The following is a 120,081-nucleotide window of genomic DNA, read 5'->3' as shown; positions in this document are numbered from 1 at the left end:
CAGAGGGAGGTCCACCACAAAATCCATGGAAATATGAGACCATGGCCTAAGAGGAACATTCAAGGGCATAAGTTGACCGATAGGCAAGGAACGGGGAACCTTATGCTGTGCACAGACCTGACAAGAAAAAACAAACTCCTTAATGTCTTTAGAAAGACCAGGCCACCATACCGAGCGGGAAACTAATTCAAAAGTTTTGGCGATCCCCGGATGCCCGGCAACTTTGCTATCATGAAACTCCGTCAAAACAGTTGCTCTCAAAAACTCGGGGACATAAAGACGACCAGCAGGAGTATTTCCAGGAGCTTGATGTTGAAGCTGCTTTAACTGGGTAAATAAATCTTGTGTGAGGCCTGCCCGAATGACTGAAGACGGAAGTATGGGAGTAACAGGACTGTTGTCTTGAACTGGAAGAAAACTGCGTGACAGGGCATCTGCCTTGGTATTCTTGGAACCTGGCCTGAAGGTGATAATGAACTTGAAACGAGTAAAAAATAAAGCCCAACGAGCTTGCCGGGCATTCAGCCGTTTAGCTGATTCAATGTATTGAAGATTTTTGTGATCAGTCAAAACTGAAATGGTATGAGTGGCTCCTTCAAGCCAATGCCTCCACTCCTCGAAAGCCCATTTAATAGCCAGTAATTCCCGGTTACCAACATCGTAGTTGGATTCAGCAGATGAGAATTTCCTGGACATAAAGGCACAAGGATGTAATTCTAGAGAATCCGGATCCTTCTGAGATAGGATAGCCCCTACTCCAACCTCCGAGGCATCAACCTCAACAATGAAAGGCAATTCTGGGTTGGGATGTCTGAGGACTGGGGCTGAGACAAAGGCTTGTTTCAAGGACTGAAAAGATAAGTCCGCTTCACGTGACCAGTTGGTAGGATCTGCTCCCTTCTTAGTCAGTGCCACAATGGGAGCAACTAGGTCGGAGAAAGAGTGAATAAATCTTCTATAGTAATTCGCAAACCCTAAAAAGCGCTGAATTGCTTTTAAGTTGGTGGGTTGCGCCCAACTAAGGATGGCTTGGAGCTTCTTTGGTTCCATACAGAATCCCCGAGGGGAAATGATGTACCCTAAAAAGGATACCTCCGTGACATGAAATTCACACTTCTCCAGCTTGGCATATAGGTGATTTTCACGTAATTTTTTTAGAACCTGATGCACCTGGGTAACATGTTGTTCTATAGAGTCAGAATATATCAAAATATCGTCTAAGTAGACTACAACGAATCTTCCAAGAAATTCACGGAGCACATCGTTAATGAGATCCTGGAAAACTGCCGGAGCGTTAGACAGGCCGAATGGCATAACCAGATACTCATAGTGACCCGACTGAGTACTGAATGCCGTTTTCCACTCATCCCCTGACTTGATCCGGATGAGGTTATATGCTCCTCTCAGGTCAATCTTAGAAAAAATCACAGCCGAACGTAGCTGATCAAAGAGGACAGAAATCAGCGGCAAAGGGTAAGTATTTTTTACTGAGATCTTATTCAAGGCTCTAAAGTCAATGCAAGGTCTGAGTGATCCATCCTTCTTCTCCACGAAGAAGAAGCCTGCACTTAAAGGGGATTTAGATGGCCTGATAAATCCTTTCCCTAGGCTTTCTTTAACATACTCATTCATGGCCACAGTTTCAGGTCCGGACAATGCATATAACCTTCCCTTAGGCAAAGTGGCACCAGGAATTAGCTCAATAGCACAATCATAAGGCCTATGGGGAGGCAGAATGTCCGCATTGCCCTTGGAAAATACATCAACAAAATCCTGGTATTCCACAGGAATGGGTGTGGGAATGACAGCAGCTATTCTGATGGGAAACGTAATACATTCCTTATTACAGATGGTACCCCATTGTGAGATCTCCCCCGACTGCCAATCAATGATGGGATTATGAAAGGCCAGCCAAGGGTGACCCAGAACCACTGGAACTGCTGGGCAATGGGTAAGGAAAAACTCAATTTTTTCAGAATGCAGAGCTCCTACCGAAAGTAGAACAGGAGGTGTACAGAGAGAAATAACCCCATTGGACAAGGGACTCCCATCTAAACCATGCATGGTGATACACCTACCCAAGGCTAACTGAGGAATACCTAAGGCCTTGGCCCATGTTAAATCCATAAAGTTCCCTGCAGCTCCACTGTCCACAAAAGCCGAGACCGAGGAACAGAGGCTGCCAAAGGAAACTTTAGCTGGGACTAACAGTGAATTATTTGAGGAGATAAGCTGCAGACCAAAGTGAACCCCCTCACAAATCACTTGGTCGAGGCGTTTCCCGACTTGTTCGGACAACTACGGGCAAAATGTCCCTTACCTCCACAGTATAAACAAAGACCAGAATTTTGCCTTCTGGTTCTTTCTTCAGGAGACAGTTTGGAGAGGCCTATCTGCATCGGCTCCTCTATGTCCACAGGAATGGAAAAAACACAAGGAGTAGACCCGACAGATGCTCCTTTTTCAGCCCTCCGCTCTCTGAGACGACGATCAATCTTAATAGAGAGCTCCATGAGTTTATCGAGAGTCTCAGGAGCGGGATACTGAAGGAGACTGTCTTTTATAGACTCGGATAAGCCGAGGCGAAACTGACTGCGCAGGGCTGGGTCATTCCATCCACAGTCGTTTGACCAACGGCGAAACTCCGTACAATAAATCTCTGCGGGATTCCTACCCTGTCTGAGAGCACGCAACTGACTCTCGGCGGATGCCTCTCTATCAGGGTCGTCATACAATAGCCCTAAAGACCCCAGAAAGGCGTCTACAGACAATAAAGCCGGATCGTCTGTTCTTAAACCAAAAGCCCAGGTCTGAGGATCCCCCTGAAGTAAGGAAATAATAATTCCAACCCGCTGAGATTCCGTACCTGAAGAGACTGGTCTTAAACGAAAATAAAGTTTACAAGACTCTTTAAAATTAAAAAACTGCTTTCTATCCCCAGAAAAACGGTCAGGCAAATGCATTTTTGGTTCAGGAATGACCCTCGGGGAAGTCCGTAACAGATCTTCCTGAGACCTCACCCGAAGGGACAGATCCTGAACCATCTAAGTAAGTTCTTGAATCTGGCTAACTAGAAGCTGGCCAGGATTTGGCCCAACACCGGTGGGATTCATGAGGCCGACAAATCTTCCAACTGAATAAGGGAAAAAATTAAATCCTGTTTAATTTTAAATTTTAGTCTGGCCGGTGATAATGTTATGATTCCCGTACTCCAGACCAGAGGAGATCTTATGGCAGAGGTCTGAGTACTGGAAAGATATGCTGGTTACGGGAGCAGGAAAGCCTAGTAACCCCTGGCGCCCTAACTCCGTTGTCTCGCCCGTGTTATCAGAAATCCCCTGCGAGACTATGGTTGCTTGAGCCCATGGCAGCCGCGTTTGAAGGGCGGATTATGTCTGCCCAACTTCGATGCCCCCTCAGGTCTTAATGGGAGACAAAGGGAAATCCGAGACAGGGTGATAACAAGGGGCCCTCTGACTAAGCAACCAGGCCAGGGGCTACAAGCTAACTAACTTAAACCAAAAGTATGTGCGGACAAACCGCCAGGGAAAAGGACAACCAAAGATCCACTGATCCGTTACTCCTATCCAGCACCGCTGGATACCAGAGTGGATTTGTGGGAGCGGAATCCTCCGCAAAAGCTCCGGAACACAATGAAACTAAATAATAAACAGTAAGCGGTCAAGCCGCAACACACGGCTACGCCACGACTCACGAACACCACAGGATGTTAAAGGTGCTCGGTCGGACTCCAGGAATAGATGACAACTTCCGAGTACAGGACCACTGAGGACAGGAACAACCGGATTGAGCAGGACTGGAAACTCTCTGTAACTGACACAGCAAACAGGAAGCTATCACCGGCGTCTGTGAGAAGTCCTGAGAGTGCTTAAATTTGGGAGCCCTCCAATCAAGATCCAGACAGGGTAATCACATAATCATGCCGTGCAGCTGCATGCTGTACGGCCAGGATACACTTGAACTGATTAATTAAGACCCAGCAACGGGGAACGCGGTCCGAGCGTGGCGTCCCCGTTGCTAGGGTCTGAGCGGCTCCGTGCGCCCGGCGTCTAGCGTTGCTAGGGAGCCGGCGGCTGTCTGCCTGCGGCGTCCCTAGTTGCTAGGCGCCGGGCCGCACTGACGGGCGGACCCTCGGCGCCTAACAAGATCGATCTTAATCGATGTTGGGCTTCCAGGTTGAAAAAAACACACACATTTACTAACATTTTAAAATTTATATAAAAAATTATCTGTTCGTAAATGCAGTGCACATGGTTTTGCCCAACTGCTAACAAAAATCCTGCTGCGATCAACTCAGAATTACCCCCCATGTGCACTGCAGGGAAGGCAGATTTAACATGTGCAGAGAGAGGCCCTCATTCCGAGTTGATCGCTCACAAGCTGCTTTTAGCATCATTGCACACGCTAAGCCGCCGCCTACTGGGAGTGAATCTTAGCATCTTAAAATTGCGAACGAAAGATTCGCAATATTGCGAAAAGACATCTCTGTGCAGTTTCTGAGTAGCTCGAGACTTACTCTGCCAGTGCGATCAGTTCAGTGCTTGTCGTTCCTGGTTTGACGTCACAAACACACCCAGCGTTCGCCCAGACACTCCTCCGTTGCTCCAGCCACTCCCGCGTTTTTCCCAGAAACGGTAGCGTTTTTTCCCACACGCCCATAAAATGACCAGTTTCCGCCCAGAAACACCCACTTCCTGTCAATCACACTCCGATCACCAGAACGAAGAAAAAACCTTGTAATGCCGTGAGTAAAATTCCTAACTGTATAGCAAATTTACTTGGCGCAGTCGCAGTGCGAACATTGCGCATGCGCAATAATCGGAAAATCGCTGCGATGCGAAGAAAATTACCGAGCGAACAACTCGGAATGACCACCAGAGTTAGATTTGGGTGTGGTGTGTTCAATCTGCAATCTGATTTGCAGTGTAAAAATAAAGCAGTCAGTATTTACCCTGCACAGAAACAAATTAACTCACCCAAATCTAACTCTTTCTGCACATGTTATATCTGCCTCCCCTGCAGTACACATGGTTTTGCCCAACTGCTAACAAAATTCCTGCTGCGATCAACTTGGAATTACCCCCATCGATTGGTGTTTTCACACTGCTCGTTCCAACCGCAAAAACTATGAAGAGGATGGGGGCATATACGCAGGGTCCATCCTGTGCATGTGCCTACATTTTCTCCGGGTGCCCCACAGAAAATGCGAATGCCTCTGCCTGTCAATCAGTAGAGGGCGTACCTTCGCAGGTATATCGCGATCATGAGCCATGTCTCCCATTTTTGTCATTATAGGTGCTCTGTGAGCTGCTGACCATGCCCCAGCCCCTCTGTCTCCCGTGAATAGACATTGGGGCTTATTCAGACCAGATCGCTTCAATTTATTTTCACCCAGCGGGCAATCAGGTCTTCACTGCACATGCGTATGCGCCACAATGCGTAGGTGCGACGGTCCGGAGATCACAAGAAGATTGACAAGAAGAGGGTGTTTGTGTGGGTGAATGTTTCTAGGGAGTGTCCGGAAAAACACTGGAGGGACCCGGCGTTTTGTGGGAGGATTTGTGACGTCACCTCAATGGCTGAGTAAGTGCTGAGCTGTGCAGCTCTTGTGCACATGTGATCACACACCTGCACAGCAAATTTTCCCTTCCGCTGTAGGCGGCAACTACCTGATCACAGGGATGCAAAACACACACCCTAGCAATCAGGTCTGAATTACACACAATGTGCATATTTGCAGAGCAACAAGCTACAGGGAGCCTTCCACCACCCCCCCCCCCCTTCCTCATGACTATGGGACACTGGGGGGGGGGTTGTTTGGGTTAGCTGGACATTCCCAAAAAAAGTGACTGTCCTGCAAAAATTGGGTTAGTTGGGAGGTATGTGCAAATACATTTATTGTTTTGCATGCAGGGTAAATACTGGCTTCTTTGACATTTAGCCACAAATGCTGCACAGTTGAATTACAGTATTACACTGCAATTAACAGTTATGCTAGGACATTCCTTCTCCCAAAATCTACCTCTCTCTGCATGTTACATCTGTCCCACAGTGGCGTGCGGTGAGGTCAGTGGCTAGTGAGGCACTACAGCCATAATGTCCGCCGAATCCTGCCGATGACCCTTAGCCAATGCCCGCTACTGCCTCTGAGCCGATACCCACTGCCACCGCCAATGGCTTACAAACTCTCCCACAATCAACTGACCCAGCCCTCCACCACTAATTTCTATCTCAGTCCGATGCCGCCAATGCCCGCCTGCTCATTGTTCTTGTGATATATTATAAATTTTTAAAGAAAAAAAAATGAGTGTTTGGGACTGGGAAGGGTGAGGGAGGAGGACATGAATGCAATTTTGTTGTCCAGGGCTTCCATTAACTTAAAGGAGAAGGGTCTGAATGGGTTAAAAAAAAATGTGTGAGGTCCCCCCTCCTTAGTATAACCAGCCTCTTTGAGCCGGTCCTGGTTATTTAAATACTGGGGGAAAAATTGGACAGAGGTTCCCCGTATTTAGACAACCAGCACCGGGCTCTTAGACGGGTCCTGGTTCCAAAAATACGTGGGACAAAAGATGTAGGGGTCCCCCATATTTTTAAAACCAGCACCGGGCTCCACTAGCCAGAGAGATAATGCCACAGCCGGGGGACACTTTTATGTAGGTCCCTGCGGCCCTGGCATTACCCCTCCAACTAGTCACCCCTGGCTGGGGTTCCCTGGAGGAGTGGGGACCCCTTAAATCAAGAGGTTCCTCCCCTCGAGGCACCCAAGGGGCAGGGGTGAAGCCCGAAGCTGTCCCCAGCACCCCTGGGTGGTGGGTGCCGGGCTGATAGCCATATGTGTAAAAAAAGAATATTGTTTTTTTGTTGTGGAACTACAAGGCCCAGCAAGCCTCCCGCACTTGCTGGTACTTGGAGAACCTCAAGTACCAGCAGGCGGGGAAATAACGGGCTCGCTGGTACCTGTAGTTCTACAGCAACAAAAAATACCCAAATTAAAACACAAACACACACACCGTGACAGTAAAATTATTGAGACAGGCTGTAGCATGTGAATGCATGTAACCCTATAAAAGTGATGGATTGGGTGACTATTACAATACCCACTGTTGCTGTCTGAAAAATGATGGATTTATAGATTGCTCTGCCGAGATATGTTTTTTTCTAAAATGCACCACAGGTATGGATGGATAGTATACTTGACGACACAGAGGTAGGTAGAGCAGTGGCCTACTGTACCGTACTGCTATATATTATATTATTTATTATTATTATTATTATCCTTTATTTATATGGCGCCACAAGGGTTCCGCAGCACCCAATTACAGAGTACATAAACAAATAATCAAACAGGAAAACAGCAACTTACAGTTGATGACAATATAGGACAAGTACAGGGTAAATAAACATAGCTACATCAGCAGATGACACTGGAATAAGTATCAGGTGGCAGAAGACTGCTGGATTTGGTGCAGCTGAAGATTATTAAAGTAAGAAAAGAGTAAGCACATGAGGGAAGAGGACCCTGCTCGTGAGAGCTTACATTCTAAAGGGGAGGGGTAGACAGACAGGGGTGAGACAGATGGTGTACATAGAGAGCGTGGAACAGAGGTTTAGGATGAGATTTGGCTGGGTTTGGTGAAGAAGTGGGTCTTGAGAGCCCATTTGAAGTTTTGTAGAGAGGTGGAGAGTCTGAGGGGGAGAGGTAGGGAATTCTAGAGAAGTGGTGCAGCACGTGAAAAATCTTGGAGGTAGGAGTGGGAGGAAGTAATCTGTAGGCAGGAGAGTCGGCGTGCATTAGCAGAGCGAAGAGGACGGGTGGGAGTGTAAAGCGAGATAAGATCAGAGATGTAGATGGGAGAGGAGTGGGTGAGGGCTTTGTAAGCAAGTGTGAGAAGCTTGAAATGGATTCTGAAAGGGAAGGGGAGCCAGTGAAGGACCAGTAAGAGAGGAGAGGTGGACATAGTGCATTTGGTGAGGAAAATGAGCCAGGCAGCAGCATTGAGGATAGATTGGAGTGGAGAGAGGTATTTGTCAGGAATGCCAGTCAGGAGGAGATTACAGTAGTCCAGTCTGGAGATGACCAGTGAGTGGATAAGAGTCTTAGTAGCATCCTGGGTCAGAAAGGGTCTGATCCTGGAAATATTTTTTAGATGAAAACGGCAGGTTTGTGAGAGGTGCTGAATGTGTGGTTTGAAGGAGAGGGAGGAGTCAAGGATTACTCCAAGACAGCGCACTTGTGGGGTAGAGGAGATAGTAGTGCCATCAATAGATAATGAGATTGTAGGAGGTGAGGTTATGCGGGAGGGAGGGAAGATGATCAGCTCGGTCTTAGACATGTTAAGTTTAAGAAAGCGCTGGGACATCCAGGAAGTGATAGCAGAGAGACAGTTGGAGATACGAGTGAGGAGAGTAGGGGAGAGGTCTGGAGAGGAAAGATAGATTTGAGTGTCATCAGCATAGAGATGATATTGGAAACCAAAAGAACTAATGAGCTTACCTAGTGAGGACGTATAGAGAGAGAAGAGGACCAAGGACAGAACCTTGGGGTACCCCTACAGTTAGTGGAAGTGAGGGGGAGGTGGAGTCATGAGAGGAGACAGAGAATGAACGGTCAGAAAGGTAGGACGACAACCAAGAGAGGGCAGTGTTACGCAGACCAATGGAGTGAAGGATTTGCAGTAGGAGAGGATGGTCCACAGTGTCAAAAGCAGCAGAGAGATCAAGTAGAATAAGTAGAGAGTAGTGTCCCTTAGATTTAGCAGCATGGAGGTCATTGCATACTTTTGTAAGGGCAGTTTCAGTGGAGTGGAGAGGACGGAAGCCAGACTGGAATGGGTCAAGCAGTGAGTGTGAGGAAAGAAAAGAAGTAAGGCGGTTGTAGACAATACGCTCAAGGAGTTTGGAGGCAAAAGGGAGAAGAGAGATGGGTCGGTAGTTGGAGAGAGTGTTTGGATGAAGGGTAGGTTTTTTAAGAATAGGAGAGATGAGAGCGTGCTTGAAGGCAGAGGGGACAGTGCCTGATGAGAGGGAGAGATTGAGAAGGTGGGAAAGATGGGAACAAGCAGAAGAAGAGATGTGGCAGAGGAGGCGGGAGGGGATAGGGTCAAGTGGGGAGGTGGTGAGGGGACAGGAACGAATGAGGGCCATGACTTCCTCTCCAGATGCATGGGAGAAAGATGACTGAGTTGGTGCGAGGGATGGGGAGGGTTGGTAAGGGATGGGAGAAGGCTGGTTACTGATAGTCTGGTGTGATGTGATGTCCTGACGTATGGAGTTAATTTTGGATGTGAAGTAAGTGGCAAAGTCAAGAGCAGAGAGTGAGGAAGGGAGACGAGGTGGAGGTGGGCAGAGGAGTGAGTTGAGAGTGGCAAAGAGGCGCCGGGGGTTGGAAGACTGGGAGGAGATGAGGTTCTTGAAGTATGACTGTTTAGCAAGAGAAAGGGCAGCACTGAAGGGTGAGAGCAAAAGTTTGAAATGGAGGAAGTCTGCCTTAGAGCGTGATTTCCTCCAGTGTCGCTCAGCAGTACGTGAGCATTTTTGCAGATATCTGGTGCATTTGGTGTGCCAGGGTTGAGGTGTTAATTTGCGAGGGTGAATAGTGGTTGGTGGAGCAACAGAGTCAAGAGCAGAAGTAAGGGAAGCATTGTATGTGGAAGTGGCTTGTTCAGGGCATGAGAGAGAGAGAATAGGAGAGAGAAGTGAGTCAAACAGGGAGGAAAGGAATGTGGTGTCAATAGCTTCAATGTTACGCTTAGTGATGGTAGCCTTAGGAGGTAGAGATGGGGAAGTCGAGAGAGATAGGTTGAAGGAGAGCAGGTGGTGGTCAGAGAGGGGAAATGGGGAGTTGGAAAAATCAGAAATATCACAGCGGTGAGTGAAGACCAGATCCAGTGAGCTCCCATTCACATGGGAGGGTGAGGAGGTCCACTGGGAGAGACCAAGTGAAGAGGTGAGGTTAAGGAGTTTAGAGGCAGGGGATTGTGTGGGGATGTCAATAGGGATGTTGAAATCACCTAGGATAATGGTGGGAATGTCAGAAGAGAGGAAGTGAGGAAGCCAGGAAGCAAAGTTGTCGATGAATTTGGAAGCAGTGCCAGGGGGGCGGTAAATGACAGCTACTCTAAGATGGACTGGTTGGAAGAGGCATATGGAGTGGACCTCATATGTAGAGAATATAAGGGATGGTTCTGGTGGTATGAGTTGGTAGGAGTAACTAGAAGGTAAAAGGACCCCAACACCACCCCCATGGCGACCCCCAGGTCGGGGGGTGTGTGTGAATGTAAGGCCCCCAGCAGAGAGAGCAGCAGCAGAAGTAGTGTCAGAGGGCGTAATCCAAGTTTCAGTAATGGCTAGTAGGTGTAGGGAGTTGGAAATGAAAAAGTCATGAGTGGGGACCAGTTTGTTACAAACAGATCTGGCATTCCAGAGGGCACAGGATAGGGGGTATGAGTTTGTGGGAGAGATGTGAATTAGATTTTCAGGGTTGCTGTAGCGATGAGGTGGGATTAACTTTGAGGGCAGGGATGAGACAGTAGTGATGGTACAAGTGCCTGAGCTAGGAGGGGAAACAGCAGGAGGTGGGCAGGGAGGGAGGTCAGTGTGATGTGGATGGGGGTGTGGGGAGGTGACAGGGAAGGGAAAGAGGGAGCAGGGCTGAGTTGTGGGGTAGCAGGACCATGGGGCAGAGGTGAATGAAAGTGGGGTAACAGGAAAGGTGGGGGAAGGAAACAGAGGGATGGAGGGGAGACAGAGGAGGAGGTGGAGGAGACTAGGGGGGAAGGATAAAGATACATTATTAGGTAGACACTGAGTGATGTGGGGAGTATAAGAAAGCATTGACATAGTGTTAAGTAGGTAAATAGGTTGAGGGAAAGTGGAAGTAGGAGAGGAGACTGTAAGGGAATCCGAGCAGAAGAATTGTAGAAATGCAGGTGAGAAAAGCAGTGTAGGCTCAAGGGGTGTAGATTTAGTATGAAATGAGTCAAAAGTGTAGATAAAGTGGGTGCAGAAATGTATTTGGAGTGTAAGAAATGAAAGGATTGTGAGAGGTTTAAGAAGCAATGGTAATTATGTTAGATGTTTTAAGTGTTTGCAGGTAAAATTGCATTGGTGCAGCTGTGCTTAAAAAACAAAATTACAATAATACAGATACAGGCATTTGTAGGTGAAATGGATGGTTTATGAAATGTCCAAGTAAGGTAGTTCTGTGCTATGTAATCAGATGCAACAATCAGGAGGTGAGTGATCTGAGGAGTAAGTGACTCACATTTGTTATTAGTTCTTCAGTTTTCTTTGTTTTGTTAGATTGGTGTGCTTCTGTTTTCCTTCTTTTTCACTTCGATTGAACGCTAATTGAACACTGCTGTTATGTGTCAATTTTATCACGCTTTTATAAAAATGCACGCTTAGATCAATAAATGCACAGCCAAATGGCTTTGCACAGCCTACACCATTGGACTTAAGTAGAAGACTATTACAAGTGAAACCAATAATTGAAATCTGTAACCACACCCCACCCCCTCAAATGCCAGGCAATAAATTACCTTAAAAGCTACAACCAGGCATTCCACAAAAATTAAACTGGGTCTATATCATTCAAAACTTTAAAAAAAGTACTTTAAAATCACATACTATGCAATAATGTTTCAATTTGCATTACCCAGCAGAATTAGCTTTGCATATATAGATATAGTGCAGCAGAATATATTGGTGGTTGTAATCAATTGTAATTACCCAGCAGAATTAGCTTTGCATATATAGATATAGTGCAGCAGAATATATTGGTGGTTGTAGTCAATTGTAATTACCCAGCAGAATACGCTTTGCATATATAGATATAGTGCAGCAGAATAGATTGGTGGTTGTAGTCAATTGTAATTACCTGTAGGTGACAAGAAGAGAAGAAACGTCAATTCACAATCGATATCAGCTGAAGATAAATGAACGCTGATTGAACGCTGCTGTTATGTGTCAATTTTATCACGCTTTGATAAAAATGCATGCTTAGATCAATAAATGCACAGCCAAACGGCTTTGCACATCCTACACCATTGGACTTAAGTAGAAGTCTGGTGGTCAGCAAAATTCTGCACTGTCCTCCTACTATATATAGTGCGCACAACTACTAAAATACACCACAGGTATGGATGGATAGTATACTTGACGAAACAGAGGTAGGTAGAGCAGTGGCCTACTGTACCGTACTGCTATATATTATATACTGGTGGTCAGCAAAATTCTGCCCTGTCCTCCTACTATATATACTGCGCACAACTAAAATGCACCACAGGTATGGATGGATAGTATACTTGACGACACAGAGGTAGGTAGAGCAGTGTACTGCTATATAATACTGGTGGTCACTGGTCGACAAAATTCTGCACTGTCCTCCTACTATATACTAGAATGCAGCACAGATATGGAGCATTTTTCAGGCAGAGAACGTAGATATTTTCAGCACACTGAGCACAGATATTTGCAAGCACACTGAGCACAGATATTTGCAGCACACTGAACACAGAAACTGAGAAAACGCTGCACGTCCTCTCCCTATCATCTCCAATGCACAGGGAGGGATTGGCTAGGCAATTATGCAGATTACAATGGAAACAGCGGATTGGTGGAAATGTACAGGTGACAGAATCCAACATGGCTGCGCCCATGCAGACACTTGGAGGGAAGATTGGTTTGATAATCCATGTGGGAACTTTAACAGCAATGGCGGCGCCGGCCACAGTAAACAGGAGACACCAGACTGATGAGTGCACATTTGAACTACGTGGGCAACAGCAGAGGCCGCGGCTGACATAAGCGCCACTCTGACATCCTGCATGCAGAAACTCAGGGACGGCGGCGGAGGCCGCGGGAGATGCCATTCAAGATGTAACATGGCGCCGCTGTGACAGCGTCTCAGAGTGACAGGAGAGGAGGCAGGAATGTGGACATCAGAATAACAGATGGGATCCGGTCCTGGAGCGCTGAGCCAGCCTTAGGAGGAATCTGAAAGGTAAGTAATGGCGTCCAGATACCCGGATCGTGACAGTATACACTAGAGGACTTTCCGAACCCCCTAATCCTAACATTGTAATTTGCTTTAGGGAGCACCTCCAATTAGTCTAGTGTTTCTTGCTGCCTTTCCAATGAAGCAAGTTTAATTTAGTAATAGGTGAAAAACCATCCCTACAAAGGTGTTAATCAGAGACTTGGCTTTGTGGACATTTTCAGAGAACAAATTTGTTAGCATAAAAATAAAGCCAGAAAATGAAGAGCTGTTTAATCACTCAATTGGATTTTTTTGCCAGCATATTTCTTTTTCTCTGCAACCCACTGCTAAATTGTGCTTCCTAGCTGTTTTTATAAAATCACTGAATCAAATCTAACTCTGATTACATCAGAGAAGGCCAGGTACCCTACACCATAACAGGGGGTTTGAAATTTTGACTTGTCTACTTAAAGATCACCAAAACCTGATAACAAGGTCAATTACGTCCCTGGGTGGGATTGAACCACCAACATTTTGGTTAATAGCCGTACACACTAACTGAGTGCGCCACAGAGACACTTTGCAAAAGTACATACTGACAAAGGCTAATAAGCATTCATCTAAAACATTTCCTAGAAAAACTTTAAAAAGTCAATAATCTGGAGAGTTTTTGTAAGATGTTTCTTCCATCAACCAACGAAGAAACACATTGGTACTTTCCCATGATGAGTGAGTGCTTCAGGATTTCTTGCACTTACATGTGCAGCAGAGTACTGCAATGGAAGCATGCTGGGCCCATAACCCAGAGGTAGGCAGATTGAAACTATCCTTTGCTATATGCATTTTTTTTTTGTTAATTAAAGTAATCCAAAACTGGGATTGATATTTTTGCTCTTTTATTTTTACTTAAAGTACAATAACTTTTACCATTTTAATTTGTTTTAATAGTATATTGACAGTATTGTTTTCTTTAAAAAATCCACTTAATTTTCTTTACCCTATTATTAAAATGGTAATTGACAAAAACAAACTACATTGTCACCAGAAGAGCAATACAAAATGTACAAGTGATATATTAAAATCATCTTTCCAGCTTGAATTTCAATGATGCATTGGGGCAACGATTTTGTGAGAAACATCTTCACCCTTAAATAAAGATTTTCTTAATTCCTTACCTGTGTGCTAATTAGATATCACCTTGTTTTCACATTAAACAGACTTCCACATGAGAAAGCAGCAAGGATGCAGTGGCGTTAATGTTTCCTGGTGTCAACCTGTATTATTTCAGTAGACATTGAAATGAGGATGCATCTTGCTGCCTTTACAATGAAGCAAGTTTAATTTAGTTATAGGTGAAAAACCATCCCTACAAAGGTGTTAATCAGAGACTTGGCTTTGTGGACACTTTTCAGAGAACAAATTTGTTAGCATAAAAATAAAGGCAGAAAATGAAGAGCTGTTCATTCACTCAATTGGATTTTTCTGCCAGCATATTTTTTTTCTCTGCAACCCATTGCTAAATTGTGCTTCCTAGCTGTTTTTTTATAAAATCACTGAATCAAATCTAACTCTGATTACATCAGAGAAGGCCAGGTACCCTACACCATAAGAGGGGGTAACGTGTAGATGAAGCACTAACAGGAGGCTTTAAAATTTTCATTCTAGTGTCCTTCGTTTGGGAGAAAAATGCAAAGGTTCAATACAGCTTTTCCTTGCCAATATCTCTCTTTTGCAAAGAGCTAGGCACTGGAAAATTCAGGGCTATGCCGTGTAGATGAAGCACTAACAGGAGGCTTTAAAATTTTCATTCTAGTGTCCTTCGTTTGGGAGAAAAATGCAAAGGTTCAATATAGCTTTTCCTTGCCAATATCTCTCTTTTGCAAAGAGCTAGGCATTGGAAAATTCAGGGCTATACCTTGTAGATGAAGCACTAACAGGAGGCTTTAAAATTTTCATTCTAGTGTCCTTCGTGTGGGAGAAAAATGCAAAGGTACAATACAGCTTTTCCTTGCCGATATCTCTCTTTTGCAAAGAGATAGGCATTGGAAAATTCAGGGCTATAACGTGTAGATGAAGCACTAACAGGAGGCTTTAAAATTTTCATTCTAGTGTCCTTCGTTTGGGAGAAAAATGCAAAGGTACAATACAGCTTTTCCTTGCCGATATCTCTCTTTTGCAAAGAGATAGGCATTGGAAAATTCAGGGCTGTAACGTGTAGATGAAGCACTAACAGGAGGCTTTAAAATTTTTATTCTAGTGTCCTTCGTTTGGGAGAAAAATGCAAAGGTACAATGCAGCTTTTCCTTGCCGATATCTCTCTTTTGCAAAGAGATAGGCATTGGAAAATTCAGGGCTGTAACGTGTAGATGAAGCACTAACAGGAGGCTTTAAAATTTTCATTCTAGTGTCCTTCGTTTGGGAGAAAAATGTAAAGGTACAATGCAGCTTTTCCTTGCCGATATCTCTCTTTTGCAAAGAGATAGGCATTGGAAAATTCAGGGCTATAACGTGTAGATGAAGCACTAACAGGAGGCTTTAACATTTTCATTCTAGTGTCCTTCGTTTGGAAGAAAAATGCAAAGGTACAATGCAGCTTTTCCTTGCAGATATCTCTCTTTTGCAAAGAGATAGGCATTGGAAAACTCAGGGCTATAACGTGTAGATGAAGCACTAACAGGAGGCTTTTAAATTTTTATTCTAGTGTCCTTCGTTTTGGAGAAAAATGCAAAGGTTCAATATAGCTTTTCCTTGCCGATATCTCTCTTTTGCAAAGAGCTAGGCATTGGAAAATTCGGGGCTATACCGTGTAGATGAAGCACTAACAGGAGGCTTTAAAATTTTCATTCTAGTGTCCTTCGTTTGGGAGAAAAATGCAAAGGTACAATGCAGCTTTTCCTTGCCGATATCTCTCTTTTGCAAAGAGATAGGCATTGGAAAATTCAGGGCTAAAACGTGTAGATGAAGCACTAACAGGAGGCTTTAAAATTTTCATTCTAGTGTCCTTCGTTTGGGAGAAAAATGCCAAGGTACAATATAGCTTTTCCTTGCCGATATCTCTCTTTTGCAAAGAGATAGGCATTGGAAAATTCAGGGCTATAACGTGTAGATGAAGCACTAACAGGAGGCTTTAAAATTTTAATTCTAGTGTCCTTCGTTTGGGAGAAAAATGTAAAGGTACAATATAGCTTTTCCTTGCCGATATCTCTCTTTTGCAAAGAGATAGGCATTAGAAAATTCAGGGCTATAACGTGTAGATGAAGCACTAACAGGAGGCTTTAAAATTTTCATTCTAGTGTCCTTCGTTTGGGAGAAAAATGCAAAGGTACAATGCAGCTTTTCCTTGCCGATATCTCTCTTTTGCAAAGAGATAGGCTTTGGAAAATTCAGGGCTATAACGTGTAGATGAAGCACTAATAGGAGGCTTTAAAATTCTCATTCTAGTGTCCTTCGTTTGGGAGAAAAATGCAAAGGTACAATACAGCTTTTCCTTGCCGATATCTCTCTTTTGCAAAGAGATAGGCATTGGAAAATTCAGGGCTATAACGTGTAGATGAAGCACTAACAGGAGGCTTTAAAATTTTCATTCTAGTGTCTTTCGTTTGGGAGAAAAATGCAAAGGTACAATACAGCTTTTCCTTGCCGATATATCTCTTTTGCAAAGAGATAGGCATTGGAAAATTCAGGGCTGTAACGTGTAGATGAAGCACTAACAGGAGGCTTTAAAATTTTTATTCTAGTGTCCTTCGTTTGGGAGAAAAATGCAAAGGTACAATGCAGCTTTTCCTTGCCGATATCTCTCTTTTGCAAAGAGATAGGCATTGGAAAATTCAGGGCTGTAACGTGTAGATGAAGCACTAACAGGAGGCTTTAACATTTTCATTCTAGTGTCCTTCGTTTGGAAGAAAAATGCAAAGGTACAATGCAGCTTTTCCTTGCAGATATCTCTCTTTTGCAAAGAGATAGGCATTGGAAAACTCAGGGCTATAACGTGTAGATGAAGCACTAACAGGAGGCTTTTAAATTTTTATTCTAGTGTCCTTCGTTTTGGAGAAAAATGCAAAGGTTCAATATAGCTTTTCCTTGCCGATATCTCTCTTTTGCAAAGAGCTAGGCATTGGAAAATTCGGGGCTATACCGTGTAGATGAAGCACTAACAGGAGGCTTTAAAATTTTCATTCTAGTGTCCTTCGTTTGGGAGAAAAATGCAAAGGTACTATGCAGCTTTTCCTTGCCGATATCTCTCTTTTGCAAAGAGATAGGCATTGGAAAATTCAGGGCTAAAACGTGTAGATGAAGCACTAACAGGAGGCTTTAAAATTTTCATTCTAGTGTCCTTCGTTTGGGAGAAAAATGCCAAGGTACAATATAGCTTTTCCTTGCCGATATCTCTCTTTTGCAAAGAGATAGGCATTGGAAAATTCAGGGCTATAACGTGTAGATGAAGCACTAACAGGAGGCTTTAAAATTTTAATTCTAGTGTCCTTCGTTTGGGAGAAAAATGTAAAGGTACAATATAGCTTTTCCTTGCCGATATCTCTCTTTTGCAAAGAGATAGGCATTAGAAAATTCAGGGCTATAACGTGTAGATGAAGCACTAACAGGAGGCTTTAAAATTTTCATTCTAGTGTCCTTCGTTTGGGAGAAAAATGCAAAGGTACAATGCAGCTTTTCCTTGCCGATATCTCTCTTTTGCAAAGAGATAGGCATTGGAAAATTCAGGGCTATAACGTGTAGATGAAGCACTAACAGGAGGCTTTAAAATTTTCATTCTAGTGTCTTTCGTTTGGGAGAAAAATGCAAAGGTACAATGCAGCTTTTCCTTGCCGATATCTCTCTTTTGCAAAGAGATAGGCATTGGAAAATTCAGGGCTATAACGTGTAGATGAAGCACTAACAGGAGGCTTTAAAATTTTCATTCTAGTGTCCTTCGTTTGGGAGAAAAATGCAAAGGTACAATACAGCTTTTCCTTGCCGATATCTCTCTTTTGCAAAGAGATAGGCATTGGAAAATTCAGGGCTATAACGTGTAGACGAAGCACTTTAAAATTTTCATTCTAGTGTCCTTCGTTTGGGAGAAAAATGCAAAGGTACAATGCAGCTTTTCCTTGCCGATATCTCTCTTTTGCAAAGAGATAGGCATTGGAAAATTCAGGGCTATAACGTGTAGATGAAGCACTAACAGGAGGCTTTAAAATTTTCATTCTAGTGTCCTTCGTTTGGGAGAAAAATGCAAAGGTACAATGCAGCTTTTCCTTGCCGATATCTCTCTTTTGCAAAGAGATAGGCATTGGAAAATTCAGGGCTATAACGTGTAGATGAAGCACTACCAGGAGGCTTTAAAATTTTCATTCTAGTGTCCTTCGTTTGGGAGAAAAATGCAAAGGTTCAATACAGCTTTTCCTTGCCAATATCTCTCTTTTGCAAAGAGATAGGCATTGGAAAATTCAGGGCTATACCGTGTAGATGAAGCACTAACAGGAGGCTTTAAAATTTTCATTCTAGTGTCCTTCGTTTGGGAGAAAAATGCAAAGGTACAATACAGCTTTTCCTTGCCGATATCTCTCTTTTGCAAAGAGATAGGCATTGGAAAATTCAGGGCTATAACGTGTAGATGAAGCACTAACAGGAGGCTGTAAAATTTTCATTCTAGTGTCCTTCGTTTGGGAGAAAAATGCAAAGGTACAATGCAGCTTTTCCTTGCCGATATCTCTCTTTTGCAAAGAGATAGGCATTGGAAAATTCAGGGCTATAACGTGTAGATGAAGCACTAACAGGAGGCTGTAAAATTTTCATTCTAGTGTCCTTCGTTTGGGAGAAAAATGCAAAGGTACAATACAGCTTTTCCTTGCCGATATCTCTCTTTTGCAAAGAGATAGGCATTGGAAAATTCAGGGCTATAACGTGTAGACAAAGCACTTTAAAATTTTCATTCTAGTGTCCTTCGTTTGGGAGAAAAATGCAAAGGTACAATGCAGCTTTTCCTTGCCGATATCTCTCTTTTGCAAAGAGATAGGCATTGGAAAATTCAGGGCTATAACGTGTAGATGAAGCACTAACAGGAGGCTTTAAAATTTTCATTCTAGTGTCCTTCGTTTGGGAAAAAAATGCAAAGGTACAATGCAGCTTTTCCTTGCCGATATCTCTCTTTTGCAAAGAGATAGGCATTGGAAAATTCAGGGCTATAACGTGTAGATGAAGCACTAACAGGAGGCTTTAAAATTTTCATTCTAGTGTCCTTCGTTTGGGAGAAAAATGCAAAGGTACAATGCAGCTTTTCCTTGCCGATATCTCTCTTTTGCAAAGAGATAGGCATTGGAAAATTCAGGGCTATAACGTGTAGATGAAGCACTAACAGGAGGCTTTAAAATTTTCATTCTAGTGTCCTTCGTTTGGGAGAAAAATGCCAAGGTACAATATAGCTTTTCCTTGCCGATATCTCTCTTTTGCAAAGAGATAGGCATTGGAAAATTCAGGGCTATAACGTGTAGATGAAGCACTAACAGGAGGCTTTAAAATTTTCATTCTAGTGTCCTTCGTTTGGGAGAAAAATGCCAAGGTACAATATAGCTTTTCCTTGCCGATATCTCTCTTTTGCAAAGAGATAGGCATTGGAAAATTCAGGGCTATAACGTGTAGATGAAGCACTAACAGGAGGCTTTAAAATTTTAATTCTAGTGTCCTTCGTTTGGGAGAAAAATGCAAAGGTACAATATAGCTTTTCCTTGCCGATATCTCTCTTTTGCAAAGAGATAGGCATTAGAAAATTCAGGGCTATAACGGGTAGATGAAGCACTAACAGGAGGCTTTAAAATTTTCATTCTAGTGTCCTTCGTTTGGGAGAAAAATGCAAAGGTACAATGCAGCTTTTCCTTGCCGATATCTCTCTTTTGCAAAGAGATAGGCATTGGAAAATTCAGGGCTATAACGTGTAGATGAAGCACTAACAGGAGGCTTTAAAATTTTCATTCTAGTGTCTTTCGTTTGGGAGAAAAATGCAAAGGTACAATGCAGCTTTTCCTTGCCGATATCTCTCTTTTGCAAAGAGATAGGCATTGGAAAATTCAGGGCTATAACGTGTAGATGAAGCACTAACAGGAGGCTTTAAAATTTTCATTCTAGTGTCTTTCGTTTGGGAGAAAAATGCAAAGGTACAATACAGCTTTTCCTTGCCGATATCTCTCTTTTGCAAAGAGATAGGCATTGGAAAATTCAGGGCTATAACGTGTAGATGAAGCACTAACAGGAGGCTTTAAAATTTTTATTCTAGTGTCCTTCGTTTGGAGAAAAATGCAAAGGTACAAGACAGCTTTTCCTTGCCAATATCTCTCTTTTGCAAAGAGCTGCGCATTGGAAAATTCAGGGCTATGCCGTGTAGATGATGGCCTAACAGGAGGCTTTAAAATTTTCTTTCTAGTGTCCTTCGTTTGGGAGAAAAATGCAAAGGTACAAGACAGCTTTTCCTTGCCAATATCTCTCTTTTGCAAAGAGCTGCGCATTGGAAAATTCAGGGCTATGCCGTGTAGATGATGGCCTAACAGGAGGCTTTAAAATTTTCTTTCTAGTGTCCTTCGTTTGGGAGAAAAATGCAAAGGTACAAGACAGCTTTTCCTTGCCAATATCTCTCTTTTGCAAAGAGCTGTGCATTGGAAAATTCAGGGCTATGCCGTGTAGATGATGGCTTAACAGGAGGCTTTAAAATTTTCATTCTAGTGTCCTTCGTTTGGGAGAAAAATCCAATGGTACAAGACAGCTTTTCCTTGCCAATATCTCTCTTTTGCACAAAGCTGCGCATTGGAAAATTCAGGGCTATGCCGTGTAGATGATGGCCTAACAGGAGGCTTTAAAATTTTCTTTCTAGTGTCCTTCGTTTGGTAGAAAAATGCAAAGGTACAAGACAGCTTTTCCTTGCCAATATCTCTCTTTTGCAAAGAGCTGCGCATTGGAAAATTCAGGGCTATGCCGTGTAGATGATGGCCTAACAGGAGGCTTTAAAATTTTCTTTCTAGTGTCCTTCGTTTGGGAGAAAAATGCAAAGGTACAAGACAGCTTTTCCTTGCCAATATCTCTCTTTTGCACAAAGTTGCGCATTGGAAAATTCAGGGCTATGCCGTGTAGATGATGGCCTAACAGGAGGCTTTAAAATTTTCTTTCTAGTGTCCTTCGTTTGGGAGAAAAATGCAAAGGTACAAGACAGCTTTTCCTTGCTAATATCTCTCTTTTGCAAAGAGCTGCGCATTGGAAAATTCAGGGCTATGCCGTGTAGATGATGGCCTAACAGGAGGCTTTAAAATTTTCTTTCTAGTGTCCTTCGTTTGGGAGAAAAATGCAAAGGTACAAGACAGCTTTTCCTTGCCAATATCTCTCTTTTGCAAAGAGCTGCGCATTTGAAAATTCAGGGCTATGCCGTGTAGATGATGGCCTAACAGGAGGCTTTAAAATTTTCTTTCTAGTGTCCTTCGTTTGGGAGAAAAATGCAAAGGTACAAGACAGCTTTTCCTTGCCAATATCTCTCTTTTGCAAAGAGCTGCGCATTGGAAAATTCAGGGCTATGCCGTGTAGATGATGGCCTAACAGGAGGCTTTAAAATTTTCTTTCTAGTGTCCTTCGTTTGGGAGAAAAATGCAAAGGTACAAGACAGCTTTTCCTTGCCAATATCTCTCTTTTGCAAAGAGCTGCGCATTGGAAAATTCAGGGCTATGCCGTGTAGATGATGGCCTAACAGGAGGCTTTAAAATTTTCTTTCTAGTGTCCTTCGTTTGGGAGAAAAATGCAAAGGTACAAGACAGCTTTTCCTTGCCAATATCTCTCTTTTGCAAAGAGCTGCGCATTGGAAAATTCAGGGCTATGCCGTGTAGATGATGGCCTAACAGGAGGCTTTAAAATTTTCTTTCTAGTGTCCTTCGTTTGGGAGAAAAATGCAAAGGTACAAGACAGCTTTTCCTTGCCAATATCTCTCTTTTGCAAAGAGCTGTGCATTGGAAAATTCAGGGCTATGCCGTGTAGATGATGGCCTAACAGGAGGCTTTAAAATTTTCTTTCTAGTGTCCTTCGTTTGGGAGAAAAATGCAAAGGTACAAGACAGCTTTTCCTTGCCAATATCTCTCTTTTGCAAAGAGCTGCGCATTGGAAAATTCAGGGCTATGCCGTGTAGATGATGGCCTAACAGGAGGCTTTAAAATTTTCATTCTAGTGTCCTTCGTTTGGGAGAAAAATCCAATGGTACAAGACAGCTTTTCCTTGCCAATATCTCTCTTTTGCACAAAGCTGCGCATTGGAAAATTCAGGGCTATGCCGTGTAGATGATGGCCTAACAGGAGGCTTTAAAATTTTCTTTCTAGTGTCCTTCGTTTGGGAGAAAAATGCAAAGGTACAAGACAGCTTTTCCTTGCCAATATCTCTCTTTTGCAAAGAGCTGCGCATTGGAAAATTCAGGGCTATGCCGTGTAGATGATGGCCTAACAGGAGGCTTTAAAATTTTCTTTCTAGTGTCCTTCGTTTGGGAGAAAAATGCAAAGGTACAAGACAGCTTTTCCTTGCCAATATCTCTCTTTTGCAAAGAGCTGTGCATTGGAAAATTCAGGGCTATGCCGTGTAGATGATGGCCTAACAGGAGGCTTTAAAATTTTCTTTCTAGTGTCCTTCGTTTGGGAGAAAAATGCAAAGGTACAAGACAGCTTTTCCTTGCCAATATCTCTCTTTTGCAAAGAGCTGCGCATTGGAAAATTCAGGGCTATGCCGTGTAGATGATGGCCTAACAGGAGGCTTTAAAATTTTCTTTCTAGTGTCCTTCGTTTGGGAGAAAAATGCACAGGTACAAGACAGCTTTTCCTTGCCAATATCTCTCTTTTGCAAAGAGCTGCGCATTGGAAAATTCAGGGCTATGCCGTGTAGATGATGGCCTAACAGGAGGCTTTAAAATTTTCTTTCTAGTGTCCTTCGTTTGGGAGAAAAATGCAAAGGTACAAGACAGCTTTTCCTTGCCAATATCTCTCTTTTGCAAAGAGCTGCGCATTGGAAAATTCAGGGCTATGCCGTGTAGATGATGGCCTACCAGGAGGCTTTAAAATTTTCTTTCTAGTGTCCTTCGTTTGGGAGAAAAATGCAAAGGTACAAGACAGCTTTTCCTTGCCAATGTCTCTCTTTTGCAAAGAGCTGCGCATTGGAAAATTCAGGGCTATGCCGTGTAGATGATGGCCTAACAGGAGGCTTTAAAATTTTCTTTCTAGTGTCCTTCGTTTGGGAGAAAAATGCAAAGGTACAAGACAGCTTTTCCTTGCCAATATCTCTCTTTTGCAAAGAGCTGCGCATTGGAAAATTCAGGGCTATGCCGTGTAGATGATGGCCTAACAGGAGGCTTTAAAATTTTCTTTCTAGTGTCCTTCGTTTGGGAGAAAAATGCACAGGTACAAGACAGCTTTTCCTTGCCAATATCTCTCTTTTGCAAAGAGCTGCGCATTGGAAAATTCAGGGCTATGCCGTGTAGATGATGGCCTAACAGGAGGCTTTAAAATTTTCTTTCTAGTGTCCTTCGTTTGGGAGAAAAATGCAAAGGTACAAGACAGCTTTTCCTTGCCAATATCTCTCTTTTGCAAAGAGCTGCGCATTGGAAAATTCAGGGCTATGCCGTGTAGATGATGGCCTAACAGGAGGCTTTAAAATTTTCTTTCTAGTGTCCTTCTTTTGGGAGAAAAATGCAAAAGTACAAGACAGATTTTCCTTGCCAATATCTCTCTTTTGCAAAGAGCTGCGCATTGGAAAATGCAGGGCTATACCGTGTAGATGAAGCCCTAACAGGAGGCTTTAAAATTTTCTTTCTAGTGTCCTTCGTTTGGGAGAAAAATGCAAAGGTACAAGACAGCTTTTCCTTGCCAATATCTCTCTTTTGCAAAGAGCTGCGTATTGGAAAATTCAGGGCTATGCCGGGTAGATGATGGCCTAACAGGAGGCTTTAAAATTTTCTTTCTAGTGTCCTTCGTTTGGGAGAAAAATGCAAAGGTGCAAGACAGCTTTTCCTTGCCAATATCTCTCTTTTGCAAAGAGCTGCGCATTGGAAAATTCAGGGCTATACCGTGTAGATGAAGCCCTAACAGGAGGCTTTAAAATTTTCATTCTAGTGTCCTTCGTTTGGGAGAAAAATGCAAAGGTACAAGACAGCTTTTCCTTGCCAATATCTCTCTTTTGCAAAGAGCTGCGTATTGGAAAATTCATGGCTATGCCGTGTAGATGATGGCCTAACAGGAGGCTTTAACATTTTCTTTCTAGTGTCCTTCGTTTGGGAGAAAAATGCAAAGGTACAAGACAGCTTTTCCTTGCCAATATCTCTCTTTTGCAAAGAGCTGCGCATTGGAAAATTCAGGGCTATACCGTGTAGATGAAGCACTAACAGGAGGCTTTAAAATTTTCATTCTAGTGTCCTTCGTTTGGGAGAAAAATGCAAAGGTACAAGACAGCTTTTCCTTGCCAATATCTCTCTTTTGCAAAGAGCTACGCATTGGAAAATTCAGGGCTATACCGTGTAGATGAAGCACTAACAGGAGGCTTTAAAATTTTCATTCTAGTGTCCTTCGTTTGGGAGAAAAATCCAATGGTACAAGACAGCTTTTCCTTGCCAATATCTCTCTTTTGCAAAGAGCTGCGCATTGGAAAATTCAGGGCTATGCCGTGTAGATGATGGCCTAACAGGAGGCTTTAAAATTTTCTTTCTAGTGTCCTTCGTTTGGGAGAAAAATGCAAAGGTACAAGACAGCTTTTCCTTGCCAATATCTCTCTTTTGCAAAGAGCTGCGCATTGGAAAATTCAGGGCTATGCCGTGTAGATGATGGCCTAACAGGAGGCTTTAAAATTTTATTTCTAGTGTCCTTCGTTTGGGAGAAAAATGGAAAGGTACAAGACAGCTTTTCCTTGCCAATATCTCTCTTTTGCAAAGAGCTACGCATTGGAAAATTCAGGGCTATACCGTGTAGATGAAGCACTAACAGGAGGCTTTAAAATTTTCATTCTAGTGTCCTTCGTTTGGGAGAAAAATGCAAAGGTACAAGACAGCTTTTCCTTGCCAATATCTCTCTTTTGCAAAGAGCTACGCATTGGAAAATTCAGGGCTATACCGTGTAGATGAAGCACTAACAGGAGGCTTTAAAATTTTCATTCTAGTGTCCTTCGTTTGGGAGAAAAATCCAATGGTACAAGACAGCTTTTCCTTGCCAATATCTCTCTTTTGCAAAGAGCTGCGCATTGGAAAATTCAGGGCTATGCCGTGTAGATGATGGCCTAACAGGAGGCTTTAAAATTTTCTTTCTAGTGTCCTTCGTTTGGGAGAAAAATGCAAAGGTACAAGACAGCTTTTCCTTGCCAATATCTCTCTTTTGCAAAGAGCTGCGCATTGGAAAATTCAGGGCTATGCCATGTAGATGATGGCCTAACAGGAGGCTTTAAAATTTTCTTTCTAGTGTCCTTCGTTTGGGAGAAAAATGCAAAGGTACAAGACAGCTTTTCCTTGCCAATATCTCTCTTTTGCAAAGAGCTGCGCATTGGAAAATTCAGGGCTATACCGTGTAGATGAAGCCCTAACAGGAGGCTTTAAAATTTTCTTTCTAGTGTCCTTCGTTTGGGAGAAAAATGCAAAGGTACAAGACAGCTTTTCCTTGCCAATATCTCTCTTTTGCAAAGAGCTGCGTATTGGAAAATTCAGGGCTATGTCGGGTAGATGATGGCCTAACAGGAGGCTTTAAAATTTTCTTTCTAGTGTCCTTCGTTTGGGAGAAAAATGCAAAGGTGCAAGACAGCTTTTCCTTGCCAATATCTCTCTTTTGCAAAGAGCTCCGCATTGGAAAATTCAGGGCTATACCGTGTAGATGATGGCCTAACAGGAGGCTTTAAAATTTTCTTTCTAGTGTCCTTCGTTTGGGAGAAAAATGAAAAAGTACAAGACAGATTTTCCTTGCCAATATCTCTCTTTTGCAAAGAGCTGCGCATTGGAAAATTCAGGGCTATACCGTGTAGATGAAGCCCTAACAGGAGGCTTTAAAATTTTCTTTCTAGTGTCCTTCGTTTGGGAGAAAAATGCAAAGGTACAAGACAGCTTTTCCTTGCCAATATCTCTCTTTTGCAAAGAGCTGCGCATTGGAAAATTCAGGGCTATGCCGTGTAGATGATGGCCTAACAGGAGGCTTTAAAATTTTATTTCTAGTGTCCTTCGTTTGGGAGAAAAATGCAAAGGTACAAGACAGCTTTTCTTTGCCAATATCTCTCTTTTGCAAAGAGCTGCGCATTGGAAAATTCAGGGCTATGCCGTGTAGATGATGGCCTAACAGGAGGCTTTAAAATTTTCTTTCTAGTGTCCTTCGTTTGGGAGAAAAATGCAAAGGTACAAGACAGCTTTTCCTTGCCAATATCTCTCTTTTGCAAAGAGCTACGCATTGGAAAATTCAGGGCTATACCGTGTAGATGAAGCACTAACAGGAGGCTTTAAAATTTTCATTCTAGTGTCCTTCGTTTGGGAGAAAAATCCAATGGTACAAGACAGCTTTTCCTTGCCAATATCTCTCTTTTGCAAAGAGCTGCGCATTGGAAAATTCAGGGCTATGCCGTGTAGATGATGGCCTAACAGGAGGCTTTAAAATTTTCTTTCTAGTGTCCTTCGTTTGGGAGAAAAATGCAAAGGTACAAGACAGCTTTTCCTTGCCAATATCTCTCTTTTGCAAAGAGCTGCGCATTGGAAAATTCAGGGCTATGCCGTGTAGATGATGGCCTAACAGGAGGCTTTAAAAATTTCTTTCTAGTGTCCTTCGTTTGGGAGAAAAATGCAAAGGTACAAGACAGCTTTTCCTTGCCAATATCTCTCTTTTGCAAAGAGCTGCGCATTGGAAAATTCAGGGCTATGCCGTGTAGATGATGGCCTAACAGGAGGCTTTAAAATTTTATTTCTAGTGTCCTTCGTTTGTGAGAAAAATGCAAAGGTACAAGACAGCTTTTCCTTGCCAATATCTCTCTTTTGCAAAGAGCTACGCATTGGAAAATTCAGGGCTATACCGTGTAGATGAAGCACTAACAGGAGGCTTTAAAATTTTCATTCTAGTGTCCTTCGTTTGGGAGAAAAATCCAATGGTACAAGACAGCTTTTCCTTGCCAATATCTCTCTTTTGCAAAGAGCTGCGCATTGGAAAATTCAGGGCTATGCCGTGTAGATGATGGCCTAACAGGAGGCTTTAAAATTTTCATTCTAGTGTCCTTCGTTTGGGAGAAAAATGCAAAGGTACAAGACAGCTTTTCCTTGCCAATATCTCTCTTTTGCAAAGAGCTGCGCATTGGAAAATTCAGGGCTATGCCATGTAGATGATGGCCTAACAGGAGGCTTTAAAATTTTCTTTCTAGTGTCCTTCGTTTGGGAGAAAAATGCAAAGGTACAAGACAGCTTTTCCTTGCCAATATCTCTCTTTTGCAAAGAGCTGCGTATTGGAAAATTCAGGGCTATGCCGGGTAGATGATGGCCTAACAGGAGGCTTTAAAATTTTCTTTCTAGTGTCCTTCGTTTGGGATAAAAATGCAAAGGTGCAAGACAGCTTTTCCTTGCCAATATCTCTCTTTTGCAAAGAGCTGCGCATTGGAAAATTCAGGGCTATACCGTGTAGATGAAGCCCTAACAGGAGGCTTTAAAATTTTCTTTCTAGTGTCCTTCGTTTGGGAGAAAAATGCAAAGGTACAAGACAGCTTTTCCTTGCCAATATCTCTCTTTTGCAAAGAGCTGCGCATTGGAAAATTCAGGGCTATGCCATGTAGATGAAGCCCTAACAGGAGGCTTTAAAATTTTCATTCTAGTGTCCTTCGTTTGGGAGAAAAATGCAAAGGTACAAGACAGCTTTCCCTTGCCAATATCTCTCTTTTGCAAAGAGCTGCGCATTGGAAAATTCAGGGCTATGCCGTGTAGATGATGGCCTAACAGGAGGCTTTAAAATTTTCTTTCTAGTGTCCTTCGTTTGGGAGAAAAATGCAAAGGTACAAGACAGCTTTTCCTTGCCAATATCTCTCTTTTGCAAAGAGCTGCGCATTGGAAAATTCAGGGCTATACCGTGTAGATGAAGCACTAACAGGAGGCTTTAAAATTTTCATTCTAGTGTCCTTCGTTTGGGAGAAAAATCCAATGGTATAAGACAGCTTTTCCTTGCCAATATCTCTCTTTTGCAAAGAGCTGCGCATTGGAAAATTCAGGGCTATACCGTGTAGATGAAGCACTAACAGGAGGCTTTAAAATTTTCATTCTAGTGTCCTTCGTTTGGGAGAAAAATGCAAAGGTACAAGACAGCTTTTCCTTGCCAATATCTCTCTTTTGCAAAGAGCTGCGTATTGGAAAATTCAGGGCTATGCCGTGTAGATGATGGCCTAACAGGAGGCTTTAAAATTTTCTTTCTAGTGTCCTTCGTTTGGGAGAAAAATGCAAAGGTACAAGACAGCTTTTCCTTGCCAATATCTCTCTTTTGCAAAGAGCTGCGCATTGGAAAATTCAGGGCTATACCGTGTAGATGAAGCACTAACAGGAGGCTTTAAAATTTTCATTCTAGTGTCCTTCGTTTGGGAGAAAAATGCAAAGGTACAAGACAGCTTTTCCTTGCCAATATCTCTCTTTTGCAAAGAGCTGCGCATTGGAAAATTCAGGGCTATGCCGTGTAGATGATGGCCTAACAGGAGGCTTTAAAATTTTCTTTCTAGTGTCCTTCGTTTGGGAGAAAAATGCAAAAGTACAAGACAGCTTTTCCTTGCCAATATCTCTCTTTTGCAAAGAGCTGCGCATTGGAAAATTCAGGGCTATACCGTGTAGATGAAGCCCTAACAGGAGGCTTTAAAATTTTCTTTCTAGTGTCCTTCGTTTGGGAGAAAAATGCAAAGGTACAAGACAGCTTTTCCTTGCCAATATCTCTCTTTTGCAAAGAGCTGCGCATTGGAAAATTCAGGGCTATGCCGTGTAGATGATGGCCTAACAGGAGGCTTTAAAATTTTCTTTCTAGTGTCCTTCGTTTGGGAGAAAAATGCAAAGGTACAAGACAGCTTTTCCTTGCCAATATCTCTCTTTTGCAAAGAGCTGCGCATTGGAAAATTCAGGGCTATGCCGTGTAGATGATGGCCTAACAGGAGGCTTTAAAATTTTCTTTCTAGTGTCCTTCGTTTGGGAGAAAAATGCAAAGGTACAAGACAGCTTTTCCTTGCCAATATCTCTCTTTTGCAAAGAGCTGCGCATTGGAAAATTCAGGGCTATGCCGTGTAGATGATGGCCTAACAGGAGGCTTTAAAATTTTATTTCTAGTGTCCTTCGTTTGGGAGAAAAATGCAAAGGTACAAGACAGCTTTTCCTTGCCAATATCTCTCTTTTGCAAAGAGCTACGCATTGGAAAATTCAGGGCTATACCGTGTAGATAAATCACTAACAAGAGGCTTTAAAATTTTCATTCTAGTGTCCTTCGTTTGGGAGAAAAATCCAATGGTACAAGACAGCTTTTCCTTGCCAATATCTCTCTTTTGCAAAGAGCTGCGCATTGGAAAATTCAGGGCTATGCCGTGTAGATGATGGCCTAACAGGAGGCTTTAAAATTTTCTTTCTAGTGTCCTTCGTTTGGGAGAAAAATGCAAAGGTACAAGACAGCTTTTCCTTGCCAATATCTCTCTTTTGCAAAGAGCTGCGCATTGGAAAATTCAGGGCTATGCCATGTAGATGATGGCCTAACAGGAGGCTTTAAAATTTTCTTTCTAGTGTCCTTCGTTTGGGAGAAAAATGCAAAGGTGCAAGACAGCTTTTCCTTGCCAATATCTCTCTTTTGCAAAGAGCTGCGCATTGGAAAATTCAGGGCTATACCGTGTAGATGAAGCCCTAACAGGAGGCTTTAAAATTTTCTTTCTAGTGTCCTTCGTTTGGGAGAAAAATGCAAAGGTACAAGACAGCTTTTCCTTGCCAATATCTCTCTTTTGCAAAGAGCTGCGCATTGGAAAATTCAGGGCTATGCCGTGTAGATGATGGCCTAACAGGAGGCTTTAAAAATTTATTTCTAGTGTCCTTCGTTTGGGAGAAAAATGCAAAGGTACAAGACAGCTTTTCCTTGCCAATATCTCTCTTTTGCAAAGAGCTGCGCATTGGAAAATTCAGGGCTATGCCGTGTAGATGATGGCCTAACAGGAGGCTTTAAATTTTATTTCTAGTGTCCTTCGTTTGTGAGAAAAATGCAAAGGTACAAGACAGCTTTTCCTTGCCAATATCTCTCTTTTGCAAAGAGCTACGCATTGGAAAATTCAGGGCTATACCGTGTAGATGAAGCACTAACAGTAGGCTTTAAAATTTTCATTCTAGTGTCCTTCGTTTGGGAGAAAAATCCAATGGTACAAGACAGCTTTTCCTTGCCAATATCTCTCTTTTGCAAAGAGCTGCGCATTGGAAAATTCAGGGCTATGCCGTGTAGATGATGGCCTAACAGGAGGCTTTAAAATTTTCTTTCTAGTGTCCTTCGTTTGGGAGAAAAATGCAAAGGTACAAGACAGCTTTTCCTTGCCAATATCTCTCTTTTGCAAAGAGCTGCGCTTTGGAAAATTCAGGGCTATGCCATGTAGATGATGGCCTAACAGGAGGCTTTAAAATTTTCTTTCTAGTGTCCTTCGTTTGGGAGAAAAATGCAAAGGTACAAGACAGCTTTTCCTTGCCAATATCTCTCTTTTGCAAAGAGCTGCGTATTGGAAAATTCAGGGCTATGCCGGGTAGATGATGGCCTAACAGGAGGCTTTAAAATTTTCTTTCTAGTGTCCTTCGTTTGGGATAAAAATGCAAAGGTGCAAGACAGCTTTTCCTTGCCAATATCTCTCTTTTGCAAAGAGCTGCACATTGGAAAATTCAGGGCTATACCGTGTAGATGAAGCCCTAACAGGAGGCTTTAAAATTTTCTTTCTAGTGTCCTTCGTTTGGGAGAAAAATGCAAAGGTACAAGACAGCTTTTCCTTGCCAATATCTCTCTTTTGCAAAGAGCTGCGCATTGGAAAATTCAGGGCTATGCCATGTAGATGAAGCCCTAACAGGAGGCTTTAAAATTTTCATTCTAGTGTCCTTCGTTTGGGAGAAAAATGCAAAGGTACAAGACAGCTTTCCCTTGCCAATATCTCTCTTTTGCAAAGAGCTGCGCATTGGAAAATTCAGGGCTATGCCGTGTAGATGATGGCCTAACAGGAGGCTTTAAAATTTTCTTTCTAGTGTCCTTCGTTTGGGAGAAAAATGCAAAGGTACAAGACAGCTTTTCCTTGCCAATATCTCTCTTTTGCAAAGAGCTGCGCATTGGAAAATTCAGGGCTATACCGTGTAGATGAAGCACTAACAGGAGGCTTTAAAATTTTCATTCTAGTGTCCTTCGTTTGGGAGAAAAATCCAATGGTATAAGACAGCTTTTCCTTGCCAATATCTCTCTTTTGCAAAGAGCTGCGCATTGGAAAATTCAGGGCTATACCGTGTAGATGAAGCACTGACAGGAGGCTTTAAAATTTTCATTCTAGTGTCCTTCGTTTGGGAGAAAAATGCAAAGGTACAAGACAGCTTTTCCTTGCCAATATCTCTCTTTTGCAAAGAGCTGCGTATTGGAAAATTCAGGGCTATGCCGTGTAGATGATGGCCTAACAGGAGGCTTTAAAATTTTCTTTCTAGTGTCCTTCGTTTGGGAGAAAAATGCAAAGGTACAAGACAGCTTTTCCTTGCCAATATCTCTCTTTTGCAAAGAGCTGCGCATTGGAAAATTCAGGGCTATACCGTGTAGATGAAGCACTAACAGGAGGCTTTAAAATTTTCATTCTAGTGTCCTTCGTTTGGGAGAAAAATGCAAAGGTACAAGACAGCTTTTCCTTGCCAATATCTCTCTTTTGCAAAGAGCTGCGCATTGGAAAATTCAGGGCTATGCCGTGTAGATGATGGCCTAACAGGAGGCTTTAAAATTTTCTTTCTAGTGTCCTTCGTTTGGGAGAAAAATGCAAAAGTACAAGACAGCTTTTCCTTGCCAATATCTCTCTTTTGCAAAGAGCTGCGCATTGGAAAATTCAGGGCTATACTGTGTAGATGAAGCCCTAACAGGAGGCTTTAAAATTTTCTTTCTAGTGTCCTTCGTTTGGGAGAAAAATGCAAAGGTACAAGACAGCTTTTCCTTGCCAATATCTCTCTTTTGCAAAGAGCTGCGCATTGGAAAATTCAGGGCTATGCCGTGTAGATGATGGCCTAACAGGAGGCTTTAAAATTTTCTTTCTAGTGTCCTTCGTTTGGGAGAAAAATGCAAAGGTACAAGACAGCTTTTCCTTGCCAATATCTCTCTTTTGCAAAGAGCTGCGCATTGGAAAATTCAGGGCTATGCCGTGTAGATGATGGCCTAACAGGAGGCTTTAAAATTTTCTTTCTAGTGTCCTTCGTTTGGGAGAAAAATGCAAAGGTACAAGACAGCTTTTCCTTGCCAATATCTTTCTTTTGCAAAGAGCTACGCATTGGAAAATTCAGGGCTATACCGTGTAGATGAAGCACTAACAGGAGGCTTTAAAATTTTCATTCTAGTGTCCTTCGTTTGGGAGATAAATCCAATGGTACAAGACAGCTTTTCCTTGCCAATATCTCTCTTTTGCAAAGAGCAGCGCATTGGAAAATTCAGGGCTATGCCGTGTAGATGATGGCCTAACAGGAGGCTTTGAAATTTTCTTTCTAGTGTCCTTCGTTTGGGAGAAAAATGCAAAAGTACAAGACAGCTTTTCCTTGCCAATATCTCTCTTTTGCAAAGAGCTGCGCATTGGAAAATTCAGGGCTATGCCGTGTAGATGATGGCCTAACAGGAGGCTTTAAAATTTTCTTTCTAGTGTCCTTCGTTTGGGAGAAAAATGCAAAGGTACAAGACAGCTTTTCCTTGCCAATATCTCTCTTTTGCAAAGAGCTGCGCATTGGAAAATTCAGGGCTATGCCGTGTAGATGATTGCCTAACAGGAGGCTTTAAAATTTTCTTTCTAGTGTCCTTCGTTTGGGAGAAAAATGCAAAGGTACAAGACAGCTTTTCCTTGCCAATATCTCTCTTTTGCAAAGAGCTGCGCATTGGAAAATTCAAGGCTATGCCATGTAGATGAAGCCCTAACAGGAGGCTTTACAATTTTCATTCTAGTGTCCTTCGTTTGGGAGAAAAATGCAAAGGTACAAGACAGCTTTCCCTTGCCAATATCTCTCTTTTGCAAAGAGCTGCGCATTGGAAAATTCAGGGCTATACCGTGTAGATGAAGCACTAACAGGAGGCTTTAAAATTTTCATTCTAGTGTCCTTCGTTTGGGAGAAAAATGCAAAGGTACAAGACAGCTTTTCCTTGCCAATATCTCTATTTTGCAAAGAGCTACGCATTGGAAAATTCAGGGCTATACCGTGTAGATAAAGCACTAACAGGAGGCTTTAAAATTTTCATTCTAGTGTCCTTCGTTTGGGAGAAAAATCCAATGGTACAAGACAGCTTTTCCTTGCCAATATCTCTCTTTTGCAAAGAGCTGCGCATTGGAAAATTCAGGGCTATGCCGTGTAGATGATGGCCTAACAGGAGGCTTTAAAATTTTCTTTCTAGTGTCCTTCGTTTGGGAGAAAAATGCAAAGGTACAAGACAGCTTTTCCTTGCCAATATCTCTCTTTTGCAAAGAGCTGCGCATTGGAAAATTCAGGGCTATGCCGTGTAGATGATGGCCTAACAGGAGGCTTTAAAATTTTCTTTCTAGTGTCCTTCGTTTGGGAGAAAAATGCAAAGGTACAAGACAGCTTTTCCTTGCCAATATCTCTCTTTTGCAAAGAGCTGCGCATTGGAAAATTCAGGGCTATGCCGTGTAGATGATGGCCTAACAGGAGGCTTTAAAATTTTCTTTCTAGTGTCCTTCGTTTGGGAGAAAAATGCAAAGGTACAAGACAGCTTTTCCTTGCCAATATCTCTCTTTTGCAAAGAGCTGCGCATTGGAAAATTCAGGGCTATGCCGTGTAGATGATGGCCTAACAGGAGGCTTTAAAATTTTATTTCTAGTGTCCTTCGTTTGTGAGAAAAATGCAAAGGTACAAGACAGCTTTTCCTTGCCAATATCTCTCTTTTGCAAAGAGCTACGCATTGGAAAATTCAGGGCTATACCGTGTAGATGAAGCACTAACAGGAGGCTTTAAAATTTTCATTCTAGTGTCCTTCGTTTGGGAGAAAAATCCAATGGTACAAGACAGCTTTTCCTTGCCAATATCTCTCTTTTGCAAAGAGCTGCGCATTGGAAAATTCAGGGCTATGCCGTGTAGATGATGGCCTAACAGGAGGCTTTAAAATTTTCTTTCTAGTGTCCTTCGTTTGGGAGAAAAATGCAAAGGTACAAGACAGCTTTTCCTTGCCAATATCTCTCTTTTGCAAAGAGCTGCGCATTGGAAAATTCAGGGCTATGCCATGTAGATGATGGCCTAACAGGAGGCTTTAAAATTTTCTTTCTAGTGTCCTTCGTTTGGGAGAAAAATGCAAAGGTACAAGACAGCTTTTCCTTGCCAATATCTCTCTTTTGCAAAGAGCTGCGCATTGGAAAATTCAGGGCTATGCCGTGTAGATGATGGCCTAACAGGAGGCTTTAAAATTTTCTTTCTAGTGTCCTTCGTTTGGGAGAAAAATGCAAAGGTACAAGACAGCTTTTCCTTGCCAATATCTCTCTTTTGCAAAGAGCTGCGCATTGGAAAATTCAGGGCTATGCCATGTAGATGATGGCCTAACAGGAGGCTTTAAAATTTTCTTTCTAGTGTCCTTCGTTTGGGAGAAAAATGCAAAGGTACAAGACAGCTTTTCCTTGCCAATATCTCTCTTTTGCAAAGAGCTGCGTATTGGAAAATTCAGGGCTATGCCGGGTAGATGATGGCCTAACAGGAGGCTTTAAAATTTTCTTTCTAGTGTCCTTCGTTTGGGAGAAAAATGCAAAGGTGCAAGACAGCTTTTCCTTGCCAATATCTCTCTTTTGCAAAGAGCTGCGCATTGGAAAATTCAGGGCTATACCGTGTAGATGAAGCCCTAACAGGAGGCTTTAAAATTTTCTTTCTAGTGTCCTTCGTTTGGGAGAAAAATGCAAAGGTACAAGACAGCTTTTCCTTGCCAATATCTCTCTTTTGCAAAGAGCTGCGCATTGGAAAATTCAGGGCTATGCCGTGTAGATGATGGCCTAACAGGAGGCTTTAAAATTTTCTTTCTAGTGTCCTTCGTTTGGGAGAAAAATGCAAAGGTACAAGACAGCTTTTCCTTGCCAATATCTCTCTTTTGCAAAGAGCTGCGCATTGGAAAATTCAGGGCTATACCGTGTAGATGAAGCACTAACAGGAGGCTTTAAAATTTTCATTCTAGTGTCCTTCGTTTGGGAGAAAAATCCAATGGTACACTACAGCTTTTCCTTGCCAATATCTCTCTTTTGCAAAGAGCTGCGCATTGGAAAATTCAGGGCTATACCGTGTAGATGAAGCACTAACAGGAGGCTTTAAAATTTTCATTCTAGTGTCCTTCGTTTGGGAGAAAAATGCAAAGGTACAAGACAGCTTTTCCTTGCCAATATCTCTCTTTTGCAAAGAGCTGCGTATTGGAAAATTCAGGGCTATGCCGTGTAGATGATGGCCTAACAGGAGGCTTTAAAATTTTCTTTCTAGTGTCCTTCGTTTGGGAGAAAAATGCAAAGGTACAAGACAGCTTTTCCTTGCCAATATCTCTCTTTTGCAAAGAGCTGCGCATTGGAAAATTCAGGGCTATACCGTGTAGATGAAGCACTAACAGGAGGCTTTAAAATTTTCATTCTAGTGTTCTTCGTTTGGGAGAAAAATGCAAAGGTACAAGACAGCTTTTCCTTGCCAATATCTCTCTTTTGCAAAGAGCTGCGCATTGGAAAATTCAGGGCTATGCCGTGTAGATGATGGCCTAACAGGAGGCTTTAAAATTTTCTTTCTAGTGTCCTTCGTTTGGGAGAAAAATGCAAAGGTACAAGACAGCTTTTCCTTGCCAATATCTCTCTTTTGCAAAGAGCTGCGCATTGGAAAATTCAGGGCTATACCGTGTAGATGAAGCACTAACAGGAGGCTTTAAAATTTTCATTCTAGTGTCCTTCGTTTGGGAGAAAAATCCAATGGTACAAGACAGCTTTTCCTTGCCAATATCTCTCTTTTGCAAAGAGCTGCGCATTGGAAAATTCAGGGCTATGCCGTGTAGATGATGGCCTAACAGGAGGCTTTAAAATTTTCTTTCTAGTGTCCTTCGTTTGGGAGAAAAATGCAAAGGTACAAGACAGCTTTTCCTTGCCAATATCTCTCTTTTGCAAAGAGCTGCGCATTGGAAAATTCAGGGCTATGCCGTGTAGATGATGGCCTAACAGGAGGCTTTAAAATTTTCTTTCTAGTGTCCTTCGTTTGTGAGAAAAATGCAAAGGTACAAGACAGCTTTTCCTTGCCAATATCTCTCTTTTGCAAAGAGCTACGCATTGGAAAATTCAGGGCAATACCGTGTAGATGAAGCACTAACAGGAGGCTTTAAAATTTTCATTCTAGTGTCCTTCGTTTGGGAGAAAAATCCAATGGTACAAGACAGCTTTTCCTTGCCAATATCTCTCTTTTGCAGAGAGCTGTGCATTGGAAAATTCAGGGCTATGCCGTGTAGATGATGGCCTAACAGGAGGCTTTAAAATTTTCTTTCTAGTGTCCTTCGTTTGGGAGAAAAATGCAAAGGTACAAGACAGCTTTTCCTTGCCAATATCTCTCTTTTGCAAAGAGCTACGCATTGGAAAATTCAGGGCTATGTCGTGTAGATGATGGCCTAACAGGAGGCTTTAAAATTTTCTTTCTAGTGTCCTTCGTTTGGGAGAAAAATGCAAAGGTACAAGACAGCTTTTCCTTGCCAATATCTCTCTTTTGCAAAGAGCTGCGCATTGAAATATTCAGGGCTATACCGTGTAGATGAAGCACTAACAGGAGGCTTTAAAATTTTCATTCTAGTGTTCTTCGTTTCGAGAGTTTCCTTGTGCTGCCTCAGTTGGATCTCCTTCACTTGACAGGGGGGTGCCCGAGCAGCGACCCTCCCCAGCTCTAGCCCAACTCCTACTTACCTGCCAGGTGAGATACTATGATCATGAAGGTGCTTCTCCCAGGGCAAGGCTCACCCATTGCACTCTGGGTGTGCTGCTCCTGCGATTTCCCCAAATGTGGGAAACTTGACTGCATAATTTGTGTTTCCCCTGGTCGGCTCTCGTATAATTCAGATCTCTTTGTCTCAGGTCTCTCTCCAGCCTAGTTTGCTGTCTGTTTCCACTTCTCTTTTCTTGAGCCGCTCCCTTCTATGCCCTTGCGCACTATCCTGACTTCTCCCGTCTGCTTAATTTGTGCCTTCCAACGCACAATGCGAACTACAGGTAGTGCTGCAGGGCCCACACCCTTTTACTTGCCTTACAGATCAGCTCTGGAGCTGTTACAGTGCCCAGCTGCTGCAAGAAATCAGCTTGAATGCTTCAGGGGCTGGGGCATAGCCAACATGAGCCCCACACCGAAGGAGGGTGGAGGTGTTTAATGCGAACTAGGGGTCATCCAAGCGCCGCAAAAGGCTGCCATGCCCTGCACGCCCCTTTTCTCTTTTCATATGCAGATGTAGGTCCCTGCGGCCCTGGCATTACCGCTCCAACTAGTCACCCCTGGCCGGGGTTCCCTGGAGGAGTGGGGACCCCTTAAATCAAGAGGTTCCTCCCCTCGAGGCACCCAAGGGCCAGAGGTGAAGCCCGAGGCTGTCCCCAGCACCCCTGGGTGGTGGGTGCCGGGCTGATACCCATGTGTGTAAAAAAAGAATATTTTTTTTTTGTAGAACTACAAGGCCCAGCAAGCCTCCCCCGCTTGCTGGTACTTGGAGAACCTCAAGTACCAGCAGGCAGGGAAATAACGGGCTTGCTGGTACCTGTAGTTCTACAACTACAAAAAATACCCAAATAAAAACACAAACACACACAGCGTGACAGTAAAATTATTGAGACAGGCTGGAGCATGTGGGTGCATGTAACCCTATAAAAGTGATGGATTGGGTGACTATTACAATACCCACTGTTGCTGTCTGAAAAATTATGGATTTATAGATTGCTCTGCCGAGACATGTTTTTTTCTAAAATGCACCACAGGTATGGATGGATAGTATACTTGACGACACAGAGGTAGGTAGAGCAGTGGCCTACTGTACCGTACTGCTATATATTATATTATTTATTATTATTATTATTATCCTTTATTTATATGGCGCCACAAGGGTTCCGCAGTGCCCAATTACAGAGTACATAAACAAATAATCAAACAGGAAAACAGCAACTTACAGTTGACGACAATATAGGACAAGTACAGGGTAAATAAACATAGCTACATCAGCAGATGACACTGGAATAAGTATCAGGTGGCAGAAGACTGCTGGATTTGGTGCAGCTGAAGATTATTAAAGTAAGAAAAGAGTAAGCACATGAGGGAAGAGGGCTCTGCTCGTGAGAGCTTACATTCTAAAAGGGAGGGGTAGACAGACAGGGGTGAGACAGATGGGGTACATAGAGAGCGTGGAACAGAGGTTTAGGATGAGATTTGGCTGGGTTTGGTGAAGAAGTGGGTCTTGAGAGCCCGTTTGAAGTTTTGTAGAGAGGTGGAGAGTCTGAGGGGGAGAGGTAGGGAATTCCAGAGAAGTGGTGCAGCACGTGAAAAATCTTGGAGGTAGGAGTGGGAGGAAGTAATCCGTAGGCAGGAGTCGGTGTGCATTAGCAGAGCGAAGAGGACGGGTGGGAGTGTAAAGCGAGATAAGATCAGAGATGTAGATGGGAGAGGAGTGGGTGAGGGCTTTGTAAGCAAGTGTGAGAAGCTTGAAATGGATTCTGAAAGGGAAGGGGAGCCAGTGAAGGACTAGTAAGAGAGGAGAGGTGGACGTAGTGCGTTTGGTGAGGAAAATGAGCCGGGAAGCAGCATTGAGGATAGATTGGAGTGGAGAGAGGTATTTGTCAGGAATGCCAGTCAGGAAGAGATTACAGCAGTCCAGTCTGGAGATGACCAGTGAGTGGATAAGAGTCTTAGTAGCATCCTGGGTCAGAAAGGGTCTGATCCTGGAAATATTTTTTAGATGAAAACGGCAGGTTTGTGAGAGGTGCTGAATGTGTGGTTTGAAGGAGAGGGAGGAGTCAAGGATTACTCCAAGACAGCGCACTTGGGGGGTAGAGGAGATAGTAGTGCCATCAATAGATAATGAGATTGTAGGAGGTGAGGTTATGCGGGAGGGAGGGAAGATGATCAGCTCGGTCTTAGACATGTTAAGTTTAAGAAAGAGCTGGGACATCCAGGAAGAGATAGCAGAGAGACAGTTGGAGATACGAGTGAGGAGAGTAGGGGAGAGGTCTGGAGAGGAAAGATAGATTTGAGTGTCATCAGCATAGAGATGATATTGGAAACCAAAAGAACTAATGAGCTTACCTAGTGAGGACGTATAGAGAGAGAAGAGAAGAGGACCAAGGACAGAACCTTGGGGTACCCCTACAGTTAGTGGAAGTGAGGGGGAGGTGGAGTCATGAGAGGAGACAGAGAATGAACGGTCAGAAAGGTAGGACAACAACCAAGAGAGGGCTGTGTTACGCAGACCAATGGAGTGAAGGATTTGCAGTAGGAGAGGATGGTCCACAGTGTCAAAAGCAGCAGAGAGATCAAGTAGAATAAGTAGAGAGCAGTGTCCCTTAGATTTAGCAGCATGGAGGTCATTGCATACTTTTGTAAGGGCAGTTTCAGTGGAGTGGAGAGGACGGAAGCCAGACTGGAATGGGTCAAGCAGTGAGTGTGAGGAAAGAAAGGAAGTAAGGCGGTTGTAGACAATACGCTCAAGGAGTTTGGAGGCAAAAGGGAGGAGAGAGATGGGTCGGTAGTTGGAGAGAGTGTTTGGATCAAGGGTAGGTTTTTTAAGAATAGGAGAGATGAGAGCGTGCTTGAAGGCAGAGGGGACAGTGCCTGATGAGAGGGAGAGATTGAGAAGGTGGGAAAGATGGGAAAAAGCAGAAGAAGAGAGGTGGCAAAGGAGGCGGGAGGGGATTGGGTCAAGTGGGGAGGTGGTGAGGGGACAGGAACGAATGAGGGCCATGACTTCCTCTCCAGATGCATGGGAGAAAGATGACAGAGTTGGTGCGAGGGATGGGGAGGGTTGGTAAGGGTTGGGAGAAGGCTGGTTACTGATAGTCTGGTGTGATGTGATGTCCTGACGTATGGAGTCAATTTTGGATGTGAAGTAAGTGGCAAAGTCAAGAGCAGAGAGTGAGGAAGGGAGACGAGGTGGAGGTGGGCAGAGGAGTGAGTTGAGAGTGGCAAAGAGGCGCCGGGGGTTGGAAGACTGGGAGGAGATGAGGTTCTTGAAGTATGACTGTTTAGCAAGAGAAAGGGCAGCACTGAAGGATGAGAGCATAAGTTTGAAATGGAGGAAGTCTGCCTTAGAGCGTGATTTCCTCCAGTGTCGCTCAGCCGTACGTGAGCATTTTTGCAGATATCTGGTGCATTTGGTGTGCCAGGGTTGAGGTGTTAATTTGTGAGGGTGAATAGTGGTTGGTGGAGCAACAGAGTCAAGAGCAGAAGTAAGGGAAGCATTGTATGTGGAAGTGGCTTGTTCAGGGCATGAGAGAGAGAGAATAGGAGAGAGAAGTGAGTCAAACAGGGAGGAAAGGAATGTGGTGTCAATAGCTTCAATGTTACGCTTAGTGATGGTAGCTTTAGGAGGTAGAGATGGGGAAGTCGAGAGAGATAGGTTGAAGGAGAGCAGGTGGTGGTCAGAGAGGGGAAATGGGGAGTTGGAAAAATCAGAAATATCACAGCGGTGAGTGAAGACCAGATCCAGTGAGCTCCCATTCACATGGGAGGGTGAGGAGGTCCACTGGGAGAGACCAAGTGAAGAGGTGAGGTTAAGGAGTTTAGAGGCAGGGGATTGTGTGGGGATGTCAATAGGGATGTTGAAATCGCCTAGGATAATGGTGGGAATGTCAGAAGAGAGGAAGTGAGGAAGCCAGGAAGCAAAGTTGTCGATTAATTTGGAAGCAGTGCCAGGGGGGCGGTAAATGACAGCTACTCTAAGATGGACTGGTTGGAAGAGGCATATGGCGTGGACCTCAAATGTAGAGAATATAAGTGATGGTTCTGGTGGTATGAGTTGGTAGGAGTTACTAGAAGGTAAAAGGACCCCAACACCACCCCCATGGCGACCCCCAGGTCAGGGTGTGTGTGTGAATGTAAGGCCCCCAGCAGAGAGAGCAGCAGCAGAAGTAGTGTCAGAGGGCGTAATCCAAGTTTCAGTAATGGCTAGTAGGTGTAGGGAGTTGGAAATGAAAAGGTCATGAGTGGGGACCAGTTTGTTATAAACAGATCTGGCATTCCAGAGGGCACAGGATAGGGGGTATGAGTTTGTGGGAGAGATGTGAATTAGATTTTCAGGGTTGCTGTAGCGATGAGGTGGGATTAACTTTGAGGGCAGGGATGATGAGAGAGTAGTGATGGTACGGGTGCCTGAGCTAGGAGGGGAAACTGCAGGAGGTGGGCAGGGAGGGAGGTCAGTGTGATGTGGATGGGGGTGTGGGGAGGTGACAGGGAAGGGAGAGAGGGAGCAGGGCTGAGTTGTGGGGTAGCAGGACCATGGGGCAGAGGTGAATGAAAGTGGGGTAAAAGGAAAGGTGGGGGAAGGAAACAGAGGGATGGAGGGGAGACAGAGGAGGGGAGAGAGGAGGAATTGGAGGAGACTAGGGGGGAAGGCTAAAGATACATTATTAGGTAGACACTGAGTGATGTGGGGAGTATAAGAAAACCTTGACATAGTGTTAAGTAGGTAAATAGGTTGAGGGAAAGTGGAAGTAGGAGAGGAGACTGTAGGGCAATCCGAGCAGAAGAATTGCAGAAATGCAGGTGAGAAAAGCAGTGTAGGCTCAAGGGGTGTAGATTTAGTATGAAATGAGTCAAAAGCGTAGATAAAGTGGGTGCAGAAAAGTATTTGGAGTGTAAGAAATGAAAGGATTGTGAGAGGTTTAAGAAGCAATGGTAATTATGTTAGATGTTTTAAGTGTTTGCAGGTAAAATTGCATTGGTGCAGCTGTGCTTAAAAAACAAAATTACAATAATACAGATACAGGCATTTGTAGGTGAAATGGGTGGTTTATGAAATGTCCAAGTAAGGTAGTTCTGTGCTATGTAATCAGATGCAACAATCAGGAGGTGAGTGATCTGAGGAGTAAGTGACTCACATTTGTTATTAGTTCTTCAGTTTTCTTTGTTTTGTTAGATTGGTGTGCTTCTGTTTTCCTTCTTTTTCACTTCGATTGAACGCTGATTGAACACTGCTGTTATGTGTCAATTTTATCACGCTTTGATAAAAATGCACGCTTAGATCAATAAATGCACAGCCAAATGGCTTTGCACAGCCTACACCATTGGACTTAAGTAGAAGACTATTACAAGTGAAACCAATAATTGAAATCTGTAACCACACCCCACCCCCTCAAATGCCAGGCAATAAATTACCTTAAAAACAACAACCAGGCATTCCACAAAGATTAAACTGGGTCTATATCATTCAAAACTTTAAAAAAGTACTTCAAAATCACATACTATGCAATAATGTTTCAATTTGCATTACCCAGCAGAATTAGCTTTGCATATATAGATATAGTGCAGCAGAATATATTGGTGGTTGTAGTCAATTGTAATTACCTGTAGGTGACAAGAAGAGAAGAAACGTCAATTCACAATCAATATCAGCTGAAGATAAATTAACGCTGATTGAACGCTGCTGTTATGTGTCAATTTTATCACGCTTTGATAAAAATGCACGCTTAGATCAATAAATGCACAGCCAAACGGCTTTGCACAGCCTACACCATTGGACTTAAGTAGAAGACTATTACAAGTGAAACCAATAATTGAAATCTGTAACCACACCCCACCCCCTCAAATGCCAGGCAATAAATTACCTTAAAAACAACAACCAGGCATTCCACAAAGATTAAACTGGGTCTATATCATTCAAAACTTTAAAAAAGTACTTCAAAATCACATACTATGCAATAATGTTTCAATTTGCATAACCCAGCAGAATTAGCTTTGCATATATAGATATAGTGCAGCAGAATATATTGGTGGTTGTAGTCAATTGTAATTACCTGTAGGTGACAAGAAGAGAAGAAACGTCAATTCACAATCAATATCAGCTGAAGATAAATTAACGCTGATTGAACGCTGCTGTTATGTGTCAATTTTATCACGCTTTGATAAAAATGCACGCTTAGATCAATAAATGCACAGCCAAACGGCTTTGCACAGCCTACACCATTGGACTTAAGTAGAAGACTATTACAAGTGAAACCAATAATTGAAATCTGTAACCACACCCCACCCCCTCAAATGCCAGGCAATAAATTACCTTAAAAACAACAACCAGGCATACCACAAAGATTAAACTGGGTCTATATCATTCAAAACTTTAAAAAAGTACTTCAAAATCACATACTATGCAATAATGTTTCAATTTGCATTACCCAGCAGAATTAGCTTTGCATATATAGATATAGTGCAGCAGAATATATTGGTGGTTGTAGTCAATTGTAATTACTCAGCAGAATTAGCTTTGCATATATAGATATAGTGCAGCAGAATATATTGGTGGTTGTAGTCAATTGTAATTACCCAGCAGAATTAGCTTTGCAAATATAGATTTAGTGCAGCAGAATATATTGGTGGTTGTAGTCAGTTGTAATTACCCAGCAGAATTAGCTTTGCATATATATAGTGCAGCAGAATATATTGGTGGTTGTAGTCAATTGTAATTACCCAGCAGCAGCTCTACTGCACTCAACATCACCAGTGCTCACAATATATATAATGCTATATACTATGCCATAGTGGTGCTTACTATATAACACCTCCTACTGCGTTCCCCCTGGCAATGAGCATGACACCCAGAGAGTGAAACCACTGGCAATGAGCATGACACCCAGCACGTGAAACTCTTGGCATTGAGCAGTTTTTGTAAAAGTAATTAGAAGCTTTACAGTAGGGCATAGTGTATAACAGATATTGTGGTGAGTGACATAATATGTTCCAAAGGGCATTAATGTGTGGGGCTTAACATGGTGAAAATTACTGTACTTTTTTCCCTGTGGTGGCCGAGGTCTGTTGGTGCAGGGTCAAGAACTGGGGTGTAAGGTAGTCTTTGCCTGCAAGGCTACGCCCATTTTATGGAGACCATACCCATTTTTGCGAGGTCACGCCCCCCCATCCCGTCCGGAGCGCTCACGCAAATATAGTTTTTTTTATATATATATATATATGGGAGAGGGGCACAATTTTTAATGCCAATGGTGGCGGGGGGCACGCATTTGAAGCCAAATTGTTTAGAAACACCCCTGCAAGAAAATATCTGCAAATCCAATGTTACCATAAGTGTGGCATATACCTGCGCTTGCTCGCGGGGTGAGAACATCTCCCTAATTGAATTCAGCGATATGAATAGAGGATGTGCAGCAGCCACAGAAAGGGTTAATCTCTGCAGCTTGTCACTAAATTACATTGTTGCAATTTTAGCTGGGAGCTGCAATAATTACTCTGATACATAACACAGCCAACACTTCTATATTCACACAATATACTGCATGGTGAATATAGAAGTGGTGCTTACTAAACAGCACCTCCTACTGCATTCCACATCACCGCTGGTCACACTCATATCAGGCCCATAATGCTGTATACTATGCCATAGTGGTGCTTACTATATAACACCAGGTGCTGTGCAGTGGTCAAAACACACTAACTGGTCCCATGCTGTTGTTGAACTAAAGGCCTATACACACGATGAGATTCGGTCTATGCTAATAGGTTTAAAAAGGTTACATAAAAGAACTTTATGTATTTATTCATTAAAGTTTTTAAGTTGTATTTTACAACCATACAATGATATGATATATAATGTATCGTATAATCATTACATAATGTTGATGGCATTGAATTGTCTCTGCCTTGACTAGTGGCAGCAGCTTCAGCACTAGGTGGAAGTGGATCTTGATCTTTCCCTATTTTACCCTCCACCTTTTTGTTCTCCATTTTTTAATGTGTGGAATTATATGCCAGTAATATATCTGGAATTAGACGGTGGTAATGTCTGGAATTAGATACCACTAGATAGATACCAGATATCACTGTGACTGGAATGATGACATATGCACAGTGACAGGACACTACCACAGCACCCTACAGCAGCTATATGCGGCACAAGACACTGGAGTATTAGTAATGTACTGTAGTATACTGAGCACCACAAGACAATGAGCAGTGATACGGAGCACTGATGAGATTACTAGAACTGACACTGAGCAGCCAGATGCAGCACTGGACTATTAGTAATGTACTCTAGTATACTGAGCACCACAATGCAGCACAAGACAATGAGCAGTGATACTGAGCACTGATGAGGATACTACTGAGAACTGACACTGAGCAGGAGAGACACACTACAATTTCATCTTGCGCCTCTTTTTTTATTTATCTTTGCATCATGTGCTGTTTGGGGCTATTTTTTTAAGTGCCATCCTGTCTGACACTGCAGTGCCACTCCTAGATGGGCCAGGTGTTTGTGCTGCCCACTTGGGTCGCTTAGCTTAGTCATCCAGGGACCTTGGTGCAAATTTTAGGACTAAAAATAATATTGGGAGGTGTGAGGTGTTCAGAATAGACTGGAAAGGAGTAGAAATTATGGTTATTGAGCTTAATACTATAGGATCAAAATTACCCCCAAATTCTATGATTTTAGCTGTTTGAGGTTTTAAAAAAAAATCACCCGAATCCAAAACCCGAAAGGGTGGTTTTGCCAAAACGCGTCCGTATCCAAAACACAACTGCGGATCCGAAACCAAAACCAAAACATGAAACACGAAAAATGCCCGCTGCACATCTCTAGTTAGGGGAGAAGCATGTAGCCTTGTAGACTATGCACAGCTATATCTAGAAAAATATACGATCTAATCTTTAACCAACCAATGCAAGAAAGTATTTAATGTGAAAATACGAAACACTAGACTAATTGGAGGTGCGCCCTAAAGCAAATTACAATGTTAGGATTAGGGGGTTCGGAAAGACCTCTAGTGTATACACTACTATATACATTTTAAAGTAGGAAGGTACAAATTACATATTCACATTGCATCTATGGGCTGGATTCAAATGTCCCTTTCCTCCCTCAATCGTGCCCGTCAGCAGCTATTCTAATGTTGCTGCCAACGGGTGCGACATGTTTATTTCAGCTCGCTACCCCCAGGGGAAACAAGCTGAAATGTGTGCAAAGAGACCCATTTGGGCAACCAAACGGTGTCTTTTCACGATCGCGCCCATTACTTTATTCAGGTTTAGGTGCTTTGTGCACCTAAACCAGAGTGTAATGGGTGCAATAATTTAGGGCATTTGAATTTCCCTTATATGTGTGTGTGTGATATACACACAGACACACATACTGTATTTCTTTATATAATGGACACCTCAGTTTCTATTCATTCATGTCCTGCCCCCTACTCTGTCAGACCCCTTCCCCTCTACTTTTCTGACCCCAAACGCCACTCATTCTTGTTGAGTGCTGGTGGGCCCATTCAGAATTTTGCTATGGGGCCCACAAAGGTCTAGTTACGCCACTGGGCAGGGTTATAGAGGAGGCGGTGCAAGGCATCCTGGGAACAGTCAAAGCTTTAGCCTGTTGGTGCCTTGGATCAACATCCAACTCTACACCCCGATGTTAGTGTAGTGCCTTTTGGGGTTAAGGTTTTACAGAAAGTTACAGGTTTTTTTAATTTAGTAAAATATGCCCCATTTTAAAGATAGGGCATTTAAATTTGTTGCACCTGTGCAGTACATAGCAGCCTGCAGGGCATGTACAGTGGCTTCATTTGGGTGCACATACATTGCCGGCTCCTGGTCGCAAACTGAAATTATTGTGTGTAAGTGGAATTAGCGGTGTTTATGTCATACAGGGGGGTGGGGGAGGTTTGTGGTTGGCGGGGGGCACGCTGTGCGATTATTATCCTGCATCTATACATACATGCGCTAAAACCTGGACATACACTGATGTACCCACACCTAATATCCATACATACACGCCCTGACACCTGGACATACACCAACATTCCCACACCTGCATCTATACATACACATGCTGACACCTGGACATACACCAACATTCAAGCACCTGCATCTATATATACATGCGCTGACAAATGGACATACACCGACGTACCCACACTTGCATCTATACATACATGCACTGACATCTGGACATACAAGCACCTGCATCTATACATACACGCGCTGACACCTGAACCTACACTGACGTTCCCACACCTGCATCTATACATACACATTCTGACACCTGGACATACACAGACGTACCCACATCTGCATCTATACATACACGCGTTGACACCTGGACGTACACTGACGTACACACACCTACATCTATATATGCATGGATGCAAATGTGGGTACGTCTGTATACGTCCAGTTGTTAGCATGTGTATGTATAGATGTTAGGTGTGGGTACATCAGTGTATGTCCAGGTGTCAGCACATGTATGTATAGATTCACATGTGGGTACGTTGGTGTACGTTTAGGGGTCAGCGTGTTTATGTATAGATGTTGGTGTGTGTATGTCAGTGTACGTACAGATATAGGTGTGTGTATGTATGTATGTATGTATGTATGTATGTATATGTATAGAGGAAGGTGTGATACATACATATAACACATACATGATAGATACATACATATATCACACACACGATAGATAGATAGATAGATAGATAGATAGATAGATATATAGATAGATAGAACACATACATACAAGATAGATACATACATACATACATGATAGATACATATATACACACACATACGATAGATAGATAGATAGATAGATAGATAGATACATATATATATATATATATATATATATCACAAACATATATGATTCATACATATATCACACACACATACATGATACATACATGAGAAAGACCTGGGAAGGTGATGAGGCCCGGGCCCCCTGCTGATGTTGCGTTGAGGAAGGCAGTGTTCCAGGGCGGATGCCAGTCGGGGAGAGCGCCGCGCAGCCCGGGAAAAATACTGCTGAGGAGCTACATCTGGAAGAGCCCCAGGGAGGGAGAGTGTCACATGCCCCATCCTGCGCGGCACACTCTGCAGGCCTGCACATGGGAAGGGAGGTCTCTGGCCACACATACTCACCCTGCTGCTGAAGCCCCGCTGCTGTCCCCATCAGCGCTCTCCAGCGGGGAGCGGGGCCAGGATGAACCTCAACCTGTGAGAACTATCTTCATGATCAAGAGATCTCATATGCAAGATAAGTATGTGTTGGGAAAGGGCTGGGGAGGGCGGCTGCTCGGGCACACCCTCGTCAAGTTAAGGAGATTTAACTGAGGAAGCACAAGGGAACTCTCGTCTGGGGACAACAACTGCAGGGAGACCACATCTTTTCAGATGAACATGGGAGGGCGGAAGGCTGCCTAATACTGAAGCACCCTCAGACATTAAACCATATGCAACAACTATTGCAAGCATTCCTGGGGGAAGGTCTGCAGCAGACGGATTTGCATTCAGTGATGTCATCCAAGCAGTGGGCCAAAGTTGGCTGGAACCCTCATCTGTATATGAAAAGAGAAAAGGGGCATGCGAGGCATGGCGGTCTTTTGCGGCGCTTGGATAACCCCAAGTTTGCATTAAACACCCCCACCCTCCTTCGGTGTGGGGCTCATGTTGGCCATGCCCAAGCCCCTGAAGCATTCAAGCTGATTTCTTGCAGCAGCTGGGCTCTACAAGACAAGTAAAAGGGTGTGGGCCCTGCAGCACCACCGGTAGTTTGCATACACACATATATAGGACAGCATCTCTTATATGCCCCATGGTCAATAAAATAGTATCCTTGTCTAGGCTATCCATCCCCTCAGATAAGGCATTTGTCCATGCCGCTACAGCACTACACACCCAGGTCGACGCAATTGCCGGTCTGAGTAAGGTACCTGAATGTGTATAAATGGACTTCAGGGTAATCTCCTGTTTGCGGTCAGCACACTCTTTGAGGGTAGCCGTATCCTGGGACGGGAGGGCTACCTTCTTGGATAAGCGTGTTAATGCTTTGTCCACCCTAGGGGAGGATTCCCATCGTAACCTATCCGTTGATGGGAAAGGATACGCCATAAGAATCCTTTTGGAAATCTGCAGTCTTTTATCTGGAGATTTCCAAGCTTTTTTACATAACTCGTTCAGCTCGTGTGAGGGGGGAAAGGTTACCTCAGGCTTCTTTCCCTTGTACATATGTACCCTCTTGTCAGCGACAGGGGGTTACTCTGTGATGTGCAAAACATCTTTTATTGCCATAATCATAAATCGAATGGATTTTGCCAATTTTGGCTGTAACTTTGCATCATCGTAATCGACACTGGAGTCAGAATCCGTGTCGGTATCTGTGTCAACAAACTGGGATAGTGGGCGCTTATGAGACCCTGACAGTCCCTGCAACATAGGATCAGGCATGGGTTGAGACCCTGACTGTCCCAAAGCTTCTGCCTTGTCTAATCTTTTGTGCAATGAGTTTACACTAGCATTTAAAACATTCCACATATCCATCCAATCAGCTGTCGGCAGAGAAACCACATTCATTTGCTCCCGCTCCTCTCTAATATAGCCTTCTTCCTCAGACATGTCGACACACGTGTACCGACACACCACACACACAGGGAATGCTTTTTCTGAAGACAGTTTCCCCACAAGGCCCTTTGGAGAGACAGAGAGGGAGTATGCCAGCACACACCCCAGCGCTATATAACCCAGGAATAAAACAGTAACTTAATGTTTGCCCAGTAGTGCTGCTGTATGTAATTTGCGAATTATGTGCCCCCCCCCCTCTTTTCAACCCTCTTGTCTAACGTGGTATAAGCAGGGTAGAGTCCGGGGAGCTTCCTCTCAGCGGTGCTGTGGAGAAAAAAAGGCGCTGGTGAGTGCTAAGGGAGAAGCCCCGCCCCCTCGGAGGCGGGCTTCTGTCCCGCTTAAACTGTAAAATTGGTGGGGGCTCATACATTTATACAGTGCCCAGCTGTATATATGTTATATTTTTGCGAAAGAGGTTTATATTGCTGCCCAGGGCGCCCCCCCTGCGCCCTGCACCCTTACAGTGACCGGAGTATGTGAGGTGTATGGGAGCAAAGGCACACAGTGCTGTGCGTTACCTCAGTGAAGATCATGAAGTCTTCTGCAGCCTCTGAAGTCTTCTTTTCTTCTCATACTCACCCGGCTTCTATCTTCCGGCTCTGCGAGGGGGACGGCGGCGCGGCTCTGGGACGGACGGCGAGGGTGAGATCCTGCGTACCAATCCCTCTGGAGCTAATGGTGTCCAGTAGCCTAAGAAGCAGGACCTTGCAACTCAGAGAGTAGGGCTGCTTCTCTCCCCTCAGTCCCTCGATGAGGGAGTCTGTTGCCAGCAGTGCTCCCTGAAAATTAAAAACCTAACAAAATACTTTCTGTCAGAAAGCTCAGGAGAGCTCCTGAAAAGCACCCAGTCTCCACTGGGCACAGTATCAAACTGAGGTCTGGAGGAGGGGCATAGAGGGAGGAGCCAGTGCACACCCAGAACTAAAGTCTTTCTTAAAGTGCCCATGTCTCCTGCGGAGCCCGTCTATCCCCATGGTCCTTACGGAGTCCCCAGCATCCTCTAGGACGTTAGAGAAAATAGGATTTTAATACCTACTGGTAAATCCTTTTCTCTTATTCCGTAGAGGATGCTGGGCACCCGTCCCAGTGCGTACTGTGTCTGCAGTTATTAAATGGCCCTTAACTCCAGAACATTTATGTGGAGACAACTTTCCTGACTTGACCATCTTCCTTGGATGTTTTCCCCCTGTGTGACTGCTCCCCAGCCTCGGAGGGTTGCATCCGTGGTCCCTAGGATCCCGTCCTGGATCCCAAACCATCGCCCCTCTAGGTGGTGAGAACTGTGCAGCCACCAATGGAGTGAGATTCTGGTCTTGGAAGACAGGATTATCCTCCGGTGCATGTGTAGGTGGGATCCGGACCACTTGTCCAACAGGTCCCACTGGAACACTCTGGCATGGAGCCTGCCAAACTGAATGGCCTCGTAGGCCGCAACCATCTTCCCCAGCAACCGAATGCATTGATGGATTAACACTCTTGCTGGTTTCAGAATTTGTTTGACCAGACTCTGGATCTCCAGAGCCATTCCACTAGAAGAAAACCTCTTCTGTGTCCAGTATCACTCCCAAAAACAACAACCGCGTCATTAGGACCAACTGCGATTTTGGCAAGTTTAGGAGCCAACCATGTTGTTAAAGAACTGTCAGGGAGAGTAGATGTTTTGCACCAACTGGTACCGGGATCGCGTCCTTTATCAGGAGATCATCCAAGTACGGGATAATTGTGACTCCTTGCTTGCGAAGGAGAACCATCATTTCCGCCATCACCCTGGTGAAAATCCTCGGAGCCGTGGACAGACCAAACGGCAACGTCTGAAATTGGTAATGACAATCCTGAATTGCAAACCTCAGGTAGCTTGATGCAGTGGCTAAATGGGAACATGTAAGTAGGCATCCTTTATGTCTACCAAAACCATGAAATCTCCTTTATCCCGCGGACTGGAGATCACTACCCTGAGAGATTCCATCTTGAAATTGAATTTCTTTAGGTAGAAATTAAGGGATTTCAGATTTAAGATTGGTCTGACTGAGCTGTCCGGCTTCGGGACCACGAAGAGGCTTGAATAAAAACCTTCTCCCTGCTGACTAAGGCTGATTTGAACAATTGGTGAGGGGGAACTTCTTGAAACCCCAGTTTGTACACTTGGGACACTATTTGTAAAACCCACGAGTCCAGGTCCGAATGAATCCAGAACTGACTGAAGAGTTTTAGACGTGCCCCCCAGTGGCGGAACTAGCGAGCAGTGGGCCCATGTGCGACAAAATGGCTTGGGCCCCCCCCCCATCCCATCCCATCCAAGTCCACCCCCTCACCCCTGGAGAGGATCTGGTGAGGGGGGCCTGCTCAGGGAAGTGGATACCTAGCAACAGTGCCGTAACTAGACATTTTAGCAGTGTGTGCAAGAAACGGCATTGGAGCCCCACCCCTGCATGCAAAACAGGGGCAGTGCGCGCCGTAGGCGCGCGCAAAAAAACATAGTGGCGTGGCTTCGTGGTTAAGGGGTGTGGCCACAAAATAATACCAATTCATAAAACGGTGCACAGTAGTCTCCATTATTCAAATTACGCCGCACAGTAGCACCACTACACCAGGTAGAGACCCTTTTACACCTTACGGCGGACAGATTCCTCTTTTTACACATTACAGCAGACAGCGTCCTCTTTTTACACATTACAGCAGACAGCGTCCCCTTTTTACACATTACGGCAGACAGCATCCCCCTTTTTTACACAACGGCAGACAGCGTGCCCTTGTTACACATAGCGGCAGACAGCGTACATTTTTTTCACATAACGGCAGACAGCCTGCCCTTGTTAAACATAGCGGCAGACAGCGTACACTTTTTACACTTAACGGCAGACAGCCTGCCCTTGTTAAACATAGCGGCAGACAGCGTACACTTTTTTCACATAACAGCAGTCAGCCTGCCCTTGTTATACATAATGGCAGACATCGTACACTTTTTACACATTACAGCAGACAGCTTGCCCTTGTTACACATAACAGCAGACAGCTTGCCCTTGTTACACATTATGGCAGACAGCGTGCCCTTGTTACACATTACAGCAGACAGCATCCCCCTTGTTACACATTACGGCAGGCAGATTCCCCCTTGTTACACATTGCGGCAAGCAGATTCCCCCTTTTTACACATTGCGGCAAGCAGCTTCCCCCTTTTTACACATTGCGGCAGGCAGATTCCCCCTTTTTACACATTGCGGCAGGCAGTCCCCCTTTTTACACATAGCTGCAGGCAGATTCCCCCTTTTTACACATAGCGGCAGGCAGATTCCCCCTTTTTACACATTGCGGCAGGCAGTCCCCCTTTTTACACATAGCTGCAGGCAGATTCCCCCTTTTAACACATAGCTGCAGGCAGATTCCCCCCTTTTACACATAGCTGCAGGCAGATTCCCCCTTTTTACACAAAAAGCGGCAGGCAGATTCCCCCTTTTTACACATAGCGGCAGGCAGATTCCCCCTTTTTACACATAGCGGCAGGCAGATTCCCCCTTTTTACACATAGCGGCAGGCAGTCCCAACAAAGAAAGAAAGAGACGAAAGAAAGAAAGAAAGAAAGAAAGAAAGAAAGAAAGAAAGAAAGAAAGAAAGAAAGAAAGAAAGAAGAATTATACTTACCCTCTCCGCTGGCTCAGGCTCCTCGTGCAGCTTGACGATTCCCGGGCAGTAGAGAAGGAGGAGAAGGGAGGTGGAGGAGGGAGCCGCAGCAGCGCTGTGTTATTGGTGGAGGCGCTGCTGCTGCTGCCCCTCTGCTTCACTATAGGCTGTTCTCGGAAGACAGCCTATAGTGAAGCAGAGGGGCAGCAGCAGCAGCGCCTCCACCAGTAACAAAGCGCTGCTGCGGCTCCTTCCTTCACCTCCCTCCTCCTCCTCCTCCCCCCCGTGCCGCTGCTCCTCTCATCTCCAAGCGACCCTCCTCCCTCTTCGTGTGTTACAGAGGCGGCAGCGTGTCTGGTGCTGCGGCTGCTGCCCGTAGTGCCCTGGCCTGATCTGTTCGTTACGACGGGCGGGCGGCGGGAGTCGCAGGACGCAGACCCGACGGGAGCGCTGGTGTGCGGCTGCGGCATGATACAATGAGTCATTGTGACTCATTGTAATGCCGGCGGCTGTGGGCCCTTGAGTGCGGCGGGGCCCCAGTGCAATGCACTGCCTGCCCTGCCAGTAGTTCCGCCCCTGGTGCCCCCCACTGGTGTGGGCTCCTGCAAGAGAGCCCCAGCGTCATGCAGTGGATTTGGCAGAAGCAGAGGACTCTGCTCCTGCGATCTTGAAGAGGCTTCTTGGAGTCAGCATCAGCATTCCCTTGGTGAATCCACAATGCCCTCCTATCCGAGACTGCCATGAAATTGGCCCGTGAGCACTTGTGCCCGGTGTAGGATTTTTAAATATGTGTAGTTTACTGTATGCAAGGGTTTAAAACCTTTTAGGAACTGAGATCTAAGGTGTATTACATGTAGTTTAAAAAAAACAAAAAAGGTTTATTTTATGGCAGTAGTTTCCAAACTGGGGTTCTTGCACTGGTAGCATAGTTTGGTGGTCCAGGACCAATTAAAATTATTTATACTTTATTAAATTGGCAAAACCATTCCCTCACAACATAACTGAACCTGAGAATGACATGCTATAAACACAATTTACTTAATTTTATATTTTTTTCTGAATTTCTCAATAAAAAAAACTTTGGCCTAGGGGTGCCGTGAAACAAATTTTGATACTATTTATTTATATAGTGCTCTTTCTCCAACAGGACTCAAGGCGCTTGAGATATGGCTTCTGGAACTGAACACAGGATTCTAAATGTGGCTGTACCAAGGACCTATACAGTGGCATTACAGGTTGAGTATCCCTTATCCAAAATGCTTGGGACCAGAGGAATTTTGGATATCGGATTTTTCTGTATTTTGGAATAATTGCATACCATAACGAGATATTATGGTGATGGGACCTAAATCTAAGCACAGAATGCATTTATGTTTCATATATACCATATACACACAGCCTGAAGGTCATTTTAGCCAATATTTTTTATAACTTTGTGCATTAAACAAAGTGTGTGTACATTCACAGAATTCATTTATGTGTCATATACACCTTATACACACAGTCTGAAGTTCATTTAATACAATATTTTTAATAACTTTGAGTATTAAACAAAGTTTGTGTACACTGAGCCATCAAAAAACAAAGGTTTCACTATCTCAGTCTCACTCAAAAAAGTCCGTATTTCGGAATATTCCGTATTTCGGAATATTTGGATATGGGATACTCAACCTGTATTACTTTTTTCTGCTACTGGTTCTTTACCTATGCAAACAAGCATCTGACTTGCCTTTCCTATTGCTTTGTTACATTGCTCACCTGAAATAGTAATACTTAGATAGCTTTCCTCTTGCCATTATAATGCCCTTAATATTATAGTTAGCCTTTGTATTTTTGAGACGTGTATGATTTTGCATTTTTTGGCATTAAATGTTGCCATGTTCTTGACCATTCCTCTAGTGCAGGGGCGGAACTGCCAGAGACAACGGAGTCAGTTGCCGCCGGGCTCCAGCCCTAAAGGGGCTTCCTCCATTGCCCTCCGGCTGTTACGTGCCCTTCCTACTAAATAGACAAAGGCGCTACCAGCAGGGTCTCGCAGTTTGTACATTCCATGCTGTAACACCCTTCTTTCCACCTTTTTAAAGACCCAGCCCAGCAGCCTCGCCGCTGCCACCACCGCTAGCTGCAGCACTGCCAGCGGTGGGGTGCCCCTGCTTCTTCTCACACCACAGATAGCTGGGCAGCACTGCAACTGCCTGCCTGATTGCTCCGCCCCCTTCCGGCTCCCAAGCACCTCTGCTGCCCAGTGATCCAGGAGCCTGCTGCTAGGAAGAAGTGGCCGAGCTTCAGCAAGCGAGTCTGGACACTGGCGGAGGAAGCCATGATAACCAGATAATGGGGAGTGGAGAGCCAGTTCCAAGGTAATACTTTATACAGCTGGTTGAGATCCTGGTCGGTGGATATGGATTCCAAGAAAACCCTGGAGGTGCTTCCTTTCAAGGGAGACACTCTCTTTGGAGAAGACCTCAATAAGATTGTAGCTGATCTGGCTACTGCTAAAACAGCTTGCCTACCTAGTATGACTCCTACCACGCAGAAGGCTAAAAGTACTTTCCCTTGGCCCTTTCATCCTCAAGGTAAAGCGTACCCAAGGTCAGGCATACCCAAAGCAAGCTCATGCTTCCAGACCTGACAAGCCCAGACTGAAGCAAGCCTGGGCTGCCCATCAGCCTGCTTCCAAAACGGACAAGCCTGCCGCATGACGGTGCAGGCCTCCCTCTGGGGGATCCCAGGGTGGGGGGCCCGACTTCTAGGTTTGGCATAATTCTAAGCTAGAGAATTCTGTTTGGAGCTCACCTTGTACTTTGTGAAGAAATAATCAGCATTGTGGCTGAGCAGATACATGTAGTGTGTGGCTGCAAACTGCATGGATCTGCTGCGTTGTAATGCTGATACTTTTTTTTTCAAAGTACCAATAGCTTCATATAATGTTCACAATTTTTATGCAGGATCAAATAGCTCAATAGGTAGGGTGTTTGATTAGAATTCAACAGGTTATAGGTTTGAATCCTGGGTATGGTAGTTATAGGTTTGAATCCTGGGTATGGTATAGTTGTTCTGACTGCCGGCATCCTATCACCTGGGATATCATACTAAATAAATGGAGTTGATCAATTTTTTTTTTAAACTAGGGACAATTTCCAGATACTTTTCTTTATAACTGAGATTGCCCCCTGGAACTTCACATCAGTTGACAACTATGCATGAGTGGGCAGTGCTTGCTCTGGATGTGCCGTCATAAAAGAAAGCACAACTGACAGTTATCCTGGGCGTACACTACACAATTATCTGTCAGGCTATCTATCCAGTCTGGATGGATGGAATGAAAATCTGGTAATGTATAGAAGCAAATGTCAATTAACCATTTGCTCCCAAACACTAGAAAAGTGGTCAAAAATGGTCATTACACAAATTGGTTAAACCCAAAATTTAACCAATTTGTTTGAGGGACCATTTTTGTCCATTTTCTAGTGTTTGAGAGTAAATCGTTGATGGTCATTTGCTCACATAGATAACCGGATTTCTATTCCAACCAGCCAGTGTTGGAGATATGGTCTGCCAGATTACATAATGCATACCAGAGCCATAACTAGACTTTTTGGTGCCCTGTGACAGATAATTATATGCCCCCCCCCCCCTCCCCATTTTTGCAATATGGACAAAAGGCGCATGCCTTGTGGGGAAGGGGCATAACAAGATTGGTCTCAGAGAAAGCACATGAGATATGAAGATATATCTAGTATACTTGACACTCAATGGTTTGTGGTATTGCCGGGGTGCCCTCCTTAAATGCATATACAGTCACACATGGCGTGTTTGTGCAAATGGCATATCAGCAGTCAGCACTAACTGGTGACATGCCATTTGTACAAGTAAGCCATGTGTGACTAATATATAAACATACTTTATTAAATAACACCTCAAACTATCATACCCAGGATTCAAACCTATAACCTGTTGAATTCTAATCAAATACCCTACCCATTGAGCTACTTGATCCTGCATCTATTCTAACCTCCAAAAACAGATTCAGTTGCATTTTCCAGCGTGTTTTGTTTGCGCCTTTGCAAATGTCTTACATCGACAAACTTATTTAGTACTATTTTGCAAATAGGGTTACATTGTCGCAACATTGTGTTCCCTAATTGCTTGATTTTTTTAAATGCAACAATTGATAAAGACACCTGATAATTGCTCTGTGGAGTCTTATTTTGTGTCTACTTCTTATCTACATTTAATTCCCTACCTCTAATCAAGGCATTTTTAAATGCTGGGGGCTGCCAGGACGTGAGGCCTACCTAGACTTTAGATCTGAATTTGAAAGTACTTGTGAACTAACTTAATTTCCTACTTCTAAATTCATTCCTAAATTCACTACTTACATTAATCCTGTAGTTGGGCATTTTGAGCCTTCAATTGTGGGCATTGTTTTGTGTCCAGACCAGCAGCTGGTGGTGTGCATTTGCTGGAAAGGCATCGAAGACCTCCGATATGCTGCATCTCCTGATGTGTGTCTCCCTCAAGTGGCTGTCAGCAAATGCATGCTAGACACCCCATTCCAAGCTGATTGTGACATCACGGAACATGCATCATAGAACTGGCATGCTAGAATATGGGTCTTCAACCTGCGACCCTCCAGCTGCTGTGGAACTACATATACCAGCATGCCCTGCCTCAGTTTTAGCATACCTTAATAGCAAAACTGTGGCAGGGCATGCTGGGATGTGTAGTTTCACAGCAGCTGGAGGGCCACAGGATGAAGACCCATGTGCTAGAGCCAAGCCGCAGGTACATTGAATGCTAGCAAGCTGAATGTTTAAATCATTTTTGTTCCGCAGCATTCCAATGCGGAAGATTCCATGGAACCAGAGATTATTCCATTGAGAAGGACATGCTGCCTGGATGACTGCACTGTGCAAATTAAATCACGGAGCCAGTTGGCTTGTGGGTGGCTCTGGTGACTGGGGGGTTGGGTGGGCGGTGTGTCGGAGGTGGAGCACATGCAAATGAATGTGTATCATCCAGCTAGTGAGAGTGAAAACTCATGCAGGAGTGTGCCTGCTTGTCAGTGGGTTATGCACCTTGCCAGGCGTCAAATCTACATGGAGCAGCTGGAGGGGACAAGAGCAGGTTTGCAAAATATAGATAGAAGAGCATATATGCTGGCGCATTCTCCATGATTGTGTCAGCTTATGTTTTGGTGCACTGCACTTTCCTTCACTAAGTTTTAGCCATTTTGGTTAAACGCAAGTGTAGTTGCTTCTCGCACTTTTGGCTGTGATCTTGTATCGTGGTTGAAGAGTCTGCTGGAGGGATTGTTTTCTTCATTGGCGAGAGACTGAAGATATTCCAGGATGGAAGGCTTGGGAACACTATCCGTTTTTCAGTTGTGGAAGAGTTGAAAGACCGGATTGGACTACATTCTATAGTAAAGGATATCTTTGTATTTATTAATCCTCCCTTTATATGTGTCTGTCTTTCAATAAAGCTTCGGGCTTGTGATTCCCTCACCCTCTTACACTCCACACACATAGCCTTATTAACTGTTGTATTATTGTATAGTTTAAATGTATAGTGCAGTTCATGATTTATAGTGTAGGCTGGCCTGTGCTGTAGTTCTTGAACTGTACTATACCGACAGCATTTGTATTGTGTTTTATCTGTGCTGCAACACAGTACTTATGTGTGTAATGTTCATGTATGTTTTGTTGCTTCTTTATGTCAATAAAGACTGCTTTTTCAATCCAATATCTGAAAACAATCAATGTTTATCTTTGATGGCAATAGAAGTGGTATGATATTTGCTGCTTTTGAAAGGCAATATCTGATATGTCCCCTATCTGGGAACCATATATTAAATGGCTTTTCAGAAAAGGAAGATGGTAGAAGAGCTTTCAGTTCTTGTTGGACCGATGCACATTTCCTATTCTAGCCTCCAAAAACAGATTCAGTTGCATTTTCCAGCGTGTTTTAAATGTGCCTTTGCAAATGTCTTACATCGACAAACTTATTTAGTACTATTTTGCAAATAGGGTTACATTGTTGCAACATTGTGTTCCCTAATTGCTTGATTTTTTAAATGCAACAATTGATAAAGACACCTGATAACTGCTCTGTGGAGTCTTATTTTGCATCTACTTCTTATCTCCATTTAATTCCCTACCTCTAATCAAGGCATTTTTAAATGCTGGGGGCTGCCAGGACGTGAGGCCTACCTAGACTTTAGATCTGAATTTGAATGTACTTGTGAACTAACTTAATTTCCTACTTCTAAATTCATTCCTAAATTCACTACTTACATGAATCCTGTAGTTGGGCATTTTGGGACTTCGATTGTGGGCATTGTTTTGTGTCCAGACCAGCAGCAGGTGGTGTGCATTTGCTGGAAAGGCATCGAAGACCTCCGATATGCTGCATCTCCTGATGTGTGTCTCTCTCAAGTGGCTGTCAGCAAATGCCTGCTAGATACCCCATTCCAAGCTGATTGTGACATCACGGAACATGCATCATAGAACAGGCATGCTAGAACATGGGTCTTCAACCTGCGACCCTCCAGCTGCTGTGGAACTACACATCCCAGCATGCCCTGCCTCAGTTTTAGCATACCTTAATAGCAAAACTGTGGCAGGGCATGCTGGGATGTGTAGTTTCACAGCAGCTGGAGGGCCACAGGATGAAGACCCATGTGCTAGAGCCAAGCCGCAGGTACATTGAATGCTAGCAAGCTGAATGTTTAAATCCTTTTTGTTCCGCAGCATTCCAATGCAGAAGATTCCATGGAACCAGAGATTATTCCATTGAGAAGGACATGCTGCCTGGATGACTGCACTGTGCAAATTAAGTCACGGAGCCAGTTGGCTTGTGGGTGGCTCTGGTCACTGGGTGGTTGGGTGGGTCGTGTGTCGGAGGTGGAGCACATGCAAATGATTGTGTATCATCCAGCTAGTGAGAGAGAAAACTCATGCAGGAGTGTGCCTGCTTGTCAGTAGGTTATGCACCTTTCCAGACGTCAAATCTACATGGAGCAGCTGGAGAGGACAAGAGCAGGTTTGCAAAATATAGACAGAAGAGCTCTCCAGCCTAGTTTGCTGTCTGTTTCCACTTCTCTTTTCTTGAGCCGCTCCCTTCTATGCCCTTGCGCACTATCCTGACTTCTCCCGTCTGCTTACTTTGTGCCTTCCAATGCACAATGCAAACTACAGGTAGTGCTGCAGGGCCCACACCCTTTTACTTGCCTTACAGAGCAGCTCTGGAGCTGTTACAGTGCCCAGCTGCTGCAAGGCTTGAATGCTTCAGGGGCTGGGGCATAGCCAACATGAGCCCCACACCGAAGGAGGGTGGAGGTGTTTAATGCGAACTAGAGGTCATCCAAGCGCCGCAAAAGGCCGCCATGCCCTGCACGCCCCTTTTCTCTTTTCATATGCAGACGAGGGTTAAAGCCAACTTTGACCCACTGCTTGGATGGCATTACCATATGCAAATCAATCTGCTGCAGGCCTTCCCCCAGGAATGCTTGCACTAGTTGTTGCATTTGGTTTGTTGTTTGGGGGTGCTTCAGTATTAGGCAGCCTTCTGCCCTCCCATGTTCATCTGAAAATATGTGTTCTCCCTGCAGTTGTTGTCCCCAGATGAGAGTTCCCTTGTGCTGCCTCAGTTGAATCTCCTTTACTTGACAGAGATGTGCCTGAGCAGCGGCCCTCTCCAGCCCTATCCCAAATCATACTTATCGTGCATAGGAGATACCATGGTCATGAAGATTGTTATCCCAGGGTGAGGTTCATTCATTGCATTCTGGGTATGCTGACCCCTGTGATTTCCCCAAATGTGGGAAACTTGACTGCATTATTTGTAGTAGTGGGGGACTGTGTTTGTGCTTTCCTCTGGTCAGCTCTGGTAAAAGTCAGATTTATTTGTCTCATTTCTTCCTCTAGCCTTGTTCTTCTTTCGAGAGTTCCCTTGTGCTGCCTCAGTTGGATCTCCTTCACTTGACAGGGGGGTGCCCGAGCAGCGACCCTCCCCAGCTCTAGCCCAACTCCTACTTACCTGCCAGGTGAGATACTATGATCATGTAGGTGCTTCTCCCAGGGCAAGGCTCACCCATTGCACTCTGGGTGTGCTGCTCCTGCGATTTCCCCAAATGTGGGACACTTGACTGCATAATTTGTGTTTCCCCTGGTCGGCTCTCGTATAATTCAGATCTCTTTGTCTCAGGTCTCTCTCCAGCCTAGTTTGCTGTCTGTTTCCACTTCTCTTTTCTTGAGCCGCTCCCTTCTATGCCCTTGCGCACTATTCTGACCTCTCCTGTCTGCTTACTTTGTGCCTTCCAACGCACAATGCAAACTACAGGTAGTGCTGCAGGGCCCACACCCTTTTACATGCTTTACAGAGCAGCTCTGGAGCTGTTACAGTGCCCAGCTGCTGCAAGAAATCAGCTTGAATGCTTCAGGGGCTGGGGCATAGCCAACATGAGCCCCACACCGAAGGAGGGTGGAGATGTTTAATGCGAATTAGGGGTCATCCAAGCGCCGCAAAAGGCCGCCATGCCCTGCACATCCCTTTTTTCTTTTCATATGCAGACGAGGGTTGAAGCCAACTTTGACCCACTGCTTGGATGACATCACCATATGCAAATCCATCTGCTGCAGGCCTTCCCCAGGAATGCTTGCACTAGTTGTTGCATTTGGTTTGTTGTTTGGGGGTGCTTCAGTATTAGGCAGCCTTCTGCCCTCCCATGTTCATCTGAAAATATGTGTTCTCCCTGCAGTTGTTGTCCCCAGATGAGAGTTCCCTTGTGCTGCCTCAGTTGAATCGCCTTTACTTGACAGAGATGTGCCTGAGCAGCGGCCCTCCCCAGCCCTATCCCAAATCATACTTATTTTGCATAGGAGATACCATGGTCATGAAGATTGTTCTCCCAGGGTGAGGTTCATTCATTGCATTCTGGGTATGCTGACCCCTGTGATTTCCCCAAATGTTGGAAACTCGACTGCATTATTTGTGGTAGTGGGGGACTGTGTTTGTGCTTTCCTCTGGTCAGCTCTGGTAAAAGACAGATTTCTTTGTCTCAGATCTTCCTCTAGCCTTGTTCTTCTTTCGAGAGTTCCCTTGTGCTGCCTCAGTTGGATCTCCTTCACTTGACAGGGGGGTGCCCGAGCAGCGACCCTCCCCAGCTCTAGCCCAACTCCTACTTACCTGCCAGGTGAGATACTATGATCATGTAGGTGCTTCTCCCAGGGCAAGGCTCACCCATCGCACTCTGGGTGTGCTGCCCCTGTGATTTCCCCAAATGCGGGAAACTTGACTGCATAATTTGTGTTTCCCCTGGTCGGCTCTCGTATAATTCAGATGTCTTTGTCTCAGGTCTCTCTCCAGCCTAGTTTGCTGTCTGTTTCCACTTCTCTTTTCTTGAGCCGCTCCCTTCTATGCCCTTGCGCACTATCCTGACTTCTCCCGTCTGCTTACTTTTTGCCTTCCAACGCACAATGCGAACTACAGGTAGTGCTGCAGGGCCCACACCCTTTTACTTGCCTTACAGAGCAGCTCTGGAGCTGTTACAGTGCCCAGCTGCTGCAAGAAATCAGCTTGAATGCTTCAGGGGCTGGGGCATAGCCAACATGAGCCCCACACCGAAGGAGGGTGGAGGTGTTTAATGCGAACTAGGGGTCATCCAAGCGCCGCAAAAGGCCGCCATGCCCTGCATGCCAATTTTCTCTTTTCATATGCAGACGAGGGTTGAAGCCAACTTTGACCCACTGCTTGGATGACATCACCATATGCAAATCCATCTGCTGCAGGCCTTCCCCCAGGAATGCTTGCACTAGTTGTTGCATTTGGTTTGTTGTTTGGGGGTGCTTCAGTATTAGGCAGCCGTCTGCCCTCCCATGTTCATCTGAAAATATGTGTACCTCCTGCAGTTGTTGTCCCCAGATGAGAGTTCCCTTGTGCTGCCTCAGTTGAATCTCCTTTACTTGACAGAGATGTGCCTGAGCAGCGGCCCTCCCCAGCCCTATCCCAAATCATACTTATTTTGCATAGGAGATACCATGGTCATGAAGATTGTTCTCCCAGGGTGAGGTTCATTCATTGCATTCTGGGTATGCTGACCCCTGTTATTTCCCCAAATGTGGTAAACTTGACAGCATTATTTGTGGTAGTGGGGGACTGTGTTTGTGCTTTCCTCTGGTCAGCTCTGGTAAAAGTCAGATTTCTTTGTCTCAGATCTTCCTCTAGCCTTGTTCTTCTTTCGAGAGTTCCCTTGTGCTGCCTCAGTTGGATCTCCTTCACTTGACAGGGGGGTGCCCGAGCAGCGACCCTCCCCAGCTCTAGCCCAACTCCTTCTTACCTGCTAGGTAAGATACTATGATCATGAAGGTGCTTCTCCCAGGGCAAGGCTCACCAATTGCACTCTGGGTGTGCTGCTCCTGCGATTTCCCCAAATGTGGGAAACTTGACTGCATAATTTGTGTTTCCCCTGGTCGGCTCTCGTATAATTCAGATCTCTTTGTCTCATGTCTGTCTCCAGCCTAGTTTGCTGTCTGTTTACACTTCTCTTTTCTTGAGCCACTCCCTTCTATGCCCTTGCGCACTATCTTGACTTCTCCCGTCTGCTTACTTTGTGCCTTCCAACGCACAATGCGAACTACAGGTAGTGCTGCAGGGCCCACACCCTTTTAGTTGCCTTACAGAGCAGCTCTGGAGCTATTACAGTGCCCAGCTGCTGCAAGTAATCAGCTTGAATGCTTCAGGGGCTGGGGCATAGCCAACATGAGCCCCACACCGAAGTAGGGTGGAGGTGTTTAATGCGAACTAGGGGTCATCCAAGCGCCGCAAAAGGCCGCCATGCCCTGCACGCCCCTTTTCTCTTTTCATATGCAGACGAGGGTTGAAGCCAACTTTGACCCACTGCTTGGATGACATCACCATATGCAAATCCATCTGCTGCAGGCCTTCCCCCAGGAATGCTTGTACTAGTTGTTGCATTTGGTTTGTTGTTTGGGGGTGCTTCAGTATTAGGCAGCCTTCTGCCCTCCCATGTTCATCTGAAAATATGTGTTCTCCCTGCAGTTGTTGTCCCCAGATGAGAGTTCCCTTGTGCTGCCTCAGTTGAATCTCCTTTACTTGACAAGGGAGGCATTTTGGATTTTTTCTTTGGGTACCCTTACACCTGATGGTCTGAATGAGAGCATCGAACTGAACAACATTGGCAGTCTCTGAAGATTTTATCTATTGATTTACCTAATATATTATTTATTGAATATCCATTTATTGTATGTTTAATAAATAAACAAAATTATTAGAAGTAGCTATTTTGGAAACAGCTTTCCTCTTAGGATGAAACTGTATAATCCTGTTGTGTGTATTCCTTTAAAGTTCCTTAGTAAAATCCACTAGTAATGATGAACATCAGATTTCTTCCTCCATCCTCTTTTTACACTTTCTCTTGGTTCTATATATATTTTTTTTTTTCTATTTTTATTTTTTTCCCCTCCTTCTCCCAAAAGGCCACCCTCCCTCCCCCCCCCCCTCCCTGTTTTAAATTTTAAAATCTTTAAATATTTAAATCTTCGAATCCTTAAATTGTCTGTTTAATATTTATTTTTTCTTCATTTCTTTTTGTTGTTTAAACAGCAATGTAATTATTCCAGGGGTTAAAATAATGAAATATAGAAATAATATTAACAAAAATTAAAGGTAAAAATGAATTGATAGAATGATCCCATTAAAAGTAAATAAATAATATGGATGTTAAGCTGAGCAGGTTGGATTCGAACATGGGACTAGTTGCATAGAGTGCAGGTGATGTTTCCCCTGTGCCACAAGAACTGCTTTAGTAGTGGCATGGATTTATGTTACCCTAAAAGGTTTTATATAAGTAAATGGGGATCCTTAGTGCTGAGTCTCTGAATTATGTATATGTGATTATAGATATGAGGTATTGATTGAAAGATTATAGGTTAATCTGTATATAGATTATATATTTTCTGTTATTTTTTAAACCACCTTGTTGCTTATTTTATTATTATTTTTAATCACCATGTTGCTTATTTTTATATTATGAAATGCCTTTATATGTGCAATTGCAATTAGAAAGTTGTTCCATATGTGAGTCATTACATGTATGCATCCAATTAGTACATGTATGTATCCAATCAACTAATTAGTAATACTATTGGTCCGGTGCATTTTAAAAAGAGCCTGCTAGGCTGCTGATGTATCCTCTGACGAAACCGCTCTTGGATAACAGCGGAGAAACGCGTAAGGAAGGTGATTACCGGACACTCTGATTGCTGAGATATAAGCCCGTTCATGAACGAGCTACATCACGGCGGACGTCTGATGTAAAGACAGCGGTGAAGGGGAAAAAGCAATTTGAGACCGAGCAAAAGGAGGTCTCTACCCCACGGCAGGGAGAAATATCCCGACCGCGAGTGCCAATAAGATCCAGCCACGGTTAACGGGGGTCGTAGCATACCGCTGTGTTTCACCAACCATCACAGCGCTCTCCCCCTGTTTTCTTTCATTACTCACGTGAGTTACATATGAACTTTAACTGCAGTAAATAAGAGGCGTTGGTTACAACTGTTGCTGTTCATCCACAAGAAGGAATTTAATGTATCAATTACAATTGGAAAGTAACGATTAAATTACAACAGCTGTATCCAGGAGGATTTTTTGGACACTTTAATAAACATTCCGTTGTCATCAAGGGCAATATGAAATAGATCCTGATTACATTTAGATATGGATAGTGGTGCCTATATATGTTGACTCCATTGTAATTTATTGAATGTGTGTTTCTTCTGTCTATATATATTTTTTAAAAATAAAGAGCTTGTATATTTTATTTTTTGCGCTCCCTTGATAACAAGTGTGATTATCTTTAAAATTTGGTTTATTATTGGTAGAACAGTACTACCTATGGGAGCAGCATTTTATAATATATGGTGAAAATTAATAGATGTATAAAGATTAAATAAGCAACAAATTGGTGAAATAGATAAGTTTTGATAGGAGCGCTGGGTTCTATATATATATATTGACATTTGGTTATATATATGTATAGACTTTATAAATTCTTGACAGAGATGTGCCTGAGCCCTCCCCAGCCCTATCCCAAATCATACTTATTTTGCATAGGAGATACCATGGTCATGAAGATTGTTCTCCCAGGGTGAGGTTCATTCATTGCATTCTGGGTATGCTGACCCCTGTGATTTCCCCAAATGTGGGAAACTCGACTGCATTATTTGTGGTAGTGGGGGACTGTGTTTGTGCTTTCCTCTGGTCAGCTCTGGTAAAAGTCAGATTTATTTGTCTCAGATCTTCCTCTAGCCTTGTTCTTCTTTCGAGAGTTTCCATGTGCTGCCTCAGTTGGATCTCCTTCACTTGACAGGGGGGTGCCCGAGCAGCGACCCTCCCCAGCTCTAGCCCAACTCCTACTTACCTGCCAGGTGAGATATTATGATCATGAAGGTGCTTCTCCTAGGGCAAGGCTCACCCATTGCACTCTGGGTGTGCTGCTTCTGCGGTTTCCCCAAATGTTGGACACTTGACTACATAATTTGTGTTTCCCCTGGTCGGCTCTCGTATAATTCAGATCTCTTTGTCTCAGGTCTCTCTCCAGCCTAGTTTGCTGTCTGTTTCCACTTCTCTTTTCTTGAGTTGCTCCCTTCTATGCCCTTGCTCACTATCCTGACTTCTCCCGTCTGCTTACTTTGTGCCTTCCAACGCATAATGCAAACTACAGGTAGTGCTGCAGGGCCCACACCCTTTTACTTGCCTTACAGAGCAGCTCTGGAGCTGTTACAGTGCCCAGCTGCTGCAAGAAATCAGCTTGAATGCTTCAGGGGCTGGGGCATAGCCCCACACCGAAGGTGGGTGGAGGTGTTTAATGCGAACTAGGGGTCATCCAAGTGCCGCAAAAGGCCGCCATGCCCTGCACGCCCCTTTTCTCTTTTCATATGTAGACGAGGGTTGAAGCCAACTTTGACCCACTGCTTGGATGACATCACCATATGCAAATCCATCTGCTGCAGGCCTTCCCCCAGGAATGCTTGCACTAGTTGTTGCATTTGGTTTGTTGTTTGGGGGTGCTTCAGTATTAGGCAGCCTTCTGCCCTACCATGTTCATCTGAAAATATGTGTTCTACCTGCAGTTGTTGTCCCCAGATGAGAGTTCCCTTGTGCTGCCTCAGTTGATTCTCCTTTACATGACAGAGATGTGCCTGAGCAGCGGCCCTCCCCAGCCCTATCCCAAGTCATACTTATTTTGCATAGGAGATACCATGGTCATGAAGATTGTTCTCCCAGGGTGAGGTTCATTCATTGCATTCTGGGTATGCTGACCCCTGTGATTTCCACAAATGTGGGGAACTCGACTGCATTATTTGTGGTAGTGGGGGACTGTGTTTGTTCTTTCCTCTGGTCAGCTCTGGTAAAAGTCAGATTTCTTTGTCTCAGATCTTCCTCTAGCCTTGTTCTTCTATCGAGAGTTTCCTTGTGCTGCCTCAGTTGGATCTACTTCACTTGACAGGGGGGTGCCCGAGCAGCGACCCTCCCCAGCTCTAGCCCAACTCCTACTTACCTGCCAGGTGAGATACTATGATCATGAAGGTGCTTCTCCCAGGGCAAGGCTCACCCATTGCACTCTGGGTGTGCTACTCCTGCGGTTTCCCCAAATGTTGGACACTTGACTGCATAATTTGTGTTTCACCTGGTCGGCTCTCGTATAATTCAGATCTCTTTGTCTCAGGTCACTCTCCAGCCTAATTTGCAGTCTGTTTCCACTTCTCTTTTCTTGAGTTGCTCCCTTCTATGCCCTTGCGCACTATCCTGACTTCTCCCGTCTGCTTACTTTGTGCCTTCCAACGCACAATGCAAACTACAGGTAGTGCTGCAGGGCCCACACCCTTTTACTTGCCTTACAGAGCAGCTCTGGAGCTGTTACAGTGCCCAGCTGCTGCAAGAAATCAGCTTAAATGCTTCAGGGGCTGAGGCATAGCCATCATGAGCCCCACACCGAAGGAGGGTGGAGGTGTTTAATGCGAACTAGGGGTCATCCAAGCACCGCAAAAGGCCGCCATGCCCTGCATGCCAATTTTCTCTTTTCATATGCAGACGAGGGTTGAAGCCAACTTTGACCCACTGCTTGGATGACATCACCATATGCAAATCCATCTGCTGCAGGCCTTCCCCCAGGAATGCTTGCACTAGTTGTTGCATTTGGTTTGTTGTTTGGGGGTGCTTTAGTATTAGGCAGCCTTCTGCCCTCCCATGTTCATCTGAAAATATGTGTACCTCCTGCAGTTGTTGTCCCCAGATGAGAGTTCCCTTGTGCTGCCTCAGTTGAATCTCCTTTACTTGACAGAGATGTGCCTGAGCAGCGGCCCTCCCCAGCCCTATCCCAAATCATACTTATTTTGCATAGGAGATACCATGGTCATGAAGATTGTTCTCCCAGGGTGAGGTTCATTCATTGCATTCTGGGTATGCTGACCCCTGTTATTTCCCCAAATGTGGTAAACTTGACAGCATTATTTGTGGTAGTGGGGGACTGTGTTTGTGCTTTCCTCTGGTCAGCTCTGGTAAAAGTCAGATTTCTTTGTCTCAGATCTTCCTCTAGCCTTGTTCTTCTTTCGAGAGTTCCCTTGTGCTGCCTCAGTTGGATCTCCTTCACTTGACAGGGGGGTGCCCGAGCAGCGACCCTCCCCAGCTCTAGCCCAACTCCTTCTTACCTGCTAGGTAAGATACTATGATCATGAAGGTGCTTCTCCCAGGGCAAGGCTCACCAATTGCACTCTGGGTGTGCTGCTCCTGCGATTTCCCCAAATGTGGGAAACTTAACTGCATAATTTGTGTTTCCCCTGGTCGGCTCTCGTATAATTCAGATCTCTTTGTCTCATGTCTCTCTCCAGCCTAGTTTGCTGTCTGTTTACACTTCTTTTTTCTTGAGCCGCTCCCTTCTATGCCCTTGCGCACTATCCTGACTTCTCCCGTCTGCTTAATTTGTGCCTTCCAACGCACAATGCGAACTACAGGTAGTGCTGCAGGGCCCACGCCCTTTTACTTGCCTTACAGAGCAGCTCTGGAGCTGTTACAGTGCCTAGCTGCTGCAAGAAATCAGCTTGAATGCTTCAGGGGCTGGGGCATAGCCAACATGAGCCCCACACCGAAGGAGGGTGGAGGTGTTTAATGCGAACTAGGGGTCATCCAATTGCCGCAAAAGGCCGCCATGCCCTGCACGCCCCTTTTCTCTTTTCATATGCAGACGAGGGTTGAAGCCAACTTTGACCCACTGCTTGGATGACATCACCATATGCAAATCCATCTGCTGCAGCCTTCCCCCAGGAATGCTTGCACTAGTTGTTGCATTTGGTTTGTTGTTTGGGGGTGCTTCAGTATTAGGCAGCCTTCTGCCCTCCCATGTTCATCTGAAAATATGTGTTCTCCCTGCAGTTGTTGTCCCCAGATGAGAGTTCCCTTGTGCTGCCTCAGTTGAATCTCCTTTACTTGACAGAGATGTGCCTGAGCAGCGGCCCTCCCCAGCCCTATCCCAAATCATACTTATTTTGCATAGGCGATATCATGGTCATGAAGATTGTTCTCTCAGAGTGAGGTTCATTCATTGCATTCTGGGTATGCTGACCCCTGTGATTTCCCTAAATGTGGGAAACTCGACTGCATTATTTGTGGTAGTGGGGGACTGTGTTTGTTCTTTCCTCTGGTCAGCTCTGGTAAACGTCAGATTTCTTTTTTTCAGATTTTCCTCTAGCCTTGTTCTTCTTTCGAGAGTTCCCTTGTGCTGCCTCAGTTGGATCTCCTTCACTTGACAGGGGGGTGCCCGAGCAGTGACCCTCCCCAGCTCTAGCCCAACTCCTACTTACCTGCCAGGTGAGATACTATGATCATGAAGTTGCTTCTCCCTGGGCAAGGATCACCCATTGCACTCTGGGTGTGCTGCCCCTGTGATTTCCCCAAATGTGGGAAACTTGACTGCGTAATTTGTGTTTCCCCTGGTCGGCTCTCATATAATTCAGATCTCTTTGTCTCAGGTCTCTCTCCAGCCTAGTTTGCTGTCTGTTTCCACTTCTTTTTTCTTGAGCCCCTCCCTTCTATACCCTTGTGCACTATCCTGAGTTCTCCTCCCGTCTGCTTACTTTGTGCCTTACAATGCACAATGCAAACTACAGGTAGTGCTGCAGGGCCCACACCCTTTTACTTGCCTTACAGAGCAGCTCTGGAGCTGTTACAGTGCCCAGCTGCTGCAAGAAATCAGCTTGAATGCTTCAGGGGCTGGGGCATGGCCAACATGAGCCCCACACAGAAGGAGGGTGGAGGTATTTAATGCGAACTAGGGGTCATCCAAGCGCTGCAAAAGGCCGCCATGCCCTGCATACCCCTTTTCTCTTTTCATATGCAGATGAGGGTTCCAGCCAACTTTGGCCCACTGCTTGGATGACATCACCGTATGCAAATCCGTCTTCTGCAGACCTTCCCCCAGGAATGCTTGTACTAGTTGTTGCATTTGGTTTGTTGTTTGGGGGTGCTTCAGTATTAGGCAGCCTTCTGCCCTCCCATGTTCATCTGAAAATATGTGTTCTCCCTGCAGTTGTTGTCCCCAGATGAGAGTTCCCTTGTGCTGCCTCAGTTGAATCTCCTTTACTTGACAGAGATGTGCCTGAGCAGCGGCCCTCCCCAGCCCTATCCCAAATCATACTTATTTTGCATAGGAGATACCATGGTCATGAAGATTGTTCTCCCATTCATTGCATTCTGGGTATGCTGACCCCTGTGATTTCCCCAAATGTGGGAAACTTGACTGCATTATTTGTGGTAGTGAGTGACTGTGTTTGTGCTTTCCTCTGGTCAGCTCTGGTAAAAGTCAGATTTCTTTGTCTCAGATCTTCCTCTAGCCTTGTTCTTCTTTCGAGAGTTTCCTTGTGCTGCCTCAGTTGGATCTCCTTCACTTGACAGGGGGGTGCCCGAGCAGCGACCCTCCCCAGCTCTAGCCCAACTCCTACTTACCTGCCAGGTGAGATACTATGATCATGAAGGTGCTTCTCCCAGGGCAAGGCTCACCCATTGCACTCTGGGTGTGCTGCTCCTGCGATTTCCCCAAATGTGGGAAACTTGACTGCATAATTTGTGTTTCCCCTGGTCGGCTCTCGTATAATTCAGATCTCTTTGTCTCAGGTCTCTCTCCAGCCTAGTTTGCTGTCTGTTTCCACTTCTCTTTTCTTGAGCCGCTCCCTTCTATGCCCTTGCGCACTATCCTGTCTTCTCCCGTCTGCTTACTTTTTGCCTTCCAACGCACAATGCGAACTACAGGTAGTGCTGCAGGTCCCACACCCTTTTATTTGCCTTACAGAGCAGCTCTGGAGCTGTTACAGTGCCAACTGCTGCAAGAAATCAGCTTGAATGCTTCAGGGGCTGGGGCATAGCCAACATGAGCCCCACACCGAAGGAGGGTGGAGGTGTTTAATGCGAGCTAGAGGTCATCCAAGCGCAGCAAAAGGCTGCCATGCCCTGCACGCCCCTTTTCTCTTTTCATATGCAGACGAGGGTTGAAGCCAACTTTGACCCACTGCTTGGATGACATCACCATATGCAAATCCATCTGCTGCAGGCCTTCCCCCAGGAATGCTTGCACTAGTTGTTGCATTTTGTTTGTTGTTTGGGGGTGCTTCAGTATTAGGTAGCCTTCTGCCCTCCCATGTTCATCTGAAAATATGTGTTCTCCCTGCAGTTGTTGTCCCCAGATGAGAGTTCCCTTGTGCTGCCTCAGTTGAATCTCCTTTACTTGACAGAGATGTGCCTGAGCAGCGGCCCTCCCCAGCCCTATCCCAAATCATACTTATTTTGCATAGGAGATACCATGGTCATGAAGATTGTTCTCCCAGGGTGAGGTTCATTCATTGCATTCTGGGTATGCTGACCCCTGTGATTTCCACAAATGTGGGAAACTCGACTGCATTATTTGTGGTAGTGGGGGACTGTGTTTGTGCTTTCCTCTGGTCAGCTCTGGTAAAAGTCAGATTTCTTTGTCTCAGATTTTCCTCTAGCCTTGTTCTTCTTTCGAGAGTTCCCTTGTGCTGCCTCAGTTGGATCTCCTTCACTTGACAGGGGGCTGCCCGAGCAGCGACCCTCCCCAGCTCTAGCACATGTAAGTTTGTTTTTATTTTACTACATTGTGGTTTGTGGCTCTATACCATGTAATGCATGTCTTTTAACAGTAGTCAAGTCTTCCAATGTGCTTGTTAGTGAAACCCAATACATAGCTTTATTTTATTTTGTTTCTTCAAATATTGAATGCATATGTCTTATAACTTTTTTTTTCAATATATAAACATTTTTATTATAAGATTTTCAATGACACAAGTACATCCAAGTTGCAGATTATGGGTTGTGAAGGACAAATCAACCATATAAACAATTTAAGCAATTTAAATTGCATGCAGGTAGTAGAATATCAAACTCCTTGGATGAGAGTTGGTCGTAATAAACTAGGATAGAAAAGAATAAAGTAGAAAATAAGATTTTAAACCTACCGGTAAATCTTTTTCTCGTAGTCCGTAGAGGGTGCTGGGGACTCCGTAAGGACCATGGGGATAGACGGGCTCCGCAGGAGACATGGGCACTTTAAGAAAGACTTTAGTTCTGGGTGTGCACTGGCTCCTCCCTCTATGCGCCTCTATGCCACAGTTAGAGAAACTGTGCCCAGAGGAGACTGACAGTATGAGGAAAGGATTTTGTTAATCCAGGGCAAGATTCATACCAGCCACACCAATCACACCGTATAACTTGTGATAAACTACCCAGTTATGAGTACGAAAAAACAACATACTGTAGCATCAGTGCAGGACCGATGCAACTATAACATAACCCTTATTGAAGCAATAACTATATACAAGTATTGCAGAAGTAGTCCGCACTTGGGACGGGCGCCCAGCATCCTCTACGGACTACGAGAAAAAGATTTACCGGTAGGTTTAAAATCTTATTTTCTCTAACGTCCTAGAGGATGCTGGGGACTCCGTAAGGACCATGGGGATTATACCAAAGCTCCAAAACGGGCGGGAGAGTGCGGATGACTCTGCAGCACCGATTGAGCAAACATGAGTTCCTCCTCAGCCAGGGTATCAAACTTATAGTATTTTGAAAAGGTGTTTGAACCTGACCAAGTAGCAGCTCGACACAGCTGTAGTGCCGAGACCCCTCGGGCAGCCGCCCAAGAAGAGCCCACTTTCCTCGTGGAATGGGCCTAGACCGATTTCGGTAACTGCAATCCAGCCATAGAATGCGCTTGCTGAATCGTGTTACAAATCCAGCGAGCAATAGCCTGCTTTGAAGCAGGGGCACCAATCTTGTTGGTTGCATACAGGACAAACAGCGCTTCAGTTTTCCTGACTCTAGCCGTCCTGGCCACGTAAATTTTCAAAGCCCTGACCACATCAAGTAACTCGGAATCCTCCAAGTCACGCGTAGCCAAAGGCACCACAATAGATTGGTTCATATGAAAAGATGAGACCACTTTTGGTAGGAATTGAGGATGGGTCCGCAATTCCGCTCTATCCACATGGAACACCAAATATGGGCTTTTATGTGACAAAGCCGCTAATTCCGACACTCGCCTAGCCGAAGCCAAGGCTAATAACATGACCACCTTCCACGTGAGATATGTTAACTCCACCGTTTTAAGGCTGCTAAAAACTGCTAGCGAGCAATCAACTCAGAATGACCCCCATAGTGTATTGCAAGAAAATATCTGTAAATCCAATGGTACCGTAAGTGCGGTATATACTCGCACTTCTTTGCGGTGCGAGAACATCTCCCCTAAGTGAAGTCAGCCCTATGAATAGAGTTTGTGTGATCCCTGTGCAGCAGTCACAGAAAGGGTTCATCTCTGCAGTTTGTCACTCAAATTACATTGTTGCATTTTTTCTAGAAGTGGATCTGAGAGCTGTTACCCGCAGACCAGCTACAATAATTATCCTGGGATAGTGCGCAAGGGCATAGAAGGGAGCGGCTCAAGAAAAGAGAAGTGGAAACAGACAGCAAACTAGGCTGGAGAGAGACCTGAGACAAAGAGATCTGAATTATACGAGAGCCGACCAGGGGAAACACAAATTATGCAGTCAAGTTTCCCACATTTGGGGAAATCGCAGGAGCAGCACACCCAGAGTGCAATGGGTGAGCCTTGCCCTGGGAGAAGCACCTTCATGATCATAGTATCTCACCTGGCAGGTAAGTAGGAGTTGGGCTAGAGCTGGGGAGGGTCGCTGCTCGGGCACCCCCCTGTCAAGTGAAGGAGATCCAACTGAGGCAGCACAAGGAAACTCTCGAAAGAAGAACAAGGCTAGAGGAAGATCTGAGACAAAGAAATCTGACTTTTACCAGAGCTGACCAGAGGAAAGCACAAACACAGTCACTCACTACCACAAATAATGCAGTCAAGTTTCCCACGTTTGGGGAAATCACAGGGGTCAGCATACCCAGAATGCAATGAATGAACCTCACCCTGGGAGAACAATCTTCATGACCATGGTATCTCCTATGCAAAATAAGTATGATTTGGGATAGGGCTGGGGAGGGCCGCTGCTCAGGCACATCTCTGTCAAGTAAAGGAGATTCAACTGAGGCAGCACAAGGGAACTCTCATCTGGGGACAACAACTGCAGGGAGAACACATATTTTCAGATGAACATGGGAGGGCAGAAGGCTGCCTAATACTGAAGCACCCCCAAACAACAAACCAAATGCAACAACTAGTACAAGCATTCCTGGGGGAAGGTCTGCAGAAGACGGATTTGCATACGGTGATGTCATCCAAGCAGTGGGCCAAAGTTGGCTGGAACCCTCATCTGCATATGAAAAGAGAAAAGGGGTATGCAGGGCATGGCGGCCTTTTGCGGCGCTTGGATGACCCCTAGTTCGCATTAAATACCCCCACCCTCCTTCTGTGTGGGGCTCATGTTGGCCATGCCCCAGCCCCTGAAGCATTCAAGCTGATTTCTTGCAGCAGCTGGGCACTGTAACAGCTCCAGAGCTGCTCTGTAAGGCAAGTAAAAGGGTGTGGGCCCTGCAGCACTACCTGTAGTTTGCATTGTGCATTGTAAGGCACAAAGTAAGCAGACGGGAGGAGAAGTCAGGATAGTGCACAAGGGTATAGAAGGGAGGGGCTCAAGAAAAAAGAAGTGGAAACAGACAGCAAACTAGGCTGGAGAGAGACCTGAGACAAAGAGATCTGAATTATATGAGAGCCGACCAGGGGAAACACAAATTACGCAGTCAAGTTTCCCACATTTGGGGAAATCACAGGGGCAGCACACCCAGAGTGCAATGGGTGATCCTTGCCCAGGGAGAAGCAACTTCATGATCATAGTATCTCACCTGGCAGGTAAGTAGGAGTTGGGCTAGAGCTGGGGAGGGTCGCTGCTCGGGCAGCCCCCTGTCAAGTGAAGGAGATCCAACTGAGGCAGCACAAGGGAACTCTCGAAAGAAGAACAAGGTTAGAGGAAAATCTGAGACAAAGAAATCTGACTTTTACCAGAGCTGACCAGAGGAAAGCACAAACACAGTCCCCCACTATCACAAATAATGCAGTCGAGTTTCCCACATTTGTGGAAATCACAGGGGTCAGCATACCCAGAATGCAATGAATGAACCTCACCCTGGGAGAACAATCTTCATGACCATGGTATCTCCTATGCAAAATAAGTATGATTTGGGATAGGGCTGGGGAGGGCCGCTGCTCAGGCACATCTCTGTCAAGTAAAGGAGATTCAACTGAGGCAGCACAAGGGAACTCTCATCTGGGGACAACAACTGCAGGGAGAACACATATTTTCAGATGAACATGGGAGGGCAGAAGGCTACCTAATACTGAAGCACCCCAAAACAACAAACAAAATGCAACAACTAGTGCAGGCATTCCTGGGGGAAGGCCTGCAGCAGATGGATTTGCATATGGTGATGTCATCCAAGCAGTGGGTCAAAGTTGGCTTCAACCCTCGTCTGCATATGAAAAGAGAAAAGGGGCGTGCAGGGCATGGCAGCCTTTTGCGGCGCTTGGATGACCCCTAGCTCGCATTAAACACCTCCACCCTCCTTCAGTGTGGGGCTCATGTTGGCTATGCCCCAGCCCCTGAAGCATTCAAGCTGATTTCTTGCAGCAGCTGGGCACTGTAACAGCTCCAGAGCTGCTCTGTAAGGCAAATAAAAGGGTGTGGGACCTGCAGCACTACCTGTAGTTCGCATTGTGCGTTGGAAGGCAAAAAGTAAGCAGACGGGAGAAGTCAGGATAGTGCGCAAGGGCATAGAAGGGAGCGGCTCAAGAAAAGAGAAGTGGAAACAGACAGCAAACTAGGCTGGAGAGAGACCTGAGACAAAGAGATCTGAATTATACGAGAGCCGACCAGGGGAAACACAAATTATGCAGTCAAGTTTCCCACATTTGGGGAAATCGCAGGAGCAGCACACCCAGAGTGCAATGGGTGAGCCTTGCCCTGGGAGAAGCACCTTCATGATCATAGTATCTTACCTGGCAGGTAAGTAGGAGTTGGGCTAGAGCTGGGGAGGGTCGCTGCTCGGGCACCCCCCTGTCAAGTGAAGGAGATCCAACTGAGGCAGCACAAGGAAACTCTCGAAAGAAGAACAAGGCTAGAGGAAGATCTGAGACAAAGAAATCTGACTTTTACCAGAGCTGACCAGAGGAAAGCACAAACACAGTCACTCACTACCACAAATAATGCAGTCAAGTTTCCCACATTTGGGGAAATCAGAGCCGACCAGGGGAAACACAAATTATGCAGTCAAGTTTCCCACATTTGGGGAAATCGCAGGAGCAGCACACCCAGAGTGCAATGGGTGAGACTTGCCCTGGGAGAAGCACCTTCATGATCATAGTATCTCACCTGGCAGGTAAGTAGGATTTGGGATAGAGCTGGGGAGGGTCGCTGCTCGGGCACCCCCCTGTCAAGTGAAGTAGATCCAACTGAGGCAGCACAAGGAAACTCTCGATAGAAGAACAAGGCTAGAGGAAGATCTGAGACAAATAAATCTGACTTTTACCAGAGCTGACCAGAGGAAAGAACAAACACAGTCCCCCACTACCACAAATAATGCAGTCGAGTTTCCCACATTTGGGGAAATCATAGGGGTCAGCATACCCAGAATGCAATGAATGAACCTCACCCTGGGAGAACAATCTTCATGACCATGGTATCTCCTATGCAAAATAAGTATGACTTGGGATAGGGCTGGGGAGGGCCGCTGCTCAGGCACATCTCTGTCAAGTAAAGGAGATTCAACTGAGGCAGCACAAGGGAACTCTCATCTGGGGACAACAACTGCAGGGAGAACACATATTTTCAGATGAACATGGGAGGGCAGAAGGCTGCCTAATACTGAAGCACCCCCAAACAACAAACCAAATGCAACAACTAGTGCAAGCATTCCTGGGGGAAGGCCTGCAGCAGATGGATTTGCATATGGTGATGTCATCCAAGCAGTGGGTCAAAGTTGGCTTCAACCCTCGTCTGCATATGAAAAGAGAAAAGGGGCGTGCAGGGCATGGCGGCCTTTTGCGGCGCTTGGATGACCCCTAGTTCGCATTAAACACCTCCACCCTCCTTCGGTGTGGGGCTATGCCCCAGCCCCTGAAGCATTCAAGCTGATTTCTTGCAGCAGCTGGGCACTGTAACAGCTCCAGAGCTGCTCTGTAAGGCAAGTAAAAGGGTGTGGGCCCTGCAGCACTACCTGTAGTTTGCATTGTGCGTTGGAAGGCACAAAGTAAGCAGACGGGAGAAGTCAGGATAGTGCGCAAGGGCATAGAAGGGAGCAACTCAAGAAAAGAGAAGTGGAAACAGACAGCAAACTAGGCTGGAGAGAGACCTGAGACAAAGAGATCTGAATTATACGAGAGCCGACCAGGGGAAACACAAATTATGCAGTCAAGTGTCCAACATTTGGGGAAACCGCAGGAGCAGCACACCCAGAGTGCAATGGGTGAGCCTTGCCCTGGGAGAAGCACCTTCATGATCATAGTATCTCACCTGGCAGGTAAGTAGGAGTTGGGCTAGAGCTGGGGAGGGTCGCTGCTCGGGCACCCCCCTGTCAAGTGAAGGAGATCCAACTGAGGCAGCACATGGAAACTCTCGAAAGAAGAACAAGGCTAGAGGAAGATCTGAGACAAATAAATCTGACTTTTACCAGAGCTGACCAGAGGAAAGCACAAACACAGTCCCCCACTACCACAAATAATGCAGTCGAGTTTCCCACATTTGGGGAAATCACAGGGGTCAGCATACCCAGAATGCAATGAATGAACCTCACCCTGGGAGAACAATCTTCATGACCATGGTATCTCCTATGCAAAATAAGTATGATTTGGGATAGGGCTGGGGAGGGCCGCTGCTCAGGCACATCTCTGTCAAGAATTTATAAAGTCTACACATATATATAACCAAATGTCAATATATATATATAGAACCCAGCGCTCCTATCAAAACTTATCTATTTCACCAATTTGTTGCTTATTTAATCTTTATACATCTATTAATTTTCACCATATATTATAAAATGCTGCTCCCATAGGTAGTACTGTTCTACCAATAATAAACCAAATTTTAAAGATAATCACACTTGTTATCAAGGGAGCGCAAAAAATAAAATATACAAGCTCTTTATTTTTAAAAAATATATATAGACAGAAGAAACCCACATTCAATAAAATACAATGGAGTCAACATATATAGGCACCACTATCCATATCTAAATGTAATCAGGATCTATTTCATATTGCCCTTGATGACAACGGAATGTTTATTAAAGTGTCCAAAAAATCCTCCTGGATACAGCTGTTGTAATTTAATCGTTACTTTCCAATTGTAATTGATACATTAAATTCCTTCTTGTGGATGAACAGCAACAGTTGTAACCAACGCCTCTTATTAACTGCAGTTAAAGTTCATATGTAACTCACGTGAGTAATGAAAGAAAACAGGGGGAGAGCGCTGTGATGGTTGGTGAAACACAGCGGTATGCTACGACCCCCGTTAACCGTGGCTGGATCTTATTGGCACTCGCGGTCGGGATATTTCTCCCTGCCGTGGGGTAGAGACCTCCTTTTGCTCGGTCTCAAATTGCTTTTTCCCCTTCACCGCTGTCTTTACATCAGACGTCCGCCGTGATGTAGCTCGTTCATGAACGGGCTTATATCTCAGCAATCAGAGTGTCCGGTAATCACCTTACTTACGCGTTTCTCCGCTGTTATCCAAGAGCGGTTTCGTCAGAGGATACATCAGCAGCCTAGCAGGCTCTTTTTAAAATGCACCGGACTAATAGCATTACTAATTAGTTGATTGGATACATACATGTACTAATTGGATGCATACATGTAATGACTCACATATGGAACAACTTTCTAATTGCAATTGCACATATAAAGGCATTTCATAATATAAAAATAAGCAACATGGTGATTAAAAATAATAATAAAATAAGCAACAAGGTGGTTTAAAAAATAACAGAATATATATAATCTATATACAGATTAACCTATAATCTTTCAATCAATACCTCATATCTATAATCACATATACATAATTCAGAGACTCAGCACTAAGGATCCCCATTTACTTATATAAAACCTTTTAGGGTAACATAAATCCATGCCACTACTAAAGCAGTTCTTGTGGCGCAGGGGAAACATCACCTGCACTCTATGCAGCTAGTCCCATGTTCGAATCCAACCTGCTCAGCTTAACATCCATATTATTTATTTACTTTTAATGGGATCATTCTATCAATTCATTTTTACCTTTAATTTTTGTTAATATTATTTCTATATTTCATTATTTTAACCCCTGGAATAACTACATTGCTGTTTAAACAACAAAAAGAATTGAAGAAAAAATAAATATTAAACAGACAATTTAAGGATTCGAAGATTTAAATATTTAAAGATTTTAAAATTTAAAACAGGGAGGGGGGGGAGGGAGGGGGGCCTTTTGGGAGAAGGAGGGGGAAAAAATAAAAATAGAAAAATATATATATATAGAACCAAGAGAAAGTGTAAAAAGAGGATGGAGGAAGAAATCTGATGTTCATCATTACTAGTGGATTTTACTAAAGAACTTTAAAGGAACACACACAACAGGATTATACAGTTTCATCCTAAGAGGAAAGCTGTTTCCAAAATAGCTACTTCTAATAATTTTGTTTATTTATTAAACATACAATAAATGGATATTCAATAAATAATATATTAGGTAAATCAATAGATAAAATCTTCAGAGACTGCCAATGTTGTTCAGTTCGATGCTCTCATTCAGACCATCAGGTGTAAGGGTACCCAAAGAAAAAATCCAAAATGCCTCCCTTGTCAAGTAAAGGAGATTCAACTGAGGCAGCACAAGGGAACTCTCATCTGGGGACAACAACTGCAGGGAGAACACATATTTTCAGATAAACATGGGAGGGCAGAAGGCTGCCTAATACTGAAGCACCCCCAAACAACAAACCAAATGCAACAACTAGTACAAGCATTCCTGGGGGAAGGCCTGCAGCAGATGGATTTGCATATGGTGATGTCATCCAAGCAGTGGGTCAAAGTTGGCTTCAACCCTCGTCTGCATATGAAAAGAGAAAAGGGGCGTGCAGGGCATGGCGGCCTTTTGCGGCGCTTGGATGACCCCTAGTTCGCATTAAACACCTCCACCCTACTTCGGTGTGGGGCTCATGTTGGCTATGCCCCAGCCCCTGAAGCATTCAAGCTGATTACTTGCAGCAGCTGGGCACTGTAATAGCTCCAGAGCTGCTCTGTAAGGCAACTAAAAGGGTGTGGGCCCTGCAGCACTACCTGTAGTTCGCATTGTGCGTTGGAAGGCACAAAGTAAGCAGACGGGAGAAGTCAAGATAGTGCGCAAGGGCATAGAAGGGAGTGGCTCAAGAAAAGAGAAGTGTAAACAGACAGCAAACTAGGCTGGAGAGAGACATGAGACAAAGAGATCTGAATTATACGAGAGCCGACCAGGGGAAACACAAATTATGCAGTCAAGTTTCCCACATTTGGGGATATCGCAGGAGCAGCACACCCAGAGTGCAATTTATGAGCCTTGCCCTGGGAGAAGCACCTTCATGATCATAGTATCTCACCTAGCAGGTAAGTAGGAGTTGGGCTAGAGCTGGGGAGGGTCGCTGCTCGGGCACCCCCCTGTCAAGTGAAGGAGATCCAACTGAGGCAGCACAAGGGAACTCTCGAAAGAAGAACAAGGCTAGAGGAAGATCTGAGACAAAGAAATCTGACTTTTACCAGAGCTGACCAGAGGAAAGCACAAACACAGTCCCCCACTACCACAAATAATGCTGTCAAGTTTACCACATTTGGGGAAATAACAGGGGTCAGCATACCCAGAATGCAATGAATGAACCTCACCCTGGGAGAACAATCTTCATGACCATGGTATCTCCTATGCAAAATAAGTATGATTTGGGATAGGGCTGGAGAGGGCCGCTGCTCAGGCACATCTCTGTCAAGTATAGGAGATTCAACTGAGGCAGCACAAGGGAACTCTCATCTGGGGACAACAACTGCAGGGAGAACACATATTTTCAGATGAACATGGGAGGGCAGAAGGCTGCCTAATACTGAAGCACCCCCAAACAACAAACCAAATGCAACAACTAGTGCAAGCATTCCTGGGGAAAGGCCTGCAGCAGATGGATTTGCATATGGTGATGTCATCCAAGCAGTGGGTCAAAGTTGGCTTCAACCCTCGTCTGCATATGAAAAGATAAAATTGGCATGCAGGGCATGGCGGCCTTTTGCGGTGCTTGGATGACCCCTAGTTCGCATTAAACACCTCCACCCTCCTTCGGTGTGGGGCTCATGATGGCTATGCCCCAGCCCCTGAAGCATTCAAGCTGATTTCTTGCAGCAGCTGGGCACTGTAACAGCTCCAGAGCTGCTCTGTAAGGCAAGTAAAAGGGTGTGGGCCCTGCAGCACTACCTGTAGTTTGCATTGTGCGTTGGAAGGCACAAAGTAAGCAGACGGGAGAAGTCAGGATAGTGCGCAAGGGCATAGAAGGGAGCAACTCAAGAAAAGAGAAGTGGAAACAGACTGCAAATTAGGCTGGAGAGAGACCTGAGACAAAGAGATCTGAATTATACGAGAGCCGACCAGGTGAAACACAAATTATGCAGTCAAGTGTCCAACATTTGGGGAAACCGCAGGAGTAGCACACCCAGAGTGCAATGGGTGAGCCTTGCCCTGGGAGAAGCACCTTCATGATCATAGTATCTCACCTGGCAGGTAAGTAGGAGCTGGGCTAGAGCTGGGGAGGGTCGCTGCTCGGGCACCCCCCTGTCAAGTGAAGGAGATCCAACTGAGGCAGCACAAGGGAACTCTCGAAAGAAGAACAAGGCTAGAGGAAGATCTGAGACAAAGAAATCTGACTTTTACCAGAGCTGACCAGAGGAAAGCACAAACACAGTCCCTCACTACCACAAATAATGCAGTCCAGTTTCCCACATTTGGGGAAATCACAGGGGTCAGCATACCCAGAATGCAATAAATGAACCTCACCCTGGGAAAACAATCTTCATGACCATGGTATCTCCTATGCAAAATAAGTATGATTTGGGATAGAGCTGGGGAGGGCCGCTGCTCAGGCACATCTCTGTCAAGTAAAGGAGATTCAACTGAGGCAGCACAAGGGAACTCTCATCGGGGGACAACAACTGCAGGGAGAACACAAATTTTCAGATGAACATGGGAGGGCAGAAGGCTGCCTAATACTGAAGCACCACCAAACAACAAACCAAATGCAACAACTAGTGCAAGCATTCCTGGGGGAAGGCCTGCAGCAGATGGATTTGCATATGGTGATGTCATCCAAGCAGTGGGTCAAAGTTTTCTTCAACACTCATCTGCATATGAATAGAGAAGAGGGGCGTGCAGGGCATGGCGGCCTTTTGCGGCGCTTGGATGACCCCTAGTTCGCATTAAACACCTCCACCCTCCTTCGGTGTGGGGCTCATGTTGGCTATGCCCCAGCCCCTGAAGCATTCAAGCTGATTTCTTGCAGCAGCTGGGCACTGTAACAGCTCCAGAGCTGCTCTGTAAGGCAAGTAAAAGGGTGTGGGCCCTGCAGCACTACCTGTAGTTCGCATTGTGCGTTGGAAGGCACAAAGTAAGCAGACGGGAGAAGTCAGGATAGTGCGCAAGGGCATAGAAGGGAGCAGCTCAAGAAAAGAGAAGTGGAAACAGACAGCAAACTAGGCTGGAGAGAGACCTGAGACAAAGACATCTGAATTATACGAGAGCCGACCAGGGGAAACACAAATTATGCAGTCAAGTTTCCCACATTTGGGGAAATCACAGGGGCAGCACACCAAGAGTGCGATGGGTGAGCCTTGCCCTGGGAGAAGCACCTACATGATCATAGTATCTCACCTGGCAGGTAAGTAGGAGTTAGGCTAGAGCTGGGGAGGGTCGCTGCTCGGGCACCCCCCTGTCAAGTGAAGGAGATCCAACTGAGGCAGCACAAGGGAACTCTCGAAAGAAGAACAAGGCTAGAGGAAGATCTGAGACAAAGAAATCTGACTTTTACCAGAGCTGACCAGAGGAAAGCACAAACACAGCCCCCCACTACCACAAATAATGCAGTCGAGTTTCCAACATTTGGGGAAATCACAGGGGTCAGCATACCCAGAATGCAATGAATGAACCTCACCCTGGGAGAACAATCTTCATGACCATGGTATCTCCTATGCAAAATAAGTATGATTTGGGACAGGGCTGGGGAGGGCCGCTGCTCAGGCACATCTCTGTCAAGTAAAGGCGATTCAACTGAGGCAGCACAAGGGAACTCTCATCTTGGGACAACAACTGCAGGGAGAACACATATTTTCAGATGAACATGGGAGGGCAGAAGGCTGCCTAATACTGAAGCACCCCCAAACAACAAACCAAATGCAACAACTAGTGCAAGCATTCCTGGGGAAGGCCTGCAGCAGATGGATTTGCATATGGTGATGTCATCCAAGCAGTGGGTCAAAGTTGGCTTCAACCCTCGTCTGCATATGAAAAGAAAAAAGGGATGTGCAGGGAATGGCGGCCTTTTGCGGCGCTTGGATGACCCCTAATTCGCATCAAACATCTCCACCCTCCTTCGGTGTGGGGCTCATGTTGGCTATGCCCCAGCCCCTGAAGCATTCAAGCTGATTTCTTGCAGCAGCTGGGCACTGTAACAGCTCCAGAGCTGCTCTGTAAAGCATGTAAAAGGGTGTGGGCCCTGCAGCACTACCTGTAGTTTGCATTGTGCGTTGGAAGGCACAAAGTAAGCAGACAGGAGAGGTCAGAATAGTGCGCAAGGGCATAGAAGGGAGCGGCTCAAGAAAAGAGAAGTGGAAACAGACAGCAAACTAGGCTGGAGAGAGACCTGAGACAAAGAGATCTGAATTATACGAGAGCCGACCAGGGGAAACACAAATTATGCAGTCAAGTTTCCCACATTTGGGGAAATCACAGGGGCAGCACACCCAGAGTGCAATGGGTGAGCCTTGCCCTGGGAGAAGCACCTACATGATCATAGTATCTCACCTGGCAGGTAAGTAGGAGTTGGGCTAGAGCTGGGGAGGGTCGCAGCTCGGGCACCCCCCTGTCAAGTGAAGGAGATCCAACTGAGGCAGCACAAGGGAACTCTTAAAAGAAGAACAAGGCTAGAGGAAGATCTGAGACAAAGAAATCTGACTTTTACCAGAGCTGACCAGAGGAAAGCACAAACACAGTCCCCCACTACCACAAATAATGCAGTCAAGTTTCCCACATTTGGGGAAATCACAGGGGTCAGCATACCCAGAATGCAATGAATGAACCTCAACCTGGGAGAACAATCTTCATGACCATGGTATCTCCTATGCAAAATAAGTATGATTTGGGATAGAGCTGGGGAGGGCCGCTGCTCAGGCACATCTCTGTCAAGTAAAGGAGATTCAACTGAGGCAGCACAAGGGAACTCTCATCTGGGGACAACAACTGCAGGGAGAACACATATTTTCAGATGAACATGGGAGGGCAGAAGGCTGCCTAATACTGAAGCACCCCCAAACAACAAACCAAATGCAACAACTAGTGCAAGCATTCCTGGGGGAAGGCCTGCAGCAGATGGATTTGCATATGGTGATGTCATCCAAGCAGTGGGTCAAAGTTGGCTTCAACCCTCGTCTGCATATGAAAAGAAAAAAGGGATGTGCAGGGCATGGCGGCCTTTTGCGGCGCTTGGATGACCCCTAATTCACATTAAACACCTCCACCCTCCTTCGGTGTGGGGCTCATGTTGGCTATGCCCCAGCCCCTGAAGCATTCAAGCTGATTTCTTGCAGCAGCTGGGCACTGTAACAGCTCCAGAGCTGCTCTGTAAAGCATGTAAAAGGGTGAGGGCCCTGCAGCACTACCTGTAGTTTGCATTGACGTTGGAAGGCACAAAGTAAGCAGACAGGAGAGGTCATAATAGTGCGCAAGGGCATAGAAGGGAGCGGCTCAAGAAAAGAGAAGTGGAAACAGACAGCAAACTAGGCTGGAGAGAGACCTGAGACAAAGAGATCTGAATTATACGAGAGCCGACCAGGGGAAACACAAATTATGCAGTCAAGTTTCCCACATTTGGGGAAATCGCAAGAGCAGCACACCCAGAGTGCAATGGGTGAGCCTTGCCCTGGGAGAAGCACCTTCATGATCATAGTATCTCACCTGGCAGGTAAGTAGGAGTTGGGCTAGAGCTGGGTAGGGTCGCTGCTCGGGCACTTCCCTGTCAAGTGAAGGAGATCCAACTGAGTCAGCACAAGGGAACTCTCGAAAGAAGAACAAGGCTAGAGGAAGATCTGAGACAAATAAATCTGACTTTTACCAGAGCTGACCAGAGGAAAGCACAAACACAGTCCCCCACTACCACAAATAATGAAGTCGAGTTTCCCACATTTGGGGAAATCACAGGGGTCAGCATACCCAGAATGCAATGAATGAACCTCACCCTGGGATAACAGTCTTCATTACCATGATATCTCCTATGCAAAATAAGTATGATTTGGGATAGGGCTGGGGAGGGCCGCTGCTCAGGCACATCTCTGTCAAGTAAAGGAGATTCAACTGAGGCAGCACAAGGGAACTCTCATCTGGGGACAACAACTGCAGGGAGAACACATATTTTCAGATGAACATGGGAGGGCAGAAGGCTGCCTAATACTGAAGCACCCCCAAACAACAAACCAAATGCAACAACTAGTACAAGCATTCCTGGGGGAAGGTCTGCAGAAGACGGATTTGCATACAGTGATGTCATCCAAGCAGTGGGCCAAAGTTGGCTGGAACCCTCATGTGCATATGAAAAGAGAAAAGGGGTATGCAGGGAATGGCGGCCTTTTGCGGCGCTTGGATGACCCTTAGTTCGCATTAAACACCCCCACCCTCCTTCGGTGTGGGGCTCATGTTGGCAATGCCCCAGCCCCTGAAGCATTCAAGCTGATTTCTTGCAGCAGCTTGGCACTGTAACAGCTCCAGAGCTGCTCTGTAATGCAAGTAAAAGTTTGTGGGCCCTGCAGCACTACCTGTAGTTTGCATTGTGCATTGGAAGGCACAAAGTAAGCAGACAGGAGGAGAAGTCAGGATAGTGCACAAGGGTATAGAAGGGAGGGGCTCAAAAAAAAAGAAGTGGAAACAGACTGCAAACTAGGCTGGAGAGAGACCTGAGACAAAGAGATCTGAATTATATGAAAGCCGACCAGTGGAAACACAAATTATGCAGTCAAGTTTCCCACATTTGGGGAAATCACAGGGGCAGCACACCCAGAGTGCAATGGGTGAGCCTTGCCCTGGGAGAAGCACCTTCATGATCATAGTATCTCACCTGGCAGGTAAGTAGGAGTTGGGCTAGAGCTGGGGAGGGTCGCTGCTTGGGCACCCCCCTGTCAAGTAAAGGAGATCCAACTGAGGCAGCACAAGGGAACTCTCGAAAGAAGAACAAGGCTAGAGGAAGATCTGAGACAAAGAAATCTGACTTTTACCAGAGCTGACCAGAGGAAAGCACAAACACAGTCCCCCACTACCACAAATAATGCAGTCAAGTTTCCCACATTTGGGGAAATCACAGGGGTCAGCATACCCAGAATGCAATGAATGAACCTCACCCTGGGAGAACAATCTTCATGACCATGGTATCTCCTATGCAAAATAAGTATGATTTGGGATAGGGCTGGGGAGGGCCGCTGCTCAGGCACATCTCTGTCAAGTAAAGAAGATTCAACTGAGGCAGCACAAGGGAACTCTCATCTGGGGACAACAACTGCAGGGAGAACACATATTTTCAGATGAACATGGGAGGGCAGAAGGCTGCCTAATACTGAAGCACCCCCAAACAACAAACCAAATGCAACAACTAGTGCAAGCATTCCTGGGGGAAGGCCTGCAGCAGATGGATTTGCATATGGTGATGTCATCCAAGCAGTGGGTCAAAGTTGGCTTCAACCCTCGTCTGCATATGTAAAGAGAAAAGGGGCGTGCAGGGCATGTCGGCCTTTTGCAGCGCTTGGATGACCCCTAGTTCGCATTAAACACCTCCACGCTCCTTCGGTGTGGGGCTCATGTTGGCTATGCCCCAGCCCCTGAAGCATTCAAGCTGATTTCTTGCAGAAGCTGGGCACTGTAACAGCTCCAGAGCTGCTCTGTATGGCAAGTAAAAGGGTGTGGGCCCTGCAGCACTACCTGTAGTTCGCATTGTGCGTTGGAAGGCACAAAGTAAGCAGATGGGAGAAGTCAGGATAGTGCGCAAGGGCATAGAAGGGAGCGGCTCAAGAAAAGAGAAGTGGAAACAGACAGCAAACTAGGCTGGAGAGCTCTTCTGTCTATATTTTGCAAACCTGCTCTTGTCCTCTCCAGCTGCTCCATGTAGATTTGACGTCTGGCAAGGTGCATAACCCACTGACAAGCAGGCACACTCCTGCATGAGTTTTCTCTCTCACTAGCTGGATGATACACAATCATTTGCATGTGCTCCACCTCCGACACACCACCCACCCAACCACCCAGTGACCAGAGCCACCCACAAGCCAACTGGCTCCGTGATTTAATTTGCACAGTGTAGTCATCCAGGCAGCATGTCCTTCTCAATGGAAGGATCTCTGGTTCCATGGAATCTTCCACATTGGAATGCTGCGGAATAAAAAGGATTTAAATATTCAGCTTCCTAGCATTCAATGTACCTGCGGCTTGGCTTTAGCACATGGGTCTTCATCCTGTGGCCTTCCAGCTGCTGTGAAACTACACATCCCAGCATGCCCTGCCACAGTTTTGCTATTAAGGTATGCTAAAAGTGAGGCAGGGCATGCTGGGATGTGTAGTTCCACAGCATCTGGAGGGTCGCAGGTTGAAGACCCATGTTCTAGCATGCCTGTTCTATGATGCATGTACCGTGATGTCACAATCAGCTTGGAATGGGGTGTCTAGCAGGCATTTGCTGACAGCCACTTGAGGGAGACACACATCAGGAGATGCAGCATATCGGAGGTCTTCGATGCCTTTCCAGCAAATGCACACCACCTGCTGCTGGTCTGGACACAAAACAATGCCCACAATCGAAGTCCCAAAATGCCCAACTACAGGATTCATGTAAGTAGTGAATTTAGGAATGAATTTAGAAGTAGGAAATTAAGTTAGTTCACAAGTACATTCAAATTCAGATCTAAAGTCTAGGTAGGCCTCACGTCCTGGCAGCCCCCAGCACTTAAAAATGCCTTGATTAGAGGTAGAGAATTAACTGTAGATAAAAAGTAGACACAAAATAAGACTCCACAGAGCAGTTATCAGGTGTCTTTATCAATTGTTGCATTTAAAAAATCAAGCAATTAGGGAACACAATGTTGCAACAATGTAACCCTATTTGCAAAATAGTACTAAATAAGTTTGTCGATGTAAGACATTTGCAAAGGCGCATCCAAAACACGCTGGAAAATGCAACTGAATCTGTTTTTGGAGGCTAGAATAGGAAATGTGCATCGGTCCTACCAGTACTGAAAGCTCTTCTACCATCTCCCTTTTCTGAAAAGCCATTTAATATATGGTTCCCAGATAGGGGACATATCAGATATTGCCTTTCAAAAGCAGCAAATATCATACCACTTCTATTGCCATCAAAGATAAACATTGATTGTTTTCAGATATTGGATTGAAAAAGCAGTCTTTATTGACATAAAGAAGCAAAAAAACATACATAAACATTACACACATAAGTACTGTGTTGCAGCACAGATAAAACACAATACAAATGCTGTCGGTATAGTACAGTTCAAGAACTACAGCACAGGCCAGCCTACACTATAAATCATGAACTGCACTATACATTTAAACAATACAATAATACAACAGTTAATAAGGCTATGGGTGTGGAGTGTAAGAGGGTGAGGGAATCACAAGCCCGAAGCTTTATTGAAAGACAGACACATATAAAGGGAGGATTAATAAATACAAAGATATACTTTACTATAGAATGTAGTCCAATCCGGTCTTTCAACTCTTCCACAACTTAAAAACAGATAGTGTTCCCAAGCCTTCCATCCTGGAATATCTTCAGTCTCTCGCCAATGAAGAAAACAATCCCTCCAGCAGACTCTTTAACCACGATACAAGATCACAGCCAAAAGGGCGAGAAGCAACTACACTTGCGTTTAACCAAAATAGCTAAAACTTAGTGGAGGAAAGTGCAGTGCACCAAAACATAAGCTGACACAATCATGGAGAATGCGCCAGCATATATGCTCTTCTATCTATATTTTGCAAACCTGCTCTTGTCCCCTCCAGCTGCTCCATGTAGATTTAACGTCTGGCAAGGTGCATAACCCACTGACAAGCAGGCACACTCCTGCATGAGTTTTCACTCTCACTAGCTGGATGATAAACATTCATTTGCATGTGCTCCACCTCCGACACACCGCCCACCCAACCACCCAGTCACCAGAGCCACCCACAAGCCAACTGGCTCCGTGACTTAATTTGCACAGTGCAGTCATCCAGGCAGCATGTCCTTCTCAATGGAATAATCTCTGGTTCCATGGAATCTTCCGCATTGGAATGCTGCGGAACAAAAAGGATTTAAACATTCAGCTTGCTAGCATTCAATGTACCTGCGGCTTGGCTCTAGCACATGGGTCTTCATCCTGTGGCCCTCCAGCTGCTGTGAAACTACACATCCCAGCATGCCCTGCCACAGTTTTGCTATTAAGGTATGCTAAAACTGAGGCAGGGCATGCTGGGATGTGTAGTTCCACAGCAGCTGGAGGGTCGCAGGTTGAAGACCCATGTTCTAGCATGCCTGTTCTATGATGCATGTTCCGTGATGTCACAATCAGCTTGGAATGGGGTATCTAGCAGGCATTTACTGACAGCCACTTGAGGTAGACACACATCAGGAGATGCAGCATATCGGAGGTCTTCGATGCCTTTCCAGCAAATGCACACCACCTGCTGCTAGTCTGGACACAAAACAATGCCCACAATCGAAGTCCCAAAATGCCCAACTACAGGATTCATGTAAGTAGTGAATTTAGGAATGAATTTAGAAGTAGGAAATTAAGTTAGTTCACAAGTACATTCAAATTCAGATCTAAAGTCTAGGTAGGCCTCACGTCCTGGCAGCCCCCAGCATTTAAAAATGCCTTGATTAGAGGTAGGGAATTAAATGTAGATAAGAAGTAGACGCAAAATAAGACTCCACAGAGCAGTTATCAGGTGTCTTTATCAATTGTTGCATTTAAAAAATCAAGCAATTAGGGAACACAATGTTGCAACAATGTAACCCTATTTGCAAAATAGTACTAAATAAGTTTGTCGATGTAAGACATTTGCAAAGGCGCATTTAAAACACACTGGAAAATGCAACTGAATCTGTTTTTGGAGGCTAGAATAGGAAATGTGCATCGGTCCAACAAGTACTGAAAGCTCTTCTACCATCTTCCTTTTCTGAAAAGCCATTTAATATATGGTTCCCAGATAGGGGACATATCAGATATTGCCTTTCAAAAGCAGCAAATATCATACCACTTCTATTGCCATCAAAGATAAACATTGATTGTTTTCAGATATTGGATTGAAAAAGCAGTCTTTATTGACATAAAGAAGCAAAAAAACATACATAAACATTACACACATAAGTACTGTGTTGCAGCACAGCCAAAACACAATAAAAATGCTGTCGGTATAGTACAGTTCAAGAACTACAGCACAGGCCAGCCTACACTATAAATCATGAACTGCACTATACATTTAAACCATACAATAATACAACAGTTAATAAGGCTATGTGTGTGGAGTGTAAGAGGGTGAGGGAATCACAAGACCGAAGCTTTATTGTAACACAGACACATATAAGGGGAGGGGCAATAAATAGAAAGGTATCCTTTACTATAGAATGTAGTCCAATCCGACCTCTGTGCTCTTCCACAACTGAAAAACGGATAGTGTTCCCAAGCCTTCCATCCTGGAATATCTTTGGTCTTTCGCCAATGAAGAAAACAATCCCTCCCTCCAGCTGACCCTTCAACCACGATACAAGATCACAGCCAAAAGGCCGAGAAGCAACTACACTTGAACTTAACAAAAATGGCTAAAACTTAGTGGAGGAAAGTGCAGTGCACCAAAACATAAGCTGACACAATCATGGAGAATGTGCCAGCATATATGCTCTTCTATCTATATTTTGCAAACCTGCTCTTGTCCCCTCCAGCTGCTCTATGTAGATTTGACGTCTGGCAAGGTGCATAACCCACTGACAAGCAGGCACACTCCTGCATGAGTTTTCTCTCTCACTAGCTGGATGATACACAATCATTTGCATGTGCTCCACCTCCGACACACCACCCACCCAACCACCCAGTCACCAGAGCCACCCACAAACCAACTAGCTCCGTGATTTAATTTGCACAGTGTAGTCATCCAGGCAGCATGTCCTTCTCAATGGAAGGATCTCTGGTTCCATGGAATCTTCCACATTGGAATGCTGCGGAACAAAAAGGATTTGAATATTCAGCTTGCTAGCATTCAATGTACCTGCGGCTTGGCTTTAGCACATGGGTCTTCATCCTGTGGCCCTCCAGCTGCTGTGAAACTACACATCCCAGCATGCCCTGCCACAGTTTTGCTATTAAGGTATGCTAAAACTGAGGCAGGGCATGCTGGTATATGTAGTTCCACAGCAGCTGGAGGGTCGCAGGTTGAAGACCCATATTCTAGCATGCCTGTTCTATGATGCATGTTCCGTGATGTCACAATCAGCTTGGAATGGGGTGTCTAGCATGCATTTGCTGACAGCCACTTGAGGGAGACACACATCAGGAGATGCAGCATATCGGAGGTCTTCGATGCCTTTCCAGCAAATGCACACCACCAGCTGCTGGTCTGGACACAAAACAATGCCCACAATTGAAGGCTCAAAATGCCCAACTACAGGATTAATGTAAGTAGTGAATTTAGGAATGAATTTAGAAGTAGGAAATTAAGTTAGTTCACAAGTACTTTCAAATTCAGATCTAAAGTCTAGGTAGGCCTCACGTCCTGGCAGCCCCCAGCATTTAAAAATGCCTTGATTAGAGGTAGGGAATTAAATGTAGATAAGAAGTAGACACAAAATAAGACTCCACAGAGCAATTATCAGGTGTCTTTATCAATTGTTGCATTTAAAAAAATCAAGCAATTAGTGAACACAATGTTGCGACAATGTAACCCTATTTGCAAAATAGTACTAAATAAGTTTGTCGATGTAAGACATTTGCAAAGGCGCAAACAAAACACGCTGGAAAATGCAACTGAATCTGTTTTTGGAGGTTAGAATAGATGCAGGATCAAGTAGCTCAATGGGTAGGGTATTTGATTAGAATTCAACAGGTTATAGGTTTGAATCCTGGGTATGATAGTTTGAGGTGTTATTTAATAAAGTATGTTTATATACTAGTCACACATGGCTTACTTGTACAAATGGCATGTCACCAGTTAGTGCTGACTGCTGATATGCCATTTGCACAAACACGCCATGTGTGACTGTATATGCATTTAAGGAGGGCACCCCGGCAATACCACAAACCATTGAGTGTCAAGTATACTAGATATATCTTCATATCTCATGTGCTTTCTCTGAGACCAATCTTGTTATGCCCCTTCCCCACAAGGCATGCGCCTTTTGTCCATATTGCAAAAATGGGGAGGGGGGGGGCATATAATTATCTGTCACAGGGCACCAAAAAGTCTAGTTATGGCTCTGGTATGCATTATGTAATCTGGCAGACCATATCTCCAACACTGGCTGGTTGGAATAGAAATCCGGTTATCTATGTGAGCAAATGACCATCAACGATTTACTCTCAAACACTAGAAAATGGACAAAAATGGTCCCCTAAACAAATTGGTTAAATTTTGGGTTTAACCAATTTGTGTAATGACCATTTTTGACCACTTTTCTAGTGTTTGGGAGCAAATGGTTAATTGACATTTGCTCCTATACATTACCAGATTTTCATTCCATCCATCCAGACTGGATAGATAGCCTGACAGATAATTGTGTAGTGTACGCCCAGGATAACTGTCAGTTGTGCTTTCTTTTATGACGGCACATAAATGGGTGGGCAGATCCAGAGCAAGCACTGCCCACTCATGCATAGTTGTCAACTGATGTGAAGTTCCAGGGGGCAATCTCAGTTATAAAGAAAAGTATCTGGAAATTGTCCCTAGTTTAAAAAAAAAATTTAAAAAAATTGATCAACTCCATTTATTTAGTATGATATCCCAGGTGATAGGATGCCGGCAGTCAGAACAACATACTTTATTAAATAACACATCTCAAACTACCATACCCAGGATTCAAACCTATAACCTGTTGAATTCTAATCAAACACCCTACCTATTGAGCTATTTGATCCTGCATAAAAATTGTGAACATTATATGAAGCTATTGGTACTTTGAAAAAAAAAGTATCAGCATTACAACGCAGCAGATCCATGCAGTTTGCAGCCACACACTACATGTATCTGCTCAGCCACAATGCTGATTATTTCTTCACAAAGTACAAGGTGAGCTCCAAACAGAATTCTCTAGCTTAGAATTATGCCAAACCTAGAAGTCGGGCCCCCCACCCTGGGATCCCCCAGAGGGAGGCCTGCACCGTCATGCGGCAGGCTTGTCCGTTTTGGAAGCAGGCTGATGGGCAGCCCAGGCTTGCTTCAGTCTGGGCTTGGCAGGTCTGGAAGCATGAGCTTGCTTTGGGTATGCCTGACCTTGGGTACGCTTTACCTTGAGGATGAAAGGGCCAAGGGAAAGTACTTTTAGCCTTCTGCGTGGTAGGAGTCATACTAGGTAGGCAAGCTGTTTTAGCAGTAGCCAGATCAGCTACAATCTTATTGAGGTCTTCTCCAAAGAGAGTGTCTCCCTTGAAAGGAAGCACCTCCAGGGTTTTCTTGGAATCCATATCCACCGACCAGGATCTCAACCAGCTGTATAAAGTATTACCTTGGAACTGGCTCTCCACTCCCCATTATCTGGTTATCATGGCTTCCTCCGCCAGTGTCCAGACTCGCTTGCTGAAGCTCGGCCACTTCTTCCTAGCAGCAGGCTCCTGGATCACTGGGCAGCAGAGGTGCTTGGGAGCCGGAAGGGGGCGGAGCAATCAGGCAGGCAGTTGCAGTGCTGCCCAGCTATCTGTGGTGTGAGAAGAAGCAGGGGCACCCCACCGCTGGCAGTGCTGCAGCTAGCGGTGGTGGCAGCGGCGAGGCTGCTGGGCTGGGTCTTTAAAAAGGTGGAAAGAAGGGTGTTACGGCATGGAATGTACAAACTGCGAGACCCTGCTGGTAGCGCCTTTGTCTATTTAGTAGGAAGGGCACGTAACAGCCGGAGGGCAATGGAGGAAGCCCCTTTAGGGCTGGAGCCCGGCGGCAACTGACTCCGTTGTCTCTGGCAGTTCCGCCCCTGGACTAGAGGAATGGTCAAGAACATGGCAACATTTAATGCCAAAAAATGCAAAATCATACACGTCTCAAAAATACAAAGGCTAACTATAATATTAAGGGCATTATAATGGCAAGAGGAAAGCTATCTAAGTATTACTATTTCAGGTGAGCAATGTAACAAAGCAATAGGAAAGGCAAGTCAGATGCTTGTTTGCATAGGTAAAGAACCAGTAGCAGAAAAAAGTAATACAGGTTGAGTATCCCATATCCAAATATTCCGAAATACGGAATATTCCGAAATACGGACTTTTTTGAGTGAGACTGAGATAGTGAAACCTTTGTTTTTTGATGGCTCAGTGTACACAAACTTTGTTTAATACTCAAAGTTATTAAAAATATTGTATTAAATGAACTTCAGACTGTGTGTATAAGGTGTATATGACACATAAATGAATTCTGTGAATGTACACACACTTTGTTTAATGCACAAAGTTATAAAAAAATATTGGCTAAAATGACCTTCAGGCTGTGTGTATATGGTATATATGAAACATAAATGCATTCTGTGCTTAGATTTAGGTCCCATCACCATAATATCTCGTTATGGTATGCAATTATTCCAAAATACAGAAAAATCCGATATCCAAAATTCCTCTGGTCCCAAGCATTTTGGATAAGGGATACTCAACCTGTAATGCCACTGTATAGGTCCTTGGTACAGCCACATTTAGAATCCTGTGTTCAGTTCCAGAAGCCATATCTCAAGCGCCTTGAGTCCTGTTGGAGAAAGAGCACTATATAAATAAATAGTATCAAAATTTGTTTCACGGCACCCCTAGGCCAAAGTTTTTTTTATTGAGAAATTCAGAAAAAAATATAAAATTAAGTAAATTGTGTTTATAGCATGTCATCCTCAGGTTCAGTTATGTTGTGAGGGAATGGTTTTGCCAATTTAATAAAGTATAAATTATTTTAATTGGTCCTGGACCACCAAACTATGCTACCAGTGCAAGAACCCCAGTTTGGAAACTACTGCCATAAAATAAACCTTTTTTGTTTTTTTTTAAACTACATGTAATACACCTTAGATATCAGTTCCTAAAAGGTTTTAAACCCTTGCATACAGTAAACTACACATATTTAAAAATCCTACACCGGGCACAAGTGCTCACGGGCCAATTTCATGGCAGTCTCGGATAGGAGGGCATTGTGGATTCACCAAGGGAATGCTGATGCTGACTCCAAGAAGCCTCTTCAAGATCGCAGGAGCAGAGTCCTCTGCTTCTGCCAAATCCACTGCATGACGCTGGGGCTCTCTTGCAGGAGCCCACACCAGTGGGGGGCACCAGGGGCGGAACTACTGGCAGGGCAGGCAGTGCATTGCACTGGGGCCCCGCCGCACTCAAGGGCCCACAGCCGCCGGCATTACAATGAGTCACAATGACTCATTGTATCATGCCGCAGCCGCACACCAGCGCTCCCGTCGGGTCTGCGTCCTGCGACTCCCGCCGCCCGCCCGTCGTAACGAACAGATCAGGCCAGGGCACTACGGGCAGCAGCCGCAGCACCAGACACGCTGCCACCTCTGTAACACACGAAGAGGGTCGCTTGGAGATGAGAGGAGCAGCGGCACGGGGGGGAGGAGGAGGAGGAGGGAGGTGAAGGAAGGAGCCGCAGCAGCGCTTTGTTACTGGTGGAGGCGCTGCTGCTGCCCCTCTGCTTCACTATAGGCTGTCTTCCGAGAACAGCCTATAGTGAAGCAGAGGGGCAGCAGCAGCAGCGCCTCCACCAATAACACAGCGCTGCTGCGGCTCCCTCCTCCACCTCCCTCCTCCTCCTTCTCTACTGCCCGGGAATCGTCAAGCTGCACGAGGAGCCTGAGCCAGCGGAGAGGGTAAGTATAATTCTTCTTTCTTTCTTTCTTTCTTTCTTTCTTTCTTTCTTTCTTTCTTTCTTTCTTTCTTTCTTTCTTTCTTTCGTCTCTTTCTTTCTTTGTTGGGACTGCCTGCCGCTATGTGTAAAAAGGGGGAATCTGCCTGCCGCTATGTGTAAAAAGGGGGAATCTGCCTGCCGCTATGTGTAAAAAGGGGGAATCTGCCTGCCGCTATGTGTAAAAAGGGGGAATCTGCCTGCAGCTATGTGTAAAAGGGGGGAATCTGCCTGCAGCTATGTGTTAAAAGGGGGAATCTGCCTGCAGCTATGTGTAAAAAGGGGGACTGCCTGCCGCAATGTGTAAAAAGGGGGAATCTGCCTGCCGCTATGTGTAAAAAGGGGGAATCTGCCTGCAGCTATGTGTAAAAAGGGGGACTGCCTGCCGCAATGTGTAAAAAGGGGGAATCTGCCTGCCGCAATGTGTAAAAAGGGGGAAGCTGCTTGCCGCAATGTGTAAAAAGGGGGAATCTGCTTGCCGCAATGTGTAACAAGGGGGAATCTGCCTGCCGTAATGTGTAACAAGGGGGATGCTGTCTGCCGTAATGTGTAACAAGGGCACGCTGTCTGCCATAATGTGTAACAAGGGCAAGCTGTCTGCTGTAATGTGTAACAAGGGCAAGCTGTCTGCTGTAATGTGTAAAAAGTGTACGATGTCTGCCATTATGTGTAACAAGGGCAGGCTGACTGCTGTTATGTGAAAAAAGTGTACGCTGTCTGCCGCTATGTTTAACAAGGGCAGGCTGTCTGCCGTTATGTGTAAAAAGTGTACGCTGTCTGCCACTATGTTTAACAAGGGCAGGCTGTCTGCCGTTATGTGAAAAAAATGTACGCTGTCTGCCGCTATGTGTAACAAGGGCACACTGTCTGCCGTTGTGTAAAAAAGGGGGATGCTGTCTGCCGTAATGTGTAAAAAGGGGACGCTGTCTGCTGTAATGTGTAAAAAGAGGACGCTGTCTGCTGTAATGTGTAAAAAGAGGAATCTGTCCGCCGTAAGGTGTAAAAGGGTCTCTACCTGGTGTAGTGGTGCTACTGTGCGGCGTAATTTGAATAATGGAGACTACTGTGCACCGTTTTATGAATTGGTATTATTTTGTGGCCACACCCCTTAACCACGAAGCCACGCCACTATGTTTTTTTGCGCGCGCCTACGGCGCGCACTGCCCCTGTTTTGCATGCAGGGGTGGGGCTCCAATGCCGTTTCTTGCACACACTGCTAAAATGTCTAGTTACGGCACTGTTGCTAGGTATCCACTTCCCTGAGCAGGCCCCCCTCACCAGATCCTCTCCAGGGGTGAGGGGGTGGACTTGGATGGGATGGGATGGGGGGGGGCCCAAGCCATTTTGTCGCACATGGGCCCACTGCTCGCTAGTTCCGCCACTGGGGGGCACGTCTAAAACTCTTCAGTCAGTTCTGGATTCATTCGGACCTGGACTCGTGGGTTTTACAAATAGTGTCCCAAGGGTACAAACTGGGGTTTCAAGAAGTTCCCCCTCACCGATTGTTCAAATCAGCCTTAGTCAGCAGGGAGAAGGTTTTTATTCAAGCCTCTTCGTGGTCCCGAAGCCGGACGGCTCAGTCAGACCAATCTTAAATCTGAAATCCCTTAATTTCTACCTAAAGAAATTCAATTTCAAGATGGAATCTCTCAGGGTAGTGATCTCCAGTCCGGGGGATAAAGGAGATTTCATGGTTTTGGTAGACATAAAGGATGCCTACTTACATGTTCCCATTTAGCCACTGCATCAAGCTACCTGAGGTTTGCAATTCAGGATTGTCATTACCAATTTCAGACGTTGCCGTTTGGTCTGTCCACGGCTCCGAGGATTTTCACCAGGGTGATGGCGGAAATGATGGTTCTCCTTCGCAAGCAAGGAGTCACAATTATCCCGTACTTGGATGATCTCCTGATAAAGGCGAGATCCCGGTACCAGTTGGTGCAAAACATCTACTCTCCCTGACAGTTCTTTAACAACATGGTTGGCTCCTAAACTTGCCAAAATCGCAGTTGGTCCTAATGACGCGGTTGTTGTTTTTGGGAGTGATACTGGACACAGAAGAGGTTTTTTTCTAGTGGAATGGCTCTGGAGATCCAGAGTCTGGTCAAACAAATTCTGAAACCAGCAAGAGTGTTAATCCATCAATGCATTCGGTTGCTGGGGAAGATGGTTGCGGCCTACGAGGCCATTCAGTTTGGCAGGCTCCATGCCAGAGTGTTCCAGTGGGACCTGTTGGACAAGTGGTCCGGATCCCACCTACACATGCACCGGAGGATAATCCTGTCTTCCAAGACCAGAATCTCACTCCATTGGTGGCTGCACAGTTCTCACCACCTAGAGGGGCGATGGTTTGGGATCCAGGACGGGATCCTAGGGACCACGGATGCAACCCTCCGAGGCTGGGGAGCAGTCACACAGGGGGAAAACATCCAAGGAAGATGGTCAAGTCAGGAAAGTTGTCTCCACATAAATGTTCTGGAGTTAAGGGCCATTTAATAACTGCAGACACAGTACGCACTGGGACGGGTGCCCAGCATCCTCTACGGACTAAGAGAAAATAAGAATTTACTTACCGATAATTCTATTTCTCGGAGTCCGTAGTGGATGCTGGGGTTCCTGAAAGGACCATGGGGAATAGCGGCTCCGCAGGAGACAGGGCACAAAAGTAAAGCTTTCCGATCAGGTGGTGTGCACTGGCTCCTCCCCCTATGACCCTCCTCCAAGCCAGTTAGGTACTGTGCCCGGACGAGCGTACACAATAAGGGAGGAATTTTGAATCCCGGGTAAGACTCATACCAGCCACACCAATCACACCGTACAACTTGTGATCTAAACCCAGTTAACAGTATGATAACAGCGGAGCCTCTGAAAAGATGGCTCACAACAATAATAACCCGATTTTTGTAACTATGGCCCTCATTCCGAGTTGTTCGCTCGTTCTTTTTCATCGCATCGCAGTGAAAATCCGCTTAGTACGCATGCGCAAAGTTCGCACTGCGACTGCGCCAAGTAACTTTACTATGAAGAAAGTATTTTTACTCACGGCTTTTTCTTCGCTCCGGCGATCGTAATGTGATTGACAGGAAATGGGTGTTACTGGGCGGAAACACGGCGTTTCAGGGGCGTGTGGCTGAAAACGCTACCGTTTCCGGAAAAAACGCAGGAGTGGCCGGAGAAACGGTGGGAGTGCCTGGGCGAACGCTGGGTGTGTTTGTGACGTCAACCAGGAACGACAAGCACTGAACTGATCGCACAGGCAGAGTAAGTCTGGAGCTACTCTGAAACTGCTAAGTAGTTAGTAATCGCAATATTGCGAATACATCGGTCGCAATTTTAAGAAGCTAAGATTCACTCCCAGTAGGCGGCGGCTTAGCGTGTGTAACTCTGCTAAATTCGCCTTGCGACCGATCAACTCGGAATGAGGGCCTATGTACAAGTATTGCAGATAATCCGCACTTGGGATGGGCGCCCAGCATCCACTACGGACTCCGAGAAATAGAATTATCGGTAAGTAAATTCTTATTTTCTCTATCGTCCTAGTGGATGCTGGGGTTCCTGAAAGGACCATGGGGATTATACCAAAGCTCCCAAACGGGCGGGAGAGTGCGGATGACTCTGCAGCACCGAATGAGAGAACTCCAGGTCCTCCTTAGCCAGGGTATCAAATTTGTAGAATTTAGCAAACGTGTTTGCCCCTGACCAAGTAGCTGCTCGGCAAAGTTGTAAAGCCGAGACCCCTCGGGCAGCCGCCCAAGATGAGCCCACCTTCCTTGTGGAATGGGCATTTACATATTTTGGCTGTGGCAGGCCTGCCACAGAATGTGCAAGCTGAATTGTATTACACATCCAACTAGCAATAGTCTGCTTAGAAGCAAGAGCACCCAGTTTGTTGGGTGCATACAGGATAACAGCAAGTCAGTTTTCCTGACTCCAGCCGTCCTGGAACATATTTTCAGGGCCCTGACAACATCTAGCAACTTGGAGTCCTCCAAGTCCCTAGTAGGTGCAAGGCACCATAATAAGCTGGTTCAGGTGAAACACTGACACCACCTTAGGGAGAGAACTGGGGACGAGTCCGCAGCTCTGCCCTGTCCGAATGGACAAACAGATATGGGCTTTTTTGAGAAAAAACCACCAATTTGACACTCGCCTGGTCCAGGCCAGGGCCAAGAGCATGGTCACTTTTCATGTGAGATGCTTCAAATCCACAGATTTGACTGGTTTTAAACCAATGTGATTTGAGGAATCCCAGAACTACGTTGAGATCCCACAGTGCCACTGGAGGCACAAAAGGGGGTTGTATATGCAATACTCCCTTGACAAACTTCTGGACTTCAGGAACTGAAGCCAATTCTTTCTGGAAGAAAATCGACAGGGCCGAAATTTGAACCTTAATGGACCCCAATTTAATGGCCCATAGACACTCCTGTTTGCAGGAAATGCAGGAAACGACCGAGTTGAAATTTCTTTGTGGGGCCTTCCTGGCCTCACACCACGCAACATATTTTCGCCACATGTGGTGATAATGTTGTGCGGTCACCTCCTTTCTGGCTTTGACCAGGGTAGGAATGACCTCTTCCGGAATGCCTTTTTCCCTTAGGATCCGGCTTTCCACCGCCATGCCGACAAAACGCAGCTGCGGTAAGTCTTGGAACAGACATGGTACTTGCTGAAGCAAGTCCCTTCTTAGCGGCAGAGGCCATAAGACCTCTGTAAGCATCTCTTGAAGTTCCGGGTACCAAGTCCTTCTTGGCCAATCCGGAGCCATGAGTATAGTTCTTACTCCTCTACGTCTTATAATTCTCAGCACCTTAGGTATGAGAAGCAGAGGAGGGAACACATACACCGACTGGTACACCCACGGTGTTACCAGAACGTCCACAGCTATTGCCTGAGGGTCTCTTGACCTGGCGCAATACCTGTCCCGTTTTTTTTTTTTTTTGTTCAGACGGGACGCCATCATGTCCACCTTTGGTATTTCCCAACGGTTTACAATCATGTGGAAAAAAACTTCCCGATGAAGTTTCCACTCTCCCGGGTGGAGGTCGTGCCTGCTGAGGAAGTCTGCTTCCCAGTTTCCATTCCCGGGATGAAACACTGCTGACAGTGCTATCACATGATTTTCCGCCCAGCAAAAAGTCCTTGCAGTTTTTGCCATTGCCCTCCTGCTTCTTGTGTCGCCCTGTCTGTTTACGTGGGCGACTGCCGTGATGTTTTTCCCACTGGATCAATACCGGCTGACCTTGTAGCAGAGGTCTTGCTAAGCTTAGAGCATTATAAATTTACCCTTAGCTCCAGTATATTTATGTGGAGAAAAGTCTCCAGACTTGATCACACTCCCTGGAAATTTTTTCCTTGTGTGACTGCTCCCCAGCCTCTCGGGCTGGGCTCCGTGGTCACCAGCATCCAATCCTGAATGCCGAATCTGCGGCCCTCTAGAAGATGAGCACTCTATAACCACCACAGGAGAGACACCCTTGTCCTTGGATATAGGGTTATCCGCTGATGCATCTGAAGATGCGATCCGGACCATTTGTCCAGCAGATCCCACTGAAAAGTTCTTGCGTGAAATCTGCCGAATGGAATTGCTTCGTAGGAAGCCACCATTTTTACCAGGACCCTTGTGCAATGATGCACTGTTTTTAGGAGGTTCCTGACTAGCTCGGATAACTCCCTGGCTTTCTCTTCCGGGAGAAACACCTTTTTCTGGACTGTGTCCAGAATCATCCCTAGGCACAGCAGACGTGTCGTCGGGATCAGCTGCGATTTTGGAATATTTAGAATCCACCCGTGCTGTTGTAGCAGTATCCTAGATAGTGCTACTCCGACCTCCAACTGTTCCCTGGACTATGCCCTTATCAGGAGATCGTCCAAGTAAGGGATAATTAAGACGCCTTTTCTTCGAAGAAGAATCATCATTTCGGCCATTACCTTGGTAAAGACCCGGGGTGCCGTGGACAATCCAAACGGCAGCGTCTGAAACTGATAGTGACAGTTCTGCACCACGAACCTGAGGTACCCTTAGTGAGAAGGGCAAATTTGGGACATAGAGGTAAGCATCCCTGATGTCCCGGGACACTATATAGTCCCCTTCTTCCTGGTTCGTTATCACTGCTCTGAGTGACTCCATCTTGATTTGAACCTTTGTAAGTGTTCAAAAATTTTTTTAGAATAAGTCTCACCTAGCCTTCTGGCTTCAGTACCACAATATAGTGTGGAATAATACCCCTTTTCTTGTAGTAGGAGGGGTAATTTAATTATCACCTGCTGGGAATACAGCTTGTGAATTTTTTCCCATACTGCCTCCTTGTCGGAGGGAGACCTTGGTAAAGCAGACTTCAGGAGCCTGCGAAGGGGAAACGTCTCGACATTCCAATCTGTACCCCTGGGATACTACTTGTAGGATCCAGGGGTCCTGTACGGTCTCAGCGCCATGCTGAGAACTTGTCAGAAGCGGTGGAACGCTTCTGTTCCTGGGAATGGGCTGCCTGCTGCAGTCTTCTTCCCTTTCCTCTATCCCTGGGCAGATATGATCTTATAGGGACGAAAGGACTGAGGCTGAAAAGACGGTGTCTTTTTCTGCAGAGATGTGACTTAGGGTAAAAACGGTGGATTTTCCAGCAGTTGCCGTGGCCACCAGATCCGATGGACCGACCCCAAATAACTCCTCTTCCTTTATACGGCAATACACCTTTGTGCCGTTTGGAATCTGCATCACCTGACCACTGTCGTGTCCATAACATCTTCTGGCAGTTATGGACATCGCATTTACTCTTGATGCCAGAGTGCAAATATCTCTCTGTGCATCTCGCATATATAGAAATGCATCCTTTAAATGCTCTATAGTCAATAAAATACTGTCCCTGTCAAGGGTATCAATATTTTTAGTCAGGGAATCCGACCAAGCCACCCCAGCTCTGCACATCCAGGCTGAGGCGATCGCTGGTCGCAGTATAACACCAGTATGTGTGTATATACTTTTTATGATATTTTCCAGCCTCCTGTCAGCTGGTCCTTGAGGACGGCCCTATCTATAGACGGTACCGCCACTTGTTTTGATAAGCGTGTGAGCGCCTTATCCACCCTAAGGGGTGTTTCCCAACGCGCCCTAACTTCTGGCGGGAAAGGGTATACCGCCCATAATTTTCTATCGGGGGGAACCCACGCATCATCACACACTTTATTTAATTTATCTGATTCAGGAAAAACTATGGTAGTTTTTTCACATCCCACATAATACCCTCTTTTGTGGTACTTGTAGTATCAGAAATATGTAACACCTCCTTCATTGCCTTTAACGTGTGGCCCTAATAAGGAATACGTTTGTTTATTCACCGTCGACACTGGATTCAGTGTCCCTGTCTGTGTCTGTGTCGACCGACTAAAGTAAACGGGCGTTTTAAAAACCCCTGACGGTGTTTTTGAGACGTCTGGACCGGTACTAATTGTTTGTCGGCCGTCTCATGTCGTCAACCGACCTTGCAGCGTGTTGACATTATCACGTAATTTCCTAAATAAGCCATCCATTCCGGTGTCGACTCCCTAGAGAGTGACATCACCATTACAGGCAATTGCTCCGCCTCCTCACCAACATCGTCCTCCTACATGTCGACACACACGTACCGACACACAGCACACACACAGGGAATGCTCTGATAGAGGACAGGACCCACTAGCCCTTTGGAGAGACAGAGGGAGAGTTTGCCAGCACACACCAAAAACGCTATAATTATATAGGGACAACCTTATATAAGTGTTTTCCCTTATAGCATTTTTTATATATTTCTAACGCCAAATTAGTGCCCCCCCTCTCTGTTTTAACCCTGTTTCTGTAGTGCAGTGCAGGGGAGAGCCTGGGAGCCTTCCCTCCAGCCTTTCTGTGAGGGAAAATGGCGCTGTGTGCTGAGGAGATAGGCCCCGCCCCTTTTTCGGCGGCCTCTTCTCCCGCTCTCAACGGATTCTGGCAGGGGTTAAATATCTCCATATAGCCTCCGGAGGCTATATGTGAGGTATTTTTAGCCAAAATAGGTATTCATTTGCCTCCCAGGGCGCCCCCCTCCCAGCGCCCTGCACCCTCAGTGACTGCCGTGTGAAGTGTGCTGAGAGGAAAATGGCGCACAGCTGCAGTGCTGTGCGCTACCTTTAGAAGACTGAGGAGTCTTCTGCCGCCGATTCTGGACCTCTTCTTACTTCAGCATCTGCAAGGGGGCCGGCGGCAAGGCTCCGGTGACCATCCAGGCTGTACCTGTGATCGTCCCTCTGGAGCTGATGTCCAGTAGCCAAGAAGCCAATCCATCCTGCACGCAGGTGAGTTCACTTCTTCTCCCCTAAGTCCCTCGTTGCAGTGATCCTGTTGCCAGCAGGACTCACTGTAAAGTAAAAAACCTAAGCTAAACTTTTCTAAGCAGCTCTTTAGGAGAGCCACCTAGATTGCACCCTTCTCGGCCGGGCACAAAAATCTAACTGGCTTGGAGGAGGGTCATAGGGGGAGGAGCCAGTGCACACCACCTGATCGGAAAGCTTTACTTTTGTGCCCTGTCTCCTGCGGAGCCGCTATTCCCCATGGTCCTTTCAGGAACCCCAGCATCCACTAGGACGATAGAGAAAAGGATTTACCAGTAGGTATTAAAATCCTATTTTCTCTAAAGTCCTAGAGGATGCTGGGGACTCCGTAAGGACCATGGGGATAGACGGGCTCCGCAGGAGACATGGGCACTTTAAGAAAGACTTTAGTTCTGGGTGTGCACTGGCTCCTCCCTCTATGCCCCTCCTCCAGACCTCAGTTTGATACTGTGCCCAGTGGAGACTGGGTGCTTTTCAGGAGCTCTCCTGAGCTTTCTGACAGAAAGTATTTTGTTAGGTTTTTAATTTTCAGGGAGCACTGCTGGCAACAGACTCCCTCATCGAGGGACTGAGGGGAGAGAAGCAGCCCTACTCTCTGAGTTGCAAGGTCCTGCTTCTTAGGCTACTGGACACCATTAGCTCCAGAGGGATTGGTACGCAGGATCTCACCCTCGCCGTCCGTCCCAGAGCCGCGCCTCCGTCCCCCTCGCAGAGCCGGAAGATAGAAGCCGGGTGAGTATGAGAAGAAAAGAAGACTTCAGAGGCGGCAGAAGACTTCATGATCTTCACTGAGGTAACGCACAGCACTGCAGCTGTGTGCCTTTGCTCCCATACACCTCACATACTCCGGTCACTGTAAGGGTGCAGGGCGCAGGGGGGGCGCCCTGGGCAGCAATATAAACCTATTTCGCAAAAATATAACATATATACAGCTGGGCACTGTATAAATGTATGAGCCCCCACCAATTTTACAGTTTAAGCGGGACAGAAGCCCGCCTCCAAGGGGGCGGGGCTTCTCCCTCAGCACTCACCAGCGCCATTTTTTCTCCACAGCACCGCTGAGAGGAAGCTCCCCGGACTCTACCCTGCTTATACCACGTTAGACAAGAGGGTTGAAAAGAGGGGGGGGGGGGCACATAATTCGCAAATTACATACAGCAGCACTACTGGGCAAACATTAAGTTACTGTTTTATTCCTGGGTTATATAGCGCTGGGGTGTGTGCTGGCATACTCCCTCTCTGTCTCTCCAAAGGGCCTTGTGGGGAAACTGTCTTCAGAAAAAGCATTCCCTGTGTGTGTGGTGTGTCGGTACACGTGTGTCGACATGTCTGAGGAAGAAGGCTATATTAGAGAGGAGCGGGAGCAAATGAATGTGGTGTCTCCGCTGACAGCTGATTGGATGGATATGTGGAATGTTTTAAATGCTAGTGTAAACTCATTGCACAAAAGATTAGACAAGGCAGAAGCTTTGGGACAGTCAGGGTCTCAACCCATGCCTGATCCTATGTTGCAGGGACTGTCAGGGTCTCATAAGCGCCCACTATCCCAGTTTGTTGACACAGATACCGACACGGATTCTGACTCCAGTGTCGATTACGATGATGCAAAGTTACAGCCAAAATTGGCAAAATCCATTCGATTTATGATTATGGCAATAAAAGATGTTTTGCACATCACAGAGTAACCCCCTGTCGCTGACAAGAGGGTACATATGTACAAGGGAAAGAAGCCTGAGGTAACCTTTCCCCCCTCACACGAGCTGAACGAGTTATGTGAAAAAGCTTGGAAATCTCCAGATAAAAGACTGCAGATTTCCAAAAGGATTCTTATGGCGTATCCTTTCCCATCAACGGATAGGTTACGATGGGAATCCTCCCCTAGGGTGGACAAAGCATTAACACGCTTATCCAAGAAGGTAGCCCTCCCGTCCCAGGATACGGCTACCCTCAAAGAGTGTGCTGACCGCAAACAGGAGATTACCCTGAAGTCCATTTATACACATTCAGGTACCTTACTCAGACCGGCAATTGCGTCGACCTGGGTGTGTAGTGCTGTAGCGGCATGGACAAATGCCTTATCTGAGGGGATGGATAGCCTAGACAAGGATACTATTTTATTGACCCTGGGGCATATAAGAGATGCTGTCCTATATATGTGTGTATGCAAACTACCGGTGGGGCTGCAGGGCCCACACCCTTTTACTTGTCTTGTAGAGCAGCTCTGAAGCTGTTACAGTGCCCAGCTGCTGCAAGAAATCAGCTTGAATGCTTCAGGGGCTTGGGCATGGCCAACATGAGCCCCACACCGAAGGAGGGGGGGGGGTGTTTAATGCAAACTTGGGGTTATCCAAGCGCCGAAAAAGACCGCCATGCCCCGCATGCCCCTTTTCTCTTTTCATATACAGATGAGGGTTCCAGCCAACTTTGGCCCACTGCTTGGATGACATCACCAAATGCAAATCCGTCTGCTGCAGACCTTCCCCCAGGAATGCTTGCAATAGTTGTTGCATATGGTTTAATGTCTGAGGGTGCTTCAGTATTAGGCAGCCTTCCGCCCTCCCATGTTCATCTGAAAAGATGTGGTCTCCCTGCAGTTGTTGTCCTCAGACGAGAGTTCCCTTGTGCTTCCTCAGTTAAATCTCCTTAACTTGACGAGGGTGTGCCCGAGCAGCCGCCCTCCCCAGCCCTTTCCCAACACATACTTATCTTGCATATGAGATTTCTTGATCATGAAGATAGTTCTCACAGGTTGAGGTTCATCCTGGCCCCGCTCCCCGCTGGAGAGCGCTGATGGGGACAGCAGCGGGGCTTCAGCAGCAGGGTGAGTATGTGTGGCCAGAGACCTCCCTTCCCATGTGCAGGCCTGCAGAGTGTGCCGCGCAGGATGGGGCATGTGACACTCTCCCTCCCTGGGGCTCTTCCAGATGTAGCTCCTCAGCAGTATTTTTCCCGGGCTGCGCGGCGCTCTCCCCGACTGGCATCCGCCCTGGAACACATGCAGCCTAGGTACAATGCAGCTTTTCCTTGCCGATATCTCTCTTTTGCAAAGAGATAGGCATTGGAAAATTCAGGGCTATAACGTGTAGATGAAGCACTAATAGGAGGCTTTAAAATTTTCATTCTAGTGTCCTTCGTTTGGGAGAAAAATGCAAAGGTACAATACAGCTTTTCCTTGCCGATATCTCTCTTTTGCAAAGAGATAGGCATTGGAAAATTCAGGGCTATAACGTGTAGATGAAGCACTAACAGGAGGCTTTAAAATTTTCATTCTAGTGTCTTTCGTTTGGGAGAAAAATGCAAAGGTACAATACAGCTTTTCCTTGCCGATATCTCTCTTTTGCAAAGAGATAGGCATTGGAAAATTCAGGGCTATAACGTGTAGATGAAGCACTAACAGGAGGCTTTAAAATTTTCATTCTAGTGTCTTTCGTTTGGGAGAAAAATGCAAAGGTACAATACAGCTTTTCCTTGCCGATATCTCTCTTTTGCAAAGAGATAGGCATTGGAAAATTCAGGGCTATAACGTGTAGATGAAGCACTAACAGGAGGCTTTAAAATTTTCATTCTAGTGTCCTTCGTTTGGGAGAAAAATGCAAAGGTTCAATACAGCTTTTCCTTGCCAATATCTCTCTTTTGCAAAGAGCTAGGCATTGGAAAATGCAGGGCTATACCGTGTAGATGAAGCACTAACAGGAGGCTTTAAAATTTTCATTCTAGTGTCCTTCGTTTGGGAGAAAAATGCAAAGGTACAATACAGCTTTTCCTTGCCGATATCTCTCTTTTGCAAAGAGATAGGCATTGGAAAATTCAGGGCTATAACATGTAGACGAAGCACTAACAGGAGGCTTTAAAATTTTCATTCTAGTGTCCTTCGTTTGGGAGAAAAATGCAAAGGTACAATGCAGCTTTTCCTTGCCGATATCTCTCTTTTGCAAAGAGATAGGCATTGGAAAATTCAGGGCTATAACGTGTAGACGAAGCACTTTAAAATTTTCATTCTAGTGTCCTTCGTTTGGGAGAAAAATGCAAAGGTACAATGCAGCTTTTCCTTGCCGATATCTCTCTTTTGCAAAGAGATAGGCATTGGAAAATTCAGGGCTATAACGTGTAGATGAAGCACTACCAGGAGGCTTTAAAATTTTCATTCTAGTGTCCTTCGTTTGGGAGAAAAATGCAAAGGTTCAATACAGCTTTTCCTTGCCGATATCTCTCTTTTGCAAAGAGATAGGCATTGGAAAATTCAGGGCTATAACGTGTAGATGAAGCACTAACAGGAGGCTTTAAAATTTTCATTCTAGTGTCCTTCGTTTGGGAGAAAAATGCAAAGGTACAATACAGCTTTTCCTTGCCGATATCTCTCTTTTGCAAAGAGATAGGCATTGGAAAATTCAGGGCTATAACGTGTAGACGAAGCACTAACAGGAGGCTTTAAAATTTTCATTCTAGTGTCCTTCGTTTGGGAGAAAAATGCAAAGGTACAATGCAGCTTTTCCTTGCCGATATCTCTCTTTTGCAAAGAGATAGGCATTGGAAAATTCAGGGCTATAACGTGTAGATGAAGCACTAACACTAACAGGAGGCTTTAAAATTTTCATTCTAGTGTCCTTCGTTTGGGAGAAAAATGCAAAGGTACAATACAGCTTTTCCTTGCCGATATCTCTCTTTTGCAAAGAGATAGGCATTGGAAAATTCAGGGCTATAACGTGTAGATGAAGCACTAACAGGAGGCTTTAAAATTTTCATTCTAGTGTCCTTCGTTTGGGAGAAAAATGCAAAGGTACAATACAGCTTTTCCCTGCCGATATCTCTCTTTTGCAAAGAGATAGGCATTGGAAAATTCAGGGCTATAACGTGTAGATGAAGCACTACCAGGAGGCTTTAAAATTTTCATTCTAGTGTCCTTCGTTTGGGAGAAAAATGCAAAGGTTCAATGCAGCTTTTCCTTGCCAATATCTCTCTTTTGCAAAGAGATAGGCATTGGAAAATTCAGGCCTATACCGTGTAGATGAAGCACTAACAGGAGGCTTTAAAATTTTCATTCTAGTGTCCTTCGTTTGGGAGAAAAATGCAAAGGTACAATACAGCTTTTCCTTGCCGATATCTCTCTTTTGCAAAGAGATAGGCATTGGAAAATTCAGGGCTATAACGTGTAGATGAAGCACTAACAGGAGGCTGTAAAATTTTCATTCTAGTGTCCTTCGTTTGGGAGAAAAATGCAAAGGTACAATACAGCTTTTCCTTGCCGATATCTCTCTTTTGCAAAGAGATAGGCATTGGAAAATTCAGGGCTATAACGTGTAGATGAAGCACTAACAGGAGGCTGTAAAATTTTCATTCTAGTGTCCTTCGTTTGGGAGAAAAATGCAAAGGTACAATACACCTTTTCCTTGCCGATATCTCTCTTTTGCAAAGAGATAGGCATTGGAAAATTCAGGGCTATAACGTGTAGACGAAGCACTTTAAAATTTTCATTCTAGTGTCCTTCGTTTGGGAGAAAAATGCAAAGGTACAATACAGCTTTTCCTTGCCGATATCTCTCTTTTGCAAAGAGATAGGCATTGGAAAATTCAGGGCTATAACGTGTAGACGAAGCACTAACAGGAGGCATTAAAATTTTCATTCTAGTGTCCTTCGTTTGGGAGAAAAATGCAAAGGTACAATACAGCTTTTCCTTGCCGATATCTCTCTTTTGCAAAGAGATAGGCATTGGAAAATTCAGGGCTATAACGTGTAGATGAAGCACTAACAGGAGGCTTTAAAATTTTCATTCTAGTGTCTTTCGTTTGGGAGAAAAATGCAAAGGTACAAAACAGCTTTTCCTTGCCGATATCTCTCTTTTGCAAAGAGATAGGCATTGGAAAATTCAGGGCTATACCGTGTAGATGAAGCACTAACAGGAGGCTTTAAAATTTTCATTCTAGTGTCCTTCGTTTGGGAGAAAAATGCAAAGGTACAATACAGCTTTTCCTTGCCGATATCTCTCTTTTGCAAAGAGATAGGCATTGGAAAATTCAGGGCTATAACGTGTAGATGAAGCACTAACAGGAGGCTTTAAAATTTTAATTCTAGTGTCCTTCGTTTGGGAGAAAAAATTTAAAGGTACAATGCAGCTTTTCCGTGCCGATATCTCTCTTTTGCAAAGAGATAGGCATTGGAAAATTCAGGGCTATAACGTGTAGATGAAGCACTAATAGGAGGCTTTAAAATTTTCATTCTAGTGTCCTTCATTTGGGAGAAAAATGCAAAGGTACAATACAGCTTTTCCTTGCCGATATCTCTCTTTTGCAAAGAGATAGGCATTGGAAAATTCAGGGCTATAACGTGTAGATGAAGCACTAACAGGAGGCTTTAAAATTTTCATTCTAGTGTCCTTCGTTTGGGAGAAAAATGCAAAGGTACAATACAGCTTTTCCTTGCCGATATCTCTCTTTTGCAAAGAGATAGGCATTGGAAAATTCAGGGCTATAACGTGTAGATGAAGCACTAACAGGAGGCTTTAAAATTTTCATTCTAGTGTCCTTCATTTGGGAGAAAAATGCAAAGGTACAATACAGCTTTTCCTTGCCGATATCTCTCTTTTGCAAAGAGATAGGCATTGGAAAATTCAGGGCTATAACGTGTAGATGAAGCACTAACAGGAGGCTTTAAAATTTTCACTCTAGTGTCTTTCGTTTGGGAGAAAAATGCAAAGGTACAATACAGCTTTTCCTTGCCGATATCTCTCTTTTGCAAAGAGATAGGCATTGGAAAATTCAGGGCTATAACGTGTAGACGAAGCACTAACAGGAGGCTTTAAAATTTTCATTCTTTTGGGAGAAAAATGCAAAGGTACAATGCAGCTTTTCCTTGCCGATATCTCTCTTTTGCAAAGAGATAGGCATTGGAAAATTCAGGGCTATAACGTGTAAATGAAGCACTAACAGGAGGCTTTAAAATTTTAATTCTAGTGTCCTTCGTTTGGGAGAAAAATGCAAAGGTACAATGCAGCTTTTCCTTGCCGATATCTCTCTTTTGCAAAGAGATAGGCATTGGAAAATTCAGGGCTATAACGTGTAGATGAAGCACTAACAGGAGGCTTTAAAATTTTCATTCTAGTGTCCTTCGTTTGGGAGAAAAATGCAAAGGTTCAATACAGCTTTTCCTTGCCGATATCTCTCTTTTGCAAAGAGATAGGCATTGGAAAATTCAGGGCTATAACGTGTAGACGAAGCACTAACATGAGGCTTTAAAATTTTCATTCTAGTGTCCTTCGTTTGGGAGAAAAATGCAAAGGTACAATGCAGCTTTTCCTTGCCGATATCTCTCTTTTGCAAAGAGATAGGCATTGGAAAATTCAGGGCTATAACGTGTAAATGAAGCACTAACAGGAGGCTTTAAAATTTTCATACTAGTGTCTTTCGTTTGGGAGAAAAATGCAAAGGTACAATACAGCTTTTCCTTGCCGATATCTCTCTTTTGCAAAGAGCTAGGCATTGGAAAATTCAGGGCTATAACGTGTAGATGAAGCACTAACAGGAGGCTTTAAAAATTTTATTCTAGTGTCTTTCGTTTGGGAGAAAAATGCAAAGGTACAATACAGCTTTTCCTTACCGATATCTCTCTTTTGCAAAGAGATAGGCATTGGAAAATTCAGGGCTATAACGTGTAGATGAAGCACTAACAGGAGGCTTTAAAATTTTCATTCTAGTGTCCTTCGTTTGGGAGAAAAATGCAAAGGTTCAATACAGCTTTTCCTTGCCGATATCTTTCTTTTGCAAAGAGATAGGCATTGGAAAATTCAGGGCTATAACGTGTAGACGAAGCACTAACAGGAGGCTTTAAAATTTTCATTCTAGTGTCCTTCGTTTGGGAGAAAAATGCAAAGGTACAATGCAGCTTTTCCTTGCCGATATCTCTCTTTTGCAAAGAGATAGGCATTGGAAAATTCAGGGCTATAACGTGTAGATGAAGCACTAACAGAAGGCTTTAAAATTTTCATTCTAGTGTCCTTCGTTTGAGAGAAAAATGCAAAGGTACAATGCAGCTTTTCCTTGCCGATATCTCTCTTTTGCAAAGAGATAGGCATTGGAAAATTCAGGGCTATAACGTGTAGATGAAGCACTAACAGGAGGCTTTAAAATTTTCATTCTAGTGTCTTTCGTTTGGGAGAAAAATGCAAAGGTACAATACAGCTTTTCCTTGCCGATATCTCTCTTTTGCAAAGAGATAGGCATTGGAAAATTCAGGGCTATAACGTGTAGACGAAGCACTAACAGGAGGCTTTAAAATTGTCATTCTAGTGTCCTTCGTTTGGGAGAAAAATGCAAAGGTACAATACAGCTTTTCCTTGCCGATATCTCTCTTTTGCAAAGAGATAGGCATTGGAAAATTCAGGGCTATAACGTGTAGATGGAGCACTAACAGGAGGCTTTAACATTTTCATTCTAGTGTCCTTCGTTTGGGAGAAAAATGCAAAGGTACAATGCAGCTTTTCCTTGCCGATATCTCTCTTTTGCAAAGAGATAGGCATTGGAAAATTCAGGGCTATAACGTGTAAATGAAGCACTAACAGAAGGCTTTAAAATTTTCATTCTAGTGTCTTTCGTTTGGGAGAAAAATGCAAAGGTACAATACAGCTTTTCCTTGCCGATATCTCTCTTTTGCAAAGAGATAGGCATTGGAAAATTCAGGGCTATAACGTGTAGATGAAGCACTAACAGGAGGCTTTAAAATCTTCATTCTAGTGTCCTTCGTTTGGGAGAAAAATGCAAAGGTACAATGCAGCTTTTCCTTGCCGATATCTCTCTTTTGCAAAGAGATAGGCATTGGAAAATTTGGGGCTATAACGTGTAGACGAAGCACTAACAGGAGGCTTTACAATTTTCATTCTAGTGTCCTTCGTTTGGGAGAAAAATGCAAAGGTACAATGCAGCTTTTCCTTGCCGATATCTCTCTTTTGCAAAGAGATAGGCATTGGAAAATTCAGGGCTATAACGTGTAGATGAAGCACTAACAGGAGGCTTTAAAATTTTCATTCTAGTGTCTTTCGTTTGGGAGAAAAATGCAAAGGTACAATACAGCTTTTCCTTGCCGATATCTCTCTTTTGCAAAGAGATAGGCATTGGAAAATTCAGGGCTATAACGTGTAGACGAAGCACTAACAGGAAGCTTTAAAATTTTCATTCTAGTGTCCTTCGTTTGGGAGAAAAATGCAAAGGTACAATGCAGCTTTTCCTTGCCGATATCTCTCTTTTGCAAAGAGATAGGCATTGGAAAATTCAGGGCTATAACGTGTAAATGAAGCACTAACAGAAGGCTTTAAAATTTTCATTCAAGTGTCTTTCATTTGGGAGAAAAATGCAAAGGTACAATACAGCTTTTCCTTGCCGATATCTCTCTTTTGCAAAGAGATAGGCATTGGAAAATTCAGGGCTATAACGTGTAGATGAAGCACTAACAGGAGGCTTTAAAATTTTCATTCTAGTGTCCTTCGTTTGGGAGAAAAATGCAAAGGTACAATGCAGCTTTTCCTTGCCGATATCTCTCTTTTGCAAAGAGATAGGCATTGGAAAATTTGGGGCTATAACGTGTAGACGAAGCACTAACAGGAGGCTTTACAATTTTCATTCTAGTGTCCTTCGTTTGGGAGAAAAATGCAAAGGTACAATGCAGCTTTTCCTTGCCGATATCTCTCTTTTGCAAAGAGATAGGCATTGGAAAATTCAGGGCTATAACGTGTAGATGAAGCACTAACAGGAGGCTTTAAAATTTTCATTCTAGTGTCTTTCGTTTGGGAGAAAAATGCAAAGGTGCAATACAGCTTTTCCTTGCCGATATCTCTCTTTTGCAAAGAGATAGGCATTGGAAAATTCAGGGCTATAACGTGTAGACGAAGCACTAACAGGAGGCTTTAAAATTTTCATTCTAGTGTCCTTCGTTTGGGAGAAAAATGCAAAGGTACAATGCAGCTTTTCCTTGCCGATATCTCTCTTTTGCAAAGAGATAGGCATTGGAAAATTCAGGGCTATAACGTGTAGATGAAGCACTAACAGGAGGCTTTAAAATTTTCATTCTAGTGTCCTTCGTTTGGGAGAAAAATGCAAAGGTACAATGCAGCTTTTCCTTGCCGATATCTCTCTTTTGCAAAGAGATAGGCATTGGAAAATTCAGGGCTATAACGTGTAGATGAAGCACTAACAGGAGGCTTTAAAATTTTCATTCTAGTGTCTTTCGTTTGGGAGAAAAATGCAAAGGTACAATACAGCTTTTCCTTGCCGATATCTCTCTTTTGCATAGAGATAGGCATTGGAAAATTCAGGGCTATAACGTGTAAATGAAGCACTAACAGAAGGCTTTAAAATTTTCATTCTAGTGTCCTTCGTTTGGGAGAAAAATGCAAAGGTACAATGCAGCTTTTCCTTGCCGATATCTCTCTTTTGCAAAGAGATAGGCATTGGAAAATTCAGGGCTATAACGTGTAAATGAAGCACTAACAGAAGGCTTTAAAATTTTCATTCTAGTGTCCTTCGTTTGGGAGAAAAATGCAAAGGTACAATGCAGCTTTTCCTTGCCGATATCTCTGTTTTGCAAAGAGATAGGCATTGGAAAATTCAGGGCTATAACGTGTAGATGAAGCACTAACAGGAGGCTTTAAAATTTTCATTCTAGTGTCCTTCGTTTGGGAGAAAAATGCAAAGGTACAATGCAGCTTTTCCTTGCCGATATCTCTCTTTTGCAAAGAGATAGGCATTGGAAAATTCAGGGCTATAACGTGTAGATGAAGCACTAACAGGAGGCTTTAAAATTTTCATTCTAGTGTCCTTCGTTTGGGAGAAAAATGCAAAGGTACAATACAGCTTTTCCTTGCCGATATCTTTCTTTTGCAAAGAGATAGGCATTGGAAAATTCAGGGCTATAACGTGTAGATGAAGCACTAACAGGAGGCTTTAAAATTTTCATTCTAGTGTCCTTCGTTTGGGAGAAAAATGCAAAGGTACAATGCAGCTTTTCCTTGCCGATATCTCTCTTTTGCAAAGAGATAGGCATTGGAAAATTTGGGGCTATAACGTGTAGACGAAGCACTAACAGGAGGCTTTAAAATTTTCATTCTAGTGTCCTTCGTTTGGGAGAAAAATGCAAAGGTACAATGCAGCTTTTCCTTGCCGATATCTATCTTTTGCAAAGAGATAGGCATTGGAAAATTCAGGGCTATAACGTGTAGACGAAGCACTAACAGGAGGCTTTAAAATTTTCATTCTAGTGTCTTTCGTTTGGGAGAAAAATGCAAAGGTACAATACAGCTTTTCCTTGCCGATATCTCTCTTTTGCAAAGAGATAGGCATTGGAAAATTCAGGGATATAACGTGTAGATGAAGCACTAACAGGAGGCTTTAAAATTTTCATTCTAGTGTCCTTCGTTTGGGAGAAAAATGCAAAGGTACAATGCAGCTTTTCCTTGCCGATATCTCTCTTTTGCAAAGAGATGGGCATTGGAAATTTCAGGGCTATAACGTGTTGATGAAGCACTAACAGGAGGCTTTAAAATTTTCATTCTAGTGTCTTTCATTTGGGAGAAAAATGCAAAGGTACAATACAGCTTTTCCTTGCCGATATCTCTCTTTTGCAAAGAGATAGGCATTGGAAAATTCAGGGATATAACGTGTAGATGAAGCACTAACAGGAGGCTTTAAAATTTTCATTCTAGTGTCCTTCGTTTGGGAGAAAAATGCAAAGGTTCAATACAGCTTTTCCTTGCCGATATCTCTCTTTTGCAAAGAGATAGGCATTGGAAAATTCAGGGCTATAACGTGTAGACGAAGCACTAACAGGAGGCTTTAAAATTTTCATTCTAGTGTCCTTCGTTTGGGAGAAAAATGCAAAGGTACAATGCAGCTTTTCCTTGCCGATATCTCTCTTTTGCAAAGAGATAGGCATTGGAAAATTCAGGGCTATAACGTGTAGATGAAGCACTAACAGGAGGCTTTAAAATGTTCATTCTAGTGTCTTTCGTTTGGGAGAAAAATGCAAAGGTACAATACAGCTTTTCCTTGCCGATATCTCTCTTTTGCAAAGAGATAGGCATTGGAAAATTCAGGGCTATAACGTGTAGATGAAGCACTAACAGGAGGCTTTAAAATTTTCATTCTAGTGTCCTTCGTTTGGGAGAAAAATGCAAAGGTTCAATACAGCTTTTCCTTGCCGATATCTCTCTTTTGCAAAGAGATAGGCATTGGAAAATTCAGGGCTATAACGTGCTATAAGCACTAACAGGAGGCTTTAAAATTTTCATTCTAGTGTCCTTCGTTTGGGAGAAAAATGCAAAGGTACAATGCAGCTTTTCCTTGCCGATATCTCTCTTTTGCAAAGAGATAGGCATTGGAAAATTCAGGGCTATAACGTGTAAATGAAGCACTAACAGGAGGCTTTAAAATTTTCATTCTAGTGTCTTTCGTTTGGGAGAAAAATGCAAAGGTACAATACAGCTTTTCCTTGCCGATATCTCTCTTTTGCAAAGAGATAGGCATTGGAAAACTAAGGCTATAACGTGTAGATGAAGCACTAACAGGAGGCTTTAAAATTTTCATTCTAGTGTCCTTCGTTTGGGAGAAAAATGCAAAGGTTCAATACAGCTTTTTCTTGCCAATATCTCTCTTTTGCAAAGAGATAGGCATTGGAAAATTCAGGGCTATACCGTGTAGATGAAGCACTAACAGGAGGCTTTAAAATTTTCATTCTAGTGTCCTTCGTTTGGGAGAAACATGCAAAGGTACAATACAGCTTTTCCTTGCCGATATCTCTCTTTTGCAAAGAGATAGGCATTGGAAAATTCAGGGCTATAACGTGTAGACGAAGCACTAACAGGAGGCTTTAAAATTTTAATTCTAGTGTCCTTCGTTTGGGAGAAAAATGCAAAGGTACAATACAGCTTTTCCTTGCCGATATCTCTCTTTTGCAAAGAGATAGGCATTGGAATATTCAGGGCTATAACGTGTAGACGAAGCACTAACAGGAGGCTTTAAAATTTTCATTCTAGTGTCCTTCGTTTGGGAGAAAAATGCAAAGGTACAATGCAGCTTTTCCTTGCCGATATCTCTCTTTTGCAAAGTGATAGGCATTGGAAAATTCAGGGCTATAACGTGTAGATGAAGCACTAACAGGAGGCTTTCAAATCTTCATTCTAGTGTCCTTCGTTTGGGAGAAAAATGCAAAGGTACAATGCAGCTTTTCCTTGCCGATATCTCTCTTTTGCAAAGAGATAGGCATTGGAAAATTCAGGGCTATAACGTGTAGACGAAGCACTAACAGGAGGCTTTAAAATTTTCATTCTAGTGTCCTTCGTTTGGGAGAAAAATGCAAAGGTACAATGCAGCTTTTCCTTGCCGATATCTCTCTTTTGCAAAGAGATAGGCATTGGAAAATTCAGGGCTATAACGTGTAGATGAAGCACTAACAGGAGGCTTTAAAATTTTCATTCTAGTGTCTTTCGTTTGGGAGAAAAATGCAAAGGTACAATACAGCTTTTCCTTGCCGATATCTCTCTTTTGCAAAGAGATAGGCATTGGAAAATTCAGGGCTATAACGTGTAGATGAAGCACTAACAGGAGGCTTTAAAATTTTCATTCTAGTGTCCTTCGTTTGGGAGAAAAATGCAAAGGTTCAATACAGCTTTTCCTTGCCAATATCTCTCTTTTGCAAAGAGATAGGCATTGGAAAATTCAGGGCTACATTAAACAGACTTCTATATGAGAAAGCAGCAAGGATGCAGTGGCGTTAATGTTTCCTGGTGTCAACCTGTATTATTTCAGTAGACATTGAAATGAGGATGCATCTTGCTGCCTTTCCAATGAAGCAAGTTTAATTTAGTAATAGGTGAAAAACGATCCCTACAAAGGTGTTAATCAGAGACTTGGCTTTGTGGACACTTTTCAGAGAACAAATTTGTTAGCATAAAAATAAAGCCAGAAAATGAAGAGCTGTTTAATCACTCAATTGGATTTTTTTTGCCAGCATATTTCTTTTTCTCTGCAACCCACTGCTAAATTGTGCTTCCTAGCTGTTTTTATAAAATCAATGAATCAAATCTAACTCTGATTGCATCAGAGAAGGCCAGGTACCCTACACCATAACAGGAGGTTTGAAATTTTGACTTGTCTACTTAAAGATCACCAAAATCTGATAACAAGGTCAATTACGTCCCTGGGTGGGATTGAACCACCAACCTTTTGGTTAGTAGCAGGACACATTAACCGATTGCGCCACAGAGACACTTTGCAAAAAGAACATACTGACAAAGTCTAATAAGCATACATCTAGAACGTTTCCTAGAAAAACTTTAAAAAGTCAATAATCTGGAGAGTTTTTGTAAGATGTTTCTTCCATCAACCAACGAAGAAACACATTGGTACTTTCCCATGATGACTGAGTGCTTCAGGATCTCTTGCACTTACATGTGCAGCAGTGTA

The 120,081-nt window shown here is 44.7% G+C and overlaps 35 non-coding genes and 4 pseudogenes across 35 annotated transcripts; 18 read left to right on the top strand and 21 right to left on the bottom strand.

Annotated features, from left to right (window-relative positions):
* Positions 1 to 37,091: 37,091 nt before the first annotated feature.
* On the top strand, positions 37,092 to 37,254 carry LOC134952057 (U1 spliceosomal RNA). Its single transcript, XR_010184675.1, has one exon. It is a non-coding gene; the product is annotated as a U1 spliceosomal RNA (small nuclear RNA).
* A 23,852-nt stretch (positions 37,255 to 61,106) lies between these two features.
* Positions 61,107 to 61,270, top strand: LOC134951644 (U1 spliceosomal RNA). The gene has a single exon (XR_010184346.1). It is a non-coding gene; the product is annotated as a U1 spliceosomal RNA (small nuclear RNA).
* A 152-nt stretch (positions 61,271 to 61,422) lies between these two features.
* Positions 61,423 to 61,585, top strand: LOC134952599 (U1 spliceosomal RNA). Its single transcript, XR_010185089.1, has one exon. It is a non-coding gene; the product is annotated as a U1 spliceosomal RNA (small nuclear RNA).
* A 670-nt stretch (positions 61,586 to 62,255) lies between these two features.
* On the top strand, positions 62,256 to 62,419 carry LOC134950814 (U1 spliceosomal RNA). Its single transcript, XR_010183667.1, has one exon. It is a non-coding gene; the product is annotated as a U1 spliceosomal RNA (small nuclear RNA).
* Positions 62,420 to 62,571: 152 nt separating this feature from the next.
* LOC134952983 (U1 spliceosomal RNA) lies at positions 62,572 to 62,734 on the top strand. The gene has a single exon (XR_010185337.1). It is a non-coding gene; the product is annotated as a U1 spliceosomal RNA (small nuclear RNA).
* Positions 62,735 to 63,405: 671 nt separating this feature from the next.
* On the top strand, positions 63,406 to 63,569 carry LOC134951303 (U1 spliceosomal RNA). The gene has a single exon (XR_010184068.1). It is a non-coding gene; the product is annotated as a U1 spliceosomal RNA (small nuclear RNA).
* Positions 63,570 to 63,721: 152 nt separating this feature from the next.
* On the top strand, positions 63,722 to 63,884 carry LOC134953603 (U1 spliceosomal RNA). Its single transcript, XR_010185674.1, has one exon. It is a non-coding gene; the product is annotated as a U1 spliceosomal RNA (small nuclear RNA).
* A 2,623-nt stretch (positions 63,885 to 66,507) lies between these two features.
* LOC134950368 (U1 spliceosomal RNA) lies at positions 66,508 to 66,671 on the top strand. Its single transcript, XR_010183299.1, has one exon. It is a non-coding gene; the product is annotated as a U1 spliceosomal RNA (small nuclear RNA).
* Positions 66,672 to 66,823: 152 nt separating this feature from the next.
* Positions 66,824 to 66,986, top strand: LOC134953531 (U1 spliceosomal RNA). The gene has a single exon (XR_010185618.1). It is a non-coding gene; the product is annotated as a U1 spliceosomal RNA (small nuclear RNA).
* Positions 66,987 to 67,647: 661 nt separating this feature from the next.
* Positions 67,648 to 67,811, top strand: LOC134951071 (U1 spliceosomal RNA). The gene has a single exon (XR_010183878.1). It is a non-coding gene; the product is annotated as a U1 spliceosomal RNA (small nuclear RNA).
* Positions 67,812 to 67,963: 152 nt separating this feature from the next.
* On the top strand, positions 67,964 to 68,126 carry LOC134953050 (U1 spliceosomal RNA). Its single transcript, XR_010185391.1, has one exon. It is a non-coding gene; the product is annotated as a U1 spliceosomal RNA (small nuclear RNA).
* Positions 68,127 to 68,797: 671 nt separating this feature from the next.
* On the top strand, positions 68,798 to 68,961 carry LOC134951302 (U1 spliceosomal RNA). The gene has a single exon (XR_010184067.1). It is a non-coding gene; the product is annotated as a U1 spliceosomal RNA (small nuclear RNA).
* A 152-nt stretch (positions 68,962 to 69,113) lies between these two features.
* LOC134953658 (U1 spliceosomal RNA) lies at positions 69,114 to 69,276 on the top strand. The gene has a single exon (XR_010185701.1). It is a non-coding gene; the product is annotated as a U1 spliceosomal RNA (small nuclear RNA).
* A 670-nt stretch (positions 69,277 to 69,946) lies between these two features.
* On the top strand, positions 69,947 to 70,110 carry LOC134951837 (U1 spliceosomal RNA). The gene has a single exon (XR_010184503.1). It is a non-coding gene; the product is annotated as a U1 spliceosomal RNA (small nuclear RNA).
* A 152-nt stretch (positions 70,111 to 70,262) lies between these two features.
* On the top strand, positions 70,263 to 70,404 carry LOC134953326 (U1 spliceosomal RNA; annotated as a pseudogene).
* Positions 70,405 to 71,099: 695 nt separating this feature from the next.
* Positions 71,100 to 71,251, top strand: LOC134953659 (U1 spliceosomal RNA; annotated as a pseudogene).
* A 152-nt stretch (positions 71,252 to 71,403) lies between these two features.
* On the top strand, positions 71,404 to 71,566 carry LOC134952056 (U1 spliceosomal RNA). The gene has a single exon (XR_010184674.1). It is a non-coding gene; the product is annotated as a U1 spliceosomal RNA (small nuclear RNA).
* Positions 71,567 to 72,236: 670 nt separating this feature from the next.
* On the top strand, positions 72,237 to 72,400 carry LOC134950750 (U1 spliceosomal RNA). The gene has a single exon (XR_010183614.1). It is a non-coding gene; the product is annotated as a U1 spliceosomal RNA (small nuclear RNA).
* A 2,075-nt stretch (positions 72,401 to 74,475) lies between these two features.
* Positions 74,476 to 74,638, bottom strand: LOC134952055 (U1 spliceosomal RNA). Its single transcript, XR_010184673.1, has one exon. It is a non-coding gene; the product is annotated as a U1 spliceosomal RNA (small nuclear RNA).
* A 152-nt stretch (positions 74,639 to 74,790) lies between these two features.
* Positions 74,791 to 74,954, bottom strand: LOC134951341 (U1 spliceosomal RNA). The gene has a single exon (XR_010184099.1). It is a non-coding gene; the product is annotated as a U1 spliceosomal RNA (small nuclear RNA).
* Positions 74,955 to 75,649: 695 nt separating this feature from the next.
* Positions 75,650 to 75,791, bottom strand: LOC134953325 (U1 spliceosomal RNA; annotated as a pseudogene).
* A 152-nt stretch (positions 75,792 to 75,943) lies between these two features.
* Positions 75,944 to 76,107, bottom strand: LOC134950869 (U1 spliceosomal RNA). The gene has a single exon (XR_010183712.1). It is a non-coding gene; the product is annotated as a U1 spliceosomal RNA (small nuclear RNA).
* A 671-nt stretch (positions 76,108 to 76,778) lies between these two features.
* LOC134952487 (U1 spliceosomal RNA) lies at positions 76,779 to 76,941 on the bottom strand. The gene has a single exon (XR_010184998.1). It is a non-coding gene; the product is annotated as a U1 spliceosomal RNA (small nuclear RNA).
* A 152-nt stretch (positions 76,942 to 77,093) lies between these two features.
* Positions 77,094 to 77,314, bottom strand: LOC134952132 (U1 spliceosomal RNA; annotated as a pseudogene).
* A 152-nt stretch (positions 77,315 to 77,466) lies between these two features.
* On the bottom strand, positions 77,467 to 77,630 carry LOC134950641 (U1 spliceosomal RNA). The gene has a single exon (XR_010183525.1). It is a non-coding gene; the product is annotated as a U1 spliceosomal RNA (small nuclear RNA).
* Positions 77,631 to 78,291: 661 nt separating this feature from the next.
* LOC134952910 (U1 spliceosomal RNA) lies at positions 78,292 to 78,454 on the bottom strand. The gene has a single exon (XR_010185287.1). It is a non-coding gene; the product is annotated as a U1 spliceosomal RNA (small nuclear RNA).
* Positions 78,455 to 78,606: 152 nt separating this feature from the next.
* LOC134950367 (U1 spliceosomal RNA) lies at positions 78,607 to 78,770 on the bottom strand. Its single transcript, XR_010183298.1, has one exon. It is a non-coding gene; the product is annotated as a U1 spliceosomal RNA (small nuclear RNA).
* Positions 78,771 to 81,394: 2,624 nt separating this feature from the next.
* LOC134953508 (U1 spliceosomal RNA) lies at positions 81,395 to 81,557 on the bottom strand. The gene has a single exon (XR_010185609.1). It is a non-coding gene; the product is annotated as a U1 spliceosomal RNA (small nuclear RNA).
* Positions 81,558 to 81,709: 152 nt separating this feature from the next.
* On the bottom strand, positions 81,710 to 81,873 carry LOC134951300 (U1 spliceosomal RNA). Its single transcript, XR_010184066.1, has one exon. It is a non-coding gene; the product is annotated as a U1 spliceosomal RNA (small nuclear RNA).
* Positions 81,874 to 82,544: 671 nt separating this feature from the next.
* On the bottom strand, positions 82,545 to 82,707 carry LOC134953049 (U1 spliceosomal RNA). Its single transcript, XR_010185390.1, has one exon. It is a non-coding gene; the product is annotated as a U1 spliceosomal RNA (small nuclear RNA).
* Positions 82,708 to 82,859: 152 nt separating this feature from the next.
* LOC134951753 (U1 spliceosomal RNA) lies at positions 82,860 to 83,023 on the bottom strand. The gene has a single exon (XR_010184435.1). It is a non-coding gene; the product is annotated as a U1 spliceosomal RNA (small nuclear RNA).
* Positions 83,024 to 83,694: 671 nt separating this feature from the next.
* On the bottom strand, positions 83,695 to 83,857 carry LOC134953454 (U1 spliceosomal RNA). Its single transcript, XR_010185591.1, has one exon. It is a non-coding gene; the product is annotated as a U1 spliceosomal RNA (small nuclear RNA).
* Positions 83,858 to 84,009: 152 nt separating this feature from the next.
* LOC134950929 (U1 spliceosomal RNA) lies at positions 84,010 to 84,173 on the bottom strand. The gene has a single exon (XR_010183761.1). It is a non-coding gene; the product is annotated as a U1 spliceosomal RNA (small nuclear RNA).
* A 670-nt stretch (positions 84,174 to 84,843) lies between these two features.
* LOC134952557 (U1 spliceosomal RNA) lies at positions 84,844 to 85,006 on the bottom strand. Its single transcript, XR_010185055.1, has one exon. It is a non-coding gene; the product is annotated as a U1 spliceosomal RNA (small nuclear RNA).
* Positions 85,007 to 85,158: 152 nt separating this feature from the next.
* Positions 85,159 to 85,322, bottom strand: LOC134951102 (U1 spliceosomal RNA). Its single transcript, XR_010183903.1, has one exon. It is a non-coding gene; the product is annotated as a U1 spliceosomal RNA (small nuclear RNA).
* Positions 85,323 to 85,992: 670 nt separating this feature from the next.
* LOC134952299 (U1 spliceosomal RNA) lies at positions 85,993 to 86,155 on the bottom strand. The gene has a single exon (XR_010184855.1). It is a non-coding gene; the product is annotated as a U1 spliceosomal RNA (small nuclear RNA).
* Positions 86,156 to 86,307: 152 nt separating this feature from the next.
* LOC134951893 (U1 spliceosomal RNA) lies at positions 86,308 to 86,471 on the bottom strand. The gene has a single exon (XR_010184548.1). It is a non-coding gene; the product is annotated as a U1 spliceosomal RNA (small nuclear RNA).
* A 674-nt stretch (positions 86,472 to 87,145) lies between these two features.
* LOC134952239 (U1 spliceosomal RNA) lies at positions 87,146 to 87,308 on the bottom strand. Its single transcript, XR_010184806.1, has one exon. It is a non-coding gene; the product is annotated as a U1 spliceosomal RNA (small nuclear RNA).
* A 152-nt stretch (positions 87,309 to 87,460) lies between these two features.
* Positions 87,461 to 87,624, bottom strand: LOC134950556 (U1 spliceosomal RNA). Its single transcript, XR_010183455.1, has one exon. It is a non-coding gene; the product is annotated as a U1 spliceosomal RNA (small nuclear RNA).
* Positions 87,625 to 120,081: the final 32,457 nt, after the last annotated feature.

This window comes from Pseudophryne corroboree, chromosome 8, assembly GCF_028390025.1.
Source record: "Pseudophryne corroboree isolate aPseCor3 chromosome 8, aPseCor3.hap2, whole genome shotgun sequence".
Lineage (NCBI taxonomy): Eukaryota > Metazoa > Chordata > Amphibia > Anura > Myobatrachidae > Pseudophryne > Pseudophryne corroboree.
The sequence above is the reverse complement of the archived record's forward strand: the minus strand, read 5'-3'. Positions and strand labels throughout refer to the sequence as shown.